Source organism: Thamnophis sirtalis, unplaced genomic scaffold (assembly GCF_051295495.1).
Source record: "Thamnophis sirtalis isolate CommonGarterSnake01/CBP01778 unplaced genomic scaffold, rThaSir2_p1.2 scaffold_11, whole genome shotgun sequence".
Taxonomy (NCBI): Eukaryota; Metazoa; Chordata; class Lepidosauria; order Squamata; family Natricidae; genus Thamnophis; species Thamnophis sirtalis.
In genome coordinates this window covers 18,753,046-18,897,224 of record NW_028261391.1, presented here as the reverse complement: position 1 = coordinate 18,897,224, position 144,179 = coordinate 18,753,046, and the positions used below count along the sequence as shown (strand labels likewise).

Sequence of the window (144,179 nt, the reverse complement as noted above, 5' to 3'; positions counted from 1 at the left end):
AAATGCGGAAAGAGCTGTAAAACTAATTTGAATTCCTTCATGATGTCTGACATGAAACTTCAGGTGCACATATGAAGGTCCCCCCAAAAATACCCTGATTTATTGCTACTTATGCTTAAGGTAAAGGTTCCCTTCGCACAGATGTGCTAGTCGTTCCCGAGTCTAGGGGGCAATGCTCATCTCTGTTTCAAAGCCGAAGAGCCAGCGCTGTCCAAAGACGTCTCCATGGTCATGTGGCTGGACTTGGACTTGGACTTAATCTTCGTAAACGTCAATGTCCACAAGGCAGTGACCGTTGCATTGTGAAGGCCAAAGGCAGAACGTCACGGATTACAGAGTTGTTTATCCATGTGTTGTCCTGCCATTGGATTCTCAGCTTGTTTCACGGTTCCGTCGCCACAGGAACCAACACTCCCCATTTATCCGGGCTTGTGACCGGCTATGGAAGATGTCTCCATGGTCATGTGGCTGGCATGACTAAACACCGAAGGTGCACGGAATGCTGTTACTTTCCCACCAAAAGTGGTCTCTGTTTTTCTACTTGCATTTTTACATGCTTTCAAAGTGCTAGGTTGGCAGAAGCTGGGACAAGTAATGGGAGCTCACTTCGTTATGTGGTGCTAGGGATTTGAACTGCCGAATTTCTGACCTTTCTGATTGACAAGCTCAGCATCTTAGCCACTGAGCACCCCCTCATTTTATTGATTTATTGCTGGCCCTGATTTAGTGCTACTCACGCCTATATACAGGCAACTTCTCAACTAAGGTTATCACTTACTAAAAATTAGATAAAGGAGAACAAAATTCAAGGGGGATTGACGTAGCTCACTTGTGATATGTGGAGATTCTAGGCTGATCCAACTGTTGAGTCCATCCCCAGATTTTGCCATGCCTTCTCCTATGTATGATCAGGTTGATACGACACGCTGAAACTCAAACTCTTGATGGTTATCTTGAGGTCCTTTAGTGATTAATTGGAAGAGCAGGGTATGTTCACGTGTTTTCAGCCTATAGTTATATTTATTGAAAGATTTAAAAAGCTGGGCAAGAGGGATACCTTCAGGGGTGGGCTTCAAAAATTGCAGCAACGGGTTCTCTGCCCCATTTCTGGGTGGGCTTGGCCTAATTGGTCCTCACGAGGCTCCGGCTTTCCTTGAGCCTCCAGGAAGGTAAAAACTGCTTCTCTCAGGCTCCAGAGGCCCTCCGGAGGCTGGAAACAGGCCCATTTCTGGACTTCTGGAACTTCTGATAAGCCTGTTTTTTTCGCTCCCTGAGCCTCTGCGTGGGCTCTCCACTTACCTGGCATGATGAACGGCCACATGAAAACTACTGGGAGGAGTGGGGAGGTGCAGGAGGTGCAGGGTGAACGCAGCCAGGCAGGGATGGCATTTGGGGGGTTTGCGAAACTGAGCATAATCCTAGCTAAAGGATTGCCCGAACCCATGAGAACACCCAGGAGCCAACCCCTGGATACCTCCCAGAGCCAAACTTCTCCCTATATCCATGATTAAATAACCCTAATTTGGCTTTTTTAAGTTAATCTATGCAACCTTGAGAAGCTGTGGAAGCTGAGCAGAACCATTTAAAAAAAATGCTCATCAAGAGACTAGTAAGAAATATTAAGTGGAAAACATTCCAGAAGTTGACATTTGTGTTGATCTATGGCAACAACAAACACTATAAGATGAAGAGAACAGTTGCAGGAGAAAATGGTTCTTTCCTTCTCTTAATTGTATAAGCATGCCTTGAAACTTCATTTCTTTGATAGAAAACATTTCAAAAGGGGGAAATTTTATATGATTCAAAAGCATATCAACTGAAAATACAACACAAAAAAGAGATTCTAACATGCATTTACCCAAAAGATTTATTTCCTGAAAATAAGAAACTTTCTAATTTTCTACTGGGTAGTATAAAATCATACAGCAGAGAACATGCTGAGTTTGGTATCCCATTAGGTCAATGTTGAGGATCAGAGGAATTCCCTGCAACTCTGTGGTCATTTACAAAACATTTTTATCAATTATAGATAGTGGCTGCTAAAAACCTCCAGAAGAATTAAGGACCAAACTCAGTAATGGGATTCAGCCAGTTCGCACCTATTCGGGAGAACCAGTTGTTAACTTTCTAAGCAGTTTGGAGAACCGGTTGTTGGAAATCTCGTCTTGTTTTTGTCCACTTTACAGGGCTAAGGGAGACAGGAAGAAAACATTCTGGTGTTGTTTCTAGCCTAATCTTTATTGCTCTGCTTACAGAAACTGCCTCTCCGGTTAACCCTTATTACATTGTAACTGCTTAGGCGAAGTGCCCATCGACATGAGTGATGTGAAGTTGGCCACATCCACCCAGTCATATGACCACTGAGCCATGCCTACCTGGGTGGTCATTAGGGCAGAGAACTGGTTGTTAAATTATTTGAATCTCACCAGTGACCAAATCTCTGGAAGAATTACAGTGAAATGATCTGGTACCAGATGGATTGCAATCATTTTCTGAATATAATGTTTTCTAATTTGTTTGTTAAACTAGTTGACAGTATTTTATATTTATTTATTATTTATATCCTACTTTTAAACTTGCCAGCAGAACTAAGTAGGCACTTTGGTTTATCAGGCAGTTGACACAATGCAATGGGTAGGAAGCTGGAGCAAACATAAATCTCAGAACGGAATAGATCAAATATATGTAAGCAGCATCCTTTTGAGATAACCCAAGGCAGTGGATGGAGTGAAGAGTATTCACTGCACAAAACAGGGCAAAGATACATTTCTCCATTGTGCAGCATCTTTATCAAGATTTTGAGAGGTGACCCAGAATACTTAAAGACTTGCTCCTGTAAATTCCTGTTGTTCTTTGGAGACTAAGTTACAGAGTAAGTCACAGAAACTTGGAAATTACTTGTCCGGTACACAAAGATGCTATTTTACTTATAGAACTCAGGGAAATGAACCAGGTGCACATGCCACTAACTGCTTACTTGACCATTTGCTCTCCTGGTTGATTAACTAAGAATTAATGCAAGACTTGTGAAAGTGATTAGTGCCTCCTTATCTATGCAGAATATACTCCCAACCAAAAATGCTCTCCTTCAATTTTATAATAAATGGGTCATGCATGCCTTGTAGTTGCAGGTACCTTTAGATGAAATTGATTAACTGGAACACTTGAATTCAGATTTCTGTTCAGATATATGATTGAAATCGTGTTGGTCACCTGGTCCATCATCTGGCTTTTAACAGAAATAATCAATGTTCCTTCCAAGCAGTGGTTGGTTCCGGATCCTGTTGCAACCCGGTACGGTTGCAACGGGGCCCGGCATGCACCATATGAATGCGTGCAGCACGGACACACATGTGCACAGTGCACACATGTGTCCTTACTTCTTGTGATGCCTCAATGAGCTTCTGCAATGCTCCAGCTGCTCGGGGGAGCATCATGCAGGCCCCGTGCACTCCGTGCGCATGCGTGGAAGTGCCGAAAAGCTCAAATACAGGTAAGGAGCTCGGGTGGGCAGGTGGGCCCTCCAGAGCACCATATCGGAATGGTACCCAGTGATCCAGGCAGGCACCGGTACGCCTGTACTGGGGCGTACCGCCTGCAACCCACCACTGCTTCCAGGTTTGTATTATGGAGCTCAGGCTGAAATCAATCCAAATGAAATGGAGGTTTTATTGGTAAATACAAGACTGTTTTTAACTAATACCTGTTCTGGCTGACTCTGTAGAGCCTATGGTCTAGAGCTAATGTTGGGTTTACAAACAGTAGCTGTGAGAGGAAAAATGTTTGCACAATTTACAGAATTACATTGAGAAAGCAAGCTATTGCTTTCTTGAGTTGGTTGAACTTGACTATTATCCATGTCATGATTATTGCAGTGTATTTTATATGGGGTCCAGAAATGACAAAGACCAGTCATAAGTCACTTTTTTTCAGCACTATTGTAATTCTGAATAGTCACTAAATAAATAGCAATAACACTTAGACTTACATACTGCTTCACAGTGCTTTACAGCTCTCTCTAAGTGGTTTACAGAGTCAGCCTATTGCCCCCAACAATCTGGGTCCTCATTTTCCCCACCTTAGAAGGATGGAAGGCTGAGTCAACTTTGAGCCTGGTGAGATTCGATCTGCCAAACTGCTGGCATCTGGTGATCAGCAGAAGTAGCCTCCACTACTACACTCTAACCACTGCGCCTCCACAGCTCTTAGGCTTATAGACTTAGACTTATATAACACTTCATAGTGCTTTAAGGTCCTCTCTAAGCAGTTTACAGAGTCAGCATATTGCTTAAACCCAAGTTTAAAACTTTCTGAACATGGATATAGTTGAAATATTGAGGCAGGTTTTGGTGCCAAGTGTTGAGATACCCAGATGGGAAAGCACATTTTTAGTTATGCCGGCTCATGAATTCTGGGAGTTGAAGTCCACAGGCCATAAAAGGGGCCATTGTTTCCCACCCTTGATGTAGACAAACCAAAGTTCAAAAAGTGTCTCAGCAGTGATGATGCTGGTATTTTATTTTACATTATTTATATATAATTTTTTTTTCAAGGAAACATACTAATGGAATTTTAGATGTAAGAAAATTAAACCAAATTGTAAGTTGCAATAGTTGAATGAGTGTGTTAAACTTTATATAATAATGATGAATAAGTGAACTAGAATGAACCACATTAACTATTGGGGGCATTGCACTATGAGAATAAATGAATTAAAATGAGCCACTTTATCTATTACTATTGAGAGCATCAGACTATAAGAATAAATGGAGTGACAACATTATGCAAAAGTGGCATAATTAAGTAAGTGCTTAGCTATAACCAAAGGATTATAGATATTACACTTAGTGGATACTCAACCCATAGTCAGGTTTTACAAGTTGTATAATATTGGAAGGCATTGTGGAATTATGGAAAATTACAAAAAGCGCTAAATGAAATGTCAAAAATACAGTAACACTATTAATTGATGACTAGAAATTAAAAGTTGGGAAAATGTAGCAAGCAGAAGTTGTACGGTTATTTCAATTTGGTAAATGTAATAAAGCAGAGATACATTAATAAGATTTATGAAGAGAATCCTTTGTTTATTAGCAACACTTCCTTTAAGCAACATAAACACAGATTCTTCTGCTTGTGTGCATCTTTGGATGTACCATAGTAGAATAAATTTCTAAAGCATTCCTCATTATGTTAGGAATGCCATGCTTCATATATGGAATAGATACAAATCCAGACTACGCCAAAAATATTGGCCAAACAGTAGGTAAAGACAGAAAGGTTGTTTTTTTTTTTGGTTAAAAATAGAAATCTTAAGATATCAAAATAACAAATGATGCAGAGGGATTTTATTTTTAATGGTTCTCATATGCACAATTAAGAGAAATATATAGAATAGAATAGAATAGAATAGAATAGAATAGAATAGAATAGAATAGAATAGAATAGAATAGAATAGAATAGTTTATTGGCCAAGTGTGATTGGGCACACAAGGAATTTGTCTTTGGTGCATATGGTCTCAGTGTACATAAAAAGACAAGATACATTTGTCAAGAATCATAAGCTACAATACTTAATGATAGTCGTAGGTACAAATAAGCAATCAGAAAACAATCAATATAAATCGTAAGGATACAAGCAACAAAGTTACAGTCATGCAGTCATACGTAGAAGGAGATGGGGTGATAGGAATGATGAGAAGACTAATAGTAATGTAGCCTTAGTAAATAGTTTGACAGTGTCGAGGGAATTATTTGTTTAGCAGAGATCTTTTGATATAAGTAGTTCAAAAGTACTAGAAGATAATTTAAAAATGAATAATGAGGAACATTTGATTGCTAAAATGTATATAATTTTGTTGATATTTGAAATGGACAAAGAGTAAATTAAAAAATATATGGTAAAAGAATTCTGGTTATAATGCACAAATGGAAATGAATGTAAGTAAAACTTCCAGAATTCACATTGTATTTCCATTAAAAGAAAACTTTTAAAATTTGTACTAATGGTATATCACATTAGGAAAATTGTTGAAGATGATAAAAGTACTGCTAATTACTATTAGGAATGTGGAAAACCTAGAGCGACATTTTATCATGGATGATGGACCTGTGAAAAAGCAAGTCCATATGGTGATGTAGAGAGTTTTAAAATTAAAATTCAAATGAAACCGGAACCTGTCTTATTAGGCCTTATGAACACTCAACTAAAAAAGATTCATGGACAATTGGTATTGTATACGGTAACTGCAGCAAGGCTATTACTGTATAAGTACATATGTAGATGAAAGATTACAGAAATACCAATAATGAGGGAATGGATTGTGAAAATTGCTGAATTTGCCAAAAAGGGCTAAATTCACTAGCTTGATTAAAAGGGGAATTACAACAACTTTCATTAAAAAAAATAGACTTCTTTGCTGAAAAGAGATAAAATTGAACTGCTGATTTTATTTAGCTTTATTTATTATTTTTTTTATGCTACTCATCTTACTATTGAAGTGAATGGCTTGGGGATTTCTTGATTAAAAAAGATTCGTGGGGGGGGGAACTATGATATGCAATAGTGGAGGATAGAATTGGTAACTAATATGTTTGGAACTGCTGAAAAGAAAATTAAAAGTGGCTCCATTGGATATCTTTGCTTGCTTTTTTTCTGTCACACCTCACTTGCAGATCAATTATAAGATCAGATCCGTACTAGGCCGTGGTGAGTTTCTGTTTGTTTTACTAACAGTTCATGTGTACATGCAGTGCTTCTGCACATGCGCAGAAGCATCCGGGCGGGTGGACGGAGCCTCCCACCACCACCACTACTAGTTTTCCCAATCTGGTCTGAACCAGCAAAAACCCACCTCTGGTACTAGGGATAGATTCAGCAAATTGCATTTAATACCTGCTAAAAAAGAATTTGAAAAGTTATGAGACAAGATAAGAAATAGAATGAACCCTCAAAATAAGGAGAAAAGTCTCAAAATGCAAAAATCTATTGTAGAAAGTTATCGCCCACCCCTCTCTTAGGAAAATGAGGTATTTTAGGAAATATTAGAAGGGCAGAATACTTCCCCTAAAAGGGAAGCAGAAACTCATCTCCCACCCCCACCCCCACACCTTTGTCAATGAGCCATTAACGCCTGGAGAAGTCTATTCTACATGACAAAGATCTATCTCCTTCAGTCAGCGCCATAAGAGGAATCCCAAAACTCTTTCATTACATTATCACCCAGCAAGTGTCAACCAAGCTTGGGACTCAGGACAGCCTACAGAGCTGCCCCTGCATGGCCCCATGGGAGTCTGACAACCAATCAAAATACAAGCTCAAATTCAAAGCCCAACAGAGGGTATAAATCTCTCTCACACATACACACCCATGTGCCTTTATCCCCAGGCCCTCAAACCATGTGATCCTGTCCACCATTAAACCATCTTTCCAAGCAGTCTTCATGTTTCCAGTGTCTTTCTTCCCACTTGGAACTGAATCAAGATGGGCATTTCTTCCAACACTATTAACAAGCTATCATGATAAATAAAGGAGAAGAAAAGGGATGAAAACACTGGACATCAAAAAGGACACAGAACAACTGAATTTCTGACCTCAAATTAAAGAAAGAAAACTAAGTGAAAACAACAGTAAAAGTAAACGAGTAAAGCTAACTTAATTAAAAGTAAAGAAACCTAAAGTAAAACTAAGTTAATCAAGAAAGATAATGAGTGGAGGCAGAGAGAAAGAGAGAGAGAAAGAAATTAAAGGTATTTTTAACAATATCAGAGTAATAACAGGAAAATGTCTAATTAAAGTAGGAATCATTAAGAGTAATTGCAGAAGAAATTAATATAGGCAAACAAGGTAAAAGGAAGATGAAAGACTATAATCTATTTGTCTTGTATCTGATCACCCTATTGGGATTTCTCACTGAAATTTCTATTATTGACTTGAAACCGAGCTTGGGCATGATTTAGAGATGGATAAGCAACAAGAACGATTTTTGTTAAGAATTCTAACAATTGATATTGTTTATATTTTTCACAGGCATTCAGTCAAGGCAAGAATGTCATAGTTCTGATGCAAATAGATGGAATAATAGAAAAAAGTATTATGCTTCCAAGATTGAAGGGAATATAAGAAAGGAAAAAAGAATGGATAAGATGGACAGACAAATAATTTTAGAGATTATAGTTTGTTTGTTTTTAATTAACACATCTCCAGGTCAAGTTGGCATTAATTTGTCCAGGAAGTTGTCATGAGCCAGGACTCACTCAATGATATTTAACTAATTAACTAACTCTCTATCAGATAGGCTATAAATATTTTAGATAAGTAAATATGAAGGAGGACATGCATATATCAGCAAAACACCAGACAACAGAAGAAAATAAGATAAAATATGATGGAATGTGCCTATAATTTTCCAAAGGATTTTTTTCCACGACAACGCAACAAAAAAATGCATTCAAGTCAAATCTTTATTATGATCATACACCAGCCTATATTAAGAAAAATGCTATCACAATGCATATAATAAGGTAAGAATGCAAATGCAGCAGACTTGTCATGCAGCTATCATAAAGCAGGCTTAATGCACTGGCTGCAATGTGTACCATTTTGAATAAGTATGAGAGAAATCCATTTACTTAGTGCAGGAATCAGCAACTTTAAACACTCAAAGAGCCATTTTCCCACAGAAAAGAAAACACCGGGAGCCACAAAACCCTTCCTGTGCCTGACTATTTCCAGAGCGACCACAAAACTAGCATATGTAGTTGAATTAAATGTTGTATTCTTTTGAAACTTTTCTTTTCTTAGATTTATCCATGGTTGGCCTACTGGGAGTTGAAAAGCTCAATAAATTGCATTGGTGGTTGTGATGCATATTTTATTTATTTATTTTATTTATTAAATATATTTATATGCCGCCCAATCCCGAAGGAGTTTTGAGTGACAGGGAGCCACAGCAGAGGGATAAAAAAGCCACATGTAGCTCCAGAGCCACAGGTTGCTGACCCTTGATTTAGTGTTACAATACACAGACTCAACATTGTTTCATAAGTTTATTAGGGCATTTACATGATTAAGATAAAATATTTCACTACTGTTTATTCTTCAGCAATTTGAAAAAGGATTCTCTAACTAAATAATTAGCCTACTCATACAGTTGTTGCCTCCTAGTTCATAAATCAAATGTAATAAAGTCAACACTTCATTCTTGATGGGATTGAAATTTGTACGTACATATTTAATAATGAGTAATTGCAAATAGCATGTTTTATCAAGAAAGACACTTGGGCCAGTGCATTTCTATTAATCTCTGTGAAGAATATTAAATCTAGGTTACCTAAACCAATTGAAATTAATTTTATATAGAAAGATCTTAAGATGAACTAATGATATCTTTTATAAAAACTAATGGGGAACAAAATTATGTTATGTTGGATTGAATTCCCATAATGCCATGCTCAGAAATCTATTGAGAGACAGATAGGAAGGAAAAATGCATGAATTTCATTCTTCACCCATTTCGCTCCTACAGATCAGAGAGAATAAATCTTTCACCTTTATCCTAAACTTATGATTGTGGTGTCCAGACTAACCAACACTGACCACATTATTCAGAAAGCAAGTGGCAAAAAGTAAGCATGTTCCCTAGGGTATCTCACATTGGTCAGTGCTGGGCTTACTTGGTTGTGGTATTGGGGATTGAAATGTTCTGGGTATGCTTGCAAAAATTCCTTGCAGTGGGAATCTTATCTATTGCCAAGCAATGATTAGTGAAGTAGGTTTGATAACTATAACAGAAAAGAGCTTTATTTACAGGAAATACATTATAGGCATAGGCAAAGCTAGCACATAGGCACTGGTATCCTGCAGAAAAAGTAAAAAGGCATGTTGTCATATAACTCCTCATGTAGGTGTGGTGGTCACCCATGGCCCAGTGCATAACAGGGCATGGGCAGCCACGCTGAACCACACAGGAAAAAACAAACTCCTAAAAGACATAACATCCTGATAGTTCACTCTAGATGTGCCTTACCCAACGACGCCCAGGATTTGACCATATATAGACAGAACTTCCCTGAGCAGTAGATTAGCAATTGTAGTTTGACAGGCTGTCTTAAATCACATGCTGATTGCTCCTCCTGCCTTTGTCCTATCTCAATAAAAGGGGCTCCCAGACCCCAATCTGGGTCGCCTCATCCCGAGAAAGCTCGTGTCCGTGTCTTTTCTCAACATTGGCCTCATGGGCGAACCAGGGGTACATCACAAAGGCATAGTCTTTCTTAAGCAAAAAGACACAATTTTACATTAATAGTCTCTCAGAAAAAGAATAATCAGGAGACTGGACAAAGAGGGAATACAGAGTAAATCTTTTAATCTCCATCTATACCGATCGCTTTGTTTATGATTGATGGATTAAGAAACAGTGATGTTTATGCTGTTAGAAGCACACCTCCAGTAGGCATATTTGTATATTTGTTTGTTTGTTTATATTTATTTAGTTTGTCAAACATGTACGAGATAAGAGGTCTAAGTATAAACATGTATATGTACACAGGAAATGGGTACGAATAAATGGGGATGATACTGGTGCACTTATGCACACCCCCTTACAGACCTTTTAAGAATGGGATGATATAGTATATACCAGTGTTTCTCAACCTTGGCAACTTGAAGATGTCCGGACTTCAACTCCCAGAATTCCCCAGCCAGCGAATGCTGGCTGGGGAATTTTGGGAGTTGAAGTCCAGACATCTTCAAGTTGCTAAGGTTGAGAAACACTGGTATATACCCAGTTTCCCTGAAAATAGCCCCTCCCTGAAAATATTGCAACACAGCAACAGCCATGAGGTAACTTGGCTCGCCACTTCCTGCACCTCAAAAATAATAAGACCTCCCTGAAAATAAGACCAAGTGCTTCTTTCGGGTGTCAAAAGAAAATAAGACCCTGTCTTATTTTCGGGGTATATACTAATATACTTCCTATTTTAGTGAACTCACTTTGAGGAAGATAAGAACTTAGGAGCCCCTATGGAATTGGTAGTATAATACTTCAGAAATAATTTAGAAAATGTTATTTTGGAACATGGGAAAGCAGCACCTGCATCAAACTGTGATGCTGCCAGAATGATGACATATGTGTGATAAATCACTTCATTAATTATGATTATACCCTTTCTGATACAATAATGATATCTGACACAAGTCACAAGCCTCAGAAGCTTGTTGAAGGAATGTGTGAATGGTTTAGCTTTTTAATCAGGCAATCATTGCTCCAGATGTTCAAAGTCTTCATTCAAAGTCCAAAAAAAAGTAAAATTAATTTGAAACAATTTATCCTATCTTATTTTTTTCTCTCTCCAAATTGTGAACGCTAGGCAGCCTCAGACACGATTGAATAATTCAGAGTTATGTACCAGAAATCATATACACATATCCTCAACAACCGCCTCCTGCCAATTACCTCCCATAGACCTATTAGATCCCACAGATTAGGCCTCCTCCGAATTCCATCTGCCGGCCTGGCAGCTCCCCGGGGGAGGGCCTTCTCTGTGGCTGCTCCGGCCCTCTGGAACAATCTCCCCGTTGAGATCCAGACCCTCACCTCCCTTCCGGCTTTCCGCAAAGCAATTAAGACCTGGCTGTTCCGGCAGGCCTGGGGCTGCTGAATCTTTCAGCCCCATTCGAAGGGTACGACTGTTGTTGCTTTTAAAATGTGTATGTTTTCTCATTTTTACTTTTAATTTGTATCCCCTTCCCTTTTGATTGTTAGCCGCCCTGAGTCTCTCAGGAATAGGGCGGCATACAAACTGAATAAATCAAATCAAATCAATCAAATCAAACTATTGGTGGCAATCAAATAAAGTCAAACCCACCACCAAAATAAGTTCAATAACAAATTATGAAGCCCCTTGAGAACGGAGCAGAAAATCAAGCAAACTAGCTTTTTTTCCACAAAAGAAGAAAATGTTCGAGAAACCAGAGAACAGATTTCTGCACAACACAGTTGATAACTAGATTTATCCTTGGACATAGCAATTATTTGCAAGGTGTTTATATGATTGGCAACCCACTAATTAGCTTTAGAAGAGGACGGCAGAGAGGAAAGCAGATGCAAGCACCTAAAAAAAGACAGACAAAACACCAGCTTCTGTGTGCAGAAAGAATGTTTTTTTTAAAAAAATCACGCTCAGTTCTTTGTATGTGGCAGCATCTCTGGAAAATCTAAAAGGATTTTTCACTTGTTAAAACACCTTTGCATCTAGATACAAAGAGAAACCTCAACTACAGGACAGCAGTGCTGTGTAATGGCTAAATCTAAAACCCCGTTACACCACCTGTTGCATTGGACAGATATGTTAATTGAGCATAAGCCAATGCAGAAAGAAACTCTTTGGAGACACCATCAAGAAGTTACAGGACCTTCAGTTCAATAGCATTAGATTCTCTGTGCATTTTCTGAGCACACAGCTGTCAGAGTTCTGACTACCTATCAGGAAAATTAAGCACAGCATAGATGAAATAAAACTAGGAATACTGTAGCTGCCAAAGGAAAAAGTATGCAGCTTTTTAGAATCCTGGGCTTTGAGGGACACGTCAGGAGCCATTTTCTAAAAGACAACAAGGGGACCAAAATGAATACTGCAGGTGATTAAATTTGATTTGATTTTGCTCCAGGAATTTGGAATTTTTTGTCTTGTGCCATATTAAAAAAAAACAAATAGTAATCACTTCATACAATCTCTGGGGAAAGGGATCAAAGCTTGGAGAAATTAGCAATAGCCATAGCAGTTAGACTTATATACTGCTTCATAGGGCTTTCAGCCCTCTCTAAGCGGTTTACAGAGTCAGCATATTGCCCCCAACAACAATCCGGGTCCTCATTTTACTCACCTTGGAAGGATGGAAGGCTGAGTCAACCCTGAGCTGGTGAGATTTGAACAGCCGAACTGCAGAACTGCAGTCAGCTGAAGTAGCCTGCAGTGCTGCATTTAACCACTGCGCCACCTCGGCTCCTAGATGGGGCTTCAGATTGGTGTGTCTGGCAACAAGCAGTCTACTTTGATAATGTGGGCATTGGGAGCAAGATGGATTTGCTATTGGGTGTGGGTCATGTGAATCACAAAACAATGGTTCCATTTCTGAGGAAAATGGAAAGCATGTGCCATTTTTTCCATTGTTCTGTAAGTTGAAAGCTAAACCTGACATAGAACACATTGGCATTCCAGATCCATTTTCCTGATTGAATTATCATGGTGACCTACATTAGTGACAGCAAGGGTTGACCGTGCCTAGGAAGAAATGGATCCTCGTCAACTCTTTCGAATATTCTGACAAAACACAATATTGGCTGCTATTGGGCAGCGGCATTGTTTTCTGACATCGAGGAACAGCAGAGCAAAATCATCTTCTTGATATGAGTACCCATCCTACTTTTTAAATTGTATCTCCAGATTCAGAGACTGGTCACTGTTTATGGGTCTTTTCTCCAAAGAAACAACCTTCAGAGCAGCTCCCATGAGATATTTGGGCAATGAAATGAAATGTTAACTTTTGGTCCCCAAACTAACCTCCTTTTGTTCCCTTACAAATATTATGTTCAGAATATTTGGGACGGTAATACTGAGATAGTCCAATGGCTAAGAAGTTATTAAGAGGTTGGAGAGATTTCTTGAAACTGATAATTCAGGCTGTGTTCTGACCGAGGCTTCCCAAGAGCCTTGTCCTGATAAAAAATCATTTTATTAATTTACTGTAAATTCTGCTCATTCACATCCAGCAAAGTCTTTCAACGGAAGATTTACAGTCACAGACCTTATCTGGCTTGGAGAGCTGACAGGTCGATATCAGCAAAACTTGGCAAGGAGTCTCGGAGAGTCACGAACCAATTAAATGACCTAAATTGTCACCTGCCAACTCCACTCCCCTTTCGCGCCTCTTTTATTTCCTCTGGGAGGGGCTATTCATCGTCCACCTGTGACCTTACTCCCAAGTCAACCCCTGTTCTTTAGCTGTTTGCTTCATTAGCAACTCTGCACATGCGCACATGGGGAACAGGTCCAGCTGTTCGTTTGCCTCACTGATGTCTGACTCCGAAGGCAGCTGATAACTGTCAGAAAACCCTGGTCCCATTTCTACCTCCAACACAGAGCCCTCATCAGAGCCTTCCCCAGACTCCAGGACTGGCCCATGTTCCTCCTCAACCTTCTCGCTGTCTGAATCCTGCTGGCGGGCCACAACAGACTGGTTTCTAAGTATAACTTTGTGATTTATGATTACCTCTTTCCAGCTTCTGTTTACCCATAGCTGGAGCCTACCATTTTGCACTTTATTGTTAAGCACTTTACTATACTCTTCAAGTTTTTTTCAAGCACATTATTACTAAGCCTCCTTGCAGGGTATCATACTTCCTTGGTATTTCATTATTTCACTGTGCTTTGCTTTCTTTTTTTCCTCACTCAAGGTCACCCAGATTGAGTGTCCATGCTTAAAGGAAGATTAAATCCTGAGTCTCCTTGCTCCTAGTTCAATACCTTCACCATTCTAACGTGCTGCTTCTCTTTTCAGACATAGCTTATTAATTTTCAAATCATTATCTGAGCACAAATATATTTCTCTCATTTTATTAAAACAATTGTTTGTATCTAAATTGCATCAAAAATTAGCTAAGAAAAAGCATTCATTTAATCAAAGCATTAGTAAACTGTATTGTCTGCATAAAACCTTTTTCTAGTATTTGCCTAATAAATCTATCTCAAAAATTCTCTGTGCTATCAATTTCAGAGAACACAAAATGTTTTCAGCATTAGTTGTCCTTTTCAATTCACGTTAGTCTAATTGTTACTTAATTATTCATATCTGATGTGAGATAGACATATGACTAGATAACTGCATCTTTTTCTTCCAAATTGTAAAACATTCTTCTGTCTGATCTCTTTATCAATGCATATTTTCCTTAAAAGAGATTTGCATAAGCCATTGAATGCTCTTCTCCAGTTTGTCAATCTAAATCTAGATAGCTACAGTAGATCAGAGGTGGGTTGCTCCCGGTTCAGACCGGTTTGGGCGAACCAATAGTGGTAATTGGGCATGGGTCACCAAACCAGTAGTGACAGCTGGCTGGCCATGCCCCAAAACCGACCCACTCAGACACTCACCCTGCCTCGCCTTTGCCATGTGGATCCACAGAACTTCCTCCTCCTGCTTACACACAGGTAAGCATTGGCGCTAGCCTAGCCACCACCCCCTGCCCAGTGTCTCTCAAAGCCACCAATGTGGCAGCTGTCTCCCACCTCCCCACCACCTGGAGCTCCAAGCATGGCAAGCTCCAAGTGGCAGGCTGGACAATGGGGGTGAGCACTCAGCACTTTTTCCACTCACCTTTTGCCAGCCACCTGGAGCTCCAAGCCAAAGCCTCCACTTCTTTGCAATAGCTGAGGATGGAAAAATTCGCTCAGGAGTGATGCCAGCGAAGAAGGCAGCTGGTGCGGAGGGAGGCATAGCCCAAACTCCCTGGGACAGGTAAACAAGTGTGGAGAGGTACTTATAAAATTGGATTTGTTTTGAACAGTTTATGATCTGACTTGGTGCTCTATTATTCAGAAAAAATATCAAAGAATATCTTTGATATTTGGAAGATCTGATAGCAAATAGTTCAATTGGACTTGCCCAGAAAGCAGCATTTAGATTCCTTCCCTGAGCTCAGGGGAAAAAAACATAGATGGGCCTGATAGTACTTGGAAAGTACTTGGAAAGTTAGAAGGAAATTTAAAAAAACAACAGTAAGCTGAATTTGAAACATGCTGGAAAAAGGAATTGGCAACTATCTCCAAACTGGTGCCAAGGCACCTGCATGGATATAGCAAGAATTTGTCTTCACTTTTTTGGTAGAACAATGCCTTGTTTGAAGAAAAAAGGAGGTTATTGTGCCTGAGGGTGCTCTCCCATATATTTTATCAGCTGCTTAAGGCAGCTAAAAGTTTTACCTGGATTACACAACTCAGGAATATCTGCATCTAGTGTAAGGAATTGCTGATAGGTATTATATAAATAATCTACATTATTTTAGGGAATGTAGATTCCCTAAATCTAATATGTAGATTCAGGGAATCTACATATTTCCTAAAAGAAACCTTTTCCCTTTTGAATTTTTAGTATAGTTAATAATTTAATTCTCATGTCAATCCCAAATACTGATTATATTACCTAGAGCCGAGGTGGCGCAGTGGTTAAATGCAGCACTGCAGGCTACTTCAGCTGACTGCAGTTCTGCAGTTCGGCTGTTCAAATCTCACCGGATCAGGGTTGACTCAGCCTTCCAGCCTTCTCAGGTGGGTAAAATGAGGACCCGGATTGTTGTTGGGGGCAATATGCTGACTCTGTAAACTGCTTAGAGAGAGCTGAAAGCCCTATGAAGCGGTATATAAGTCTAACTGCTGTTGCTATTGCTATTGCTAGTTCGGATAATAAATTGTCTGCAAGAAAACAATCAAGCTCAGAGAGCACCAATCCCAAACGCTACTCAGGACTAAGATTCCAGGCACAAAATCGTATAGAAAAATACAAAGTTCATAATGGACTATCTGTTGTGTATTGATCTAAAACTATTTTACCAGATTATTACGAAGATAAAATAGATTAGATTTCCAATACCCTGAGTTCAAACTTAGATGGAAATCATACACATATTTTAAATAAATTCTAATCTTATTTGACCTAACCTTTGTTTGAGTGTTGTCAATGCGGTGATAACTATGATGTCACAAGTATGTATTTTTAAGTGTATTTTAATATAAAATATACATTTTAAAATTTATTTTCTCATGAAGCATACATTTCTAAATTTGGAGAGCAGGAAATTGCATTACATAAAACCAAGCTGTGCAAAACCTAAAGGATTCTTCTGCTTCCATTTGTGCATCATTTAATAATGTGCAAAACAGGTCAGTTCTATGGAATAATGCATCTAGATCAGGGGTGTCAAACTCAATTTCATTGAGGGACGCATCAGGGTTGTGTTTGATCTCAGGGTCAGGGAGGCGTGGCCAGGGGCATGACCAGCTCGATGTCACTCATTGAGGCTCCATTTTTGCCTACAATGGCCCTCTCGGGCTCCAGTTTTGGCCGCAATGCCTCCTGCAGCCCTCTGCCAGCAAAAATAGAGCTAGGGAAGGCCACGCACAGCCTCCCTGAGCTCCATTTTCACTGGCAGAGGCACTGCAGGACAGTCCTTCGCTGTTTCCAGGTAGAACCATAAGTCAGATTTAAGCACCCGATAGGCTGAATCCAGACCCCGGGCCTTGAGTTTGACACCCCTGATCTAGGTGAGGAAAAGACAGATATTTTCAGTAGTGAATGAAGACCCATTTGATCCATTAGAATAACCTGAAGTTAGGTAATTCTGAGAAAATCAAAATTCACTGTGGGCAATCAATTGAAAGTAAACCTTCACTGAGGATAACTGATAGGGCAGAAGTGGGCAGGACTTTTGTGGATATGAAGTTTGCATCGAAGGGGGTGAAGAAGGATGAGGTTCTTCTGTTTCAGCGAATAACAGCACACAATCAAACATGGGGAAAAAACCCAGTTTATTTTATCTCCATCAGTAAGTTTTCTTTTAGCACAGGCTTTCTTTCACTCAGACTTTTATTAGGTAATTGGATTTTATGTAGACACATTATTGCAATTAAATGGAGCATTTCTCATCCTTTGCTACTTCTATTTTTCTAAACGCACAGCTTTTTGAGTCGTCTGAAAACAACAGCAAAGCATTCTACCTTCTAGACATGAAGAAGATTGCAGCAGTCTTGGGACATTCATGAATTAAACCTTGAAAATCTAAATGGAACATAACAGGGCTCCTTTTTTATATATGATCAGTCATAAGGGTTATGGTATCCTGATACTGTTTAGTGCAGTGGTCCTCAACCTTTTTGGCACCAGAGATCGGTTTTGTGGAAGACAAAGTCACGGACCAGTGGAATGGTTTCAGTTTCACCCAATTGCCCATCACAGACCAGGGGGGAAATGGTTTCAGTTTTGCTCGCTTACCCACCAGTCACCTCCAGCTATGTGGTCCAGTTCTTAACAGGCTGGTACCAGTCCATGGCCTGGGGGTTGGAGACCCCTGATTTAGTGTATTTCCTACATTTAACTCCTTCAGATATGTGTGTGCAGATATTAACTAATCTCCTCCCATTTAGCAATAGCAATAGCAGTTACACTTATATACCGCTTCATAGGGCTTTCAGCCCTCTCTAAGCGGTTTACAGAGTCAGCATATCGCCCCCACAGTCTGGGTTCTCATTTTACCCACCTTGGAAGGATGGAAGGCTGAGTCAACCCTGAGCCGGTGAGATTTGAACCACTGAACTGCAGATAGCAGTCAGCTGAAGTGGTCTGCAGTACTGCACTCTACCCACTGCGCCACCTCGGCTCTTTATTTATTGGGTATGTGAAATTAGGTTTATGCTAATAGAAGAGAATGTTTGTAGCTCAGGATTGAACTGTGGAGTCCTTGATGTTCTCTGAGTTTGGTTGTTTTCTTGCAGACATTTCATTGCTCAATTGGTAACATCTTCAGTGCACAATAAAGCTCAGACAGCACCAAGATGTGGCTTGGCTTACCATCTTAACTTATCTACTCTGTGCCTTGAGAACTATATCAGGCATTCATTTCTTATTTTGGGACTAATCTGTTTCAATGTAAGCTTATTACTTACTTTTTAAAAATTTCCTAAATATATAAAGGATAACTTCAATTTATATCCATTTCCTGTGTGGTAGTGTAAAGTTTTCCATGTTCTTATTTTTCTCCAACAACCCTGTGAGGAAAATTGAGGTGGATAAGAATGATTGGCTCTGAACTTGCATGACTAGGAGTAGACAATACCCTGGATAACCTGAAGTGCCGAGGTGGCTCAGTGGTTAGGGTGCAGTACTGCAGGCCACTTCAGCTGACTGTTATCTGCAGTTCAGCGGTTCTAATCTCACCGGCTCAAGGTTGACTCAGCCTTCCATCCTTCCGAGGTGGGTGAAATGAGGACTCAGACTGTGGGGGCGATATGCTGACTCTGTAAACTGCTTAGAGAGGGGCTGAAAGCCCTATGAAGCGGTATATAAGTCTAACTACTATTGCTATTGCTATTGGATCTTATAGTCAAGAACTATGACCTCACCTCAATTATTCCATGAATAACAGCCAGGAGCGTCCATAAGGAGTCAAAAGAAGTCAAGACTCTGGGTATAAACATGTGTCAGAAGCTAAGCCTTTAATCCATGCCTATGGACATACAGCGAGATAGAACTTCAGTTGGCAGGTCACTCCCACCTTTACAATGTTTTTATCCCCTCCCATAGATACTACTTTTGGTAGGGTTATTTTATTGTCCTATCCATCTCTTTTACATTTAAGATATTTGCTACTCTCTTTATTACAATCCTTGAATATTGAGGCCGGAGACCTACAAACAGACATTCTCTTGGTACATATTCTAAGTAGTCCCCAACTTATAATCAATTGCTAAGCAATCATTCAAAGTCATGATGGAGCCTACAAAAGGTACTTACGAGCCAGATTCCAATGGTTGTGTCCCTCTCCATGGTACATGGTCACACTCTGGGCATTTAGCACCTGGCCTGTATTTATGGCATTTTACAGTGTTATGTGGTCACACAGTCACAATTATTTCTTTGCCAGAAACTTCTGGTTTCTGGCAAAATTGCCCATAGCAAAAAATGGTTTTGCTTAATAACTATAGTATTTGCTTTGAAACTGCTGTATTTACTTAATGATCACTACAAAAATGGTCATAAAATTGGGCACAGTCACATATGGCCTGCTTAACAACCAGCAGGACTTATAGTGGTAATTGTGGGCTCAGTTATGGTCATCAGTCGAGGACTTGTATTCTATTATGGGATGAACATGTTCCAATTCACTATTATGTTTAAAAGTTTATTTTGAGAGAAATCAACTGTGCTATGACTTTTACATCAATTGGAATAGAAAAGAGAAAACATCCATTTTATATATTTATCTCTTCTGCTGGCTGTTTCAATTTTAAAAAAAATACTGAATGCATTTTATTTGAAAAGCAAAACATCAGATGTCATGGCATGATGATTATATTCATTTTATCTCAGTGATATTTCATTATATTCATTTTCCCATATATTATGGGATTGAGATAAATACAGCTTAATAACATACCAAGATGCGTCTTAAAAGATTAGCTAGATAATTCTAGTATGTCATTTAATATTGAGGTTATTTGGGAGACAGAAAGCATGACAAGTGGAACCAACTTCACATAATAGGTCAGCATAATACCAGTCATTGGCACTGCCTTAAATGACAACTGAAGCATCTACAAAGCACTTGATAAGAATATCCTGTTTCAAGCGTGAACTGTTATTATTATTGACCTCATATAACTTTAAACTTGCCTCAATTTTTGTTTTTTACAAGTGAATTTCATTTCGGGCGAAAATCCATACTTAACTACATAACATTAGCTGGTCCAAATGCTTAGAAGCCATTAAGATTTCCCATACAATTATAGGTATTCCTTGAATAAACAATTTGTTCCTGGCCAGATTCACTTAGAAGTAACGTAGCTCAAATCTAACATTTTCACTGGATTTTGCACTTTCTCAAACTGTGAATTTGTTTGCAGACTTTTAAATATATCACAAATATATGCAAATATCTGTAATGAGAAAAGATGGATGCAGTGGAGTACTTCAGTTGAAAAAAACCTCTGTCAATGTGTATTCTCCATATATACTAGAACAGATTTCTTTAATTTTACAAAACACCTGAATTAAATATCTCAACCAGCTGAGATATTGCCATTGAAACAGAATAACAGGGTTGGAAGAGACCTTGCAAGTCTTCTAGTCCAAATTCCAGACCAAGCACAAGGCTCTATATTATTTTGGACAAATGGCTGGCTAGTCTCTTCTTGTAAACCTCCAGTAATGGAGAAACCACAACTTTACAATTCAGTGCAAGCTGGATGGAGTTAATTCAGTAACTCTAGTCACCTCCTGGAATTGTAAAAAGTTCCAGCCCTCTGGATAAGATTTTCTTTTGATGTAATGTCTTTGTTGTATTCAATTTGGTTACAAACTAGTGCCAGGGCTGTCTTAATACATGGGCCTAGTACAAGTGAATCTTGACAAGATAACTAATAGATTCTTTTTTATACTTCAGGTTGAAGAGTCAACGGGGTCAGTGGTGGGTTTCAAAAATTGTTCGAACCTACTCTGTGGGTGTGGCCTCCTTTGTGGGAGTGGCTTGCCACCCATGTAACCGGATGGGAGTGGCTTGCCGCCCATGTGACCGGATATGAAGATGCCAACGACACTTGTCAAAACCACCTTAAATTACCTCACACACAGCACTGGCATGCATAATAATATGATGTAAACTTGTTTTTTAAAAGGCATCTTTGGTTTGTGTTAAAACAACTTCAACACACACAATGTTCTGATTGCACCACAAACGCAGTAGTCATCCTTACCTTTCATACAAGGTAGTATCCCATACAAATATAGGTATTCCTTGAATAAACAATTTGTTCCTGGCCAGATTCAACAAAATACAGAGCACACTCTTATTTCCTAGCAAAAAAGCTTCAGTTTTTCTACTTGATTCTCAGTTCTTTGTTTTTGTTTTCCTAACAGGAAAAGGTGTGAGATAAATTATGGTGAAGTGACAGAGACAGTTTTTTTTTCCCTTTCCATAACTTTCCATCACACTATCTATTAGACTTCCTAATTTGAAAGAAAAGTTTTCCTGAGGAAAAGATTCCTCATAATGTCTTTCTTTGTGATTTAATTGGATGTTGGAAGCCAAGAAAATTCAGACAAGTGTAGGGGGAAAAAACACAGAAACCCAAGGCCAAATGTTTCCAGAAACCATAACCTTCTCATGATTAAAGTAAACGTAAAAATCCATAAGGATATATATATATATATACACATACATTTCTTATTTTCCAATTGTAAAGATTGGTTTGGGAAAAAAATTGCAGATTTTCTTTTCTTTAGCAGTAAGCACTAATATTTTTAGCCAGAATTTTCATCAATCAAAGAAAATGTAATAAAGTTTATGAAGCAGTGAGCAAGGACAGATGATAAAACAGAGCGACCAAGCTATAAAGGAAAAGCATCACTTCCCCCCCCCCTCTAAATCCGTTGGGGAGTTTCAGCGCAGGAAAGAATGTCAAGTTGCAAAGCTTCTGCATGTAGGTTTTATTTTTCTGGGTTGCACCAAATTTTTCAACATTAAGCTACAACATTTTTAAGCAGCTTCAATGGAATCTAGACAGACAAATTGAGTCAATGGCTATCTGTTTTCCACAAATGTATTCCTCCTTTGATCAGCCAGGGGATTACTAAATTGGGATGGGAGGATACACTCCACATTGATATGACTGCCCTAGATGCTGAAATCAGCTAGGATTTCAGATCTGGGTTGCCAACTTGAACACCAAATGGAAGAGGAGTTTTCTGTACTACTTTGCTAACATCTAGTGATGAATTAGTTTTGTTATACCTGCAATATGGTAGCTCCAATGGTGGGTGGGTATCACAGGCCAAATTGTCTGTCTTGCTTATTTTTAATTTATTAATTTGATTTCGAGGACTCTCTATTACAAAATGATTGTGTGTGTGTGTGTGTGTGTGTGTGTGTGTGTGTGTGTGAATTCATTATCTTGTTAATTGTTTCTAATTAGTGATCATCATGATAGGTGTGCTTTCTTCATTTTATGCCTTTGGACCTCTATTGGATCAAACATACATTTAAGACAGATGTCAAAGGATCAGGGTCACATATGAGTTCCAATTCAGAAGATTTGTTGTTCAAGATTATATACAAGAATCTAGTCAACTAGTGCACAATACTAAATTGGTACCAGATAAGGGCCAATGGAGTCCAAGATTATGATCATTTCTGGGAATGTAATGACTCTAGGCTGATGACTCACTTAATTCCACCTCTACCTTTGCCTGCTCTTCTCCTAAATTAGATAGATAGATAGATAGATAGATAGATAGATAGATAGATAGATAGATAGATAGATAGATAGACAGACAGACAGACAGACAGACAGACAGACAGACAGACAGACAGACAGACAGAAAGACAGATGTGCATCTGTATCAATCCACTTCTAGATTGATGCCTATTGACTGAAAGCCATGCGGGTCCACTGTGATTTGGTTCATACTCTAGATCAGTGTTTTTCAACCACTGTGCCGCGGCACACTAGTGTGCCGTGACATAGTGTAAGGTGTGCCGTGGGAGAATTACTTTATATATAGTCAATATAGGCACAGAGTTAATTTTTTTTAACATTTTCTAATGGTGGTGTGCCTCGTGATTTTTTTCATGAAAAAAGTATGCCTTTGCACAAAAAAGGTTGAAAAATACTGCTCTAGATATTTTTCCATAATTAAAAGAGAATATCTGACATTAAGCCATAATTGGTGCCTAAAAGTCCATCTGTCTGTCTGTCTATCTCCCTGCCTGCCTGCCTGTCAGCCAGCCAGCCTGCCTATGTCTTTGTCTATTTGATTCAGTACAGAAGAAAAATGTAAAAAAATTAAAACGGTAATTAAAGCATGTGAGGATACATTCATAGATACACTTAAATATGTGAGAGTTCTACATTAGCATTTCTATAAGTAATAGCCATATTTCCTTATAGTCATCCATACCTAATTTATGACAAAAATTTATTTGTTTGTAAGTGATTCCTTGGACCACTGAGTAGCAGGATCTTATATTTATCTTTCCAATGGTAAAAATAAGAGGAGTCTTTGGTTCTCTTCTATTGAAAAATAAGTATTTTAGCTAAAAAAAATAGGCATGGAGAATCCACTTTCATTTTCCAAATGTCAACTTCCATTTGGTAGGGATATAGTTTAAAAGAATATGAGCATATGAAAATATGAAGTCTTGTCTCAAAGTTGAGTTAATAGTTAATGCCATCATGGCTTGGTGGTTGTTGAAGCCTGGTTATTTATATTTGTTTGTTTGTTTGCTTATGCAGATCTGCACTTAGGGATTTTTTTTTTCTGGAACAAAGAAAGAAGAGAAAATCTATAGAGAACCATTTATTAAACAGAGCAAAGGAAGCAGAAGTAAATTCTGAAGTTATGTTGGACAAATCCACTAGAACAGCAGAAAACACCCTTTTTGACCATATCTTACATATCCCTAAAGACCAGCATCCAAAAATTGCACATCATTGAATACATTCTGCAGGAAATAGAAAAATGGATGGCCTAAGAAAACTTGGCACCAAACCTTTAAGGAAGATCTTAAGATGATTTACAGGTGATGCCACAGGTGTTTCAAATGATCAGAACAGCTGGGAAATATTTGTTGCCCAAAGTGCTCCATACAGGACTTGATGATGGTGATGGTGATGGTGATGGTGATGGTGATGGTGATGGTGATGGTGGTGATGGTGATGGTGATGGTGATGGTGATGGTGATGGTGATGGTGATGGTGATGATGATGATTCATTGCCACTGTACATTTTTTGGAATGTGTAAGAACAGTGCAGGAGTTAGTAATCATGAAATGGCATCATGTAATGATGGTCCCTTGATAAGCGACCAATTTGTTTGATTGTTCTTTTCATTCAAGTTTGTGGTTATCTCCCAGTGGAAATTGAATCTAGAGCTAAATGAGAAGATCTAAACTCCCCCCTCCATTTTTGACTGACAGAAGTCTCTACTGCTTGTTAGTCATCCATTAATGTTCTTTGATCTGGAAATCATTTTGTATGCAGCTGGAGAGAACAATAGGGAACAGAAAGGATAATAAAATTACTGAAAGCTGCTTCACCACACAGAAGCTCTTGAAAATATTATGATCTTTTCTTTTCTTTTGTAATTGTTGCCCTTCAAATTGTGAACATAAAATTATGTGAAATACGATCACCTTTCACAATATAAAAGTGATATCCAACTACAGCTAATCCTCCCTTGCTAAACTAGACAGTTGTTAAGTGAATTATGCCCAATTTTACAACTTTTCTTGCCACAATTGTTAAATAAATCACTGCAGTTGTGACATTAGTAACACGGTTCTTAAGTGAATCTGGCCTCCCCATTGACTCAGAAGGTCGAAAAAAGTGAGTCTCGGCCATTGCAACAGGGGTGGGTTGCTGCCGGCAGTACTGCCAGTTCAGTGCGTGCAAAACGTTTGAGCGCACATGCTCGCTTCACTCACAAGCCTGCTACACATGCGGTCCGCACACATGCACATTTGCAAATGAAAAGGTCTGTGCATGCGCAAAACCTTAACAAATTTAAAAATATTTTTTTGCAATGAAAATTGTTTGTGCATGCGCTGAACCGATAAACAAGATGGTGCTGCCATAGGAGAGCCAGTTCGGGGGCATGGCAGGCCTGCGTCACTGCTGGTTCCAGTGACCCAGACCACCAAGTTACTACCTGTTCGGCCAAACCTGTCCAAACCGGTAGGAACCCACCTCTGCACTGCAACCATTATAAATATGTGCCAGTTTCCAAGTGTCCAAATTTTGATGGTGTGAACGGGATGCTGGAACAGCCGTAGGTGTGAGAAATGGTCACAAGCCACTTTTTTCAGTGCCGTTGTAAGTTCAAATAGTCACTAAACAAATGGTTGTAAGTTGAGGACTACCTGTACTATCTTTTTCAGAACCTTTTTCAATCTCACAGCCAGCAGGTCCATAAAGACAAGTAGTAGCAAGACCTAATGTTTTGATAGACGTATACAAGGACTACAGCAACAAGTGAATTGAATATAATGTAGAGTAAAGTAGTTTTGGTTGGCTGGGGCATTCTGGGAGTTGAAGTCCACAAGTCTTAAAGTTGCAAAGTTGTTATTTATTGCAAAGTGCAAACTTTCTCATTAATTATTGCACACTGGAGACACTTGGCATGTATGTCCCAAATATGTCCATGCCACAACTAAAGTAAATCGACAAAGAAGCATTTATTGGCAGAGAAACTCCACATCAGGGTGGCACTGTTAACATCTCACAGAATTGTTGGATATTACAAGGGAATGCTTTAATAAGCTTAAGTTCAATTTTATATGCAAATTCATCGCTTAAAATATATATCCAATTTGCTTTAAATTTACCATAAAGGTCACTTACACGAAGGTGTTAATGTACTGCTCGTTTGAATTTTCTGTTGCCTTGGTATTCACTCATCCTGCTGTCCTTTCTATCAAGCTGGCTTCTGAAATACTAATCCATCTCTAACCTCCTTTATTATTTAGACTCTTGGTTTGCTTCTGATATGAAATTGTCATTTTCAATCTGCCTCGTTCGACATTGTTTAATAAATATAGAACATGCTTTGTGTTTAGGGGTTGATCTCTAACAGTCAACTTTAATTTAGACAATATTTTGGGTTCTATTTTTGACTCGGCTTTCTTCAATTTCCTTTTATTCCTTTTTTATTCTCTTAGCAACAAATATCCTTATGATATTTACAAGAGAAGTAATATTTGAATAGTTCTCTTGCTTGGTATTTCTCCTGAAAATATCACAAGAGTCAGATTCCCATGCTATTTCTATTGACATTACTAACACAGCAGAGAAAAGCCTTTAGGAACAATAGCAACCAAGGTCTTGTGAAATTCCCATTTTGAAATTCCAATTTTACTGGTTGATTGAGAAAGCCTGAAAAGAAAATGAAGGGAATATAAAAAAAGCAAACTGCTATTTTTCTCAGAGTAAGACATTAGGACTATTTCATATATTTTTTTAATTACTAGAAAATATATATTACTATATATTTCAATTTGGTCCTTAAAGTCAGAATCTGTAGCAATCTTCATTTCATTCTGCCTTAAAAATCTTCCAAGGATATCTGACTTTGATACAAAGTTTGAAAGTTCAGCCTATTGGAATTTGCAGTGCAATGCATTAGCTAGGATCTTTTTTTTAAAACGATCTTTTAGAGTTTGTTTGCATAGCAGAAAAGGCAAAAAGAAGATGTATCAAACATTTTTTTAGGAGTCAGGGGAAGGGAGGGACGGAGGGAGGGAGGGAGAGCAAAATTCCCATTCTCCTCATTCCTTTCTCTCCCTCCTTTCACAACTTATTATACACTATTCCAATTTGTTCCAACTTTGCCCATTCTTCAGTGACATTGCTTTTTAATCCCTCCTCTTTTCCAATGTATGTATTCATTCCTTAAACAATGCAATACAATAGCAGAGTTGGAAGGGACCTTGGAGGTCTTCTAGTCCAACCCCCTGCCTAGGCAGGAACCTCTATACCGTTTCAGACAAATGGCTATCCAACATCTTCTTAAAGACTTCCAGTATTTTGGGCATTCACAACTTCTGGAGGCAAGCTGTTCCACTGATTAATTGTTCTAACTGTCAGGAAATTTCTCCTCAGTTCTAAGTTGCTTCCCTCCTTGATTAGTTTCCACTCATTGCTTCTTGTTCTACACTCAGGTGCCTTGGAGAATAGTTTGACTCCCTCTTCTTTGTGGCAACCCCTGAGATATTGGAACACTGCTATCATGTCTCCCCTAGTCCTTCATTCTATTAAACTAGACATACCCAATTCCTGCAACCGTTCTTCATATGTTTTAGCCTCCAGTCCCCTAACCATTCATTAAATTGAATCAGTTTGTTATACATTGCACTAATGTAATTTAACATAACAATATATTGATCTTGTGTTTTCTTTCCCCCATATAAGTAATCTCTCTCTCTCCTTTTTCCCATTCTATTTTAGCTCTAAGCAGCTTGCAGCAGTAGGGAAAATGTGTGTTTTATTCAATATGGGGCTCAGTCAAGTTGTACTAATATAAGATTACTGAGACTTTATGTTGCAACAATGGTATAAGCCCATGATGGTGAACCTATGGCACGCGTGCCTGAAGTGGCACGTGAAGCCATGCCACCTGGCACAAGTGGCATCACCTGTTCCTCTTCTGGGTTTCTGGCGTGCATGCGCACGTGATGATTAGCTGCCGGAAACAGGAAGAGATGGTCTTACGTTTTCCGGTGTGAGCATCTAAGCCGGGCACATATGCAGCAGTAACCAGAAGACTTGGTGGCCAGAAATCGGAACAGGGGTGGGTTTCAACCGGTTCGCAGTGGTCCCTGCGAACTGGTTGGTCGCCGAACCTGGAAGTAAGTAACTTCCGGGAACAGCGAAGGGCGCGCCCACCCGCCCACAGTCCTTACCCAGTTTTGATGAGTTCTGCGCTTCCATGCATGCGCAGGACGCATACAGCAACTGCACGATCGTCCAGGAGCAGCTGGAGCGTTGCACAGACGCTAGTACGCAAGCGTGCACCGCGTGCATGCACGAGGACGCCGCCGGCCCCGTTCCAACCGAACCGGTTGGAATGGGGCGAGAAACCCACCCCTGAATCGGAAGTACATTTTCTGGCACGTGCATGCCCCCTGGGCAGCTCCTCTTCCTAGTTGAGGCCCAGATGAGCACGCGCCTGCCAGTGTGCAAACTCTGCTCTCTTTCTGCCCTCTTAATTTCAAAGGATTACACACAGAGACACTTCTTTCCTTTAATTTTTACATCCTTAGCTCAGAAAAAAATATATGGGAGCAACGGCTGTTAAATATTGTGTGGAATCATTATAAGCCTCTGGCAGCTAAGAAAGCCATATTATTAAACCCGTTTGATATGCAGAACTGTATATCCTGTCGTTCATGCTCGTGTTCCAAACTTTAATTCTATAATAACATTCTCAATCACTTAATAATGAATTTTCACCGTGTCTCCTGAAATTTCAAGTGAGGGTTTTAGGTATTATAGATTAGATTCTAAAGATTTTCCTCCTTTGCCAAACTCTTAGCCCAGATGCTGCATAAATAAAAGAAATACACTGCATAACAGTATTAATTTAAGACTTTTGCTGTGATTAATAGTGTGGAATATTTCCATGCATACCGAAGGTTCCTATGCCCTCTCAGCCCCCACTTCATACAATTAAAGCTTTCATGTTCCACAATTCTGCATGATAGATAATTTACATAAGCTACTTTTCTGTTCTGTCGGCCTTTATTAATTCTCTGCTAAAGGTTATTAGTATCTTTGTTTTCGCATAACTTGCGTTTGGATCTTTCTCTAAAGGAATATTCATTATCATGACATGCTTGTTTAATAGACTCCACTATCAGTTTCCCCATTCTCACTCCATATAAAAGAAAGACTAAAATATTAAGTTCTACAGGAAATCTTTCTTAATTATAAATGTAGAAGCATGCATAATTATTTTATTGTCCACAGTTTATGTTGGTTTTTTTTAGACACTAGTATCTGTTGTGGGAGCTCTTTTTTTTAAAGAATTGCACAGATATATTTGCAAACTCTATATTTAGTTTGCCAATCAGTGGGTCTTGTTCATTTGCTCAAAATCGTTGTCCAATTGGTTTTTTTACCCATGTGAAATATTTCATCATTTGTCTATTTTTCATGGACTTTTAAGGGGGGGGGGGGAATAGCAAAAATCAAGACATTCTCTTAAACGTGTGTTGGTGGTATTCCAGCAAACCTATATACGAACACTTCTAATAATTATTGTGTACATTCCCTGCCCATAGGTAGCCATTCAATATATTAAGAGATATTTTTATTTTGATTTGTCAATCATTTACAAGACAATGGGTATAAGAATAAACATGAGTATGAATGAAATGGGTACGAATAAATGGGGACAGTAGGACAGGGACAGTAGGCATGATTGTGCGCTTATGCATGCCCCTTACAGACCTCTTAGGAATGGGGTGAGGACAATAGTAGACAGTCTAAGTTAAAGTTGTGGGGGTTTGGGGAAGAAACCACAGAGTCAGGTAGTGCATTCCAAGCATTGACCACTCTGTTGCTGAAGCCGTATTTTCTGCAATCATGTTTGGCAGAGTTTACATTGAATTTGTATCTGTTGTATGCTCTTGTATTATTGTGGTTGAAGCTGAAGTAGTCATTGACCGGTAAGACATTGTAGTGGATAATTTTGTGTACTATGTTTAAGTTCAACTGTAGGCAGCATAGTTCTAGGTTGTCCAAGGCCAAAATTTAAAGCCTGGTGGTGTAGGGTATTCTGTTGCAAGCCAAGGAGTGTGGCAAGAGCACCTATTCATTCTTGGATTGTAAAGTTGGGAAATGATCAATGTAGCATTTTTGATAGGAGATAAACGACATTATTTTCAGGAAAACTACTTTTTCTTTAACATATTTTAGACATAGTGTATATTTAGAAGCAGACATGATTACTGATATTGTGGTTATTATGGCTATTAATTTTTGGCCCCATTCTTCATCTTCTTTATTATTTCAAATGTTGTAGTAATTTATATCATTTGATGTCATCCCATTTCTAAAGGCAAGTGTGTTTTTTTACCCTTTTTGTAAAGAAATTAATCCCCTCTAGTGTCCAATTTAAATTATAAGGCCTCTTATATGTCTCTCTCTTAATTCTCTCGATGGTTTCTCACAATAATCTACATTTACATACAAAGAAAAAATAAGTTTAATATAAGGGAGAAGGGAAGGATGGAATAAACTGTTCTGGGGTTTAACATGTTAGACTCATTCAATTAGCCTTTCTATCAACCAATGAAAATTTTACAAATATTATACACTTTCTGCCTGTGAAGCTTTTCTGAATTCTAGGAAGCAAAACAGGGTAACTGCCACAATACAGTCTGTTCATGAAGGTAAGGAAATATTTATTGAGCTGCTGGAAATATGTTCTTAGGAATATAATGTCTTTTGGTTTAGATTTCATAAGTTGAGTGCAAAAATCAATCACATATTTATTCTATACGAATCCTCCAGATCGTTTAAAAAAAAACACCCTTGTTTCTAGCTATGAAAGACTGTCTAGATGATTCCTATTATAATTTCAGTCCATGCCTATAAATCAATGGTGGGTTCCGGAGTACATTGCAACTGGTACGCTGCAACAGGGCCGAGAGTCCACCACATGCATGCACGCAGCACGCACATGTGTACCCAGACCTGCAACTCTCCAGCTGCTTGGCAGAGCATCACGCAGGCAGTGTATGCTCCATGCACGTGTGCAAATGGCCCACTTGGGTCAAATACAGGTAAGGAGAGCAGGCAGGTGGGTGGGCCCTCTGGAGCACCATACCGGAACAGTATCTGGTGCTCCCAGCAGGCACCGATACGCCCACCCATCCTGGGGCATACCAGTCGTAACCCACCACTGCTATAAATGCTTTATCGGTTCAGGAGTATGAATTGCTTCTTTCTAAAAATGCATATCTCCAAAATTAATTCCCAATTTACAAAATGAAGCATCAATGAGAGTGCATTTAGATACAACTACTTGAGATTCCGTTGAGCTTCTTTCCTAAGCGTGACTAACTAAAGTTTCAATCACTATTATGCTTCCTCCCCCAAAGATATGTTAATATATAATTTCAAGATGAGTTGATTGAGAAAGAAGCAAACAAATAAATAAACGTTTAAAACATTTCTGCATTCTGCACAGAGAGAAGAAATATCAGAATCAGGTCCAATTAATCTGAGAAATGTTTGCACGTAGGAACATTATCTTTTATCAAGTTACTACTGTCCTTTATCAGGTCAATTTATCTTCTAGTCCAGGGGTCAGCAACCCATGGCTCTGGAACCACATGTGGCTCTTTCATCCCTCTGCTGCAGCTCCCTGTCACTCAAAATACACTATATTGCCAAAAGTATTCGCTCACCTGCCTTTACTCGCATATAAATTTACTATAAGTGACCTCCCATTCCTAATTCATAGGGTTCAATATGACGTCAGTCCACCCTTTGCAGCTATAACAGCTTCAACTCTTCTTGGATGGCCTAAGTTTAGGAGTGTGGGAATTTTTGACCATTCTTCCAGAAGCACATTTGTGAGGTCACACACTGATATTGGACAAGTTTATGTGGCCTACCACTTTGTGGCTGAGTTGCTGTCGTTCCCAAACACTTCCACATTCTTATAATACAGCTGACAGTTGACTGTGGAATATTTAGGAGCGAGGAAATTTCACGACTGGATTTGTTGCACAGGTGGCATCCTATCACAGTTCCACGCTGGAATTCACTGAGCTCCTGAGAGCGACCCGTTTGTAAAAACAGTCTGCATGCCTAGGTACTTGATTTTATACACCTGTGGCCATGGAAGTGATTTGAACACCTGGTTCTGATTATTTGGATGGGTGAGCGAATACTTTTGGCAATATAGTGCATGTATCACAACCGTCAATGTGTGACACCCACCCACATGCAATTTATTGAGCTTTTCGACCTCCAGTAGGCCAACCATGGATAAATCCAAGAAAAAAGTTTCAGAAGAAAACAGAACATTTAATTCAACTACATACGCTAGTTTTGTGGCCGCTCAGGAAATAGTCAGGCACGAGAAGGATTTTGTGGCTCCCAATGTTTTCTTTTCTGTGGGAAATGGATCCAAATGGCTGTTTGAGTGTTTAAGGTTACTGACTCCTGTTCTAGTCTTCCTGCCTTTGATGTTCTTCATCCAGCTGCCACTCTTTTTGAAGACTAAAGATGTTCCTGGCTTGGGTCAAAGTGTTCTGGATCTAGGACAGGAACAGTGAAGCCACTTCCACATTCTGAATTCCATTGGGGTCTAGCCTCAAAAGGATCTGTTACTTCACATGCCTCCTCCTGTTCTTTTTTTTTTTAGGGGGGAGAGAGAGAGACTCTTGGAGATCAGGTCATGAACTCACAAAGAAAGATGCCCAAATGCAAAAGGCTCCAACAAAGAAGTTGGATATTGCCATTGACTCCCACTGACTCCCATCAGTGATTAATAAATTGGAGATTGCTGATCCCCAATTGTCAGAGTTCCAAGTAACAAGCCCAAAGCAATCAAAACTCTGAGGCCTGAAGTTTCCTCAAAACATAATTTCATTAGGAATGTCATATTGGCACAGCTGATGAAAACTGACTCTGAAGGAGCCAGGGTTTTCCCTACCCATGGAAAAACCCAAAATTCTTGCCCCCAGTTCACACATCCATCACATTGTCCAATTAGGTTGCAGTCCCAATTTTGACTGGCTTTTGTCCATGGCCTTCCAATGCCTGGTAGACTGTCCTTGGCTCCCATGGGAAATAATGCTATTTTGGCTACACATCCACCAACTACCTCCTCCCCCCCCCCCACACACACACATACCCACAGCTCCACCTGGTTTTGCTGTGGCAACCCTGAAGATGCTACCAAAATGACTTCAGGGCTGACAACTATATTGGCATATCTAGCCTTGCTTCTGAGCAAATTTCATTCAAGTAAGTCAACTTTTCATTGAAATGGAACAATATATGTATTCTAAATTATTTGAGCCAAAGACACAATTCTGTTCTGCTATGGCCCATAATTGGCATCAAACAATCATACTGTCAATCTGAAATATGAAACTATGCACCAAGTCTGGCTTTTGATGAGATGGATGGTTGTGAGCTAAGTCATAAACTTCCCTTCACTGGATAGCTTACATCTCTCCCATATTTATGACTGAGTTCAGGCATTCCATATATAATCCTGTCTGCTATTCCAATACTTTCAAGTTTAAGTTCTTCTAAGTTTGCAGTGTGCTGAGCAGAGAGATCAATAATATTGCCATATCATAGTGAATGAAACCAAACTTCTGAATGATATAGCTGTTTGGAAAAATAAATAAATAAATGGAACAGGCTAAAGCATGTCGAAATAACAAGGCCATTCTTGCAATGTGGAACATTTTCTGGCCTTATTCCTCATATCCAAACATTGGTTTGAGATATTTAGCAGTAGCAATAGCACTTAGGCTTATATACCATCAACCTCAGAAGGATAGAAGGCTGAGTCAGCCTTGAGCCTAGCAGGATTGAAATCCAGGCTGTGAGCAGAGTTACCTTGCAATACTGCATTCTAACCACTGCACCACCACGGTTCCATATTTTCCATATTTGGTATCGTAAAGTATCTATTGAAATGAATGTACCAGAATTTCCCTGTATTCTGAAAAATGTTCCCTCTGGGTGATAGAAAGTAGAGGAGTCTCAATAGGTAACTATGTAAAGTGTTCCTTGCTCCATATTCCAGGACTAGATTGGGGCACGATTTTATGAGAGCCCCAAAAGCCCGCCCTTCCTTCCTTCCTTCCTTCTTTCCTTCCTTCCTTCCTTCCTTCCTTCCTTCCTTCCTTCCATCCATCCTCCCTCCCTCCTCCCTCCCACCTCTCTCTCTTTCCTTCTTTCTTTCATTGTCAGCCTCACCAGGATAAACCAGATAGTAATAACAACCGGATGAGCTTATTATAACAATAGCAACTTAGACTTACATAGTACTCCATAGTGCTTAAAGCTACAATGGTAGGATCTTGCAAGTGTGAAAGTACAATTCTCCACCCACTCCAAGAAACAAGGGAGGCTTACTTCTGAACCTTTTGCCCCACACATTATTCAACTGTGGGCTATACTGCCTCATGACTGTTTCCTTTGGAATGTCTCTTTATCCAGTTCCCCAAGGACTTTTTTTCATATCATTGCATTCATTCAGTCAAGTACCCTTGTATGTACCTTAATAGCTGTTTAACATCTTACACATCAAAATGAAGGTTAGTTCTACAAAGTATAATATTATTTCCTCCTTAAATATTGAGAATGTATTTCAGTTCAAATTAACAATACTCAGTGTTCATCTATATAACATTCCTGTCCAGGGAGATGGAGCCCTTGCAACATGAACTCTTATTTTCACCACAGGGATACTATAGGTCATGAAATTGAACTTGCTGCTTGCACATGTCATCTAATGCTTTGACATTCCTATTTTAGGCAAGTTAAAGACTGCTGTCTCAGGTGCCAATACAGAGGTCCATGAAATGGCAGATTAATTTAGTTTCTTGCCGTTCCCAAGAAGTCAAAGATATTTAAGATGTGACTCACTTGTCCAATAAATTTCCATGGTTTTAAATGCAGTTGGGTACAATTTTAGGTTTCCAAGACTCAATAGTGAAATGGGCGGCTTTGCTGTTGTTAGTTAGTTGCAAAGTCGTGTCTGACCCATCGCGACCCCATAGACGATATTCCTCCAGGCCTTCCTGTTCTCTACTATCCCCTGGAGTCCATTTAAGCTCATGTCTACTGCTTCAGTGACTCCATCCAGCCACCTCATTCTCTGTTGTCCCTTTCTTCTTTTGCCCTCAATCTTTCTCAGCATCAGGCTCTTCTCCAGTGAGTCCTTCCTTCTCATTAGGTGGCCAAAGTCTTTGAGTTTCATTTTCAGGATCTGGCCTTCTAAAGAGCAGTCAGGCTTGATCTCCTCTAGGACTGACTGGTTTGATCACCTTGCAGTCCTAGGGACTCACTAGAGTCTTCTCCAGCACCATAGTTCAAAGGCCTCAATTCTTTGGCGTTCAGCCTTTCTTATGGTCCAACTTTCACAGCCATACATTGCAACTGAGAAAACCATCGCCTTGACTATACACACTTTTGTTGATCAGGTAATGTCTCTGCATTTTAGTATGCTGTCTAGATTTGCCATAACTTGGGCAGCCTAAACATCTCAATTATAAACAAACAAACAAATATACACATAGGATGTTCAAAATGGATGTGTTGATGCAAGTAACCTAGTCTGAATTCAAAATAATGTATTTAAAATACAAAGGAACAATCAAAATCTTTTGTAATATGGCAGTGAAACATCAAGTCCCTGCAGGACATGCAAGGAACACAGGACAATATGGAGTACTGAGACATTCACATTGTTTCTCTGATATTTATATGTGATGCCAAGTGCAATAATTCTGAATCCAGAAAAAGTTGTCAAAACAGGCAGATATTAGACCATCTAGATTTTCTACTCTTGTCATTGTGAGACATAATTCCATCAATAAAATGGTGTAGGGGATGCAGATGTTGACATGCCTCTTCTGAGTTCCTAAATTAGCTTTTCTTGGGCTAATAATATCTAGACTTGTGAAGACTACAATTTCTAGACACCAAATTATATGGTGATTTCAATTGTGGAGTTCTTTGTCACTCAGCCTTTCTTATGGTTCAACTTTCACAACCATACATTGTAACTGAGAAAACTATAGCCTTGACTATATGCACTTTGATGGAGTTGCATACACTTGAAGGGCATTGGTTTGGGGTTGTTTATTTTAGATATTTCTGTTTTAGATATTTCATTTGTCTCCAATCTATTTAAAGGATTCTGAATATGTTTTAGATAAAGCAGAAAAAAATAGTAAGCCATGTTCAAATTGGAGATCAAGGCTGAAATTCACACCCAACAGGGAATTCTATAGGAGTTAGTCATTATAAATCCCAGAATTGCATTGAAGATAAAATGCATATCTTTACCCTATTTGCCAAAGTAAGATGGCCATGACATACTAAATATAAACATTTGCACAATTACCTGTTACAACAATACAATCATTATTTTTTCCAGTTCTGATTGAGTTCTCCAACACATATAAAACTACCTTAAACACAGATATATCAACAAAGACATAACACTCTTGCAGAACCAGAAGAAAAAAAGGAAGAGGAACATCCTTAATCTAGAACAGGCCTTGAAGACAAAACTGATATACTGTAGATAACAGTGGTGGAATTCAAAATTTTTATTACTGGTTCAGTGGGCATGGCTTGGTAGGTGTGACTTGGTGGGTGTGGCAGAGGAAGGATCCTGTAAAATCTCCATTCCCTCCCCACTCTAGGGGAAGGTTACTGCAAAATTTCCATGTTCTCCCAATCAACTGGGACTCGGGAGGCAGAGAATAGATGGGGGCAGAGCCAGTCAGAGGTGGCGTTTACCGGTCCTCCGAACTACTTAAAATTTCCACTACCAGTTCTCCAGAACTGGTAAGAACCTGCTGAATAGCACCTCTGGTAGATACCATATCTCAGCATGTACTATCTGTCAAGTGTGCCTAGGCTACAGCAAATTACTGTAAATGCTTAACTGAGCTAACCAACACTGCTGCAACATATTTAATGTACCTTCTCAGAATGTGTGAATTAATAACCACCTGTATAGTGTCATTTCCTCATCACTGAGCAATTGCACACTGGAACATACCAAGGAACAGAACAAAAATCAACAGAACATATTAATAATTTGCCCTCCATTCTGCATAATTTGATGAACATTCATGAAAGAGACCTAAAACAAGATGGATCTATGACATTCATCGGCATTTCTGACACAATTGGAAGGAATGCATTGGTTGGAAACATGTAGAAGAGGCCTTCATACTGCAGTGGATAGGCAATAGTTAGAATGATGATGGTGAATATTAGCTGCACAATCTTGACAATATAAATCCAAACAATTATAGTGCACTGAACAAAGATGAAAATGTGTTTCATATTAATATGTTTGATGTAAATGATAATTGAAGGAAAACTTTTGATGCACACTCCTTCATACGGTCTTGACAAATGAGATGCCTAGATTAGAGAAATGCTTTATAGTGTGAAATTTTAAATTGTTTTCTTTGTAAACATATTGTATACGGAGGCTTTGCAAATAATTCAAAAAATATTTCGCACCGTCATTCTGCTATTATTGAGAACAGGCATTTTTTTTCAGGCATTTGAAATGGATATAAAATTTAAAAAATGCTGCTTTAATGAATCAAATCACTAAACTATCTTTAATACAACCCTGAAAGGCATCACTTCAATTCAGGTTCACAAATGCCTGAAAAATAGTTTTCATGAATGAAATGAATATTGGAGAAGTGCTTTATTTGCTTTGGTAATACCCAAAGTGCTTATTCCAAATCATTTTCAAAGAATGCCCAGGCACCATATATGTCTTCACCTCCTGAATCTAAAATAAATACAGTAATCAAACAACAGCAAATAGCAAATGTTCTGTATGTACCTTAAAAAAAATGGAAAATTTATCAACATTAAATTTTCTTTCATGTTAGTGTTCAAATAAGATGAGTGATCATGAATGAAGCCTCTAATTGTTTTAATTTTTTTTGCTACATTAAAAACATATACGTGAACATATAGAAAATGATAGCATAAATTAGAGATCCAGAGAGACTGGAGCTGTGTTATCTTTCTTTGGAACCTCTGTTCCATTTTTCCCCTTGAATATGCTTTCATGTATAATTTTGATTACATTTAGAAATAAAACCTTTAAAACCACGGGTGTTTGGACATTGTGGTGTCCGATAATGGGGCCCAACTAACGGCTACCCCTTTCCAGATGTTCTTGGCTGGGCATGGCATATGTCACACCCTGGTGGCTCCTTGCCATCCCACAAGTAATGGTATGGCGAAGCGAATGGTATGATCCGTTAAGGAATCCCTAGTGAGATTAGGCCCAGATGATTGACAAGCCCGGGTGAATAAATACCTTTTAGTACAGCACACTGTACCCTGCCCATTGACTAACCATAGCCCCACAGAGTTGTTAATAGGTTGCCACCTCTGAACCAACCTTGATTGGCTTCATCCAAGTTACTGCGTGGAAAAATCACTGGACATCCCTGACTGCGCCCAGTGATTTCAAGTGGGCGACCTAATATTCACATGCAACTACTGGAGTGAACCGAATTGGATACCGGGACATATTTTGCAACTAACTGGCCTCTGCTGTTACAGGGTCGGTTTGAGCGACGGGCGCATTTGGCACTGCCACATTGATCATCTGCAAGGGCGGCAGGCCTCGACAATGATGCAAGCTGATCAATCACCAGTTGACCCCATTGAATCTCTGGGTATTCCAGTTGGCCCCGCAGCCAAGTCATGTCCTCCTTCCAGTCGTCCTGCTATTCCGGTGCCATGTTTACTTGTCACAGCAGGTTCTGCATCGGAGTTGTCAAATGAGGGATCGGCGCAGTCTCCAGTAGTTCCTTGGGAGAATCAGCCTCCAGCAGCTGCCACAGAAGTAAGAAGATCTGGCTGGGTGTGCAGGATTATTCATGCGCCTGGCTGGCAGAAAGGAGTGTTATGTACGTGCCACAAGGACATGGCCACGCACAGTCCAGCCAAGTGGGAGTGGTGCTGGCCAGGGTGGGACATTAGGTGGCCATTGATTGGCTGCCCCGCTTGACAACATGCTTGTAAATAGCTGTCAAGCGCGGAACTGTCGTTTTGCCTTGGTTCTGAAGTTGTTGTCAGTTGGAAATAAACGTTTGTTTTAAGCTGCTGCCTCACCTCAGTCAATACCGCTCTAAGGATTTAATAAGCCCAATAGCAAGTTGGTGAATGAAGAAGAAGAGTATCTCAAGATAAGGAAGATACATGGACACATGGAGCAGAAAGATGACTTTTAAAAAAAAAAACTGGAAAGAGGACTGGGGGGAATGAAAGAATAAAAAACTGCTTTCAGACTAGATACAGACATTAGGAAATATTATCCTTCAGGCAGTGGTGGGTTCTGGATCCCGTTGCAACTGGTATGGTGCAACGGGGCCAGGCATCCACCACATGAATGTGTGCAGCATGCACGCACATGCACACAGTACGTGCATTTGTACTTGCCACCTGTGATGCTCCGCAACATCTCCATAGCGCCTCCGCAACACCTCTGCAATGCTCCAGGTGCTCGGTGGAGCATCACGCAGACACCATATGCTCCATGTGCATGTGCGAAAGCCCCGAACACCTCAAATACCAATAAGAAGCACAGGTGGGTGCGTGGGTCCTCCGGAGCACCGTACCGGCAGGCACCGGTATATCTGTACTGGGTTGTACCGATCATAACCCACCACTGCCTTCAGGTCAAACAAACAGCATAACAGCACTCTTAACTTGACCTATTTGTCATTATAATTTGTCAATATAAATTGAGTAGTTTTCAAATTGCTGTAAATTTGTTACTTGAGAATCATGGCTGATATTTGACAATTACAGTATCATTTAGGTACAAGTACAATAATTAACTTTTCTTTAAAAGTTCTTGGCATTCTAAGAGTGGCAATCTTGACATATTGGTTAAGGAAGGCTACTTAAAGCATGGAAAAGGAATAGAGAAATATATTAAATATGATTATATTTTAGTTCCCCCTTCCTTCTTATAAACAATGCTGGTTGTTATTTCCACCAATATTCTACAATGGAATACTTAATAACTTACACCATTTTTGTTGCAAAATTATATTGAAAATTTTTCAGAACTTCTTCCCTTTTTTTCCCCTCCTCCTGTTCTATTGGGATCCAAGACAATGAATCAGAACCTGGCATTCATAACCCAAAGACGCCGTTTTAAACCAGAAGGAAAAAAGTAAAAGCTATCTCAAAGCTCATCTTGTTTTCTTTTGATTCATTTAATGAAACAGGTGGTACATGTACCAGCTTCTGTGCACTTTAAATGCATGATGCATCCTGTTTAGATTCAGTATTACTCTTCTCTGTGGGGCTACAATTAAACCTGCAGTAAAGTGAGTATCTGGTATTCTCTAATCAAATGTAGTTTATTCATGAATTCCTCTGACTACACTAATTCACATTTTGCAGTGCTTGTGAAGTTTGTCAAATCTGCTTAACACTTTACTTCATTTATGGTACGTTGGTAATTTTTGTTCTTTGTGCTTTGCTAAGATACATCCATATTTGAAAATCCCCAAGGAACTACATTCTACAACATTTTATTGATAGCTTGTTGCTTTTATGAACTCCTCATATAATTAGGAGTTGATCTATAGCAGTAAGGTTTAAAAATACTCCGTGTTTATCTTCATGAAATGGAGAGTGCAGATGTGTGAATATTTCCCAAGAGGTAGCATTGGCCTCACTGAATTTTGTTTGAGTTTCCTTGAAATTTCTCAGGTTTTTTTTATCTTTTGAGGGAAAGTTAACTCTTACTTCCCCAATATATTTTAGTTAAAATTTGCAGACCTAGTAAAAAAATCTTTCAAAGTTTTTTTAGAGGGAGGGAGGGAAAGAGAGAGAGAGAAAGAGAGAGACCTGAACTTACAACAGTTCACTTAGTGACCATTCAAAGTTACAAAGGCACAGAAAAAAGTGACTTATGACCATTTTCACAATTGCAATATCCTCATAACGATGTGATAAAAATTCAGATGCTTGGCAACTGGTTTATATTTATGATAGTTGCAGTATCCTGGGGTCATGGGATTACCTTTTGCGACCACAACCAAAATCAATGGAAAAAACAGATTCACTTAACAACCAGGTTACTAACTAATCAACTGCAGTGATTCATTGAACAACTATGATAAGAAAGGTCATAAAATGGGACAAAACTCACTGAGCAAATGTTCTCACTTAACAACAGAAACGTTTGGCTCAATTATGGTCATATGTTGAGGACTACCTATATACACACTTCAATTTTTCAGATATTATACCAAAAAATGTTTTAAACCAGAAACAAATCCTTCATAATATGTCATTCAATTCCATCAGATTAACGAACGCACCCGGAATTGAGAAATAGTTAAAGTTACAATTTAGTATTTGGTATGTTGGCTTGACAGCCGCAGATAGAAAGATGTTACAGAGGGTGGTGAGCACAGCACAAAACATTGTGGGGTTTTCCCTGATACCATTAGACGACATCGCGAGGGTTCACTGCCTTAGAAGAGCGAGGAAAATCCTCAGGGACGACTCACACCCTGCTCAAACCTTCTTTATTCACCTACTGTCAGCCTCTGCTTTGCTGCTTGCTTTCGGCTGCCATTGAAACGGGGAGGGGGGGCATGGTATTTGGGTGGGGAAGTATTCAGTACAGGAGGGATTGTAAAAGGGGAGTTGTTCTCACCATCTACTGCGCATGCTGCAGATAGAGGATTTGCCGCCAAGGCCAACTGTCCGGCATACCAACCTGATGATGCTTTTTCTCCCACATGACACCCGAGGGATGTGCAGATTGGACCATGGTATGGGGTTACCAGGGGGAGGGGGTTGGGTCACATATTGATATCTATGATTACGCACGCTTTTGCCTTAAATCTTGCTTTGCTTAGCTGCTATCTACTCATCACCAGTAAAAGTACTCTTAATTCTGCAAAATGGAGTTGAGTGGTTTCTTTCTTGGTTACTGAGGGAGGCTGCCTTGACACCAACCATCTGGAAGGAGATAAAGAAGCATAAGGTACCAGGGTTCCATCTACCTGCTCAAACCGAATGGGATGGGCTAGAGGTCTTGTGCGTATGCCTAGTTGCTTTACAATTGACATGCTGATTAAGCATCGGGTGCAGCTGGTGTCCACGACTGCTTCAACTTCCCCTTAAACCCCCGTTTTGGGTACTTCGAGCTTGGCTTGGATGGTGAAAAGAATAGCCGGGTGCACTCACCATCGGGTCGTCTATACTATTCTCTTCCTTCGAGGTTTCCCCATTGGTTGGACTTTTCATCACCTTAGGTTGGGGATCAGCTTTCTGAGGTTGTTGACCCAGATGATTCTTTTCTGATGGGTTCCAGGGCCTTCTCTTTACCGCGCTGGCGGTTGGTGCACACATTTGTGAGATTCGGGTTACTCTCAGGGTTCCATCTACCTGCTCAAACCAAATGGGATGGGCTAGAGGTTTTCTGCGTATGCCTAGTTCCTTTACAATCGACATGCTGATTAATCATCGGGTGCATCCGGTGTCCACAACTGCTTCAATTTCCCCTTAAAGCCCCGTTTTGGGTACTTGGAGCTTGGCTTGGATGGTGAAGGGACAGGCAGGTGTACTCACCACTGGGTCGTCTATTCACTTCCTCTGATGTTTCCCAATTGGTTGGACTTTTCATCACCTTAGGTTGGGGATCAGCTTTCTGAGGGTTTTCCCAGATTTTCCCCACATGACTCTCTTAATAAATTGGAACTTTGAGCAATACTTTGCCTTGGACTCTGATTTAATTTTGGATGTTATTTGGAACCCTGACATAGGCAGCCACACAAACAGGCTGCAACATAGTACGACTGACTTGCGAGGCCTGTGCGATGTGCAATAATTTCACATGATGCAATAGGACTGGGTGTTTATTAGTAGGATTCACTGGGCTAGGGATTTTTTGCTCTCTCACTGTGAGTTGTATTATGTTTGGGGTGTGTGTGCATGAAGGGAGGCTCAGCCAATCTCATTGTACACATGTTGTATGACAATAAAGGTTTGAATTGAATTGAAGATCAGACATTCCCTGTTCCAGTATTTTAAAAAAGAAAAAAAAAGGAAGCTCTTTTTATTTTGGTATTTGCTCCTGAAAGGAAGAAGTTAGCTGCTTTATTTTGGTGGAACCTCATAGTTCTTTTTATTAGAATAAATTCAGCAGTTACTCAATTACAAGATAACACATCAGGCAAAAGAATTATAGATAAAGTCAAGCTTCTGCTTTATCTTCTCCCTGTTTACAAATTTTCACGCCTGGGCCTTTCTGAAGGAAAAGTTAGATTCTGTTTCATTAGTGTGAAGTGTGGGAATGTTAGCAGACAAGGAAAATCTTTTATATAATGCAGGGAGATTTCAGCTGAGCTCTTGAAATGGTGATGTGTCTTCCTGGAATACTTTGAAATGTCTAGAATGGCTACTTGCCAGTATTTTTTGAGAGGCGAATCAAGCCATGTCTGAATTAATGAGAAGACCACAAAGAGGGAAATCAATTTTCTTGAAAGTAGGACATAGAAAGAAGTCTGGGCAGGCACACAGGGAATGTGCTTAGCCTTCCTTATTATGACATAATAACATTTCTATATGAATACTTAGATATCTGTATCTATGGCTTATGCCCAGGGATGAGATTCTATCGATTCAGACTGGTTCAGCTGACGCAGTAGTTCCAGAAAGCATCAGATAGCGAACTGGTTCAGGCCCACCCTCCCACCTCTGCTCCACACCTGTTTTTATTGGGAAACAGCGAATTGTGCATGGGTATGCAACCTGCGCATGTTTGCACAACCAACACATGTGTGATTGCTGCCACTGCTGCTGTGTAATCAGCTGTTCATTGGAGCAATGGGTAACTGCACATGCGCACACAGCGAGCGTCAGGCCCGTGCGTGTGAAGCGAACCGCTTGTTACACCCCTGCTTATGCCAATTTAATTCAAACCAATAACTTATATATTCTCTCCTCCATTGGAGGGGTGCATAAATTGACAGCCAAGAAATACATGGACGGCGCAGAAAGATACCAACTCACAAGTGGTGTGCTACAAATAATCAAAGAATTTCCTGGCTTTTATTTCTGCTCAACAAAGTGCTGATTATACCCACAGATGCTGATTATTTAAAACAAGTCAGTTGAAATGTGCCTTGCTATAGCAATTGCCTATTAGTCATACTTTGATGCTTCAGTAAATATTCAAATTGTGTATTTTCATGTGATTGAGAGATGGTGTTCATTTCCCCATTATCTTTAATATCTCATCCTTTGAGAAATTGCATGGTGTTATTTCCCCCCCAACTTTTACTTTCTAAGATCTTTTCATTCAATCTGAACAGTTTAATGTTTGCTGGTATTCTGATATTATTCTGGTAACGTTGGCTGGTATTATTTTGTTAGGTATGTTTGATGCCATTGTTTTATTTATTATTTATGACTTAAAATGTTTAAAAGCACATCCACTCTCCTAAAGATTTTCTTGTTTACTAAGCTACCATTAGAATTTCATGATAAGATACTATGGAATAACATAGTTATCTTTAGTTTTCAATATGTATTACTATATTTTTCAGAGTATAAGACCCACCAAGATTTTTTTTAAAAGTTTTTGCATTCTGAAGGCCTCCCAAACCCTCTTCATGCCTCATTTTTTGTGAAAAACGGCATGCAGAGAGTTTGAGAGGCCTGCAAAGTGCTCCTGGGGGGCTGGAGGGGTCAAAAACAAGCAAAAAATGGCCCCGTTTTTTGCCAAAACAGGACATGTATAGCCTTTAGAAGGCTCATAGAGTGGTCCTGGGGATGGGGGGGCGGCGAATGAGCAAAAAATGGCCCATATTTCTCTCATTTTTGTACTCCCCAGCCCACAGGAGCACTTTGCAGACCTCCCAAAACCTCTGCACGTCCATTTTTGTGAAAGGTGTGGGGTTTCGGAATGCTGTATTCAGTGTATAAGATGCACCCAGATTTTCTCCCTCCTTTTTGGGTAAGTACTTTTTAATTTACTGAATTACCATCTCTGAACTAAAACTCCTTCATTGTATGAAGTAAGGAGTCTGAATCAAATACATAAAGGATTTATACATACCTTTGGTAGGTGGGCTGCTGCCGGTTCGGACCAGTTCAGATGTAGTTCCAACCACAGTTTGGGCCCATCCATCTGCCCCGGTGCCAGCCTGTCCTATTTATCTCATTCTCTGGCTTTGTTCCCCACCCATGAATCCCAACTGATTGCCAAGTTTCATCTTGTCTACTCACCGCGGCTGCCTGAGAAGATTTGCTGTGTGTTTGAAGCCCTGTGAAAGTGAGGTAGGTGCGTGAGTAAGTGAAGCGAGGGTGCATGCACGCACTCCCACATTTCCGGCGAATCAGTTGTTAAGCTATCTGCAGCCCACCTCTGGATTTATAGATAAATAGATGGAAATATCAAGCATATGTTTAAAATCCTAAAACACTCCCCAGATTATCTTCCCCTGGGAGAATTAAGAAAATAAAAATAGGCCTCATTTAGTGCCCCAATTATGACCAGCAATTTGATCATTAAAAAAGGGACTCACTAAATGAAACGGACTTTAGCTTTCCTGTGCCACAAGACCAGCAAAGATCATAAGTACAAGGACCAGTCACAAAATTACTATTTCATCATTATTGTAATTGCAAATAGTCACTAAATAAGGCAGTTGATAAACAAATACTAACTGAAGTAGTCACTGAGCAGTTAAAAATCCCAAATGTTAGTTTATAAACCTGTGGATTATTTGAAGGAGTCTTTCCAATAGGTCAGTGCAGTGGGTGCAAGTCAAATGCCTTGTTTTCTACCAACCCTCCCACACTTAGAATAGAATAGAATAGAATAGAATAGAATAACAGAGTTGGAATGGACCTTGAAGGTTTTCCAGTCCAACCCCCTACTTAGGCAGGAAACCCTATACCATTTCAGATAAATGATTGTCTAATCTCTTCTTAAAAACTTCCAGTGTTGGAACATTCACAACTTCTGGAGGCAATTTGTTCCACTGAATAATTGTTCTAACTCTCAGGTAGTTTCTCCTTAGTTCTAAGTTGCTTCTCTCCAGTGACGTGCAGTCAGGGGAGGCAGGGGTGGCAGGGCCTCACCACTGTCATGATGAAAAGAAAAACAAAATTAAAAGGAAAAAGGCAGAGGTAGTTGCTGCCAGAGTCACAGTGGATGACTCTGCTTAGTGATTAACTGCAGGGGGAGGCGAGAGAATCCCGGGCCTCCTTTACTCTAGGTTTATGATTACTTGAGCAGAGTTAAGCAAGGGTTAAAAGGCGAAAAATCCCTTATGCAAAGGAGGCACATGATTCTCTCACCTCCTCCTGCAGAGGGCACTTTGTTTAGAGGCTTTTTTTAAACAGTTAAGTAGAGATCCACGTGGTGACTCTAGCAGCAACTATCCCAACCTGGCTAGCCTAGAGCAGCTCTTGCCTTTTTCTTTTTACATTTTCATCGTGGTGGACAAGAGGAGAGTTGAAATCCTCTGACACAGCTGGAAAAGGTATGTGGGTCAGAGGGAGGGGGCAGGGGGGAGGAATTCAAAATTATTTGTAAGTAATTGTAATTTGTTTTATTATAAGTAATTTGTGTTTGTGTGTGTGTGTGTGTGTGTGTGTTGTGTTGTGTTTTTACCTGCCTCTGCTGGCGCGCGGGCTGGCACTTCTTTATTTTTTATTTTTTAAAGCCATGCCACCGCGTAGAGTGGGACACACCAGCTTCCAGCCATTCAGCAGGTCCCGCTGAATGGCCGGAAGGCACGCCGGCACTTTAAAGTGCATGCCGCCTCACCCCACCATAGAGCAAAACATGTCCTGCTTTATGGCCGGGAGGCACGCTGGCACTTTAAAGTGCATGCCGCCGCCCCGGGCCCAGCCATACTCATGAGCGTGGCTCGGAATGGCAAGCTCTCCGGTGGTGGTGGTGCCGGCGGTGGCGGCAGCAGCAGCAGCAGCAATGGCAAGAGCCCCGCCGCCCAGCCGGATTCACTAAAAGCGGCACCAGCAGCAACGGGACATGCTCAGGGGAGGGAGAGCCAGAGCCGGCTGCTCGGATTTGCACTCCAACCGCCGCCGCCGCTTCTGCTGCTGCTGCAGCCACCAGAGACTCCTTCCCCTCTGCCACCCGCATGGGATGGGGAGTGAGCACGCGAAAGGAGGAAAAGGAAAGGGCGACGGCTCCAGGACCCAGCGACCCATGGGAGCGCTGGAGGAACCAGCCAGAGGTTGGGGTGGAAAGGATTTCTTTGCCTCCGTCCCACCCTCCGGCGGCTTAAAGGGGCAGGACCTGGTTACCAGGCAGCCAGCACTGCGGTGAATTGTTTTTAACCTACTTACCTCCCCAATATGCAAAAGATCACTTGGAGTTAAGTAAGACCTTTAAATGATATTTGCTTCAAAACGCTTAAGAAACTTGGTTTCCCTACCTTTCAAGGAAGGCTTGGCGTTTAACTAGTTCTAATCCATCTCAGTAACAGATGATATTTCTTCAGGCAACCGGCAAACTATGATTTAGGTTTAAGGATTGGATTCTGAAACGTTTTGCTAAGATGGCATATCTGCCAAATCAAGGAACAAAATCATGCCCCTTCCCCCAAACAATTTTGTCCTGTTTAGTTTTGTTCTGTTCTTGGTTATTTTCTGTGAGTTTGTATTTTATCCCTTGAATAAAAAAAATGGAAAAAATATGTGAAGTTACTTAGCCTAATATACTAGTGTAACACATCTTGTTTACACATCACGATCAGTTCTAAACTATGGATTTATAGATCACAATTGCTGTGTTCATACAATAGGTTAAGCCAAAAACAAATCATAGATTAATTGATTGAGCCAAACCAATATGTCCCTTGATTTATACTTTATAACAAAATGAAGCCCCTTTGCCTTAGTACATGTTCATACATCTTATTCAGCCCTAGGCAAATGAAAGATTATTTCACTACTTGATATATGGAAAAGAGGAAGTCGCCATGATGTTTTAAGACACATTAACTTGCTGTCAGGAATCTTTCCAATATCCCACAAAGAAGACAAGATTTTTTGTTAATTTGTTTAAGCAAACAGTTGAAGTTCCTTCAAGTGTTTTGGAATAGAGTCTTCTATATATAGCTCACATGGTTCCACCACAAAACAGCGGTAGACTAAAGCGTGCTCGACGAAAGCGCGTATGTGACGTCATCACAGCGCGACGAAAACAGCATGCTGTGAGCGGGAAACTTAAAAATAATGCGAAAACCTTACCCTAACCCCCCCCAAACCTAACCCTAAACCTAATCCTAAGCCTAACCCTTAACCTAACCCTAAACCTAACCCTATACCTAACCCTTAACCTAATGCTAAACCTAACGCTAACCCTTAACCTAACCCTAAACCTAACCCTAACCCTTACCCTAACCCTAAACCTAACCCTTACCTTTACGTGAATCGGCTTGCTGTAAAAGCGCTTTTTAAAGCGCCCTTTTTTTTCCGCGGTCGTATTTGTCGCGCTGCTGATGACGTCAGGTACGCGCTTTAATCAGGCGCACTTTAGTGGACCGCGGTTTTGACGGGTCACGAGCTCACATTTCTTATTTAGCTGATGATACTTATGTTAACATTAACCCATTGTAAAAATAACAGCAATTGAATGTTTTACCACAATCAACGCATTACATGACTGGAGTAAAGTTAGCGGCAGGGCGGCTTTTGCCTCTTGAAAGCAGGCAAAAGCCGCCCTGCCGCCCCGGCGCTATGTCTGACATAGAGGCGGGATGCCTCTATGTAGGACATGGTGTCCCACCTCTATGTCGGACATAGTGCCGGGGCGGCAGGGTGGCTTTTGCCCGCTTGCCTCACCAGCCATAAACCTCACCGCACGTCACTGCTTCTCTCCTTGATTAGTTTCTACCCATTGCTTCTTGTCTTGCCCTCAAGTGCTTTGGAGAATAGCTTGACTCCCTCTTCTTTTTGGCAGCCCCTGAGATATTGGAACACAGCTAACATGTCACCCCTAGATCAAAGATCATCATTATCAATCAAGGATGAGTCTGAAAACAACATCCCACAAGGGAGAAGTTCTATGAGGTCTTCAATGTCCAGCCAAATATACGGAAGACAAACCTTGCGATACTAAGATTTTTCTTTAAAGGTAAAGAACAGTACTTTTAACTTTGTTCAAAGATGGTGTGGAAACATAATAGAATTGTGTAAGCAATACACACAAAGAGACACAGACACAGAAACACAGACACAGACACATTTGTTGTTCCTTCAAGTCCATGTTGACTCCTGGAGACAGCTTGGACAAGCAAACCCCTGCAGTTTCCTTGGCAGGTTTTTAAAAAGTGTCTATGGAGAACCTCAATCATTCAAGTCATGATTGTCCCAAAGGTGCTTTTTCCAAAAGGCAACTCAACTTTTTTTTTCTTTGAAAACATTTAGCTTCTCATCTCAGAAGCTTCTTCAGTTCTTTTTAAGAAGTTGTTTGCCATTTTGTTTTTGATGTGAGGTATAGCTACACTCATAGCTGACTCACTTTCTGTCAAGTAAACAAAACCAGTCTTTCAAATATCTCCAGAGGAGAGAATGGAAAATTGCCCCAAAGTGCTCTTATTGGCACCTCATTTACAGTATATTGTAAAACAGCAGTTTCCTGTTACGTTGAAAGATAGGAACTGAGGAAAATGACATATTTCCTCTCAAAAGTGGTAAAGGACACTAAGCCAGCGGAACTCAGTTTTTAATCAAATTTGGAAATGTTCAATTGAATTTAATACCCATAAAGTGGTTCAATATTAAAAACCTTCAAATTGGTGAGTTTGACACTTGGTGAGTTTTACCTTTGGATTTAAGAAGTTCTAGACAGAAACAAATATTTAGTCTCTTACCTCATCTAAGTCAATGTCCCCATTCTTGGGGCTCAAACCAATATTACATTTTTTATTTCAATATATAAATATCTTTTTAATGTCAGGCCAAAAGCTGCTTTCTCATCTCTTAAGAGTTTTTTGTTGCTATGAAAATGGTTTCCATTTCTTTCCCTGTACTCAAGTTACTTAAGAAGTTCTGTAATTATACTTGGTGGCTTTTTTTTTGTCCTCTGTTATTGTGATGGTGGATGTTATTATTGTGTGTTAGTAGGGTTTTCTTCTATTTTTATCATTTTGAAGGATCCTGGCTGTTTACTTTTCCCATATTCAAAAAGCCCAATGGGCTTTTTATGTATTCACATGGGATCCATCAGAAGCAAAGTATGCCAGGGATGTGACAAACCATGAAAAGATATAGTATTTTAATAATATATGTAAGAATATTCTACATTCGTCTTGTGAAAATTTCGGTCATGTTTACTTTTAAAGCAAATACTTAAACCAAACGCTTTCATCAAACTGAACACAATATATAGAAAAAATTGTTGTATATAATTTTTATTCATTTTCTTTTTAAAAATGAAGCTTGTATAATTAGTCTGTTCATTATTTTATGAAAGCTGAAGTACCATCATTCTCCTACAAAGCGAATATTCTACCTTCATTTTTAATATGGAAAACCTAATTCCCCCAGCTCTTTGTAAAGCTAACCAGGGTATTCACAAAATAATTAGCTGGCTTACTTGTTTTGCCATCAGGTATGTATGTATGTATGCATGCATGCATGTACAGTATGTACGTACGTACATATGTATATATACATATACAATATATATTGTATACATATTAACAGAAGCACAAACCTGATTACTTTTTGTTCTTGTACATTTTAGAAAAATTGCTTTACTTTAGTAAATTACTTTGACACAAGGCCAGAAAAGAGCTATTTTTAACCAGTTTCTTCTTTTAAATCTTCAGTTGATGTGCCACTGAAATTTTCAACTTTAGAATATCCCTGAAGAATCTATAAAAGGAAGGATCAAATGAATTCTAATAATGGGCAAACTCTAGACAGTTTATTAAGGAAAAAAACTACATTTGCCTTCACTTTTTGGGGAGAATGTTTTAAAAACAACCTTGAGATTATTTAAAAAACATAAATTTTTGCCCTCAAAAATTTCAAAAACAAATACTTCCTGGGGTGAAAAGGGTAGCAAGGGAAATAGCAGATGTAAACAGAAACAAAAGAACAAGCTAAAGAATGGAGAAACTCTTATCGGTATTACTTGTACACATATATCCTTACTTTCATGGAACTCCTCTTTCCCCCTATTTTATAACTTTAAAAGGTTGGCCTATAAGCAGCTGATTTTCATCAGTCTTACAAGGTAGAAGTTTAGCAAGGCAGAGGCTTACTCCAGTGGTGGAATTCAAAAATTTTTACTACTGGTTCTGTGGGTGTGGCATGGCTTGGTGGGCGTGGCAGGGAAAGGCTACTGCAAAATCCACAATTTCCTCCTGATCAGCTGGGACTCGGAAAGCAGAGAATAGATGGGGGTGGGGGCCAGTCAGAGGTGCTATTTAATAGTTCTCTGAACCACTCAAAATTTCTGCTACGGGTTCTCTAGAACTGGTCAGAACCTGCTGAATACTACCTCTGGCTTCCTCGTCCTTAGGCAATTCTTCTTTAGGTCCTGACTTTTAATACTTTTATCTATAGTGTCCATCATGTAGCACCACCACAGACATTTCATTATCTAATCTAATCCTTCAGAAATCACAGATTAAAGTTACATTAAGAATGTATTTATGCCTCCAGCATTTCTTGTCTCATCTAACCCAAACCTCCTTCAGAAATCTTAGATTAACATTATAATAAGACTGTATATAGTCTTCTCTTCCAAGATATGTTAGAAATATACAAAAAGTAAAATTTCATTTCAGAAATTTCAGACACTTTCCATCAAAGTATTTGGCTTGGCAGCCTATTGGGAAGATGCTGCCCAAGCTCTTGAAAAAAAAATGCTTGTGGCTAAGACGCTGAGCATGTCAATCAAAAAGGTCAGCAGTTCAGTGGTTCGAATCCCTAGCACCGCATAACAGAGAGAGCTCCCATTACTTGTCCCAACTTCTGCCAACCTAGCTGTTCGAAAGCATGTAAAAATGCAAGTAGAAAAACAGGAACCACCTTTGGTGGGAAGGTAACAGCATTCTGTGCGCCTTTGGTGTTTAGTCATGCCGGCCACATGACCACAGAGACATCTTCAGACAGTGCTGGCTCTTTGAAACGGAGATGAGCACCACTCCCTAGAATCAGGAACAACTAGCACATATGTGCAAGGGGAACCTTTACCTTTACCTTTATTAAATCGATAGTCCAATTTATTTATTTTCTAAAGAAGAGTGTAATGTGGCATTGCAAAGATAAAAGTTAAAAGTTAAGAATGCCCTTTTCAGAAATGAAAGTAAAATAATATTTCATCCAATCTTTTAAATTGGGACAGAATTGGGCAATGTAGCTAGGGTGTCTTCTCTTTGAAAAGGATTCCCCAGCAGCCCAAAGGATTAATAGACTTATATTATCTTAGGATAACAGCCCCTATTAACATAAGCCAGAATAAGTCCCTATGTTTAAAAAAAGAGTACTTGCATGCCCACAGTTTACAAATGGAAATAAAAATGAATCCAGTGTATGCTATCGGGATGATAGAATGAAATGCATAAGCTTGCATGCATGCTTTCAGAAACCCATTACAATTAATGTTACTTAAATTACTCATTTACATCTCACTGATTTCAACGAATGAATCCTAAGCATGATATAATTAAGACCCATCCCTCTGTATATTATATCATTTATGATAATGAGCACAGAATCTATTTCTGTTCGCATCTTAAACTCCAGGTAGGTAGTTATCTTCTATTTTGGTCGTTTCCACCCTTATGACTTTTAGTGTCTTCATAACATCACCCATCCACTGCTGAAGTAATTTAAAGCCTGCCTGCATTATAGTTATGATGGCACAATGATGTTTGGATGACTCGAGAAGATGCTATAAATCACTTGTTCAGAAATAACCTTTGTCAAGCATGAGCATCTGCATACAATATACTTCTGTGTCATTGGCTGTATAGGAAAATAGAGAAATTTTACCTAGGCACCAATTTCTTTTTTTAAAAAATTGTCACTTGGTACAGCTCTACATCATTTGAATGCCTTTAATATAATGATCTTCTATTAAAGTTTCTGTGATGTATTGCTCAAACATGCCATATAATGTTATGTAAATTTTTGGAATTGAGATGGTTCAGAGAATTGGAGAACATTTGAGTGGGAAGAAAGAAAGAGAAAGTCGCATTGTATAAAGCTTAATGTTTGTCAAGGTGATGATGATGTATGGTTTTTAAATAAATAGCATTGGGAAAAGATAGTAACTTTCATCTAAATATGTATGTAATTCAGGAGTGAAATTCAGCAGGCTCTCACAGGTTCTGGAGAACTCGTAGCGGAAATTTTGAGTAGTTAAGATAACCAGCAAATACCATCTCTAGCTGGTTCCAGAGTGGGGTGGGAATGGAGATTTTGCAATATCCTTCCCCTGGAGTGAGAAGGGAATGGAGATTTTGCAGTATCCTTCCCCTGCCATGCCCAGCAAGCCATACCCACAGAACCGGTAGTAAAAAAAATGAATTTCACTACTGATGTAATGTCTTTATTTTGTCTTTTGTCCAAGCATCCCAATGATATGCATTGACACATAGACACCACCCTAAATTTTTTCAATGATTATTTAAAATTCATATTGTGAGAAAAATCTTGTTACCTTGCAGCTAAGCTTTCTCCTCCAAAGGTCAATGAAATATCTAAAAACAAATGTAATTATGTATATATTGATTTCTATTCAGTTTAAAATAAGAACTAAGGAGTTAATTTGAAATTTCTCCAAGAACTTTTACTATTAATTATATTATATGAAAAATATCCATATCAAGCTTCAAGTATCTCTGATGAAAAGGTAATCTGGTAGACGCCAAGGTGACTAATATGTTAAGCCACATATTCCTGAGATAAATGGACACGTTTTCGTGGTATAAAGCAATTGTTGAAGTTACTAAGAATTTGTGGCAAAATATTTTTGCAATGTTCTGAAGATGCACTGCAGACAGAGATGATATTCAGCCGGTTCGGACTGGTTTGGCCGAATTGATAGTGGCAATCTGCACCACTCCAGCTCTATGCCATCCTATTTAGCCATGTTTTCAAAGCCATGCACATGCGTGCAAGCCAGAAAACTAGTAGGAGACTTCTGTGAAACACACTTCTGACATACTTAGGGTTGCAAAAGCCGCATTGTGAGTTTTTGAAGATTTTAGAACATAGAATAATAGAGCTGGAAGGGATCTTGGAGATCTTCTAGTCCAACCCCATACTCAAGCAGGAGACCTTATACTGTTTCAGACAAATTTTCAGATATTACATTTTCAGCAGTGGTGGGTTTCAAAATTTTTTATAACCTCTTCTGTAAGTGTGGCCTGCTTTGTGGGAGTGGCTTGTCGGCCATGTGACTGGGTGGGAGTGGCTTGTTAGCCATGTGACTGGGTGGGTGTGGCCAACTTGTAAAATGTGGTGAAACTCACTTAACAATGCTCTTGCTTAGCAACCAAAATGTTGGCTCAGAAACTCTGGCATTTGAAGCACGCAAGTCTTAAAGCTGTCAAGTTAACAAGACCCTTGCACCCCTAACCCTTTAGAAAAAAACCCAGGGGTGTTCAAACTTGACAGCTTTAAGACTTGTAGACTTCAACTCCCAGAATTCCTCCTCTCGCTCTTCATCTTGATGATGTGCTGATGGGCAGGGGGAGGAAGCTGGAACCGGTTCTAAATGGCACTGTAGATTTGTGGAACCTCTCTATAGAAGAGACTAGAACTGGAAGGAACCCACCCCTGATTTTCAGATATCTGTTTTCAGATTGCTCAGAATGATAGAACCAAAATTTAGAAGCTGATAAGTTCATGTCAAGCATTTCTTCTTCTTCATAGTAACATTTAAAGGTTTAACATTGAATGTAGGAGTCAAAAGAAAGCATACAGGCATATAAGTCTATTTCAGAGGTGGGTTCCTACCAGTTCGCACCTATTCGGTAGAACTGGTTCATCATATCTACCAAACCGGTTAGAAGAGTTTCCACCAGTGGACCCAGAAAGCAGGACACACCTACAGAAGAGGTTCCAAAAATTTTTGAAACCCACCACTGGCAAGGATCTTGTAACTTGACAGCTTTAAGACTTGCATGCTTCAATGCCAGAGTTTCTGAACAGCTACTTGGACTGACCTAAGTACTAATTCATAATTTCATATCCGGTCACCTGGGTGGCAAGCAACTCCCATTCAGTCACATGGGTGGCAAGCCACTCCCACAAAGGAGGCCACACCCACAGAGTAGGTTCCAACAATTTTTGAAACCCACCACTGGTATACTTCTAATCTCTATTTTCTCTTTTACACAAAGCAGAAAAGGGGCTCTGTTTGCCCTTGAACTAAGTGAAGGGGATGAAAGAGATAAGGTACAGTATTCCTATCCCACAGAGCTATCTGTTCCCCTGTTTCTACTGCCAGGCTGCAGGTCATAAGATACCCAGTCTTCTTTTCTCTGTTCATTGCTTCTCCTTATGCACTGGTAAGCAAAATGGGGAAGGACAAAAGAAAGGCAGATAGTCTTCTCCTAGTTCTTCAAACCCACAGAAGACAGAAAAGTTCTTTAGCACCACTCTGGAGGTGGGGAGACACATGTCTATTTGGTGTTGGAAAAATAGGCGCAAAAATATATTCTGCCCTTCCTTTTCACTCCACTTCACTAACTATCCATGGAGTGGAGAGAGGAAACAGAAGGAATGGGTTGTCTTTGGATTACAAAGATCCACAGGAAGACAGTTTTAACACATGCCGATTATGGTAAGGGAGGGAAACATATGGGGTGGAGCAGCTTAGGAAGAAATGGCACCAAAACCCATCTTATCTTAATACTCTTGAATGCTTGTTCTCCAACATCCCAGAGTGATAATTCTGCTGCATGAAAGGATTGACAGCAAACGGTCAGCTTTCCTTTCTTCCTACAACTAATTCTTGTACCAATGGATTAGGCATTAATCTTCCAGATTTAAGCCTGGTGGACACTTGTTAAAAATGCTTAAGCTACAGAGCATTGATGATTTGACGCTGCTGTGCTGTTCTGCCAATTTTATACTAGGGAGCATGGATAAAGAGCTTTTTCAAGAGCTAGTTCACTTAACATATACTGTAAAGCCATCCCTTTAAGACCTGTGGCAGCCTAAGGAACTGCTGCCAAATCTACCATGTTTCCCAGAAAATAAGACAGGGTCTTATTTTCCTTTCCCCCCCCCAATAAACGTTTGGCCTTATTTTCGGGGAGGTCTTATTATTTTTGAGGTGCAGAAGGTGGCCTCATGGCTGCTGTTGTATTGCAATATTTTCAGGGAGGGCTTATTTTTCAGGGAGGCCTTATTTTCAGGAAAACAGGGTAGTAGGGGTGGAGTAGGGGTAGTAGAGAAGAGAGAAAGACCAGGATTGTTTCTCTGCCAAACAACTTTGGCCCCTGAAAACTGTGTCTATTTTATTCTCAGTTGGCAAAGAGCAACACGGCAAGCTCCCATCCCTAATCTTACCTGGATTTAAGATGTCAAAGAAATTTTCATGTTTTGGAGAAGCTAAAAAAAAGCCCCTTTAAATGTGAGCAGGAACAGACACATTCAGGCTACCTTGATGATGGGTAGGAATAAAAAATACATAATGACAGAGTTTGAGGTCTTCTAGTTCAACCTCCTGACCAAGCAGGATATCCTATATCAGGACTCAAGGACCTTCGGCCACATCTGGCCTGCAGGGTACTTAGATCTGGCCCATGGAATATTCCAGGATATCCAGCCTGGAAACAGTAAAAGACTGGCCCGTGATACCTCTGCCAGGAAAAATGGAACTTGAGGAGGACAAGCTTGAGGGTGGTCCCTGTGCAATCCATTTTTGGTTGCAATGGCCTCCTGCAGCCCACTGCCAGCAAAAACACAGTGCGGGGGGGGGCATGCATGGTCCACACACACACTGTTTTTCCTGCCAGAGGGCTAGCAAACCAAACTAAAAGCAAAACAAAAGGAGAACTGTTTCCCCTTTTGTATTTGGGCATGCAGGAAGGGACATGAAAGACGAAAGGGAAAGAAGAAAGAAAAAGAAAGAAGGATGGGAAGAGAGCAAGGAAGGAAAAATAAGGAAAGAGGGGAAGGAAGAAGAAAGGAGAAGGAAGAGGGGAGGAAAAAGAAGGGAAGGAAGGAAGGAAGGAAGGAAGGAAGGAAGGAAGGAAGGAAGGAAGGAAGGAAGGAAGGAAGATTATAATGAGAATGAAGGAAGGTCTCAAGGAAGTCCTGCCTTAGCACTTGGACACCACAGGTGCCCCTGACATGAGCAACTTCAAGCTGGCCACACCCATCATGGCTATGCCCCTGGCCCCTCCCTCCAGCCCTCTGGTCTTCTGAAGTCAAACACAATCCTGATATGGCCTTCAATGAAATCAAGTTTGACACCCCTGCCCTACATCATTCCAGACATATGGCTATCCAATCTCTTCTAAAAAAGCTCCAGTAGAACACCCACAAATTTTGAAAGCAATCTGAAATGACATTGTCCACTCATAACCTCTAAATATATTCACTGAAGTATCATTGTGGGTCATGCAATGGTGCAGCTTTTGAAGATTATTGCAAGGTTCTCAAAAGCATACATATAATTCACTTTTTTCACATGTACTTAGTCAATGAAATATCTATAAGCTATACAAGACAGGGAATGTATGAAATGCATAGAGTGAGCATTTCAAGTACCATCAAATATAAGTATCTTCAGCTACTATGTCAGGTCTAAAACAGATTTACATTTATTAAAGAGAGGACTCTTTTTTAAGTCAAACTTCTTAAGAATTGAAATATCAGGAAGTTGATGACTGAGCTATTTGTGACTAAGAAATATGTGCTATTTCACAGTAGAACTTTATTTTTCTCTTTCTAAAGCTTTTAAGAAAATAAAAATGGGGCTATATTTGATTTTTTTTTAATGATCATTTGCATGTGTTCTAGTTTCATCTTGAGCAAGAAAATTGTAAAATTTCTATGACAGGCCATTTTAATGAGTTAAAGAAAAGTGTTTTCTTATAAATTATTCATCCTTTAGCCCATCTATTTTCAAGTTTCTTCCTTTTGCTATTTGTCATGAGTGCAATATTTTTTAAAGACAGAGGCAGATAGAGATGGAAATGGAGAAATTGAGATGGAGATGGAGGTAGAGGTCAAGGCAGAAATATATGGATCTAAAGTAGAAAAGATAGGGACGCAGTGACTCAGTGGCTAAGGCACTGAGCTTTTCGATCAGAAAGGTTGGCAATTTGGTGGTTTGAATCCCTAGTGCTGCATAACGGAGTGAGCTCCTGTTATTTATCCAACCTAGCAGTTTGAAAGCATGTAAAAATACACGTAGAAAAATAGGGACCACCTTTGATAGGAATGTAATAGCGTTCCGTGCACCTTCGGTGTTTAGTCATGGCAGCCATATGACCACGGAGGGGTCTTCAGACAGCACTGGCTCTTTGGCTTTGAAACGGAGATGAGTCAGGAATGACTAGCACATATGTCCGAGGGGAACTTTCCCCTTTAGCTTTAAAGTAGAAAGGATAAATTCTGGTTGAACTTAAGAGAAACTTTTTAGAAAAGATCCAGACAAACAACTTAACCTCCCAAAGCTAGGCTCAAGCTAGGCTCAGTAGTAGAGTGAACCTACTTATGTAAAGGAAATTATTGGAAAGCCAACCAGATGTGTTGCTATCAGGCCTCCTTAGTGAGAATAACAATGGAATATCTGTGCATGATGATGTTATCCATTCAGTCGTGTTTAACTCTTGACAATTCTATGGGCCAGGCTTCTCAACATCTTCCAACATCTGCACTGAGTTTTTCTATGCTCTGGCTGATGTCAGCTTTGATGGTGTCCACCCATCAAATATTTTGATGGTCTGGTTTCCTTTTACCACTAACTCTTCCCAACATAATTGCTTTCTCCAGTGAATTCCCCTGCATGACATGGCCAAAATAAGTGAGGCAAAAGTTTGTGAAATTTTCCCCCTTTTAGTGACATATCTGGTGTTATATATGTGTTCTGACCCCCCTCTTCCTACACAAAAGCACACTAAAACAAAGATACTTTAAGTATTTAGTAACACACAGACTAGACCTTGACAGCAATCCAGCACAGATTAGACGTTGGCAGTAATCCAGCACAGACTAACCTTGGCAGCAATCCAGCCTGCCAAGCTAGCCATGATAGCTTCTCCAGCTCTAGTAAACACGTTGACTCCTGCAATGAACATGTAGAAAGTCATTCCTTTTATAGTCTTGAGAGGAGCCTAATTACCACCAGCTGAGTTCAATTATCTCCTGTAACTGCGTAACTGTTCTTTACGCCTATTAGCCCTTCGTTGCTGGGCATCCAGGACCAACTCCCTTGTCTCCTCCCCACTGCTCCAATGCATGACGTCAGAATCACACTCCCTTGTCTCCTCCCCACTGCTCCAAGGCTCAGGCGCCTCCTGGTGGCCAAACAGCCTCTCTGCACCCTGCTCGGAGTCAGAACCCTGTCCAGGATCCTCCACATCCTCCACAGCCGACTCATAGGGCCCCTCGCTGTCGGAGTCTGGTGGCAGCTCCAACGGCTCCTGCTGGGCCACAACAGTATGTGTTCTAGGATTTGCTTGTTGGTCAAAACACACACCAGGCCCTAGTAGTTCCCTAAAAAGAGTGTTCCAAACTGAAGCATTGTGTGAGATGTCCATACATTTCGCTTGATTGCAGCAAATAGGCCGAAACTGCAACTTCCGAACTACAAATATTCACTTGGAAAGATCACATGTGATTCTTGGATTCTTCTTTCAGAAGTACTAACTAGAGCAATGGAAGGGCGTCCTTTGTTAGAGATCTTGAGTTAGAGGTTGGGTTGTTATCAGCTAAGGACCTGTCTTCATAAAGACCTGAGAGCAATAATGTTCTGCAAGGCCCTTTCCAATTCAACGTTTTTCTTTTCTATATTTGAAAAGCAAGGAATTGTATATGTATTCATGAGATTTATCTAGAATATTTAGTACACGCATTTGAATGCCAAGATTTACCAAATGTTGGACACCCACTGTCACATTCACATTTAACAGTTTACTGGAGGAGTCACATTTTAGCATTAAGATACATCTTCGATACTACGCACAATAAGGACTTGTCATAAAAAATGTGTATCACAAAATGTCCTAGACCTGATTCAGCAAGCATATTTTATTTGCTGCAACCTGTCTTTTAATCCATTTCATTATCTAGTTTCTGATAATGAATTTTAAAAATTGGCTAAATAGCCTTGAACTAGTGAAGTGGAATACTAATATCCAGGCTCAGAAAAGTCTCATGAAGTTTTACAGAAAGGGGTTACAGCTTCTTCCATATCATAGATATAAGTCATGGATAATTTAGATCCGAGGTCTCCAAACTCAGTAACTTTAAGTCTTGTGGATTTTAACGGCTAGAATTCTGGGAGTTGAAGTCCACAAGAGCTTAAAATTGCTGAGTTTGAAGTCTCTTGATTTAGGCAAACGACTAATGAGACAAAACCAGAGGTGGTTTTAGCCAGTTCTGACAGGTTCTGAAGAACCAGTAGTGGAAATTTTGAGTAGTTTGGAGAACCAGCAAATAGGCTGCCCCTGCTGCCTCCCAGCCTCCCAACTGATCTTCTTTTGTTTCCCTGAACAGGAGAACAAAATTGGAAAGCAGGTTAGTAGGGTGGAGAGGGAATGGGGATTTTGCAGTAACCTTCCCCTGCCACACCCACAAAGCCATGTCCACAAAGCCAGGTCCACAAAGACACACCACACCCACAAAGCCACACCCACAGAACTGGTAGTAAAAAAATTGAATCCCAGCACTGGACAAAACCCAGAAAAAGCCAGAACACTGATTAACTTGACTTATGCTAATTTCTGAAATTGGATTGAAACTTGAGAAAAAGGATCATCTTGGGGTACACAAGACATTAGTAAGAGCACTTACATGTGTATAAATTAATATTTTTACTCCTTTAGGAAGCCAAACAGTGTCAGCTGGCGGGCTCTCGGAGGAGACCCATCTCTGTGGCAGCTCCAACTCTCTGGAACCAGCTCCCCCCGGAAATCCGGACCATACTCACTCTCATGGCCTTCAGGAAAGCTGTAAAAACTTGGCTGTTCCAGCAGGCCTGGGGCTGTTGACCTCACTGTTGAGGTCCAGCCCCAACTAGAATGAATGTATGAGGGTGTTTGTTGTTTTTAAATTGTTTTCTTTTATCGCTATGTGTTTTTTCTTATATTTTTTGTAAGCCGCCCGGAGTCCTTCAGGAGTGGGCAGCATATAAATATATTAAATAAATAAATAAATAAATAAATAAATAAATAAATAAATAAATAAATAAATAAATTCTTCACAAAAGCATGTCAGAATTCTATACAGCCTGCCTCTTAGAAAAGAAAGGAACAGTCCCATTGAATTTTCATATAAACTACACTATCTGAGTTTTCTCTTATCTTGGACAAATGTCTACACACTCCAACATAATAGGATTGTCTCTTAAGTTTAGTATTAAACTTAAACTGAAGAGCAAATGATGTCTTTCATCTTTTTCAGTTACTGACAATTAATAAAAAGTTACCTAGAGTGACAATTCAAACTTATTAAGATTTTTTTTTCTGTACTTAACTTATTGAAAGTTTATGGAAAGGCAAGGAACAATTCAAAATGGAGCTAAGCTTATTAACAAAGCTAAAATTCAGAACAATTGGGGTTCAAAACATACTATTATCATCATTTATAATCAGTTAAAATTCATTAATGGGGCTCTCCTAAAGTAGTTACACTTTAATTTGATGCAGAGAAGATGCTAGAGGTGGGAAGAGGAGGAAGAAGGCACAAGGCAATGTTATTTCAGACACACTTTGATTGGTGTAGTAGTGTAGTGTAATATAGTGTAGTGTAGTTTAGTATAGCATAATACAGTACAGTATAGGGGTTATTGTTGCTCTCTGAGCTTAGTTGTTTTCTTGCAGGCATTTCATTACTTAAACTAGGTAACACCATCAGTGCTATACAGTGTAGTACATTACAGTCAGTGGTGGGTTCCTACTGGTTCGGACCAGTTGAGCTGAACTGGCAGTGGTTTGGCGGCCTGGGTTGCTGGAACTGGCAGAGACACAGGCTTGCCACCAGTTCTCATCTTGGTTTTTGCTTCTGTGCATGTGTAGAACAATTTTACTGCACTGTGCATGTATGCGCAGCGCACATCAAATGTATCCACGAGCAAACGCCAGTAGTGCCTGCCGGAATCCACCCCTGAGTACAGTATAGTACAGTAGAGCACGACACAGTATAGTACAGCATAATATGGTACAGCCTTAGGTATAGGAAATGATACCAAAATGTCACAGACAAGATTGGCCATATTTTAATTTATTTGTAATGTCTGCATGGAAGAATTTTAAGGATAACACATTAAAATGCTGTTTATTCAGCCAATGACCAGCAAAATATGCAGCACAAAACTAACATCAAATGGATGATATAAAATACTAGCATAACAAACATTTTCTATTATAAAAATACAGTACTATAATGGCGTATTTATTGAGGACCCGGATTGTTGTTGGGGGCAATATGCTGGCTCTGTAAACCACTTAGAGAGGGCTGAAAGCCCTATGAAGCGGTATATAAGTCTAACTGCTACTGCTATTGCTACCTGCTACCTGTAAATCTAAAATATTGCAATCTATAAAGTAAAAATACGTAAAAACAAGATAGCTAACACATAAGGGACTGATGAATAAAACACAATTGATTAATTTGGTGGCTAGTTATGCTTAATTGCCCAAATGAGTTATCAGGCACTGAAAGAATTACTCAAGTGCCAATAATGCATTAAATTGTGCCAATTGATTCACTCATTCATTCATTCATCCACTCACTCATTCACTCATTCATTCATTTTTCCTCTTTTTCCAGATCAATCAAGGAATAGTCTAATCGAAACTATCTTGGAACACCCTGTTAGACCCTCCCTCTCAATTATCTCCTTTAACGATGGATCTTGTGTGCATTACCTTTCAGCGAAATTGACCTTACCTACATACAACTTTTTAAACATAATGTCCACTGGCTTTAATGGAACTTTAAAAAACAAAAATAAAAGTTACCTATGGAGGAAGAAATGGATTTTATTAAACAGAGGGGAGTCAATTAGTTTTCTCCACATGCATTGCAATGCTAATCCAAATACTTTCTTTAGAATATGATAAAGTTATTTGGGGTAGGAGAGATATTTACATCCAACTGTTTTAAAATGTAGGCTGGTCTGGCTCTGATAAGCCATTCCTAACAGCCATCCTCACTGTTCTAAAAAATAAAATAAAACAGAAGGTAAGTAAAACAGAGTGGCTAATTAATATTTAAAATTCTGGTACAGCGTTCCAGAGATGGTGGAATCAATTTTTTTTTATATTAAAAAAGTATTTCAGAGCAATCCAACTACTTTTGCAAGCAAGACAGAATGCTACATTAATTAACCAAAGGTTATAATCATTTGGACAAATTGATTATTTTAGCTGGAAAGAGTTTAACTCATGAAATTTAGTTCTATCAGTAATGGTGAATAGAATCAGGCTCAAGCAACCAGATCCACTCATGATTCAAGTCCAACTCCTTTATTGCATTTTACTATATTACAAGAATCTCCCCAGTCTGCTTGACTTCCCTTGAGAACAAATAGATAATCATCCATGGAACTTAGTGGATGTCAGATTTATGCCTCTTGCAGATGCACAAAAACACAAAGCTACTTCCCTACTTGATTCCTCCTCCTTGCCTGGCTGGAAATTTTCCAACCATTATTAGCTAGCATATTACATAGATCAGAGGTATCAAACTTGTGTCATCACAGCAGCATCACATGATGTATTGTGACTTTTTCCCCCTTCTCTAAAGTCAGCATGGGCGTGGGCAATGCGTGATGCATCCAGCCCACGGGCCACGCGTTTGACAGCCTTAACATAGACTCTAGCTTGAAGTGCTTTATTCTTTAATTAAATCTAGCTGTACACTTTTGAATGTTCAGGTATTAATGAATGAGAGCAAGCCATCGCTTTCATACTATCTTTCTGCATTTTGATTGGCAGGCTGAAGGCAGAATACTAGCCAGGCTATAGATGGCCTAAGATTAACATAAGTTGCTGCCTTATGTTCCAAAGAAATATGACACACTTCCTGCTTACAATATGATGTGACAAGACTGTTATGGAGAATATATTCCACAGGTCACTTCCAAGTGACCTGCCTCTGTAGAATCCTGAGGATCCGGTGGCAGGACAAGGTGCCAGACACAGAAGTCCTCTCCATAGCAGGCCTGCCATCAGTTCACACCCTGCTGATGAAAGCCCAGACACACTGGGCAGGCCATGTTGCAAGGATGCCAGACCATCGCATCCCCAAACAGCCCCTCTATGGTGAGATGTCTCAAAGAAAACAATCGCACAGGGGACAAGGGAAGTGATATAAAGACACCTTGAAAGCCTCCTTCAAGTCCCTGGATATTGACACCACCTCCTGGGAAATGCTGGTACAAGATCAATCGACATGGCACATGCTGATCCACCAAGGCTGCCAGACATCTGAGGACAGAAGAACAGCCAGAGCACAGGAGAAGTGAGCACTCCACAAAGCCCGAGCTGCAAATGCAGCAACAATGGCGCCCACACATGTTTGCCAGACATGTGGCAGAAGGTTTCGTGCCTGTATAGGCCTTACCAGCCACCTGCTGACATATCGTGGACAGCCCACAACCTGCTAGATGTCAAGATCCCCTTCGAACATGATGGACGAACATCATCATAGTGAATATATAAAGTGAGTCAATCTAAGAGGAAGTCAATCCACACTAAGATCAAATGCCTGCTTTAGAATAACATAAAGTGCAACCCAGCTGACAATCTCATTGCTGAAAGCAGGCTAAACAATAGAATAGTGCACAAGCTTCTTTTTCCTTTGATAACAATGACCTGAAATGCAAAATCCTTCAGTTTTGTAGAGTAGGCTGAACTTGATTCTGAAGAATCAGAATCAAGAAAATCAGATAATCAACAATTTGATTACAATGATAAGGAAATGTAGTGTGTGTGTGTGTGTGTGTGTGTGTGTGTGTATGTATATGTATACATACATACATACTGTCAGTGTTCCAAATATCATCCAGAATTAAATCAGAATCCAAGACATAGCTTTCATCAAAGTTCCAATTTAATAAGAGAGACACGTTAGCACATCTGTGGACAACCCGAATCTGAATGCTTCCTGGCTTTTCCACCCAGTTGAAAGTTCATGATCTTGCCCCACACCCACAAATCCATCACATGGTCCAATCTTCCTCTGCCACGCTGGCATTTCCACTCATCTAGTTCTGGTCAGGTGCAGAGGTGCGGAGACAAAGAGTGGCCTTGAGCTTCTAGAAAGGAATGTTTTATTTTGACGACAACACATTCTACAATTTTACTCCTTACTATTCCCCATGCCAAGGCTTTTGGAAGGCTTTATGTTTTAACAATTTCTAATTTGACTATCTGATAAGATGAATCCAGATAGAAAAATAAATAAAATTATATATTCAAGAGCAGGCTAGTACGATTGGTTTTTTGGAATGAGGAGAAAATGCATCATCTAAATCCAGAAGTGTACTTCCCATATGGGCAGAGACATTGGGAAATAATATGAAGGGTAACCATGTTTGTGTGTAGCCACCTTCCACATAAACCATCTACAACAAACAGAACTCATTGGATGGAATCAGACATCCAGCTTTTCGCAGGACAGGCTGCAACCTGACTTGATGTTAGCCTTTATTTGAGGGATAGACAATGTGGTAACCACTATTACCACTATGACAATAAATATCCAGTTACTTTTGTCTTTTTTTCTGGAGTGATGGGCATACTTCCAAACAATGCGTTGGGTAGCAGCCAATGACTTTTTTTTAAAAAAAAAAAAACAATCTAAGAATATCCATGGGACCTTGAGCTCCACATACAGTAGCTGTAGAAATAATATGACACTGATGCTTTGCCCTGCAATAAAATTGCTTTCACTTTTTTTTCTTTTTAATAAAAACTTATTTTAGATGAAACAGGTATCCTGAGATGTAGCCTCAGTTGGTGAGAATCAAGAAAGAGATTCATTGGACCTTCTACAATTTGCAAAGATGACACATGCTAGCCCAGATGAACTAAACGTAACTAAATATTGGTCTCATCTGCAGGTCTTTTTGAGGTGATAATCCAATGATGGCCGAGGTGGCGCAGTGGTTAAATGCAGCACTGCAGGCTACTGCTAGATCAGCAGTTCAGCGGTTCAAATCTCACCGGCTCAGGGTTGACTCAGCCTTCCATCCTTCCGAGGTGGGTAAAATGAGGACCCGGATTGTTGGGGGCAATATGCTGACTCTCTGTAAACCGCTTAGAGAGGGCTGAAAGCCCTATGAAGCGGTATATAAGTCTACTGCTATTGCTATTGATCCAATTTCACCAGTGGCCATGAAACTGCCACCACTTCAAGGATGCAAATGAGATCGTTGTGGAAACTCAGTCAACAGTTTCAGATTTAAGATAGGAATAATTTCAAAATGGGCTTTGATACATTTAGCATCCCCTGTTCAGAAAATCCTGTTCCAGCCTTGAATGGGAAATAGATTAAATTTAGTCATGGTGACATTTGCATATATAATCCACTCAATGCAGTACTGAAGGTTTATCCTGTCAAATAAACATACAGTAATAATTTATGTGCTCTGTCTCTCCCTCGCTCTCTCTCTCAGCAATCAAGTTAACACTTTAGGAATATGTAAATCGTTGGGATATAAAATGGCAACACTTTGGAGTAAGTAGCAAATCTTAATTAATTCCATTGCCGTCAATTACACTAGCAAAACTAATTTTGAATCATTAGTATTAACATATAAATAGCAGTAGAAACTGCTTTTAATTACTCCTTTAACCATATGGAGAAAAGAATATTGATTTTCCTGCAATGTCCATTTTTACAAACGATATGTAAATAAACCTTTAAAATAATTCCTTCCATCAGTTGCTGGGGAAACCTTATTGTTGATATGACAACCGTGGTCAACTAAATCAGTTTGCTGCTTGCTTTTGACTCACATAAGTTGCACATTTTCATTCAGGGAACTATTTTCTATCAGCTGCACAAGAGTGACATCTAGAGAAAAGGAAGCTAGTAAGAAGAAAAAGCTATAGTGAGAAAATCACATAAGAGCCACTGTTTTGCCAACATAACTGATACACCAAACCTGTGTCGTGTTTTAGTGATAGTATAGGTAGACTTTATTCAGGATGAATAACTGGGCCCTTCAGATGTTCCAACATGGTGCACATCACTCATGTAACAGGTATATTCCCCCCCCCCTCATCTGTTGATCATCCTCTTTTCTATCTAGACTTAGTTGGATATGTCTAGTTTAATAAAAAGGGTGGCTAGGGGTGACATGACATCAGTGTTCCAGTATTTGAGAGGCTGTCACAAAGAAGATGGGGGTCAATCTATTCTCCAAAGCACCTGAAAGCAGGACAAGAAGCAATGGATTGAAACTAATCAAGGACAAAACCAACTTAGGAAGAATTTCCTGACTGATAAAACAATGAAACGACTTGCCTCCAGAAGTTGTGGATGCTCCAATATTGAACATTTTTAATGATATAAGGTTTCCTGCTTGAGCAGGAGATTGGGCTAGAAGACACCCAGGTTCCCTTCCAACTCTGTTATTCTGCCATACCACCATTAGTGACTTTCAAGAAAGCTAGATATTTCCTTAATTTAAACCCTATTTGAGCCTGGTCATCTGGGCCTTAAGCAAAAATTCTGGATTTATTTTGTTCTATGGACTTTTTGTTTTCTTGGCTGTATTTTGGTAGTCTCAAGAGTCTTGTTCCATACCAAAATTCAAAAACATCAAAAAGTGCGTACTTTTCATCCTGATTTTTTTCCCAAGAAGAATGTTTGTTTCCATAGAGTGTCATAAGGAAAACAATCACCTGCACATTTCTGATCTTTTTACTATAATTGCATCATAGCATCTATGTCAGCGTTCCAAATAGCATCCTCAAATAAATAACATTCTGAGGCTAGAGATTCCTCAAAGTTCCAATTTATTAGAACAACCATGTTGGCACATCTGGGAAAACCCGAATCTGAAAGCTTCCAGGTTTCCACACCCAGATGAAAGTTCAAGACCCTGCCCCAGCACCCACATATCCATCACATAGCCCAATCAGTCACCGTCCAGTGGTGGGTTTCAAATTTTTTTAGAACCTCTTCTGTAGATGTGGCCTGCTTTGTGGGAGTGGCTTGCTGGCCATGTGACCGGGTGGGAGTGGCTTGGCAGTCATGTGACTGGGTGGGCGTGGCCAACATAAAATGTGGTGAAACTCATTTAACAACACTCTTGCTTAGCAACCAAAATGTTGGCTCAGAAACTCTGGCTTTTGAAGCACGCAGGTCTTGAAGCTGTCAAGTTACAAGACCCTCATACCTCTAACCCTTTAGGGAAAAAAAACCCAGGGGTGTTCAAACTTGACAGCTTTAAGACTTGTGGACCAACTCCCAGAATTCCTTCTCCAGTCATGTTGGCTCAGGAACTCTGGCATTGAAGCACGCAAATCTTAAAGCTGTCAAGTTACAAGAGCCTTGCACCCCTAGCCCTTTAGAAAAAAAAGGCAGGGGTGTTCAAACTTGACAGCTTTAAGACTTGTGGACCAACTCCCAGAATTCCTTCTCCAGTCATGTTGGCTCAGGAACTCTGGCATTGAAGCACGCAAATCTTAAAGCTGTCAAGTTACAAGACCCTTGCACCCCTAACCCTTTAGAAAAAAAACCCAGGGGTGTTCAAACTTGAGAGCTTTAAGACTTGTGGACTTCAACTCCCAGAATTCCTCCTCTCGCTTTTCATCTTGATGATGTGCGGACGGGCAGGGGGGGGAGCTGGAACCGGTTCTAAACGGCACTGTAGATTTGTGGAACCTCTTCTATAGAAGAGGTTAGAACTGGCAGGAACCCAGCCCTGTCACCGTCCCAAAAGAAGTTTCCTCCTAGTGACATCCCTCCAGGTGCTGAGGGAGAGATGACATTGAGTCATCTGAGAAGGAATGTTATTTTGACTACAAAGCTCCCATACTCCATACACTCCCCCCCTCCCGGTTTCCCACAGCAGAATATGTGGCAGGCTTGAAGCCCACTGTAAAAGAGGTATTCCAAGCCTGAGAATCTATTTCTTTCAAAGGCCTTCTTTGCTACCTACCAAATGCTAATTAACAGTACATTTTGACTGCTTTATATACTTCATTATAGTATCATTTTTAACTGTGTTCCTTGACTTTCATTCCTAGAGTCTGTGCTTAATGCACTTTTAGCTATCACAGAGTATGTCCCCAGCCAAGTGCAGGTTTTTGACATTTATTCCTCCAGTTTTAAAACTGTGCTCGCCTCCCTCAATAAATATTCAGAGTATATGAACCTCCATCTTTGAGGACAGTCTCTCCTTGTGAACCAACATTTTTCACTAGCCTTATGAATTGACTAGCTAAGTATTAAATATGTTTTAAATATGTTAATGGACATTATAGTTAATGAACATAGAAAAGTATTTTTGGAATAAACAGCAAAAATGGGGTTGGAAAGTTAAAAATGGACTAAAAGTCCAGATGGATTTGGAATAAAATTTTGAAATTATAATGGGAAATTGTTGTTGCTTGGATTCTTTGGGGGAAAATACATGATAAGATGGGCCTTTGCTTGGATACCAGAGGGAATTTGAAGAAAATAAAGATTACAATTAAATGAGACTACTTAAATACTACTTGTTGGAACAAAATACTTTGCAGTAGATGTTTGCAAGGCTATTTTTTAAAACAATGGACATAGAAATTATTTTTTAGTAAGTCTGATTCCATACATTAATGATGTGTTAATAATGTCACAGAATAAAAAAACATCTAATTAGTTAAGATTGAAAATGATAGCACTATAGATTTAAATATGACAAGTTATAAAAACAACATAAGAACAGGATAATAGGCATACAAATGTCTTAATCCTTGATGTTGATGTCTTAATTCTTAAAAAGGACATATAAGTATCAAACTAGAATAATGATTTGGATAACCTTTTCCTGTTTTGTTGGATGCACAAAATGGATCTGTTAAAGGCTTGAAAAAATTCTCTGAGGAGGGACAAAAAAAAGGGGGGGGGATATTTTTCCAGACACATTTTCCAGGGATGTGAAACTGGTGGCTCGAGGGCTGGATTCATCACATGCAGGCCACACCTATCCCGGCTCATGTCATGATACATCACGATACATCATGCGATGTCATGTGCCACGATTGAGTTTGACACTCATGCATTAAATAATGTATCTGATTGATTCATGCAATCTCAAGGGCACTTTCAGTAACTCTACTTGCCAATCAAGCAAAAAAATTTTTTAACAAATGCAGGAAACTTTTGAATAACCCATTTTCTTCTAGGATCTGATTTACAATCTATATTTGTTCTTCTTTTGCTTCATCTAATAATCCTGCTAATAGCACATTACCAGGCAATGTTATTTACTCTAATTGTTGAATCCACCTTATTAAGAGTTCTTCAGAGGCGGTAAATGCTACAAATTTCAGATCAGCGCTTTGGTTCCAATGTTACAATCAAAACTACAAAAGAGGCAATCATCCATAAACTTTATATTCGTTGTGATTACGCTTGTGCTTATGTGCTATAAAAGGAAAGGAAGGGAAGAAACATCCAACATCATAATAAAGTTTGCAGACGACACAACAGTGCTGGGTCTCATAACTGGAGGGGACGAATCAGCATACAGGGAAGAAGTCCAGAAGGTATCTGCATGGTGCTCAAGAAACAACTTACAACTAAATATAGTAAGACAAAGGAGATGGTGCTAGATTTCTGGAAGCACAGAGAGGAACCTGCTCCACTGTATATCAAAGGGGGCTGTGTGGAGAGGGTTTCCTCTTTTAAATTCTTGGGAGTGCTTATTAGTCAAGCTCTCACCTGGAAAAACAGCACGTCTCTGGTGATTGGAAAGGCCCAACAGAGACTTCATTTCCTTAGAGTCCTGCAAAAAAATCAGTGGAACAATGGCTGATGACCTCTTTCTATTGGTCCACCATAGAAAGTGTCCTCACATATTACAGTATGGTATGCTGGTTTAACAGCTGCAGACAGGAAGACATTACAGAGAGTGATCAATTCGGCACGAGAAGCCATTGGTTGCCCTCTGACACCACTGGATGACATTGCCAGATCTCGCTGCTTTAGCAGAAGATACTCAGAGATGATTCACACCCTGGTCAGTGTCTCTTTGCACTTCTACCATCAGGCAGAAGACATCAAAGCATAGCCAGCTGAACAAACAGGTTTAAAGATAGTTTCTATCCTTGGGCTGTGAGACTTTTAAATACAACTACAATCACTCCATGCACACACTAGTTTTTTTTCTTTTTCTTTCTTTTTTCGTTTCTGTTATAATTTTGCACCAGTGAGGTTAAAACCAATGTCGTTGTATTTAAGTACACTGACAATAAAGATTATACTTATTATACTAATACTTATAAAAAACCAGATAAAGAGCATTCAGCTTTAGTCTTCTTTCATAGACAGAAATTGTTATTAATTCCGCCACCTTTCTTCACAGAATCTAAGTTTCCACTTAAATCCAAATTCATTAGATAACTTCCATTATTGAATAGATTAGAAACAATCAAGCATTATTTTGAACAGTATCATTTCAAAAGTAAGATTATATATGCATTGCATGTATAAAGTACTTTTGATATGTTACCTGCAATAGCCCAGTGTAAAGGAAAGATTTCTATATCAGCAGTCTGCATGCAGTCCGTAGTAACCTGGGAATTGGCTATAAAGTTATATCTTTTTTGCATCGGCAAAGTCCCACAGGAGAATTTGTTTTCAAAAATTTGGCATCTCTAGAACTGGTTTTGATATCCAAGATTCAAAGACCAATCACCAAGGTCCTGATCCAGTAAGGACACATTCAAAGGATTTTAGTTAGATGCCTGAAACACCAAGGCTCATTCAAACCATGGAATTGGTCTACAGAAGATCCCAAATTCAATCCTTTTGTCTCTGGAGCAGTCAAATAGGGCCAGACCAACAATCAGCTTGAAACCTTAAACAGGAATCATGGTCAGTCAAACCACATTCAACTAACCTGAACTATATGGATCAATGGGCCAACTGATAGATCACTGTTTCTGTTATTTCTGAAGATTATCAGACATGGTACAAAATACTTTCCTAGAATAACAACATTAAGCATTCCTCAGTTACATATGATTAGGACTAGGTTGCAAAATTACTAAAGGTTATTTAGAAAGGATATTGACCTTTCCTTCGGCATTAGATGGCTAGCAACAATGACAGATCACGTAGAAAAGGGGTGTCAAACTCACGTCATCACAGCGGTGTCACATGGCATATCAAGACTTTTTCCCCTTTTGCTAAACTGAGCAAGGATGTGGCCAGTATGTGACACATCCACCCCATGGGTCAGGAGTTTGACAGCCCAGCTAGCAAGAACGGTCCTTCTTCATAGATGAAGAATGTCACTTTCAGTAGTTAGTGTAAAAGAGGAGTTTGTGGCTGAAGGCTACAGAGCGGAAATTATAGGGTGTCTTGACAGAAGCATTTAGTCTTATGACAAATGGAAATTGCAGATGTCAAAGCCTCTTTTCAGAAGTTCCATTTTCCATCCTATTCCATTCACAACCTTTCCCATCCCTGCTGGGATACACTTACGTAATATGTTAAAGGGCAGATTAAATAGCATGATATCAAGGACTCCACATCTGTGGGAAAGAATCTGTCTTCCAAAGATTTGAACTAGAGCAAAACAACAACAACAACAACCATCTTGTATCTTCAGCTAAATGAACACAAGACACATTTTGTCCAGAGTGGCATATTGATAAAGATTGATAAATAGGAAAATTAATAGAAATGATAGAAGGGTAGAAAGAGATTGGAAGCCAAACATAGCAGGTAAATCTAGAAATTCCATTTTCACACAAGTGTAAGGAATTAGGAATGCTGAACAATATAGACTTTCCCTTGTCAAAAGGATCTCTTTGTATTTACATCAAAAGAAATGCTAATTTACCACATAATAGTAAAAGATGATGCTAGCTAAGAATTATGGGACTTTGCCTCATTTAAAAAGTTGGGGTCCCTCAAACTATTAGATAATACACATAATTTGGCCTAACCTTGACTCGATATATATTATATAACATCCTGTGTTGCTCTCTGACTTTGCAGACATATTGTTGGGGGTGGGGGGAGGTTATACCTGCTCTTTTCTGATGTTGATATGGATATTGTATTTTTTCTATTCTGTTCTCTATCAGTTTTTCACTTGCATTTTTTAAATTTCTATTTCTGTTTCTTTCTGCTATACCACTTATCTTTTTCCCATTTCCCCCCGTTTTTTCTATTTCCACCATTATGTAAGAAACCTAGAGTTGTATTTTACAAGATAGGTAGCTATATATATCAAACAAACAAATCTATCTTTTCTGGTCGGCCAATATGAGTAGGAGGAGTCAGGGGTGGGCTGCTTCAGGTTTGCCTGGGTTCCGGCGATCCTCTAGCAAAGATTCTGTGCAATTCAGCGAACCCCCAAATCCCATTCTTGGCTGGCCCTGCCCACCACTCCCCACCACTCCCAGGAGTTTCCACATGTCCCATTTTGGATGCCAAGTAAGCGCAGGGCCACCGAAGATGTTCAGGGAAGGCAAAAAATGGGCCTCCCGGAGGCTCTGGAAGGCAAGTAATGAGCCTGTTTCTGGCCTCCAGGGAACCCCTGAAGCCTGGGGGAGGCTGTTTTTGCCCTCCTGGAGGCTTGAGGAAAGCCTATGGAGTCCAGGGAGGGCAAAAAATGAGCCTCCCAAAAGTTCCAAAAGGCCGGAAATGGGAACGTTTCTGGCCTACAGAGAGCCTACAGAGCCCGGGGGTGAAAATGCCCCCCCCCCGCCATGGTGCAGGCAGCCAACTAGGCCACACCCACCATGGCCACACCCACCCAGCAACCGGGCAGAGAACCCCTTGCTAAAAATTTTGAAGCCCACCCATGGGAGGAGTGTAGTAGCTTTTGAGTTGAAAATTCATTCTGGCTTTTATGTGAAAAAGAATATGCCAAGAGTAAATAAACATTGTTTACTGAGACCATGGAACCAGAGATAGTTGGATAAGATTGCTTTGGACTTTGGGCTTTGAAGTCTGTCATAGAGCCATGACCTTTCATAGGTTAAACAAGTCAAAATTTTCCAAAATACAAAATTTATTCAAATTGGAAGATATCATTTTACATCATATACGTACTATATACATTGTTCTTTGGATTCTTTGTTTTCTTGGCTGTTTATGGTGCTCTCAAGAGTCTTCTCCCGTACCAAAATTCAAAAACATCAAAAGTATGTACTTTTCATCCTGCTTTTTCCAAGAAGAATGTTTGTTTCCATAGAGTGTCATAAGGAAAACAATCACCTGCACATGTCTAATCTTTTTGGTATAATCGCCTCATAGCATCTATGTCAGGGTTCCAAACTGCATTCTCAAATAAATAACAATCCAAGGCTAGAGATTTCTCAAATTCCAATTTATTAGAAGAACCATGTTGGCACATCTGAGAAAACCCAAATCTGAAAGCTTCCAGGTTTCTTGGAAGCTTCCTGTTGGCCTAACACTGGAAAATCCTGGGTCCAAATCTATTCTTGACCAGGAAAGGTCACTTGGTAACTGTGAATTAGTCACTCTCTAAACCCAATTGGGTTTACAGGGACATGGTGGCTCAGTGGGTAAGATGCTGAGCTTGTTGATCAGAAAGGTCAGCAGTTTGGTGGTTTGAATCCCTAAAACTGCGTAATGGAGTGAGCTCCCATTACTTGTCCCAGCTTCTACCAACTTAGCCGTTCGAAAGCACGTAAAAATGCAAGTAGAAAAATCGGGACCACCTTGGTGGGAAGGTAACAGCATTCCATGCACCTTTGGCATTTAGTCATGGTGGCCACATGTCCACAGATATGTCTTCAGACAGTGCTGGCTCTTCCGCTTTGAAACGGAGATGAGCACCGTCCCCTAGAGTCAAGAACAACTAGCACATAGGTGTGAAGGAAACCTTTACCTTTACCTTAAACCCATCTGAGAAAATTATTGTTATGAGAATAGAAATAAGAGAGAGGTTGATCTAAGCTGTCCAAGGTTCCTAGAAGAAAAATCAGGCTATAAATCTAACATCTAAACAATACTGTAAATATATTTCGTAATAACCTTGTTAGTTTTTAACATGCTATGAAGCTCTATTGCTTTTTGTTGTCAGAGATTACTGATTCGTTTTGCCTGAACCTGAATTTCAAGGGTTCTGCAGGGACCCGAAGTGCAAAATATATCACAGCGTGAGGATATTATGGGTTCAATGGGACACATGGCTTCTCATGTGGTGTTTTAATTCTCAAATACCTCCATAGCTTGAAGCTTATTTACAAGGTCTTTTTTCACTATGCAATCCATACATGCTCTCTTGGCAGCCTTCCGTTCTTCTAATCTTTTCTTTTGAAAGTACAGCAAAATCCCAGTGGAACCACCAGTGTGAGATTATACATTTTTTTACTTGTAAAGCTTGCACTAAAAACCCTATGCCTAGCTAGGAGAGGCTTTCATCTGAAGCATGCTTTCAATTTTCCATTAATAATAAGGAATTAATCCAACAAATGACCAGTAGATAGAGTGAATTAAAAGAAATCCCATGAAACTACAATTTAAAGATCCATTTGTGAGCCAAAATACTATACAAATACTGTTTGACTATATGAGTTTATTTGTGTGTGTGTGTGTATACATACATACATACATACATACATACATACATACATACATACATACATACATACATACATACATACATACATAGCATTCTGGGGTTATGTGATCATTTGTGACCTTCCCAACCAGTTACCAATAAGCAAAGGTGGGAGTCTGATTCACTTAATGACTTAATGTGATTCATTTAATAACTGCAGTGATTTGCTTAACAACTGTGGCAAAAGGTCATAAAATCAGGTGAGATTCACTTAACAGCCACCTTACTTAGCAACAGAAACTCCGTTCCTTATTGTGGTTGTAAGTCTAGGACTACCTATATCTATGTACATACTATATATGTGTGTGGATGTATATATATAGTATGTCTATGTGTTGGGTTGCATTGCATTGTACTGTGTTGTATTATGTTATATTATGTTACATTTCATACCAAATCCTGCTACTGAAACCAGTTTCACTACCATTTATACCAGAGCTGTCAAATTCCTGGCCCCCAGGCTGGATGCGTTATGCGCTGACTATGCCAATGCCCAGTTTAACGAAGGAGGGAAAGCCCTGTGACGAAGTGAGTTTGACACCCCTGACTTATACTAAGACATAACAACGATTCCCTCTGAGCTACTTAAAATATGTTGGAGATTTTCATAAAAGCAAGGAGGGTAATATAAAAGTGAAGGCTCCATTCTGGAATCTTCCTCCATGCGATCATTTAAGCAAAAGTATACTACCTCAGTGAATGGTACCCTATTAGGTGAACCCAGATACTAGTTTTCTCATCACTGATGTATTAAATAGAAGGCCAAAAACAATATTGTTAATTATGGAGAAATTTAAATGGGGATAATTCCAGATGGTCACCATAGATAAGGTAAATATACTAACACTGTCAATGTTTCCACCAAGACATCTGGAGGATTTCTAATTTTTTTAAAACCATAGAGATGGAGAGATATTAATGAAGTCATTCTGATGTAATGAAACATGTGTCTGTTCCAAAGCTATGTTGTATAGAAGTTTTATTAAACCTTAACAATTTTAAAATGCATTTATTGACTGGGGAACTCTGGGAGCAGAAGTCCACATATCTTAAAGTTGTTAAGGTGAGAAACTTTGGTTGCTGTTGTTGTTAGTTGTAAAGTTGTGTCCTATCCATCGCGACTGCATGGACAACATTCCTCCAGGACTTCCTGTCCTCTACCATCCCCCAGAGTCCATTTAAGCTGACGCCGACAGCTTCAGTGACTCCATACAGCCACCTCATTCTCTGTCGTCCCCTTCTTCTTTTGCCCTCAATTTTTCCCAGCATTAGGCTCTTCTCCAGTAAGTCCTTCCTTCTCATTAGGTGGCCAAAGTATTTGAGTTTCATCTTCAGGATCTGGCCTTCTAAAGAGCAGTCAGGGTTGATCTCCTCTAGCACTGACCAGTTTGATCGCCTTGCAGTCCAAGGGACTCACAGGAGTCTTCTCCAGCACCATAGTTCAAAGGCCACAATTCTTTGGTGCTCAGCCTTTCATGTACTCCAATTTTCACAGCCATACATTGCAACTGGGAAAACCATAGCCTTGACTATACACACTTTTGTAGTCAGGGTGATGTCTCTGCTTTTTAATATGCTGTCTAGATTTGCCATTGGTCTCCTCCCCAAGAGCAAGCATCTTTTAATTTCTTGGCTGCAGTCCCCATCTGCAGTGATCTTGGAGCCCAGGAAAATAAATCTGTCACTACCTCCATTTCTTCCCCATCTATTTGCCAGGAATTGATGGGACCGGATGCCATGATCTTAGTTTTCTTAATGTTGAGTTTCAAGCCAACTTTTCCACTCGCCTCCTTCACCCGCGTCAAGAGGCTCTTTAACGCCTCTTCATTTTCTGCCATTAGCGACATTGGTGTATAGTATAAAATCACCATAAGCTATCAAAAAATAAGATTCCAAACATACTCAACAGGAACAAATTTTAGCATGCAAAATATGCTATGGGAAAGTTATTTTGACTAGCAAAGCAGACTCCATCTCTTCCAGCACATGAAATGTAAGTTTGTGATGCTTTATCTTAAGTCAGTTAAGAGAATTTTAATTTGTACTGCAGAATGAATTGCATAAAGTTGGCTTTTGAAATTTCTGAACTGCTAAATTGTCAAAGGTATTGCACATCAATACAAAAATAATATGTAATCATGACTTGTATATTTTGCTTTAATGAAGTGAATAAATTTTTATTGTATTTTTTCTTTTGACAATGACCTTGTATTTTTTTTAAAAAAGGAATTGTCCTATTACCCTATCTTAGTATTTAGATATGAAAGGAGGTTTTTTTTTAAAAAAAAATGTACTAGCCTGAACAAAACCATCTTATCACTATGTTATTCTAAAGACTTTCTAAAGTTGGACAGCATTAAGCATTCCTGTCCTGAGACTTTCATTCTGGTATTTGTGGCCAAAAGGAGAGAAAAAAATTCTGACTTTTTCATTCTATTCATCTCCTATCTCTTGTAACAGATAGAAGTCACCATTCATCCTACACCATTGGCTTCTAGCATGATCCAAGGGAAAAAAAAGATGTATTACTTTACTATGTAAGACACAATTGTTACAGGATGAATTGTGGCAATTCCCAGAGCACTGGGCAGGGTGATCCTAAACAGAAGCTTTTCTTTTGCTATGGTTGACCTGATTTATCCCTTCCAGTTAGCTCTTTCATTTGCAAATGAAAAAGATGAGACAAGGGTCATTTCAACATTTCTTGAGAAAAGGAAGGTGTGCAAAGCCAATCAAATCAATCAACAGCTTACTGAGGATGGCAACAGTCTTATTTTGAATTTGGATCGCTCTCTACAAAGCCCCTATCTGTTGGCTCTAGACTTATTCTCAGGTGAGATAATTTATTCCATAGCTTCCTTCTTATTTTGGAAGCCTGATGTCATGTTTTATCCTTATAGAATAGAATTCTTTATTGGCCAAGAGTGATTGGACATACAAGGAATTTGTCTTTGGTGCATAAGCTCTCAGTGTACATAAAAGATATAAGTGAACAATCATGATCATAGTCATCATAAATACATTCATCATATCATAAGATACAACACCTAATGATAGTCATAGGATACTAAACAAGCAATCAAAATCATACTAGGAAACTAAATAAAACAACATAAATCATAAGATAAAAACAACACGGTTATAATCATAAGTAAAAATGGAGATAGGTAATAGGAAGGATGAGAAGAATAGTAGTAATATAGTCTTAGTAAATAGTTTGACAGTGTTGTGGGAATTAGTTTTTTAGCAGAGTGATGGCATCCAGGAAAAAAAATGTATTTGGGTTGTTCTGAAGTTCATTGCTCTATAACCGTGATAGTGAACCTATGGCACGTATGCCCAAAATGGCATGTGAAGCCACGTCACATGGCACACACTGTCTTGCCCGTTTGTCTTCTAGGTTTCTGGCGCACATGCGCATGCAATGATCACCTGTCCTTTGCATGCACTGCAGTGCTGAAAACCAGTGTGCATGTGTGCCGGCCAGCTGACTGTCAGGAGCGCATCCACGCAGAACCAGGAAGTTTGGCTTTTCTGGAGTGCGGCCCTGACAAGCGCACTCACACATGCACGATGTTTCCACATGACCTTTTCGGTAGTCAGTACTGAAAAGCTTCACCATCACTGCTCTATAACATCATTACAACAACATTCAGTTTTGGTCACCACGATGTAGAAAAGATGTGGAGACTCTAGAAAGAGTGCAGAGAAGAGCAACAAAGATGATTAGGGGACTGGAGGCTAAAACATATGAAGAACGGTTGCAGGAACTGGGAATGTCTAGTTTAATGAAAAGAAGGACTAGGGGAGACATGATAGCAGTGTTCCAATATCTCAGGGGTTGCCACAAAGAAGAGGGAGTCAAACTATTCTCCAAGGCACCTGAGGGTAGAACAAGAAGCAATGGGTGGAAACTAATCAAGGAGAGAAGCAACTTAGAACTGAAGAGAAATTTCCTGACAGTTAGAACAATTAATCAGTGGAACAGCTTGCCTCCAGAAGTTGTAAATGCTCCAACACTGGAAGTCTTTAAGAAGATGTTGGATAGCCATTTGTCTGAAATGATATAGGGTTTCCTGCCTAGGCAGGGGGTTGGACTAGAAGACCTCCAAGGTCCCTTCCAACTCTGGTATTGTATTGTATTGTATTATTGTATCATTTTGATGGTAGAAGTTGAAACAATTTATGTCCAGGATGTGAGGGGTCTGTAGATATTTTTTTAACCACCTGCTATCTTTTCCTTCTCTTCTCTGCACTCTTTCCAATCAGTCAGCATCCTTTTTCTAGTATAGCAACCAAAGTCAGGCACAAAATTCCAAGTACGATCTGACCTAGGCAGCCGAGAGTAGAATGATCACTTTTTATGATCTCAGCACTGTTCCTGTGTTGATCGCCCTGTCTTTTGGCAGCTGCAACATGGTGCTGGCTGATATTCAATCTGTGGGCTTCTCAGACAGCCACTTAATCTGCTAATGTAGCCACTGTCAAAAACAGCAGTGAGATCTGGGTGGCGTGACCTATTTCAAACAAACTTGTAGGGCTGATGATAGAACAAGCGTGCATCCCTATCAAAATGGCCGGCAAGATTGAAGTCATCAAATCCTATCTTTTTAACATGCATGGTACACTTTGCACACAAGCAAAAGGAGCAGGATTTCATTGAGCCATTTACACCTGCCATTTTGATGCCTTTTGTTTTGGTCTCCTGCAGATGCCCCTGATTATAAGGCTACTGAGATACAGATCAGAGGGCAGGGACTATATGCCATGCTTTTTTCAAGGACTGTTCTAATGGTGAATATCTCCCCTGAAATGGCTTTAAATATCCAAGGATAGCCAGGGCTGTATTACATTGCACTCAGTTGCAGCTGAAAATTAATATCCCTGACGTATGGAGTCAGACTTTGCAAACTTTCAGTTTTGCACTACAAGTGACTTTTTTTAAAAAAAAAACTTTGTTCACTTTTAGTTATCCATGCTGCCTCAGAGATTTAAAATTCTCTACATCAGGAACTGGGAGTAGTAAAGCTGCTTTTGGGTTTCGGACTCACTTCTGTCTATGGAGATTCCAAAAGTGCTTTTTCAAGAGACAACTGGATTTTGGTTTTTTTTTCGTTGAAGACGTTTTACTTCTCATCCAAGAAGCTTCTTCAGTTCTGAACTGAACTCATTGATTTCTAATTGCTCATTTTTCAAGGAAGACAATGTAGCCAACTGGGCACTATCTTCATCAATCAATATAACACACAAACTTCTTTATTCCTTTCATTTTTGCAGCGAACTGCAAAAAGAAATAATTAATTGATTGAAAGAATGAGCAGGATTCATTCATTTTATCTTCGTCATTTTAAATATTAGAAGTTTCCATGTTAATTTGTGTTTCTGTATATTGTAGACTTATTTTATTTTATTGGAATTGATTACATTGCTACCTATCCTGGGATTTGCTTCTCCTAGTGCATATCCTTCTGAAAAAGTTCAAGAATTATAGCTAATTTATATAACATGATAACACGCCAGATTATTATCTGATGTGCATTTTGCAAACCATTTCACACCAATCTTGCCATAGTTGATTTGGTTCTAGTTTGCTTCAAAGCTCAATTCAGAACTTGCTTATTTTCAAAACACTGGAAGAGCTTGAAGATTTGTCTCAAGAATTGTTTCTTCCCTCCTGAGAATGTTGCATTCCTTAGCAAATGTTATATCTAGTAGTCCTCCTATGCGCCAAATTGCAGCTAGCAGTGGAGCCTGATTATAGAATTTTTTGACCTGTTTTTTAAAATACTTTTTAAGGCAGTCTTATTTCACGGAGCTTCTGGTACTTAAAGCTGTGCTCAATTTAATTGTAAGATCCAATCTGGGATGGGCACTGACCAGAGGTTTAGTTTTCCGAGCTTTCGGACTCATGCTGGAGTCCATTTTCAGGGAACGAGGTGGCGCAGTGGTTAAATGCAGCACTGCAGGCTACTTCAGCTGACTGCAGTTCTGCAGTTCGGCTGTTCAAATCTCACCAGCTCAGGGTTGACTCAGCCTTCCATCCTTCCGAGGTGGGTAAAATGAGGACCCGGATTGTTGTTGGGGGCGATATGCTGACTCTGTAAACCGCTTAGAGAGGGCTGAAAGCTCTATGAAGCGGTATATAAGTCTAACTGCTATTGCTACTGCTATTAACTTGTTGTTAGCAGAGTCCTAGAGGGAAGTTGCCGGAGGATGGATTCCAGCACAAGTCTAAAAGCTAAAAAGACTAAACCTCTGGTCCCAGTGCCTGACCCAGATTGGATCCTGCAAATATTATTCTGAAACACATATACCATATTTGCCTTCATTTGAATTGGATTGTAATTGAAGCTTTAATCTCTGCCTTGTGTTACATTTCCTTTTAATTTTGCTGCACATCCATGCAAGCATAGAGTGGAATTTATAAAATGTCAAGTAAACAAATAAAGTACCTTAAATAATAAATGAAAATAAATATGTGATGAAACACAAAAAAATTCCTGGAAAACATTCCACATTTTACAGATTTCTTCTATTATCAGCTTGGTTAGAAACCTTTACGTTATTAAGGAGTTAAGGGCTGATGGAACATTAATTTAAGGAGCAAATATTCCTATACGCTGCTAATGTCATTATTAAATTATTTGCATCCCTACAGATTATTACCGGTGATCATATTGTGTTTATTTTAACAAGCAAATGCCTCATTATATGAAAGCCATTTTATTTCTATGGAAAGCCTTTTCTCACATGCCTCAGTGAATATAACTGAACTTTTTTCTGGAAGGCAAGAAACACTTTACTAATTAACATACTTAATCTTCACACATAGTTAATAGTTTTCTGCCATGTCTAATCAGAACAGAAAGTGGGTTTTATGATTACAGAGAAGGAAATGTCATTCTGTGTGTTTTCAAACACTAAACAAAAACAAATTGTAACAATCCAGGCATTATCTAGAATTGTCTCCTTTCTGTTCTTGTAATAACAGTAATGCATGCTACTTCCAAAATTTGCTGTTTCAAGTAAATTTCAAAATGTTTTAAATCCTCTCCTCTCCTATCTTCAGGAGAGGGGAAGTTTGTCAATGGTTAATAAGAAAACCTGTAATATATATACCCACTTCATTTATTATTTCAGATGTTAATATAGTGAAGCAAAGAACTAAACTGGTAGTGAGGGAGGGGAGATAAATGAATTACTAATGCAGTGCTTTTCAACCTTGGCAATTTTAAGGCATCCGGACTTCAATCCCCAGAATTCCTCTGCCAGCATGCTGGCTGGGATTTCTGGGAGTTGAGGTCTACACACATAAAGGTCTATTGCTATTAAGGTTGCTGTTTTCACTGCTCTCTTCAAATGCAGTGTTGAAATCAAGGAAACATTTGGAATTAGGTAATTATGTTCCAGATATGTTGGACTATAAATTCAAGAATTAATTACAAATTCAACATAAGAGGGAGGCTTGGAGAAAGACAGTCTAAACTAGGGGTCGGCAACTTTAAACACTCAAAGAGCCATTTGGTCCCATTTCCCACAGAAAAGAAAACACCAGGAGCCACAAAACCCTTCCCGTGCCTATTTGCTGAGCGGCTACAAAACTAGCATATGTAGTTGAATTAAACATTCTCTGTTCTTCTGAAACTCTTCTTTTCTTAGATTTATCCATGGTTGGCCTAACAGGGGTTGAAAAGCTCAATAAATTGCATGCTGGCGAGTGTTGCACATTGGCGGTTATGACACATATTTTGAGTGACAGGGAGCCACAGCAGAGGGATGAAAGAACCACATGCAGCTCCAGAACTGTGGGTTGCTGACCCCTGCTCTAAACATACAGTCTTCACCTTTACATCTTGTGTGATATGATAGTTCACATCAGGATCTAATAATCTGCTTATTCCTGATATTGTCCAAATGTTAATAATGTGCTATAACTGTGTGTAGGAAACTAAGAATGTATGCCTGCTTATATAACAAAAGATCACTGCTAAGCAAGCCTAGGAAATATGGTATAAAATAAGGCTGAAGTAACTGGAGAAACACTAGGTAACCTTTCAAAGCAAACAATTTAATAGGCACGGAGGAATTGATTGCAACAAGCATTAATATCAACAATAAAAAGTGTATTTTAAAATATATTTGAAACTGAAGCCAACCAAGGATCCTAGAAACATGCTGGATAACTCAAGGAAAGTAACAGCTCAGTGTGTTATAGCTGTAAAAAAAAACTGAATTTCATGCAAGGAGTTATTAGATAAGGAATAAACACAAACTGCCAATATATTAATGGAGTTATATAAATATGTGGTACAAAATCAGATGGGAAATTATTTCACAAAGGCTATTGTAAAATTGAAAAATATACTGCAATAGAAGTAAACATAATTAGGGGATTGCCATAACTACTAAAGAACATAGTTATTTGGAAAGTTTGGAAGGTTTAATATTTGGAACTTCTTGATTCGGAGTGAAGAAAAGAAGGGAAAGAAACCTTTTTATTGTAAAAAAAAAACCCTTATTCTTCTTTCTTGTATTAGAATGTGAGGTTATTAAAGTAAAATATGGGAAAAATATGGGGCCAATATTTTTTTCTCAGTAAAACATATACTTTATTAATTCACTGCCATCCTGTATGATGATGGCCATGAATTTAAATAGCCATCTAGCGGACGAACCTATGGAATTAGACAGATTTAAGGAAAATTTGATTATTAGTGTTTACTAAGTGGATATTTTGATGGCTGCATCTAACTACTAGAATCAATGGCAGTATGACTTAATACTCATTCTTACAGTGTACATGGCTGAGTGGATTATTACCTTTACATCCCACTTTAAACTTCTAGTTTGCATCTGGTTGACTCAACTAAATGCTACACTACATAGATCTTTGGCCTGATCCACAAGGAAATTTCATGTTGGCTAAATTTCATTCCCAAAGTGTGCATAGGTCTGAGGGATGTTTGTATAAGGAGCAATATTGAATTTCCAATGAAAGTGGAAAAATACAGTAAAGCCAAGAAAAGTAATCTGAGAAAGGTTAATACTATAAAAAAGGAGAACAGTTATTTCCTGTATCCATTTCACAAAGTAGTTGAGAGTGTTATTTGTTCTCATTTAGGTTCTGTAAACATTCTAATTGTGATAATAAAAGTTGCTTTTTTATTGCAAGAGATAAACATTTGTCAATAGAGACTGCATGTCAGACTGTGTGTGACACCAATGATTAATTTCTTTAATGATCCATCTAAATGAAGTCAGGCTCTAATGAAAGGAATACAAGAAACCTGACAACAGTAAGAGCGTTGACGTTAGTAGCAATCTAAATAGTACAGCAAAACCACAAAAGTAAGAATTGTGTTGGTTAAAAACATTAAGCCATTCCTAATTCTGTAGTAGGTATATAAAATCAAACCAGCAATTAATTTTTCACCTTTTCATCCTAATGGCTTCATCAACAAAACCTATTTAAACAAATAATATGCAATTTAAGACACAGTGGAAGTCTTATTTAACTTATTGAATGAAGGTCTTGAGATAACATGCATTAAAAATTAGAGGTGAAACAGCAACACACTTTTTAAAAAAAGATTTGGAAGTTAAAATGTAGGGAGGTTCTTGGAGTGGATAAAGAAGGCTTCTTAATAGGCCACATTTTTGTAGGGATTTTAATCCATGAATTTTTAAAAACGTAGAACATGCCGCTTTTAAATACATATGTGTATGTAGAACTGTGGAGGTTTATTATTCTCCCATTTCACTAGTGGGAATGCTCAGCAAACTCTAGTTTCAGTAACTATAAAGATGCAGCAATTGAAACCCACACAATGGTTCACCAATTAGCTGCTTGCATACCAGTAGCCTTCACGTAGTACGTAAAAACGAACCCTTTCTGAAAATAAAAATCCACTTGCATGCAGTTTACTATCTCTTGGTAGTTTATGACTTAAAACCCTATTGTTTTGCTTCCCAAATAGTAAATGTAGCTGTCACAAACAAATGCTTAATGAGCAATAATAAAAATGTCAGGCTATGTGAGAAGGCATATAGTTTTTACAGGTAGTCCTCAACTTACAACTACAACTGAGTCCAAAATTTCTATTGCTATGTGAGGCTTCCACAATACATCAAAACTGGTAATAAATTGATTCGGTTACTTGATTCTTACATCAGTGATGGTGAAGCTTTTGGGCTTGGCGTGTCAAAAATTTGGAAAATGCGTAACTTGACTTTGCTAGCATGTCACACACTTCTCCATACAACAAGAAATTCTTTACATATTCATTTATTTTTTAAAGAAACAGGTCAATCACATTTGTAATCCCCAGGAGTACCGCATGCCACTTACCTTCAGATAATCTTCTCTTTCTGCTGACAGGCCCCTCCAGACTATCCAAGACAGCCTCAAGTTATACAAGGCCTTCGTTCCTGCAGCAGAAAGCTTCTTTCTTATGTAATTTTTGAATGCTCCAGAGGCCATGTGAGAGCATACCCCATTTTTGCCTGGCCTTTGCAGTCTCCAAAAATCATTTCAGAATGGCCTGTGATTTAGAGAATTGCTTCTGGGTGTTGGTGGACACTGGCATGTTACCCAAAATGTCTTGATGTGACACCTATGACTCATGTGTCTGAGGTTCACCATCACTGTCCAAGATTCTGCCAATGTCTCCAGAATAGGCAGAACGTTGGCAAATCCTGAACCTAAGAGAAGTATTCATAATGTCCTTTCCTTTGTGGATATCCAGGTAAGCTACAATCATTAGTCAAGATGTGCACTAGTCAACAGTTCTGTTTGGAGGATTTGGTCACTCACCCTTAAATTGAGTTTTGAAGACCTAGAATGTTTTATAAACATTTCTGAATGAAGCTGTCTCCTGGCTTCACTGGTACACATAAGGCAAATGTAAATTAAATTCTCTTACAGAAAAAGACAGGAAGAAAACCCCAACTATATTGCTCTTCGTTTATCTTTTAGTATCAATGTGACTTTAATTTATTTATTTACTTCCTTATGGGTTTAGTTCATCCACCATACTTGGGACAAGCATTTTGGATTGGTTAGAAGGCTGAAATAGATGATCATATGAGGTTGGATTCTTTTTTTCATTGCAATTCTATCACCTGCTGTCTGTCCATCTTTTCTTCCTCATCATCTGAATAATGTTCATCATAGAGGCTAAAAAATAAAGAAGAAATTATAATTTTTCTAAATAGGTGAATATCTAATCAGAACTGCAGAAAAAACAATTACTGCCAACCTGCCTTCCATTGAGGACCTGTACACTGCATGAGTCAAAAAGAGGGCTGTGAAGATATTTACAGATTCCTCGCATCCTGGACATAAATTGTTTATTTGTATTTGTATTTGTTTATTATTTATAGGCCGCCCTTTTCCCTGAGGGGACTCAGGGCGGCTTACAATGTATGGGGAGGGGAATACAAGACAAGACATGAGACAGTACATAAGTAAAAATAGAACACAACATTCATTCATCATTTGGGTGGGGACGGATTAGAATCTTTATCCCCAGGCCTGACGGGATAGCCAGGTCTTGAGGGCTGTGCGGAAGGTCTGGACGGTGGTGAGGGTGCGAATCTCCACGGGGAGATTGTTCCAAAGGGTCGGAGCTACTACTGAAAACTCCTCAACTCCTACCCTCAAAACGACGCTATAGAACACTGCAGACCAAGACAACTGCACACAAGAACAATTTTTTTCCGAATGCCATCACTCTGCTAAACAATAAGTTACAGTGCTGCAGTCATTAGTGGGGGGAGATGGGTGATAGGGTGTGCCCAGTACAGTTTTCTTTGCATTTACATCATCTAAAGTATGCAAAATAAAATCTTGTGAAGCTTTCAATATTTTTTTGAACATAGTTCTCTGGATTTATGAAATGACAACTTAGCGGTTCAGCCACAACCACCCAAGATATGGGAAAAAGAGATTACAGCATTTGAAGAAAAAAATAATATTGTTTGTCATTCAGTATAGGTTAGCTCTGTTGTAATGGTAGTGGCAATGTCATTGACAGGTAAGAGTTGCAGCAGAGCTGCAACAGCATTTGAAGAGCAGATTAGACAACAGTTCGATTAGAGGCAGCTTAGGCCACAGCAGCAATAGAGGTCTAACAAACATCTCAGAAGGGACCCTCCTTAAGTTTCTTGGGACATTAAAGGTGAAGAGGGACAGATGTACAATAAATATAGTATTAGTACTCATGGTTGGTTCTTCTTGCCTGGACTACTTCTAAAGGTTCAGAGTTATAATTTGGGTTTGTGTAGTAGCCAGTGGGACAGGAAATATTCCCAAAGACTACCACTCACTCTTAAAATAGTCCCAGGCCTTATTTTATTCAGTATAAAATGTAATATGCCAACCTTGCTGTATAGGAAAGCTTCTCCAATTCTCTTGATTTAGGTTCTGAACTTTTGTTCATAGATCTTGCTCCAATGGCCTGACTATATATCATCACTGACCTCTCTACTATTTTCCATTTTAAAAAAATCAACTAAATTGAACTTTAAATGACATTTATAAAACCTGTAACAGTTTTTGGCAGGAATATTAAACAATATCATTCAGCCACTGGAAAAATCAAATCTGAAGAAATAGAATTTTTAAGGGGCTTTCTAATTTTGAGGCAATGAACAAAGAACTAATAAGTTTAAGAGAGCTGTTGGGTCTTCTGAAAGTTATGGGGTGTTATTACTATGCAAATAGGCAGTAAAAGCAGCTTCGGGCTTTCATGCAGATGTAAGACTGGGCTTAAAACCATAAGAAGCTCTGATGAGATTCTGGTGGAAGTGGTTAAACTAGATAACATAGTTAGGGAGTAAGAAAAAAAATGAAAAAAAATCCTTGCACACTCCTTACTTGAGGAAAGATTCTATTATTACTAGAAACAGAGAAAGTCTAATGCTTTCAACCCACATATAATTGAACATTTTTCAAATAAGCTAATAATTGGCAAGCAAATCATATTAGCAAATAATTAGGAAAAACACATTAAGCTACATGAAGGCACCATTCTTCTAACAATCACAAAGATCTGCATTGTTTACAGAAAATTATTCAAAGAACTGTAAGAAATATTTTATGTAAGAAAACTGCCTTTACTCACAAAGCAAGGGATACTGAGATGTACAGAGACGTGCTTAATAAAAGTCAGGATTAACTAACCTTACAGCATCACCTTGACTACAGTCTTTTAATTCATGGTTGTTATGCAAATCCCGATATGTGATTTTTGAATGTCTATTGAAGTCTCCACAGTTTAAACTATTTAGATTTTCCCAGGAATCTGAAATGTTTGATATATAAATATATATTTAAATTACAGGCAATTGAAATTCTTAGGTGTATGAAATATTTACATCTCTGACAAAGTTTATCTTATGTACAAAATATATTACGCATTTTGAAAAAAAGAAGAAAATACTTGTTCAAAATATTGCTCAAAACTCTTCAGTGTAACATGGATATGTACTTATTTAATTGACTCTGCTATCACCTTATGCAATTATCACAGCGTGCCAGGTCAGGACTACAATGCTCTACAGGAAGCAATAGCATTAATAAGTAAAAGAAAACATATCATATCACACATGGTTTCTACTAAAGGATTCAATACATCTTACATTATCACAATCTGCTACATTAATTAACAGAGAAGTTAATGAAGTTTGAAAAGTCGCTGTGCTATTGGTAAGGATTGCATATTCTGAAGGCTATTAGAGATGCATCCCCAACTCCCCAAATTTCCAAGATGTCTTTTGATTTAGACCAGGGGTTGGCAACCTTCAACACTCAAAGAGCCACAAAGGTCCTCACCGAAACCCCCTGTTCAATTCTAGAGCCAACCGGAAGTCCCCCCACCACAGAGTCTCCTCCTAGTGCAGCATCCTTTCCCCTCTACCTGCCCCTTATCGAAAGTTCTATCATTTGTGGAGCCGACTGGTGACAGGGAGCCGCAGAAGAGGGATAAAAGAGCCACATGTGGCTCCAGAGCCGTAGTTTGCTGACCCCTGATTTAGACATTGTGGACAAATGAACTGCTCAAAACATCTTTTTTTTAGAGTTTTTCAACTGTACTGAAAAATTATAATCTAAATTATGTGCTTGTAACATCTACTGTTACAGGACCTGGTCACCTAGCAGTTAAGATGCTAAGATGTCGACCAGAACATTGGCAGCTTGAGACCCAAGTACCACATGATGGGGTGAGCTCACATTTTCTTCCCAGCTCCTGACAACCTAGAAATTCAAAAGCATTCCAATGCAAATTGATAAAAGGTGCCAATTTGGTGGGAAGGTAATAGCATTTCATGAACCTCAACAGATAGTCATGCCAGCAACATGACCACGGAAGCATCTTCAGACAATACTGGCTTCCTCTGCTAGAAAACAGAGATCAGCACCATTCTCTAGAGTCAGACATGACCGGACAGGGGAAACTTCCCCTTTTACTTTTTAAACATCTACTATAGTTTGACTTCTTAATAAATAAACAGAATTTCTGTTTGCTGAAAGCAATTCATACAGCAGAGAGAAACCAAAAGCTAGTTTACTAATCAATGAATTATTTATTTATGCCTATTATGTAAATTTATCTTTGCTTGCTAATCCATCCCTCCTCACTTCTTTCTAATTCAATTCATTTCATTAAACTCAAACTTTGCTTTCTGCTCCCTGCTCCTCTAAACCTTTGACAATCAGCGTTCCCATAGATTATTTCTTTTGCTCTTTAATATACTTATTCCATTCAGATAGCTTGGGTTCTATATCCTAGTCCTCTTGTGTGAAAGGAAATGAGATTCACCATATGACCGTCTGACCCATTAAAAATATCTACTATGTTAGCCAATCCTTCTATACCCAAACGTCCATCAATGGCTTTCCAACCCAACATTTTTCCTTTAAAGTCACTTTTCTTCTTTTTAAAACAACAACAACAAAAAAGAAAATGATCCCTAGCATAAATTCATTCAAACTGAACTATAATTTGATCAATAAGACTTTGGATTTATATCCAAAGGAATGTTCCAAGTATTAGAAACAGATACTGCAGAAGAATGATATACTTTGACTACTTATTTACATCTTCCATTCTTTAGCCAATAATAGGGCAAAATAAATAAAACTGCAAATGTTTCCGTTCCTGGCTATTTCATTGTGAGTAATCCAAAAATTTAGAAGAAGTAACATACAAATATGTGCAAAAAATACACACCTTACAAGGATACTTAAGCTATCAAAATTACATTGTTTTGCCAAGCAATTTTGATGAACTGGCACAATTACCTGAAATACTCTTTAATTCGTGGTCTAAATCTGTTAGAGTTTGTTGACTGGTATAATATTCTAAAGAAGGATCATCATTCTCAGTGACATCAATGCCTGAGATTTCTGAAATTTCAAAAGCAGCTTGAGATAAAGGTTTTGCATTTAAATGTTTGGATCCTGCCTCAATGACTGAAGATGGGCGAGGAGGGTGTTTAACAATTTTGCAAAGGGGAATATTTGCAGAAACAGGTCTTGAGGAAGCATTACCTGAAACAAAAAAAAAAGAGGAATATATCTGTTTTGTGCACTGCATTGATAGAACTATTATGTATAATATTGTGGATCATGATTGTTTAAGACAGTGTTTCACAATCTTGGCAGCTTGAAGAAGTGTAGAAGTTAGAGTCCACACACATCTTCAAGGAGACAAGTACTGGTTTAAAGTAACAATAAACATAGTGGAAAATTATGATTTCTTATTGTATGATATTTTTCCTTCCAGGATAATATTTCAACTATAATTGATATTAGAAAATGTATATGGGACATGATTGTTATAACGTGGATTGTATGCTTCCCCCCGTCCCCGGGATAGGATAGTTTATTCCTTTTTTTATTTTCCAGTCTCTCCTCCATAGTAGTCAATCTGAGTTATGCAGTTATTAATCTATTTTTTGAGCAATTTGGGTTATATTGTATTTCTGCAAACCTGTATGAGTCTGCTAATATTATCCGTCATCTTTCTAAATAGGAGGTTCTGTCTGCATGAAGATCAAAACCTTGAGAATGGGTTTGCTATTAGTATACATTCTTTTATCATTTCATAAGTCCCGAATAACAAAGAATGAAAAATATTGCTTCTTCTCCCCTGATGCACAAATGAACTACTTGCTTATATAGTAAGCCAGACAAATAAAGCATTCATTAAACCGTAGCTCTATACATGCTACATCAAGCAGAAGGCCAGAAAGGGGAATGAGTATGCAGAAATGCAATTATGGAGATTACTATTAGAGGATTTTTTTTAAAAAAAGAATGCAGCAGCAGTTCTATTACCAACAAAATAGTTTTTTTGGAAAATGATATATATGACTGTCCATCATAGACACAGTCCATTAAAAACCTCAACTGCTGACTTTAATTCTTCACACTATATCTAACATCAGTCAATGAGTAAAACACGTAATAATGTTCAATGAATTGAAATACTGCGACTGATTTTCATTTGCTGGTTACAGTGTTGGAAAGGAATTATGGAGGGAGGTTAAATGTCTGCTGTCAGTGCCCAATTAGTTTTGGAAAGCACTCACCAATGGATAAGTTTGGCTGAGAAAGTCGAGTACGTGGAGTTTGCCTTCCCAGTCTACTTAATGGTCTACCAAGCTCACTGTTCATTATTTCTTGTACCACACATTCATCAGCACATTCCCCTAGACTCAAGTGCCTTGTCCACTGATCAGGTCCTGAAGATGAAAAAATAAGTCCAATTAAGACAATCAGACATTTTACATTAAAAAAAAAAATACTGGTCAACAGTCATTGTTTTAAAGGCATGCACCATTAAGTAACTACTTAAATCTTTCTAAAGCCCTTTCTCAGAGCTTGAACACCATACTAAAAGAATTCTGTCTCTCTTTCTTCATCTAGTATTTTCATTAGCAACCTGACTTGGAGAAAATAAGCAGGTGGAGATTTTTCAGTTTCTTACTTCCTACCCAACTGCTGGTAAAAGCATGCAAGCAGTAAATCTGTAGTCTATTCTGTGAGAAAGCAAAGATGGGAAACTTATGTACCAAACAACGGGGTGGGGTAGGGGGATGGTTAGAAGATCAAGCTTGCATTAATTAAATCATTCATCTAGATCTCCAAGTTGATTAATTGGTAGCAGCCAGTTTGAATTGGCAAGGGCCGATTTTAATGAAACAAACTATTAAAGGCAACGTCTTGATTCAGGCTCATTTTCTTTCTGTAATAAACACTGGAAAAAGGAAAAGTGAAAGGCGTCATAGGCTTATTAAATTAAATACAGACTTACATCCATCAATTTGTCTAAAAAGCTATAATGAGCTGTCGCTAATATGGAGATCTCATTAAAAATAATCAATGTATAGCTATATTACATAGTAAAAATAGGCAGATAAAATAAAAGTTCTCATCAGCTCATAGCCACAAAATAAAGTGAATGCAAATATTTACATCATTACTTTCTATTTAGCATAGTTAGTAAGAGAAAAATCCAAGCAGACTTATTCAGAATTCAAACCCATGATTTGAATTTCTCTCTGCAGATTTGTTTTATTTTCTTTTGCAACCATTGGACATTTCATTTTGAAGTTAGGCAGCTTTCAATAGGGCATTAGTACATGGAATTACAACAAGAAGCAAGGACAGACAGAGTTAAGGAAAAGCCTTTATGGATTCATATGCTACTCTATTTACTTTGGCCTGAAGTGGGGAACTATTAGGGCAATAAGTAACACAGATAGATAAGCTTCCCATATGAAAGGTAAACTTGCTTCTGTTCAGACTTTCACATGTGCTGTTAAAATGTCCATTGTACACCCAACGGTAATCATGTTTAATTCCAATTGTTAATAATTCTAATTGCCATTGCAACCAGGAGGCTGTCTTCTCTTTGGTGGTAACTATTTTTCAGAAACCTCTAAAAATTCTTATAGATAGCTATAGATATATTTAGGATATGTCCTAAATATGACAATAAAATGGAGTTGCTAAGCGGTTGAATATGATAATGGAAAGATAGCTAAATAAAGGTTAAAATATATGGAATACGGATAAATATGAAACTGATATGGGGAGGTTGTAAAGCAGAGGTTTGTGATTCACTTTTATACATGATAATTAAACTGAGTTGTGAATTGATTGACTATGACAATAGAAGAACAACTAAGCATGGGTTAAACTTTTAAGATGATGAATAAAGTGAGATGTTTACCGCTTGTTATACTATATAATAGATTAAGGGAATTGTAATGAACATTGAACAGCGAGGATTGCCATTTATAGACAATTAAGGGTAATCTAATCCAAGATATGAAAAATGGAGAGGGAACATGAAATATACCTACAATGGGAAACTATTGAGATTTAAACACAGAATCACAAATTGGGGGTATAAAGGATGTATAATTATATAAAGATAATGATGAGAATAGCTCATCAGGTCTATATCTCAGCCAAAATTAGGTTGGAGGGGTGGTTTCAAAAGCACAATGACTATATATGTATACTTCTTTGTTCTATTTTTCTTAAAAAAGGAGAATACATGTTAAAATTAAATATGTACATTGAAAAGGAATTATAAATACCAACAACATAAAACGGAGCTTGCTCAGAAGCTGAAATACACCAAGTAAATGAGATGAAGAGTGGGAAGTAGAGGAGAGAGGTAAGGAAAGAAGAGAGGAATAGGAGAGAGGGCAAGGGTGGGGGAAGAGGAGGAGACAAATGAGGAGTGGAAAGGGGAGCGGAGAAGGAGAGAGGAAGGAGAAGTAGAGAAGGGAAGGGAAGAAAGGAGGTAGGGAGGGGAGGGGAGAGGGAGAAGAAAGTGATGGATAAAGTACAAATATGGTGTATGGAGAGCAGAAGAGCCAATAATTGTTTTGGGGAGTTGATGGTAAGATGAATTGATGTAAACATTTAATAATACAATATGATGTTGGCTATGTAATAGTATACATCTGATTATATGTTATGAAAATGAAAAAAAATTAAAAATCTTTATTAAAAAAAGATAGCTATAGACATTAGAAAATACCTGGATCCTCCATCTTATTATTAAATGTTAGCTGCTAATTGCTTTATGATTTTCTTGATTATTTTATACTTATTTTATTATGTGCCTGTCTTTTATTGTGTTTCATCTTAGGTTGAAAATGAATCTTAGTGAAAGCTCCTGAGACTTGAGCTGACACTGTCTTGCTGTCATACTGTGTCACCAACTGGAACCTTTGAAAGACCTTTAATTCATAGCCTTTTCTCTGGACAGATTTGGTGGAAAGTAAGCTTGACCCCAGCTGCAACCCCAAGATGATAAACATTCCAAGGTTAAAACCTGAATGTTCTGGGAAGATGAACTCAAAACATTTACTTTACCAGCCAACAAAAGTAAAATGGAAAAGTATTTTAAGACAATATGTAGCTTTTTCATTAATGACTAGGTTGTTTATTAAGCAAGTGATTTATCTCTACATGATTAATTAAAGGTTTCCTAAAGAGCTCTCTTGATAAAGAGGCAATCAAGTTCCCTCAACCGTAGTTTGAAGAAATAAAAAAAAATACTTACATAATATTTTCCACAATAAGTGTAATCTGACATTGCATAGTAGTTACATATAGCATAAGAGAATGCAGTTTTTTTTAAATGGTGCAATATTTCTGTATGTCTTTTAGGTGTAACATTTATACCAATTGAAGCCAAAATTTGCTTGTGCATAATGCTACGGTTCTGACACATACAGACAAAATTGTTCAATTTCAAAATGAAAGAGAAACCACCATGCATTGAAAATGTTCTCAATAAGCAGAAACACCAATAGAGAAATGATTTTATGCATGACTACCTGAAAATGAAATGATGCTCTTTGGAGAATCTCGGGCCTTGTATGATGAAGGAATGGATTCCATCTTAAGCTGCAGACAATTTGTACCCATTGTAAAAAATTCTTCAAGTCCTTGATATGGGTTACAAACAGGTTTCTCTCTTAGGGCCACCTGTGACAACTAAAATAACAATAAAAGAAAACGACAAGAAAAATAACACTAAGTGTTGCCTTTTCATTCTTCCACATGAGCTCATGTATGGAATAATCCATTTAAAACATCTAAAATCCAAAATAACTTGACATAAGCAGAATAATTAGGACTATCATCATTTCTTGCCTCTCCTTAAGATTCCAGGTAAGGAATGAAATTATAGATTGAGTTTTGCTGATATTAGTGGGGGGGCGTTGGGGGGGAAGCTACATCCCTTATCAGTGATGGCGAACCTTTTCGGCACTGAGTGCCCAAACTGGAACATGTGTGCACCGGAAATCACCGAAGATCAGCTGTCTGGCATGCACATGCCTGGTTTTTGGCTGGTTTTTGCCATTTTTCAGGGCATTTTCAGGGCATTTTTGAGCAGTTTTCAGGGCAGTTTTTTTGGCCCCTGAAAAACAGCCTGAAAATGGCCTGGAAAATTACCCCAAAATGGCCTGGAAAAGGCCCCAAAAACAGCATGAAAACAGCTCTAAAAATGGCTCCCAAAAGACCAAAAAACAGCATGCTTTTTGGCTGTTTTTCAGGCTGTTTTCTGGTGCTCCAGTGCCCACGAAGACCAGCTGGCCAGCATGCACGTGCCCACAGAGAGGGCTCTACATGCCACCTCTGACACAGGTGCCATAGGTTTGCCATCATGGTCCTATACCCAGAGATTTTCCCCAAAGTACGAGGACCTTGCCGAGAAAAGAAAGTAGAATATTAGGAAACTAAGTAAGTATAATGTATTCAGTATGAATATAGTAGTGATATTGCTGTCCTGTCTTGCCTACTCAGAATTAGTTTTCTTACATGGAGTGGAACTTGTTTCTAGATTGCCAAATATTAATCAAATCTTTTTGCAGTCAATTCTTTTTTTATTACACTTTCATTAAGCCCCCATCTCTATATAGAACCAACGTGGTATGCAGGCATGACTATATTTATAGAATTTATTTAATACTATAAACTGAATTAAAATGCTGAAGTTATCCATGTGCATTATTTTAGATTTCTTCATACAGCATGGGAAATGTAAGTGGATTTGCATATACTGAAATTTGCTCGGTTCTACAGGAATAAAATGATGCATAAAATGAAATACCCATTTTTAAAGGCATGCAGAAATGGGATGTCATAGCTACAGTACAGCCGGAAACAACAAATGTAGATGCTGCTGTCCAGCAAACCAAATGGCCTCGTTTGTCAGTGGAAATGCTGGAAGCAAATTTTACATATCCGCACAGGATCAGCAGACAGCTCTACTAATATGGTTTCATTTTTTTTAAAAAAATTACATTTAAAGGACGAACATTAAGTAGATGCTTAAGGCTGGTGTTATATTAAATATTTGAAACAGTCAAGCAATACAAATCTTCTTTGAGGCTATTATAAAACAATACAGCATAAGAAAATTAAGTTTGTTAATATTAAAAACAGCCAGGTGATATCTAATATTTTCTCACAAAACCATGAGTTTCAAAAGGGAATGATCAATGCATAAATATATTTAAATGAATGTAACTATTTAGAGCCAAGAACCGTTGATCTATTCTCTAAGCCCATATCCTCCTCCGTACACTCTTATCATTTAATCTTCCACTGATATTAAAATATTATTAAAGAAAAAAAAGCAGAAATTGTTATGGAAAAGTGGTAGCCCAATGAAGGATGGCAGGGTTCAAAAGACAAGAAAAAATAAAGTAAGACATTGATCTAAATAAATTGTATATAAGAGAAAGTATGTATATGTCACATACTTGAGAAATAGTTGTGTGACTAATGTATGAGAAAAATAACTTTATGTGGTAAGGGTGTTCAATTTTTCCTGATCCAAATAAGTCCATTTTACTTTCTAAATAGGTAGTTCTGAATATTCTGAAGGGAAGGGATAATAAAACGGACTCAGGGTGAGTTTTTTAGAAGTGGGGGAAAAAGTCATTTCAAGATCAGAAAAATCATTTCAAGGTCAGATGTCCCTTAAGTCAGACATCTAAAGAGTGGCTATGGGAAAGTGTGTTGGTGGCTCTGGATTGGTCTGTGTGACTTTAAGGAAGATTTTTTAGAAGAACGCCACAATTGTCAACCCAGTAAAGATTCACACATCTGCATCAGCTGCATCTTAATGTTCAAAGAATCATCCTAGACACGACTATGTATTTGCTGAATAAATCACAGAAAGAAAACCATCTGCAGGAGCACCAAAGATCTTTTCAAACTGCCACTGTGCAAACAAGTGGGACACAGGGAGAAAATACATTGGTCTCCCTTTCGCCTCAGCACCAACCAATAATAGTATGGAATCTTTTCTTCTCAAAGGGGAAATTAGAAGCATGAATGGCAGCTCCATTCCCATTCCTGACTGCTGAAGATTTCCTACTACAAAATCTTCACAGAACAACCCTGGAATGTGGTTTCTGTGCATGCCAGGTAAACTGATTTATTTATTTATTGTAGATGCTTTGGGGCCTCTAAGAAAGTTAGTCTGTGGTTGGAAACTATTTCTGTTAGATCAGGTGAAGGAAGATACACAAAAGGCTCCAATAACAACAGCTCTTTATTGCAAGTCAAGTAAAAATCCGGCTGAAGAATGCTTGGGCAGCATCCCCTTTTAAAGGGATCTGTCAGACTTCTTGACCAATGGGGTTAAACCTCTGTTCCCACCGGAACAGAGGACTTTGTTGAAAACCAGGGCGGGGGGGATATCTAACAATTTCCCCTGAAAGAAGCTAAAGGGATAAAGGGCAGGAAATGCTATCAATAATCATGAAGATAGAGACAACATGTATCATAGTAGGCTTGCTTCCCCTCGCATGTAAGAGTTCTTCCGAAATTTGGGATTGTTTTGTTCTCTGTATCCTCTCCTTCCTCCCTCAACTTCATAGATCTTATAGATTCAAGAATTCCACCAACACATAAGGGACTTCAATTTGAGTGACAGCCTGAAAGTACAGTGTACCATACAACCTGAAATTATTCTGACTGGCACTCTAAAATATAGTTCAATAAATAATGAGACAAATCCCTCCCAAGCTAAAACAGCAATAGTAGTAATAATATGTAGTAGTAGTACCAAAGAATATTCTGGAATGACTGGTGAAGAATCATGCATGCCTTGAGACACATTGTTTTCTTTAACTAACTCCATTGCTGGGAAAGATTTGCTGGCATCTAGTTGAGGAGGACTTGGTGTCTGCTCATTTGACATGCAAAAGCTTTTCTTTTTGATTTTACCACTCTCGTCTTTTGTTATTGCTCTTTCAGATAAGGAGTTGGGAGTCATTTCTTCTCTACAGGAACAACTACCAGCAACATCAGCTCTTTCAAACTGTGAAGATGTTCTTGCTAAAGAATTGAGAGGGGAAAAAAGATCTTGTCAGTTTAAATCGGTGCACGTAGCTTTCTCGAATAATTAGCCCTCGAGTTTTATCAGCTCACATGAAACACCAAGGAGCTTTATTCAGAACTGCTTCTCAGACTGATAGACCAAAGGCAGGCTGAAACTGTTGTATTGCTAGCTTCCTGCTGATATTATTTTAGTATTTAAAATTCAAAAGCTTATTAATTACGGTTAATCAGGGGAGGAAAGCCAAGGGTATTCCCTGTACAATTTTCCATGTTTCATTTATCCCTTGCCACATTTCACCTTGTCCTCTAGCTGTTCTGAATACTAAATTATTATTTTTAAATAGTTTTTATTGAACGTTTTAACCTTTAAAAACAGAAAGAAAAACACAACAAGAAAAAACAAAACACAAAACATACATAACAATATAAAGTAATTATACAGCCTTCTGTATCGGCTTTTATAGTTCTCCATTCTGCATTGCTTTCCTGTTACTTTTATCTTGTCCTATAATATAACAACAGTAGTACTAACACTTATAATAATATTAATTATTTATATCATCATATATTTACATTCTCTATTTTCTGTTTTGGCTTCTGTTTTCTATCCACTTATAAATTCTATTCCATATTTTACAGAAATCCAATTATTCTCTTTCTTTTAGTTCTATTGTCATTTGTCCATCTCTGCACTTTCAAGTACTTTTCTAATTATTGTTTCATCTGAGGATGTATTGATTTTTTTCCAGTTTTGTGCGAAAGCAATCCTAGCTGCAGTGCGTATGTCTATTATTATGTATTGTTTATCCATTTTTGATCTAATAATCCTAATAAGAATGCTTCTGGTTTCAGTTCTGTTTTTTGCTCCATATTTTTTTCCAACCATTTCCAAATTTTGCACCAGTATTTCCTCCACATATGGTAAAATGTTCCAGACTTGTGGCTACATCTCCAACATTTGGGGGATAAATTTGGGTATATTTTGGTAAATCTTGCTGGAGGCAAATGCCATCTATAAAACATTTTATAGAGGTTTTCTTTGTAAGCTACTGCTGTCGTAAATTTATAATTTTTTCCCCATAATTTATCCCATTTTTCTAACTCTATATTATGGCCAAAATTTCTTCCCCAGCTAATCATTGTCTCCTTTACCGTCTCTTCCTCCATTTTGTATCATTAAAAAAAAATTATATAATTTGGTAATCATTTTTCCTCCCGTTCCTAATAATATTTTATCTAATTCCATTTGTTTCTCATGTATTCCTTATTGTTCCCGATCTTTTTTAAATTTTGTTTTAATTTGTAAATAGGGCCACCATTCCATATTTATTCCTTGTGTTTTCAGACCTTGTACTGATTTTAGTTCTTCTTTTTCATCTGAGAGTTCTGCATAGCTTACCATTTTGCTGCGATCTATAGGATTTGGATATATCATTGCCTCCATCGTTGATAACCAGATTGGGATTGTAATGGTTTTTTTTTTAATTTTTTCCCAGACCTTAAACTTACTATGTGTCTCTGGAAGTATGAATGAGATTTATTCTTTCCCTCCCAGAGGAAGCCATGCCAGCCTAGTTAGAGATCATGGCCTTCTAGCATAAAAATCCTTTTATTTTTAAGTTGAATCCAGTTCTTGAGCCATATCAAGGCTGCCGCCTGATAGCAAAGCTCCCAGTCTGGGAGGCCAAAGCCACCTTTGTTTCTACTATCATGTAGAAGTTTGTATTTAATACACGTTATTTCCCCCCTGAACAGATAAATTTGGATACCATTTTATTTAGTTGTTTGAAAAAAAATATCTTTAATTTAATCGGTATTGTTTGAAAAAGTAGTTTGGTTAGTACATTCATTTTAATTGTTGAAATTCTGCCAATTAGTGATATCTGTAGTTTAGTCCATATATCCAAATATTTTTGTATTTGTCGTACCAATTTATTGTACATCTTATTATAATACATTTTGTCGACAACCATAATATTCCCAAATATTTAATTTTCTTGGCCCTCAAAATCCCCCGTTTCTCCTCCAGTTCTTCATTTTGTCTTTTGGTTAAATTCTTACTTAATATTTTAGCTTTCTCTTTATTTATTTTAAGCCCTTTACCGAATTGGCTTATGTTTTGTAATAATATTAGTCCAGTTTCTAGAGTTCCTCTATGAAAAACGCTAGATCGTCTGCAAAGGCCCAAACTTTGTATTCTTGTCTTCTAATTTTCAATCCCTTTATGTCCTGGTTCTGTCTAATTTGTAGCATCAATGTCTCTATTGAGAGAATAAATAACAGGGGGGGATAGAGGGCATCCCTGTCTTACTCCTTTGGTTATGGTGAAACCTTCTGTTAGTTCCCTGTTTAGTATTATTTTTGTCCCATGACTAGAAAATATTGCTCTGATCATCCCAATAAATTTATCTCCAAAGTTCATTACTGCTAATTGATTTATAAGAAAATGCCAATTTAGGTTATCAAATGAGTTTTGTGCATCAATAAATGTCAATGCTGCTTGTTTTCCTGAGTGTATCTCGTAGTATTCCAATATGTCCAATATCATTCGTATATATTTTTTTATATGTCTGTTAGGTAGAAATCCATTTTGGTCTGGGTGTATGATTCCGCTTAGTATATTTTTAATTCTTTCGACCATTATTGTCATACATATTTTATAATCAGCATTTAGCAGTGAGATTGGCCTATAATTTTGGATCTTTTGTTTTTCAGTGTTGTCTTTGGGAATTATTATCCAGGATTTTGGTGTCTAGCTCGTTCTACTACTTCATTATACATTTCTAATAATATGTTCTCTAATGACTTTTGCAATTCTTTATAGAATTCTGCTGGAATTCCATCCGGACCCAGGGTTTTGTTATTTTTTTTGTTTTTGGATTGCCTTTTTTAATTCTAGCCTTGTTATTTTCTCATTTAGTGTTTCCTTTGTTGTTTCCGGTAAAGTTAGAAGATTCCTCTTCTGTGGGTATTTTTTAATATCCTCCTCTTCTATTTTCTCTTGGCTATACAGGGTTTGAAAGTATCTTACTGCTATACTTTTTTTCCCCTTCCTTTTGGTGATGTATCACCTCTTCTGCATCCTCTAATTGCTATATTAATTTCTTTTCTTTTTCTTTTTTTAGTTTATAGAGTAGCCATCTCCCCGTTTTGTTAGCAGTTTTGAAATAATTTTGTCTACTTGATCTAATTTTCTGGGCACTTCTTGTGTAATTAAATTTAATCTGCGTTTAATTATTTCTTTTCCTTCTTTAACTTCCTGGTTTTGAAGTTCTTTTTGAATTTCATATTCTAATTTCCCCAGTTTCTCCTGGAGCTCTATATATAGTTTATTTTTATCTTTGTTTCTTCTTATTGTATATGCTATCATAATGCCACGCACATAGGCTTTGGTTATATCCCAAAGGTTTTGAATGGTTGTCTGTCTGTTTGAGTTTTCTTTTAGGAAAAATGCTAAAAGAACACAGTTCTTTTCTTTCACAACCCCTCTGATTCATGGTCCATGTCTTTTTCCTTTTTGCCTCTCCTTTCCATTTAATTGTTAATGGGTTGTGGTCCACCCACATGTTCGATGTTATTTCTACTTCCTCTACATCCTTCTCCATTTCCGGGTCCATCCACCCCATGTCAATCCTGGACCATGAATTATGGGGGTTTGAAAATAATGTGTATTGACTCTTCTGTGGCTTGATTTCTCTCCAGACATCTTTCAGATTTAATTCACGGGCCATTTCAAAGAATACATTTGGTAGTGTTCTCCTTTCATATATTTTTTTTATTATCTGTTTTACAGTCTTTCTTTGGGTCTACTATGCATTAAAGTCCCTTAATAAACATAGGTTGTCCAGTTCCAGTTCTGCAATCCGCTTATGTAATTTACTGTAGTATTCTTTCTGGTTCATGTTTGGTGCGTATATGACTACAATTAGTACTCTTTTTTGTTTTATTGATACTTCAATTGATAATGTTCTTCCCTCTTCATCTGTGTATATCTGTTTAGGTTTTAGCCAGTCCTTTATATATATTACAATTCCCCTTTTCTTTGTTTCGGCCTGTGATTGGAAATGTAGAAGGCACAAAGAATGGCCTTGAAGGATAATGGAACGATTTCATTTCATTTTCATTTTCCCTTTATTTGTATGCCGCCCTTTTCCCTGGGGGGACTCAGGGCGGCTCACAGTTCAAAAAAAAAGGGGGGGGAAAGGACAAACATTTTACAACATAAGACACTACATCATTTAAAAACACAACAGTCACACAATTCGAGTGAGGTTAGAGTCTTAACCCCAGGCCAGCCGGGACAGCCAGATCTTTAGGGCAGCGCGGAAGGACTGGAGGGTGGTGAGGGTCCAAATCTCCACGGGGAGTTCGTTCCAGAGGGTCGGAGCAGCCACCGAGAAGGCCGCCATGGCAACAATCAGACAAGCCTGTTGAATGAGTCCATTCCAACAAACTAATTTGAGCAAACATTACAGGTCCCACCTGTAGGAGAGCGCGTGGCAGAACCTGGAGGTGGTGGGGAGTAAAAAATGGGATCATCCCTAGGTAGCCACAAGTGAAATAAGTCCAACCCTATATTAGAATATTCATGACTGGGAGAGGCATTGTAACAAGATCAGCCAATGAATAGGCATAGCAACTAAGTCAGCCAATGGGAGCTTGAACAGATGAGTCTGTGCTGAGAATTGAAACTGAAACAAGACTGATCTCTATCTGCTCTGAACTCTGAAATGAAACCAACTGTTCTCTCCTGTTTGTGTTCTGCTTGTAACTTCTACCAGTTGAAAGAATCTACTATTGGTATTGTACATTTATTCATCTATTAATATGTATATAAAGAAGTTAATGAATCCAGCTGAATCAGTTATCTATGTGTGCTTTCTAGATTTGATTTTTCTGCAACAAACTCTGATACCCTCCTTGTGTACCATTGTTCCTTATTTAATTCTAACCAGGTACTGACCATTAACTGAGAAGATTCATGTGCATTGGCTGTTAAGCAACAAACCAGCTTAACTGAACCTTCACATGTGGAGTGGTTTTTCGTATGTGTCATATCCCTTATTCATACAAAGATGATATGAAGAAGGAGGGAAGCACATACAGATTTAAAAGATTCTGCTACTTCAGCTGTTCTAATGAAAATAGTTTTAGAGCTATATGGCATTTTTTTTAAAATATGGTCTACCCTATTTAAGCTAAGCAAGAAGTAAAACATACTTATATTTAAAACGTATCAGCATTCCAGTGGTGTAGTGAGCATATTAGCAGTTTATCTGAGGATATACCCTTGAGAAAAATACAGAAGCTGTTAGCAAGGCTGTCTCTGAAGTCTGTGAATGAGGCTAGAACAATGTTGACACAAGTCTACTTTAACAGGAGAGGAAAATGTTGTAAGCTTACTTTTTGGAGTTTCTTCATGTCTGTTACAAAGAAAAGTTAAGCCCTTTTCTCTGTCAACTACAGAAGAAAGAGGTGACCTTGTAGTCATATTGATGGAGGGAGGCAGGAAAACATCTGGTTCAGTCTTCTGAGTTTTTGACATAGTACCACTTGAAATAAAAGGGGAAAAATAGAATTTAAAATGATCAAACAATCATGTTAGGACTTCTAATACAGGTTTCTAAGAGTTAAACATACATTTTTTTTTTAACAAATGCTGAAACTGTGACCTATAAATTGCAGTTTCTTGATTTCATACTGAAAGTATTTGAAAATTGCTTGCTTGCAATTATCTGAATTGGAATAAACAACTATTTTGTCTTTCTAATAAGCTGTTTTATTTTTATTTTTAAAGTAGCATAGAAATACAAAGATAAATTATGTTTTTTAGAAAACAAAATAATTAATTATATTACGTATTCTGAAATCATGGGATTTTTTCTTTTTCTTTTTTATTAAATTAGATTGTTTAATGTGAATGAGCTAAAACGACTTGTTCATGTTCCAGTTTAGAGCCTGAAATTGAGAGAATGGGTGTTCCTTTCCTAAATAGATCCTAAATAGAAAACAGATCCATGCATAGGATTGATAGTAGAGCGATGCAGGCTTTTGTTACACTTACACCCATATAATTCAGCATATGAACCTCAGAATGAAAGCCTTTGCATATAAGATTACCTAGACGAGTATTAGCTAGCCTATTTGATTTGTGAAATCTGCAAATCTGGCTGTAGTCTTTCCAACCTTTATTCAACCCATTAATGAAAAAGTATAGGGCTATTGGATCAAAGACCAATGCCTGTAACACAATTAAAAAATATACTTGTTCTCTTTACAATAGCTGTGAATCCATTTAATAAATATGCCATTCATTTCTATTGCCTTTTTAGCACAATGTTGTCAAGACTCTGTCAAATGTTTTTTTTAAGTTGAGAAATACTTCTGTATGTTCATCGCATGCCTAAAATCTATTACCTTTTTTTTAATGAGTTGTTATTCAGACCACATTTGTTTTTTGACTAACCGATGTTCTAGTAATCACTACACTGTTTTCAAAATGCTTACAGACTGATCGCTTTATGAGCTACCCTGGGATCTTCCAAGGTATCGTTGTCATGCTGATAGATCCCTAGTTCCTCTTTCCTTCCTTTTTCAAAAACTGATACATTTGCCTTTCTCCAGTATTCTTTCAGTGAGTCATCTATTCTTCATGATTTCTCAAAGACTTTTGGCTACAATTTCAGCAGCTTCTTCAATATAATAGTATGTAACCCATCTTGTTCTGGAGACTCATTCAAGATCGGACGATATTCTCTGAATATTTATCAAGCTTAAGGTGCATTCCTGCTCTTTCACAAACGCAAAGTTCATAATTATGTTGAAATAATTACCCATAATATATCAGTTCATCAGACCCAGCTTCCATTACTATAAAGTTAGTGGACTCTTCTTCTGCCTCTTCTTTACAAGCCTTATAAAAAATAAATACATAGATTTTATATTATATTTTATCTTACAAATTACGTTATAAAATAATTGGATTTTGTATTTGTTGGGAAATTGTGATGGGTAAATTATTAGTTTGCACTAAGCATGGGTTCTATTCAGTAAATTTTAAAAAAATAGTTTGATGTTTATTTATCAAACATTATTAAACATTAAAACAGCTGGCAAAAATGAGAAAAAAAAGCAGACAAAAGCAAAGCAAAAAAACCAAAACCTGAAAAATACATAAAGGTTCAAAGACTATGGAGAATTTAATAAAATGTTCTATATTATCTATCTTTATACATGAAAAAGCACAAAACATTCCAGATCCCCTGGAAACAGTACTGTGGGTAATTAGCATAGACAGCCCCAACAGGAATGGACTTGAATTGTTCCAGCTTTAACCCTTTAATGTGTGGACTAGAAGTGGAAAATAGAATACCAGGTGATTCTGTCTTCTATTGTAGACCATGGAAATGATAATTTGGTGTAACATTTGATGATGTATCCAAATGACATTCTTAATTATGTTACATATTTTCATCCTTAAATCAATCCTCAAAGTTCCAGCTATCACAGCACCCCGGTGGTCACATGATTGTGATCCAGGTCCTGTGCAACCAGTCTGAATTTCCAACAATCTCAGCTTTCCTTGACTGCAGTTTGCAATTTCCTTGTGGGAACCTTGGCTTCCCACACACAAAGTCAACAGGGAAGCTGACAGAAAGTCAAAAGTTGATGGTCACATGAGGTTGTTGCTTAATGACTCAAAATGATTCACCTGATGATGTGGGAACTGAGTGAAATGGCCATCACTAAGAGGTACGGTGATGTAATGTGCTTTACAGCCACACTGCTTAGCAATGGAAATTCAGGTCTTAATCACTCACTAAGCAAGAACGACTGGTAGTACAATTAACTTTATTAAACTGTGTTCTGCTTAACTTTAGCTACTGCTAGATTAATTTGGCTCGGCATGGTAACAATAGCCCTTAGACTTATATACCGCTTCACAGTGCTTTTACAGCCTTATCTAAGTTGTTTACAGAGTCAGCATTTTGCCCCCAACAATCTGGGATGATCTTTTTCCTTCACTAAACAAAAAAACAAAAAAAACTTTGTAAGATTTAGGCAAAAGGAGAAGGGGAGAGCAAAGGATGAGGTGGTTATATAAAGTCATGGATGCAATGAACATGAATTTGGAAAAATTCCAGGAGACCGTGGAAGACAGGAGGGCCTGACGTGCTAGGGTTCATGGCATCCTGAAAAGTTGCACACAAAAGTTACCAAGTGAACAACAACAAAACAAAAAGTTACTGTGCATGTCACATTCGATATTGCTATCCCCAGAGCAACAGATGTGACTAAGGTAAGTAGTTTTTTAAATAATCAACATAAGAAGATATTACACACTTTCATAATATACTATCTGATAACCCATAATATACTATCTGATAACCCATAATATACTATCTGATTGCCCGGGTATTAATAGATGGCGAAGTGTTTGTCTGAGAGGGAGCCATTGAGATGGGCCTTTCTTCCCCCTACTGCTATGCCCATTCTCCTCTCCCCCCCGCAGTATTATATATATATATGATGAGATAGTATAGTATAGTATAGTATAGTATAGTATAGTATAGTATAGTATAGTATAGTATAGTATAGTATAGTATAGAAGATATTGATATAGAAGAAGATAGATAGATAGATAGATAAAAGAAGATAAGTGACCCAACTAATATATAAGTGACCAAATTAAAAGAAAGCTGACCAGGCATTATATACGCACATCATCAAGGATCTTGATTTTCAAAGAAGGCTCAGAGCTTGTAAGAACCGTCCCAGACTCTTCTTGTTCCAAAACATCTGCCCAATAATTTTTCATTTCTGTAGCTGAAAATAAAACATTAAATTTTGCAATCAACCTGTTTTTAAGATTGGTAATAAATATTTCTGCATGACTAGAGTAACAACACCTCCTTTTGAAAGAATATGATTTTCTTGCCTTATATTCTAGGAATGAATGTTTTAAATATTGAACACAATACACTTAAAATTAGAAGATATATCTTTATTGAAGATGATAGTTTGCACTATATCATTGGTTCCCAAAGTGGGTGGTACCGCCCCCTGGGGGGCGGTAGGATGACTTAGGGAGGCGCTAAGAGGCAAGGGGGGGGGCAGGGGGCGCTAAGAGGCAAGGGGGGGCAGCAGGGGGGCACGAAGAGGTAAGGGGGGTCGTCAGGGGGCGCTAAGAGGCAAGGGAGATAGGAGAGGAGTGCTGGAGGTGTTCTGCTGTACTGTACTCCCGACTTGCCTAGCTTAGCTTGGAGGCACAGAAGGGAATGCAATGGGACCGACAGCAAGAGTCCTTCTCCGCGTGGCATCTGATATTCCCAAAAATATGATAAGTAACATGATAATGATTTTATGTTTTTTCCATGTTTAGAATATATTCTTCTGATTTTAATGAAAATAACCTTATTAACAATTGTAAATGTATATAAAATTATGTAAATATTCTGTTTAGCTGAATAAGAACTACGATCATTCTTGCTTATTTTTAATGAAGGCTGATCCATTTATAGTAAAAATGGATGCGAATCACAAGGAAGGTAGGTTGGGTATGTTCGCCACCTTGAATTATTTGTAAAAAATAATAAAGATGGGATATAAACAAATAAGTAGAATTAAATAAATAATATGGATTAAATGTGCATCTTGCTATGAAAAAACAGCTGTGTTACTCAGCCACTGATTAGGAGACAAATCGATATTCCAATGCATGGAGATTTTGAGTTCTTGTATAGAAAAAAGGCAGGACATAATTGTAATGAATAAAATATTCTCTAGGTAAAATACCAACTGGTAATATTAGATTAATAACAAGGGGGTTATTTTTTGGTCAAAATAGTAGGAATTGCATTAAATTGTGCCAGTATGTGAAGAATAATGTTTTGCTAGACATCCAAAATTCTGTCGCTCTGGTTTCCAAAGAAATTCCATGCTTTTTTCCTCTGATGAGACAGATTCTCAGAAGACTCTGACAGACCTTTGATTATGCTAAAGGGGGAGAAATATTTTCTATCCTTACCAAAGCATATAACTATAAACTTGACTAGCTCTCCATTCAGCAGATGACAGTAAAGTTCAATACTGTGGCTTTCTCTTAATTGAAAGGATTTGGGATGAAAAAAGACATCAGATCGTTTTTCTGCCGGTTTTTTTCTTTTCTTTATCTAGGCTTTCAAATTAAGGAAGATTCTGCTTGTGTCCCTACAAAGACCCTCCCTCATATAATAAGCCCAACCAAAACTTAGGAATCCCAATTATAGTTTCCTTGTAATTGTACCATTTGGGATTCACTCACATCAGATTTTTAAGTAACGGGAAGGGGTTCAATGATTGTAGTTTCCTTTTTCTCAATAAAATCTTTCTATTTTCTACCCTATTGCAAATCTCTATTTTGGTTTTGGTGCAGCAATATTTTGTTGTATTTAAACATTCCCCTGACACGTGCTGGAATCAGCTAATACCTGATTTCACTTCCCCCAGAGCTAATTTATTAACTGAATTCTTGAAATCGTTTTGTCTTAGATGTACGCAGGGATGTATGAAAAGCCAACTAACCTATTTCACGAGCATTTATTATGTCATCCTCTTCCTCCTCCTCCTCCTCCCCCTCCTTCTCCTTCTCCTCCTCTTCTTCCTTTTCTCTGTTCCAAGTATCAGGAATTTCATTTGACAATGATTCCTTGAATTTTAGTTCATCCATTATAATGTTATATGACAATTTATCGATTGGAGTTCTAGAAATGAAAATAAGGAAGGTAGTGCTTTAAACGTTCCATCGATTACTCTTAATAGGATTGTATTCTGCAAAAAATATATATCAAAAAATCAAGTGCATAATTCTTTGGTGGATTCAATGATACCTGCTGGAATACTGGTAGATGTGGTCAAGAGACTATAACTAATTTCAGCACCTGATCTAGGGATGTACATAGAGTTGTCCATGAATATGACCTAGAAGTCTCAGATTACACATAATGCAGTTGCTTACCTGCTGACCAGTGTCAGCAGAATCACAACTAATCAGACAGTACATCTAATCCGAGAACCGCTGTGGCGCAGTGGTTAGAATGCAATACTGCAACTAATTCTGCTGACTGCTGGCTCCGAGCAGTTTGGCAGTTCAAGTCTCACCAGGCTCAAGGATGACAACCTTCCATCCTTCTGAGGTGGGTAAAATGAGGACCCAGATTGTTTGGGGCCATATGCTGACTCTAAACGCTTAGAAACAGCTGTAAAGCACTGTGAAGTGATATATATGTCTAAGTGCTATTGCTATTCTACTGATTGCCAATAAGCTTCCAAGCCCAATTTAAGATGCTATTTGTTGCTTATAAAAGCATTTTATTTCAGCCTTTGCTCTATTTGGGATTGCCTTATCCAGGCTGAATCTGCCCAACTGACATGACACGGCCAGGAGAGGATGCTATGTTACTCATTTTAGTGAGATCAAGGATATAGGGATGTGGAAAATGGCATTCATCGCAGTAGTTCCCTTGTTTTGGAACATCTTTTCCTGTGGAGCTTGTTAGTCTCCATCCTTTTATCTTTTAGGAAGGAGATCCAATGCAGTTCTAGAATGCATCAATACAGGGATAGCATCAAGAATACAACAAAAAAAAAATACCCATCTATTCTGCACACCTGGCATACTGAATCCAGTTCTGGTTACTATGATGCAAAAAAGATTCCGAGGCCCAAAGAAGAGTGGAGAGAACAGCAACAAAGATAATAAGGGGTCTGGAGGCTAAATCGTACAAGGAATGGTTAAGGGAACAAGGTATATTTAGCCTAATGAAGAAAAGGGTTAGGGTGACATGATAGCCATCTTCAAATAACAAAGACCTGGCACAGAGAAGAGGGACTGATTTATTATCCAAAAATCTGACAGCAGGGCAAGAAGCAATGGATGAAAACTAGTCTGAGAGATATCCAGCCTGTAACTAAGAAGAAACTTCATGACAGTGAGAACAATTAGTCAATGGAGCAGCTTGCCTCCAAGGGTTGTGGGACTTCCATGGTCCTTTCCAGACCTATGATTCTTTTCCATTAGTTTTTTGGGAAACTGTACACTTCAATATAGTGTTGTAAGCCCCTAGAAAATTTTCAGGATACAAATAACTGTATTAAATAACTGTAATAATAAACTGTAATAAAACAACATTTGGTTCTAACCATCTACAGCTGACCTACACTGAAGAATAGCCCACTGTTTTTCAGTTCTCATCAAGCAACTGAGCAATTCAAGTTCTATAGCAAACAATAACTGTTTACAATGCTAACATTCATTCCAATTATTTTCTTCTATTGACGAAGAATCTGAAATCTATTGAAATTGCTTGCTAACTGCATAACTGGTAATAAAAACAGACCTTGCTATTTGTTACTACAATGGATTCCTAATAAGTTACCCTACTGCAAAGCAATGCTTTAAAGTATTATTATATAGTTTGATTCATTTGAAAATGCAGTTTCTCCCACATATTGCAGCAATCCAGTCAATACCTTCTATGCTTCTTAATTAATAATCTTTCCATATAGTTCAAGTTATCATCTTTGAATTCAATTTCAGTAGACTTCTTCATAATTGGAGGGCTCGTCTGCACCTGACACATTCCCGGATTTTCTATAACAATAAGAGAAAATTGTTAGCTATTATTTTAGCATACGAAGGTAACAATTTTGCCTGATTGTAATTTTATAAAAAAAATGTATATTAAAAGTTTTAAAGAGAAGATAAAAACTAACAAAAACTAGTATAAAGAAAGTAAAAAAAGGGAAGAAGAAAGAAGAAGACAAAGGTCTCGGGGTAAAGGATAAAAAGAAATAGAAGTAGCTTCCAATTTACTCTGAAGCAAATATGAGTACAAGGTTATTTCTTACTCTATGGTGACAAAAAGAAAAGCTCACTTTTTCCTATTATCTAGGTTTTTTTCCTAATCATCAAAATCATCAAGTCCATTTTTACCTGGTACATGCAAAAAATATGTAAGGGGTTTCCAATCAGTCATAAATATAGTTAATGTCTTTTCTCTAATCAAGGAAGACAATTGATACCTGCAATTTCTATCACCTTTTCAGTTTTGAGTTTACAATGAATTTGCTGTAGTTGACCCGTGTATGTGTGTGTGTGTGTGTGTATTCTTCAACTTACAACAGTTCATTTAGTGTTTAGTTACAACGGCACTGAAAAATGTCACTTATGACCACTTCTCAAACTTACAACCGTTGCAGCATCCCCATGGTCATGTGATCAAAATTCAGACACTTGGCAACTGATTCATATTTATGACAGTGTCCAGGGGTCATGCGATCACCTTTTGTAACCTTCTGACGAGCAAAGTCAATGCAGAAGCCAAATTCTCTTAAGAGCCATATTCCTAACTGAACAACTGCAGTGGTTCACTTAACAACTGCTATGCGAATGGGGCAAAACTCACTTAATAGCTGCCTCACTTAGCAACAGACGCATTTTTTCCCCTAGTTTTTCTGTCCGTGAGATCCAATAGAAAAGGCTCTGGTTTCAATTATACTTTAGTCTGAATTAGTGTATGCATGGTTTTATCACACACCTAGCAAACATGATAGAATGTTCATTCTTATTAATCTGATTGTCAATGTTCACTGTAGAATAATAACAGAATCTGTGGAATATTTAAACAAAATCCTTTAAAATAATGCAGAATATTAATATTCACTAGAATAACGTGCAACTCATAAAATCAATACTGCCACAATCATAAGCTCTTTGCATTGAAATTCCATTAAGGCTTGGTACACAAGCTTTCTCAGCCCCAGGAAGAACATCAGTGCAGAAGTACTGATATTATTTTAAAAGGTGCAACAATAGAATGGCTGATTAAATATGTGAATGGTAATTTTGCATTGCATACAAAAAGAGAGAGACAGAAAGACAAGCATGGTACTTGAAGAAAATGGGGCAACTTGTTACTGTATTCATGTCCAGGAAAAGATGCAACCAGCTCTTCCTTTTAGACTGAAAATAATGTTGAACTTTTATGCTGTTTTTTCAAAACGTTTTACTGTACAAAACAAATGCAGCCAATACCTGACCCAACCTGGCAGGAACGTTCTTCTTTACTTTTCTGGGAACAATTTCCACTTCTCCACTGATTCAGAGCTTCTTGAAAAGACTCGGCTGATTCTTTTTCATCAAAGGTGCCATGCAGAAAAAATCCGCCATTTTGAATCTCAGCCCAGTCCTCAGTAGAAGATACTGTAGAATGTTTCTGAATTAAAATTGCAAAATTAACTTGAATTAAAATGAATTTAATTGTTTTTTAGTACATCGCCCAGGTATAAAACAGGTTTGCCGCAGCATTTAAAAGCATGCTTCGCAGAGCACACTGGCACAAGTAAAATTCCTATGTTCAAAATGTTAAGGCCACACAATCCTTTGCGGCTTGGCATGGCTGTTTCAAGGAGTTTTCCAAATTATCTCTAACAACATACATGAACACAGCTGCTTTGCAAGGAAAATGATTATTTTTGAATGGGTCACTTTCATCTTTCAAAGGGCACAGCTACTGTGTTCAAAGAGGGATGCATCACTAGTGCCAAGGTACCATATTTTTCCATCTATAAGACGCCCCCATGTTTCATGTAGTTTCCTGTAGTAAGCACACTACAAGCCATCACTGTGAAGAAGCCATCTTGTTAGAGAGAGTGATACTAGAAGAACAGGACAATGCATCACAGGAACACTAGAGATGAAATCTAGAGTGGCAATGTGATACAGGAAACAACTATAATAGAGAGGAATGATGGAGCTGCATATAAGATAAAGGCGCATACGGCATGTGCCGCCTTCTCCTCTCGCCGTTCTGTGTATACGTTGCCCCTCCATTTTCAAGTAAATATTTTAAAGAAAAAGTAGTATCTTATACATGGAAACATATGGAATTTCATTCATGCTTGGAATAGCCATAATATTGGACCTAAGCATGGGTCATGCTCAGTTTCATAATCTTTTTTTGCCACAGTCATTAAACAAATCACTACAGTTAAGTGACCCACATTGTCATTAAGCTGTTCTAACCGAGGATTCCCAAGAGCATGAAGCAAATTCCTTATCCCGACAAAAAACTCTTTTATTAATTTACTGTGAATTCTGCTCATTCACATCCAGCAAAGTCTTTCAAGGGAGGATTTACAATCATAAACCTTATCTGGTTGGAGAGCTGCCAGTCGATATCTGCAAAACTTGGCAAGGAGTCTCGGAGAGTCAGGAGCCAATTAAGTGAACTAATTGCCTCCTGCAAACTCCACTCCCCTTTCCTTCCTATTTTATTTCTTCTGGGATGGGCCATTCATTGTCCACCTGTGGCCTTACTGCCAAGTCAACCCCTGTTCTTTAGCTGTTCCCTTTGTCTGGCAACTCTGTACATGCGCACACTGGGAACAGGCTCCAGCTGTTCATCTGCCTCACTGATGTCTGACTCTGAAGGCAGTTGATAACAAGCATATGGCTCCGGCCCCCTTTCTGCCTCCGACACAGAACCCTCATCAGAGCCTTCCCCAGGCTCCAGGACTGGCCCATGTTCATCCCCAACCTCCTCACTGTCCGAATCTGCTGCCAGCTCCACAGGCCGCTGGTGGGCCACAACATAAGCAAATCTGGTTTCCCCCACTCACTTTGTTTGTAAGAGATTTGCTGGGGAAGTCATCAATCGCAATCTATGAACCTGTGATACTGCAACTGTTATACATACATTCCATTTGCCAAGCACCCACAATTGTTGATATGACCATGGGGATGCTGAGACAGACATAAGTGTGAGGACTAGTTGTAAGTCACTTTTTTCCATGCTGTCCTAACTTCAAATGGTCACTATGCAAATGATTGTAAGTTGAGGACTACCTTTATTCACATCTTATAATGCAATAACAAAATTAACGGAGGAAAGGAATCAAACATGTGAAATATTATATGCAATTTCCCAAATTTAACAGATAACCTTGGGGGGGGGGATTTAATCTTTTTCTCAGGATAACCTGAAGCATGGATTAAAAATAAAATTAAGAAAATATTAGATATTAACTCAAATATTTAATATTATTCAACTGTCCAAAAACAAATAGAAAAGCAAGTTATTTTCTTCCAAAACATTTTCCCTAAGTTGCTTTGATTAGACTACATCCTGAATCGGTGAATTTTGGTTATGATTATGTCATAGAAGTCTCCCTATTTTTAAGATCACAACTTTCTGGCTTTAAACATCATAGACTACCTCAGTATTATCTGTTGGTGTTCTTGGTGAAGGTGGAGGAACAGCAACTATATCTTCTACTGCATTGGTCACTTTTTTCCTCTGTCCATTATTTATGAAGTCATTAGTCTCCGGTGGATGGACAGTTTTCAGGAACTGCTGTGCAGCTTCCAATTTTCCAACTGAGATACGTGTTTTTCCCTATGGAGAAAAAGTCATATATTAAATTGCAAACCAATACAAAATAACTTTGTGTTCCTGTATAATGAACACATGACTATAGGCATCCTATTCTGATAATATCAGGCAAAGAAGCAAACAGTTTACAGATTAATATTTGGCTGTCACTTATTTTATTTCCCTGCACTCTTATCTACATGGTCATTTCTTTCTATCTCTGGATTCTTTCTAGATAACTGGCTTTGTTATTCACAGTTACTGTCCAAGGTTTCAGCCGTTTCCAAAGATTTCCATTTTTTTCCCTTCCTTAACACATTAAGATGGCCACCTAATGCTCATTGACACAATTAACTATGGTATAACTCTGCATGGTATAACTCTGCATAGGCATCAGGAAGGGCATCTGGCCAGTAAATGTTTAGCTCTATTCAGTCGCTCTGATTCTACCCCAATGCTAAGCGGTGTGGTGGCCTAGAGGTGGAGCTCTCGCCTCAAATTCAGGAGGCAGTGAGTTTGATCTTAGGTAGGAGCAGATATTTCTCTCTCTGGGCGCAAAGAGAAAATATCTGCTGCAAACTCTGCATAGGTGTCAGGAAGGGCAACTGATCAGTAAACGCTCAGCTCCGTTCACTTGCCCCAACTCCACCCCAATGCCAGGAATTATAGGGTTGTTAAAAGAAAATAAATGTAAGATTTAGCCTTGCCTGCCTAAATTCACAACATATAGATAGCAAATTCTTAACTAAGATTAAGCAAAGAAAAATACAAATCTATCAATAAAAATAAAATAATTTAAATATTAAGAATTAAAAGATACTATTCATTTTAATATTACACAGATTATTTTTTGTAATAGAAATAGATAGTATAATTAAAATTATTGTCCAAAGCAAACAGAAAGATTCAAGTTAATATTTACCCCCAAATACATCATTATAAATAAATATTCCTGTATTAAAGAGCTACATATCTTGTGTACCAGCTCTGGCAATCTGTGTTTTTGGGCTTTTTATTCAAAGAAAATAATACAATTTGCTCTGCTTAACCAAGAAGTAACTAATTGAATCTAATATGCAAGGGAAACTGGGAGCATAAATGGCCTATACTCTATAAAACCGAAGGTCAGAAACATGAATACACAGAAAGCAGCCAGTGACACAAGCACAATTATCTTAAAGCATTAAACATTTTAGGGGGGAAATCTAATTATAAAAATTGCTAATGTTTTATCCTAAAATTGGAGAATACTTAAGGCAATTCTAATGATACTACATTTTTACAAACAAGTTTTTACAGCATACCCCTTGCAAATTGTATGTCTGAACCACTAGAATTTTTTCTTCCATGTTTTGAATAAATTCTTCAGATTACTAACAATTAGAACCAAGCAACTAAATAACACGATATATAAATTCACTAAGACATCTTTAAGGGTTAATGAAAGGTTTTAATATTATATACAACCAGTTTAATTGCATTGCTTCTTATATTCAACATTGGACTTTCTCAACTGGGTGGTATTTGGATTCTGTCTGTATATACAATTTGCTCTCATTTTTTGACAGATGCAAGGAAGCATCTTTAACTGCTCTTTGAGTATTTGGTTTTGGCAATAAAGAGCAGGTGACTGCATGTCAATCCTAAGTCATGCAAGTGTGGCTCCTGGATAAGCTTGTTCAAGTCACTTTTATTAGAGTAAAAAGAAAAGTATCAGGAACATCAGTTTTCATCCATGAATGGCCAACTTTATTGTGAACGGAGTCAAAGAGAAAGGATCAGTTACAAAAATATATTTCATTTGGGAACAAAGCAATGTTTAAAGCTGCCAGTTGGCAGATAGCAAAAGAAAGAAGTCTATGAAAAAAGGATTCGAGTTCCTAACTTCAGCACCCTATGGGCAAAAAGGAAAGAAATAAATTATTATAACAAAAACAACAATTCAAGTGTACCGGTTCCAAAAATATTACTTTTATTCTGAAGTATACTTTTTTTTCATTATGAAAGACCCAGCTAGTTTTGAGATATAACATTAAGCCATAATGAGGCTTGCTTTTAAGTTAGTGCCTTTTATAAATCTAACATGGCTTTGTATGATGGATAAATCAAGCCAGTAGGTTCTGTTCATGTTTTTTTGAAAACTTCTGCTTTAAGAATATGTATGAATGAAGCCACATTAATTGCTTGCTCTAAGCTCACAATTATAGCCTCACCTGTTTCATTCTTTCCTTGTTTATATATAGATGTTATTTTTTTTCTTACAAGAAACTAACCCCCAATTCATACTGTATTAGCTTCCAAAACATCTTCATTAGAAGTAGGAAAATTAAATCTGTTTAAATTTTATTAAATTTTGTAATATTTGTCCTATTCTAACTGCAAAATAACCCTCCATATTTGACCAGTTATAGGTAAATTAAGATAGGTTTCTTATTTCAAATGTCTTCTCTAATAATCCAATTTTACAAAATCAGGCTAACAATATAAAATACATGTCAACCGTGAGTTATGGAAAAGGGTATCTTTTTTCTATTTATCCAGAAACTATCACCAGCCATTTTGATTATGTTATCATGTGGCATAAATTGTGTCAACTTTCAGTGACTTTCAGATCTTCCAATAGTACAACCACTGAGTCCATCAACCTTGCTGCTGGTTATCCTCATCTTCTCTTCCTTTCAACCTTATTTCTTGTCTTTTCACATTCTTCTCAACCAATTTCTTTTAAGATGATTCCACAATTCTTCTTGTTCAAGACTTCAAAGTAATTTCTGATGTTCTCCTTGAAAATGATGGGTATGCTCAAGGTAATGCTCTGGATGCTGCTCGGCTTTCTTCTTCTTTAGCTTAATTCAGAACTTGCACATGAAAAGTTCATGATCTATTCCAGCTGGCACTTTAGCCATGTCTTTGATGCTATAATTGAGATCTTTCATCTTCTTTTAGCAAGAATATAGTCAATTTGATTTCTATATATTCCATCTGACAACATGCATATGGTATCATTTTGGATGTTTGAAGACAGTATTAGCTATGAAGAAACTGTTGGCGTGGGAGAACTGGCAAGTTGATCTCCTGCTTCATTTTGGTTTCCACTACATTTTCCTCTTTAATGTTTCCAACTTTGGCATTTTAATCGTGAATCACAAACAGAACATCTTGCTTGCTTTTTCTGTCAATCCCAAATTAAAGATAATCATAAAATTCATCAACCTCTTCTTCCGCACTAGTGGATGCAGTATAAACTTGAATGAGTGTTATATTAAAAAGTTGTCCGTGAAGTCTGATATTATTGAGTCATTGGTTGCTTTGTATCCAAGAACTGTTGTAGTTACATCGATTCTAGCTATAAAAGCAATACTATTGCTTGTTTTTTCATGTCCTGAGTAATAAGTGAAGCGATTTTCGGACTAAGCATTCAATCCCAGTTCTTCTCAATTCGGTGACGTCTAAGATGTCAATTTGCGGCCATTTCATTTCATCTTTCATTGTGCTAAGCTTTCCTCTGCTTATGCTTCTTACATTCCATGTCCCTTTGCAACTTAGACATTCCAAAAGCTTTAATCTTGCCACATCCTAAATACCATTATTCTCATCTCGTCCTCAGAAGCATGCTAAGTGCTAAACAACCTGAAGACATCGTTATTGGAAGCTCTTTTATGTTTTCTATGTGTGTGTGATTTTCTTTGTAAAAACAAAGGAATGATTTGTCATTGTCTTCTATGAAGTATGAATTGATACCTTTATCACTAAAGTGATCATCTGCTTCCGGCATCTTCCTATATAGCTGCTGCCCAATATATTCTTGCTTTAGCTGGGCAATTGGAAAATCTTTGTACCCTGGGTGACTTTGCTGGGAAACTACATTTTTGTAGTTTTCTCCCTGCCCACTGCTCTCCCAATGTTTTTTGCTCCCTGCCCACTGCAGTCATGATAGGTTAGCACAGCAGGACTTAGAAGGGGCCACTTTCAAGAGTCTAGTTTCGATTAATACAGTTAATGTATCCTGACTCACTTTATATTACATATATTAAATCAACCATACTAAAGACTACTTAGACATGAATATTTGGAACCATATGCAAATGGCTAACATGTATGTGCTTCCAAGCAAATAATAATTCCAATACGATGAATGGTGGAGATAATTAAGTGATAAAGACCCAATTGACTGACTTTGTTTCCATAGCTCTATGTTCCAAATGGTACTACACATTTTGGGGAAAGCAATTTTCCCATGCCACTATGGCAGAAGGAAATAGGAGCATAAGATATCCTGGCTTTCCGACACTACCTATCTTCAGTGGCTGTTTAAGGATGAACAGCCCATAACTACAGTGTAGGTGGCCAGATTCTGTGCAGCAGCACTGGGGATTCATCACAAACATGTGTCTTCTCCTCCATTATGTTCTATAATAAATGTGGCAAACCCTTTGCACTGCTTAGTCCTTTCCATTTTAGCATTGAACCTACAACAGGCCGCACAGCCTATGGATTATAATTGTAGTATAGTTAGACCCTGTATAATTGACAGACTGGATTTTATTATAGACTAGTGCTGATAACCTGGCATAGCCCTGGTATTTATTTATAGGGGGAAAATGTCCGTACCAAATGTAATTTCTAATATTGGATTTTCCCCCTTACCAGAGGGAGCCCCCTTGTGGAGTACTATGAAGCCGTTACCATGGCAACTCCACTGCACTGTACAGTAGGAGCCATTTTACGGCAGTACAGAAGAAAACATGTTAAGGCACAACAGACTGTATCGTAACATTGTGTGTGTGTGTGTGTGTGTGTGTGTGTGTGTGTGTGTGTGTGTGTGTGTATGTATATGCATTGTGTCACAACCCCTGGTATGCCTAAATATGGGAGGGAGCATAGTGCTTCCCTTTTCTGTCTATCGGCTCACTCTGGGAGCCATCCAGGCAGAAAGCCATTTTTTTATGTTGCCTTGTTACATTTGTGTTGCAATTGTGCTGATAATTGCAACACACACACACACACACACACACATGGTATCTGGTCTAAGACTGTAATAAATTGATTGATTGATTGATTGATTGATTGATAGAAAGGGGCATAAGATATGGTGAAAGAAAACTCTGTAGTGATCCAAGATAGCGCAAGGGTGTTTTCTCTGAAAGGCGAGGCGAGATGAAAGCAACTAAACAGCAAGAGATGTTCAGTTACACAAAATGAATGGTTTTGTTAAACAAGAAAAGATACAAAAATGGGGGCGATCTCTACCTCTTTTATACATAAAGTGATATATTCCTAATGAGAGTATGTTCTATTGCTTTCAATCACGAAAGCTGCTTGCTGACTTTTGACCACCAGCTGTCAGCTGTGACCAGGGGGGCATTTGCCCAGGTTCGCCTGGTCCGACAGTTGCGGCCCTACCTAGATCGGGGGGCCCTCACAACAGTCACTCGAGCCCTTGTGATCTCTAGACTGGAATACTGCAATGGGCTCTACATGGGGTTGCCCCTGAAGTGCATCCGGCGACTACAGCTAGTCCAAAATGCAGCCGCGCGAGTGATAGTGGGCGCACCTCGGTTCGCCCACGTTACACCTGTCCTCCGCGAGCTGCACTGGCTGCCTGTTGGTCTCCGGGTGCGCTTCAGGATAATGATGACCATCTTTAAAGCACTCCATGGTAGTGGATCTGGATACTTGAGAGACCGCCTTCTGCCGATTACCTCCCTAAATCGACCAATCAGATCGCACAGACTAGGCCTCCTCCGAATTCCATCTGCCAGTCAATGCCGACTGGCGACCACACGGAGGAGAGCCTTTTCTGTTGCTGCCCCGACCCTATGGAACGAGCTCCCCATGGAGATCCGCACCCTCACCACGATCCAGACCTTCCGCGCAGCCCTCAAGATCTGGCTCTCCCAGCAGGCCTGGGGATAGGCTTCAATTACCCGCCCGAGTGTTTGATTGTTGAATGAAAGTTGTGTTTTAGTATTTTTCTTTTGTTCACAAAGTGTTTGTTTTGACCTTGCACTTCCCCTCCCCTGTGGTTGTAAGCCGCCCTGAGTCCCCTCAGGGAAAAGGGCGGCATATAAATCCCAATAAACCTAAACCTAAACCTAAGTGCTCATGTGACCAGATTACTGCATAAATGCACTCATCCTGTAAAAACGTCATAGCCATTACAAGCTATCAGCAGATAATGATAATTATTTGCATTATCCGAACAGAGTTATGGACTTCAAGCACGATTCTCTACACAGAGTTTTCTGGGTTTCTTACTCATTTAGGGCTGCGTCTTCATAACAACATTGGTAAGAGTAAATGGAGAATAAGAACATCAACCTGCCAAAAGGATTTCTACATATGACGGATAAAAGTACTCCTAAATTTCTCTTGGTGGTTGTTTGTGCATGTATTTAATCGTAATATGCCTTCTAAGAAGAGTTTGCAGTGATTGCACAAGGCTTTGCAAAGAAATATACCTGCAAATAAGTTGTTCTGTGGAGTTTCAGTGCTCCCTTCTGGTGTATTCTGGCAAAGCAACTAGGACAATAATCTTCTCCACATTCTAAACATACCTTGTGGAGAGAAAAATAAAGGAAATTAAGATTAGGAAATAAATATCTTCAATACATACCTTTGTGACCCTGAAATACTTTTCAGTTTACCTGATTGCACTTATAGCTCCCTTCACTAAATATGAAAACAGCTCCAAAGAAATATCAGTAAAAAGCCAGGTGGTAGGGTACTTTTGAAGCCACTGAGCTATTTGAAGTGAGGAAGGGTTACATTGTGAGGGCACTAATCTTTCTCTTTTTGTACAAGAGAACTACCATATTTTTCGGAGTATAAGATGCACCTCCTCCCCCCCCAAAAAAGAGGGTGAAAATTTGGCTTCGTATTATACATTGAATATAGCCCCACCCATCCACCGGCCCCAACTCTTTGGCCTCTGCCTCCCAGCAATTTGCCTCCTTGCAGCAAACGGGAAAAATAGGGCTTGCGGAAGCTGCAATAGGCTATGGGAATCCCTGCAGCCTGAAAGAACTGATGATTGGGAGGCCCATACCGAAACTGAAAGTGAAACTTGCTGTTTGCTGCATGAGGCAAATTGCTGGGAGGCAGAGGCAGATTTTTTTCTTGTGCTAATCAGGCTGTTTGCTGTTTGCTGCAAGGAGGCAAGTCAATAACTATAAATGCCTATAGAATGTTCAAATTATTAGACTTATTTTTTTAAAGACCGTTTTATTATTGTTCTAGACAGCTTAACAAAATGAAGAAGCTTTTTAAAATAAATGCTTGATCTGAAGAGGCCCAGTACTATTGTATCTTCTTTTAAATAGCAGAGAATAACTATACTTCCAGAAAACCACATCAATTTTAACAGCATATCTACAAGTATAGTCTGAAATGTAACACCACAGTGTATATTGTCTGTACTGTTTGATGTTTGTTGCAAGGAGGCAAATTGCTGGGAGGCAGAGGCAGATTTTTCCCCCCTCGTTTTCCTCCCCAAAAGCTAAGCGTGTCTTATACTTCGAAGTGTCTTATACTTCGAAAAATATGGTATGTCCTTTTTCAATCACCATAATTGTGTTTTAACTTTAAAAATTGAATAAAAAATAAACAAAATTTGCACCCTTCAAGACAATGAAGCCTTCAAGTGGCTTATGAAATTCATGCACCATACAGATGCTAACAAAGTTTTTTTATTATTATTTAAGTAACTCAAGGCAATGAAAATACCTAGTACCTATTTTACTCACAACCACAACCCTGTAACGTGAGCAGGGCTGAGAGCAGGTGGCTGGCCCCAAATCACCCAGCCTAGCCTTGATGCCTAAGGTGGATCTGATTTGATTTAATTTAATTGCCTGAAAAGAGAATTATAAAGATATTATTTTATATAAGATTCTTTAAAAAAATCATTGCATTTTAGTTATTGTGTACAAACTTCTCCAAATGGAGCAACTATTCCATGTCACTAATGTCTGAAATTTTAAGAAATACTTCACATTTGTTTGGAAAAAAAAAACACCACAACAGTCTTGTATTCTGAAAAAAAAATGCTCCCAAATGCAGCATGAATCAGGTTTGATTTTAAAAAATAAATTTCACAGGCCATTTTCACAAACAAGAAGATGCAATGCACAATAATTTTAGCAGCAGTTTCATTCATAATATTTTGGCCCAATGTATCAGGTTCTTATAAACTTGGTTACTCAATTTTAGGCATTGTCAAAGTCATGCAAACTGGCTATGATGGGACATTGACATTTAGCTAAAGAATAGGCTACAGGAGGCTCTCTCAAAGTAATTTAGGAAAATTTAGTATACTAGATCAGACTATTTAATATTTTTTTAAAAAAAAGGTCACATGTTCTTCAGGATGGCAAAACTTATATTAATTTCAAGAACATCTTAGTAAAGAGATTTTTTAGCTTGTAAGTTTATTTTGTTAACGTATGCCATTATAAGGCAATAATAAGACCAGGATTTTATTAAATACAAAATAAACTTGACACGGTTTACTTTTATACATACATACATACATACATACATACATACATACATACATACATACATTGCTCCTGGAAGCACGAAGCCTGAAGATGATGAATGAGACTTCGTCGAAACGTCGCCAAGACACCTCCAATTTTACGCGGGAGAAAAAACACACACACACACACACACACACACACACACACACACACACACACACACACACACACACACACACACACACACACACACACACATATATATATATATATATATATATATATATATATATATATAGTGGCCCAGCAGGATCCGGTTGAGCTGATGATTGACTCAGATAGCGAGGAACCATATGAGTCTGCCATGGAAGATGTGGAGGACCCTGGGCAGGGTTCAGACTCAGAGCAGGGACCAGGGAGGCTGGTTGGCCACCAGGAGGTGCCTGGGGCATGGAGCAGTGGGGAGGATCAAAGGTAGTTTGTCCCTGATGCTAGATTGAGAAGGGCTGAGAAACGGAAGCAACAACTCTGTAGGCAGACTCACAGAAGATGATTAAACACAGGTGGCTGTTGATTGACCCCTCCCAAGAGAGATTATAGGTGAGGCGTTGGGAGGGGACATTTGCAGGAAACAACCGTTCGAATTAGTAGTTAATAAAATCTATCCGTGTATTCTAGCCGTGTCTGTTCCTTTGGATTAACTGTGTTGAATTATCTGGGTTGCTGCAGAACTACTGTATTGAATGTGAGTTGCCTGGGCCCTCAGCCAAAGTATTCGTTATCTCAGTAATTGAACAGTGGCAAACAGCCAAGTCTGTGTTCTGGTGTATTCACAGGCCAGGGGGTCAGAACATGTATGTATGTATGTATGTATGTATGTATGTATGTATGTATGTATGTATATCAGGGGTGGGTTCCTGCCAATATTACTACCATTCGGTGCCCAAAAAAGGCTCTGCGTGCATGCACATTTGCACTTAAAAAGTGAAAGTGCATATGCAACCATTAAAAAGGGAGGAAAATTACATTTTTTCAATGAAGATTGTTCTGCGCATGTGCAGAATAGAAAATAAAGATGGCAGCGCTTAAGGACAGAACTGGTACGATCACGTGTCCAGCAGACTCACTACCTATTCAGCTGAACCGGTCCGAACCAACAGTGTTCCCAATTACTTACTAGCAATGCTATCTTTGTCTCACATTGACCACATGCCTTGCCCTTCATTTTAGGTCTTTCAGTGGCTGCATCATGTGCTGTTTTATGCACAAATGGCTGCTTAGCTGAGTCTGGAGCTGCAAAATGTAGATGCGTTTTTAAAGCAAGCAAGCAAGAAGCATAGATAAATGAACGACACTGATAAGTAACTTAGCAGTAAAAGACGACTAACTTATCTCCCCCTGGTGGTGCTGTAGTTCTTTTCACTGTCATGAATTTGTTCTTCATGCTTTGGTTTTTCATATAAGCTGCTCAATATTATTTAGAATTAAGTAGCGTACATGTCACAGTAATAAATAATCAAATTATTACATCAAAGTAATTTAAGCTCTAACCTTGGAAACCTTATATTATAATAAATATTTTCAAGCTATTTTTCAAGACATATGTTACTTGTTTGATCAATGGATTCCAAGTTCTCCTTTATGCAGATCTGTCCCCTGAACATCTGTGAATCACAACATAAACCAAACTTGGCAATATGCTAGAACTATGGCACAGGGCGGCTCCCCCATAATAGCAGAACTTGTTTCATGAATGTTCACAGATGGTCTCAGATGGGGTGTTTAATGGCCCATAAATTACTGCCGGCCATTATAAACATGTTGCACCATCACCTCTGCCATATGCTTGCATTTCAGATGCATGATAATCTGTTTGCATTTACGACCAGTTGCCAAGTGTCCTGCAATCATCTGATTGCTGTTTACAATCTTTTCTGTCGGCTTCCCCAGAATGTCAGTGGGGAAGCTGGCAGACATGTTGGATTTGAGGTCCATTCCCCCATCATGCTGAAGGACTTTCCCTCCTCCTGCTCCCGTTCCTTCTCCACAGTGGAGGAACAAGCTTAAAATGTAGTGCAAACCCTAGTGAATGCCACCATTTCCAACTTTTCAGAATGCTGCTATTTGCTAGAGTTTAGCCAATGCCATTGTTTCCGTCCCTCCATGAGGGAAATACTAGTGAACACCATCGTTCCAAGCCTTTCCTTTAGAACAGAAAACATTAATAAACATTAGCATTCTAAGGTTTCCAGAATGATAGTGTTTGGTAGTATTTTCGCTAGATTTGAGGTCTGTTCCTCCAGCACACCAAAGGATTTCTGCTTCCTTGGTGGGGAACTAAATGGAACAAACCTTACATCTGCCAAAAATTCTAGCAAGGCAAATTTTTTGCAGTCATTTTCCCTGGCCAACTTTACAAGGGAAGGATGGGCCTTCTCCCTAGCTCTCTGATTAACAACTCACAAGATTGCTTAAAGACTACACCTGGGAGAGTTGGGGTTGCAATAATGGAGTGAATCGATCACATGGCAACTTGCTTAATGACCACTGGGCTCAATGCCCAAAATTCGAGGTTCAATTATGTTCCTAAGTGGAGAACCGTCTGTAATGTTATGCCTCCTCAAAATTTATTGTGTAATTACATTGATAGAACCTTGTTAAGTTATCAATTCTCACAAGTTGTTACTGTTACCACCTGAAATCTCATGAGTTTTTGAGTAAGGACATCAAAACATTTTTTAAATAAATCTGTTTTACTATAACTGGTCATGTGCTCAGACAGCTGTTTAGTCTGGAATTTTTATCCACCTACGACATCCTTCCCAAGGAATTGAGATAGGGAGATGTTATTTGATGGTATTAAAGATATTGTCACAGGATGTAAGTTATTCAAAGTAAAGCTGCCTTTTGCAATTGATTGATGGAGATTTTATCAATGCCAACAGTGTTTAGGTGGTATTCCAGTTGTTTTGGGATTGGACCCAAGCCGCCTATTACTATTGGTACTATATTTGCTTTCTTTTGCCATAGTCATTGTACTTCTATTTGCAGGGCTACAATCTCCACTATTCTCATAGATTATCAGTGATTCGTGGAATATGGTTTGGAAACCTTTGTGGTGGATTGATTCAGATGGGTGATTTATTTTTCTCATTTTAAAAATCAATCTGGTACGGCAATGTCACCAGTTAATTCTCTTAACCTACTTAAAGCAGTTTATGTAAGATTTCCCAAAAGACTGAAGAAATAACAATATTTACAACCACATTTGAATTACTGCATTATTTTCAAATTCTCAACATTGCTAATACCTTGTTACCTGGAATATGTTCTTTAAGTAGTCGCAATTTTACTTTGCCTGAAGGAACCTGATAAAAAAGGGAGGGAGGGAGGGAGGGAGGGAGGGAGGGAGGGAGGGAGGAAGGAAGGAAGGAAGGAAGGAAGGAAGGAAGGAAGGAAGGAAGGAAGGAAGGAAGGAAGGAAGGAAGGAAGGAAGGAAGGAAGGATCAATTAAACTGTGATTTCTCCACTTAGTCTCCAAATTTCCCCTTTGCTTCCTAACACTATCCTTCATAGGACTGTGCAATACTTCTAATTTGTACCTGCTTTCAAGAAAAAATGGTTTAAGGAATTGCAGACAAGAGTATTAAATTAATAAAATGAACTGATTAAACTTGATTTATTTCATAGTTATCTTATTTTTCTTCTTTTTAAAATGACAGTTATAACGGTTTCTCAATTTTAAAAAAAATTGATACTCTGTAGTCTTTAAAACTAAGAACATGAGAATTACCATAGATGAGAAAAAGCTATAAGACATCAAGAATAATAAGAAACACTATCAAGGAACCTTTAGGAAATGATCAGTGATGCTAAAATGATCAAATTCACACACAGACATGGAAGATTCTCAGAGACTGTGAAACCTATCATTATTAATATTTAAAGCAACATTTCAAAAATCTATAAACGTGTCAATTTTGGGGGCGGGGAAGCATGAATTGTTAAAGGAAAAATTAACATTAAAATAAAATTATTTTCTCTATCAGTTTGCCTAGTTAAAACCACATATCAAGGTTGCTTCAGCCTTCCATCCTTCCAAGGTCGGTAAAATGAGGACCCAGATTGTTGGGGGCAATATGCTGACTCTATAAACCGCTTAGAGGGGGCTGTAAAAGCACTATGAAGCGGTATATAAGTCTAAATGCTATTACTATATCTTATTGATGCCAGAATGTGTGTTTTCAGAAAGACTGGCAAACTCAATGGATATCTAGGACTTTTTCTGCCGTCCATGTTCTTTATTTCTAAATGAAAATAAACACATATAATGGAATCAATATTATCTATCTTGGTGCAATTTCTAAAAAACTAAAAAGAAAATCTCCTGTGACTTAGTTTTTGTGATAATTTCCCCCTACATAGCTGGAGGACCAGTTGGCATGCCACATTCATCCAAAACAAGCCTTTTTATATAGACCCCCCCACACACACACAAAAATCTGCCATTCAGGCCCACTTTGTAACAGTAGTATAAAAAAGCAGAGAAAAGTTTCAATTAATCACTTTCAAAAATTTGACCAGAGCGCTATCCTACAAAAAGACTTCTTTACTGCATGTTTAAATGTTTAAAACGTATTTAAACATTCTAGCTGCCTTACCTTTATAGCATTTTCTTTGTCTTGCAAGATTTGTGGTTGTGTGTGTAGACTAGCGTGACCTGATTTCCATCGATACCCATTTGTTCGCCTAAAGGGAGATCAAAAAATCTGTTTATGAGCATTTATAAATATGAAGAATATGGCAGCCTCTGTTCTCCATTTTCCACTCAATGAAAGGCTACACAGACATGCAAATTTATTTATTAAAATTATATCCCATCCAACTTGCAGATAGAATAATTCAAATGTTTTCATTTGCGTAAAATCCCACATACGGAACTCTTATAAGCACATGAAAATGTGGTAATTTTGACACATTTATTAAGACTGTACAGCATTTTTAATTCCCCCACTAAAAGGAGATTTAGAGTATACAAGACCATGGATATAATTCCTGTTTGCAACACATTAAATACTATGTCTTTCCCCAGAATTATGAGGCAACTGCCAGGAATATCTCTGCAAAACCAGACATATATCGGAATAACAGTTGGAAGAGATCTTGGAGGTCTCCTAATCCAACCCTCTACTCAAGCAATAAACTTTATACCATTTCAGAGAAATGGCTGTCTAATCTCTTCTTAAATATCTCTAGTAATGGAGAACCCAGAACTTCTGAAGGCAAGATGTTCCACTGATTAATGGTTCTGTTAGGAAATTTCTCATTTTTTTCTATTGGTTCTCTCCTTGATTAGATTCCATTTATTGCTTTTTGTTCTCCTTTCAGGTGCTTCGGAGAATAGGCTGACCCTCCTCTTCTTTGTGGCAGCCCCTTCGATATTGGAACACTGCTATCATATCAGCCCTAGTCCTTCATTTTATTAAACTGTTCATGTTTTAGCCTCCCCAAATCCCTCCCACAAAAAGCCATGGCTCTTTTAAGGTGCTGCAAACAAGTGCCCAGCACTGCATTCCGAAACATCATTTAGAACATCTGGAAACTCTGAGCATTTACAGTACCCATGGACACAAACTCTAGAAAGTGTGCAAAGTAGAGCAACAAAGATGATAAACGGTCTGGAAGCTAAATCATATGATGGACAGTTGAGGGAGATAGGTATGTCTAGCCCATTGAAGAGAAGGATTAGGAAGGACATAATAACTTCTAGTATTAAGAGGCTTTTACAGAGAAGAGGGGATTATTTTCCAAAGCACCAGATTATTTTCAGAATAATGGGTGGAAGTTTGTTAAAGACGGATCCAACCTAAAAATAAGGATAAATTTTCCGACAGTGAGAACAATTAATCAATGGAATAGCTTGACTCCAGGAGCTGTGGGTGTTCCATCACTGGAACTTTTCAAAAATAGACTGGATAGCCTTTTCATTGATATATTGTAAATACTTCTGCCTTGAGCAGGTGGTTGGACTAAAGGACCTTTGAGGTTCCTTCCAGGCCTATGATTTTGCATTCTATGTTCTAGAACAAGAATATGTTTAACTGCCTATTTTGTTACTTTTCCTCTTCTCATTGTTTGGGAATCAGAAGGAATAATAGGATCTGCCCTCTGCTTCCATCATGTTTAATATATGTAAAAATAATTGTCAATAGGCCACTTAGCTCTTGCTTGTTTTGTAACACAGGATTAAAGAATAACAGCTACAGCACTTTGAACCTAATGTAAAGGCTTAGTCTAGGCTTCTTTTCTGGAACAAATATTTATTATTTCTTACTTGCAGTTTATTAAAAAGAACAGACTAAATGATACCAAACAAATGTTACAGGTTAGGTAGACCAAACCTACATCATCATGCACCAGGGACTTTCAGACAAGTAGTGCAGTGGTGGGTTCCGGATCCCGGTGCAACCGGTACGGTGCAACGAGGCCCGGAGTCCATCACATGAACACACGCAGCACGCGCATGCGTCCTTAACTCCTGTGACCCTCCCTGACATCTCTGCGACTCTCCAGCTGTTCGGCGGAGCGTCACACAGCCGCTGTACGCTCCGTGCATGTGCGCAGAAGCACTGAAGAGCTCAAATACAGGTGGCGAGGGCGGGTGGGCCCTCCGGAGCACCGTACCGGAACAGTACCTGGTGCTCCCGGCATACCGCCTGCAACCCAACACTGAAGAAGTGGCAAAATGACCAAAATAAATAATAACTTCTTCCAGTTCTAGTATTAACTTCACTCTTTTGCAAGCAAACAGCAAAACAAATAATTACAAACCAACAAATTGAAGAGCCATCATTTACTGTAAAAGAAAGGGAGGGAGGGATCACAAACTTGTTTGAAAGTAGAATGTGGTATTAAAGACTGTGGGGAAAAGATACAAAAATTAATGACTAGGGTCCAAGATCATTAGTAACACTTAAAACTTAAACAGAACTATATATCTTGTTAAGTACACTGGAACACTAATGACCAAGTACATATCCTTAAAAAGCTGATCCTGGGAAAGAAAGTTAACATTATTTCTCAGATCGCTGAGAAAGGGAAACAAATACAAAGAGGTTAATAAAGTAGTTTTCAAATTTATACCAAAAATGTTACAGATAAAAGGGTTGTGCTTTGTCTGCAGAATATTTCGACATCTGAAATGGATTCTCTCAAATAAAGAATGATTACAAATGGTGTTTTTTATAATGCAGCCATATGCACCTAAAGCTCATAAGGACTGAATTTCTAGTATAATATAAGAAGAACTTTATAAATAATAAATCCCTCTTAAAGAATGGAAAGTGAAGTTGAGGACCTAGAGTACTTGAAATAACAAAAGCCCAGTGGGGAAAAAAAACAAAACAAAACAAACAAACAATGGGACAGAGAAAGTTTTGGCCTAGTGTCAAACTCGATTTCATTGAGGGCCGCATTAGAGTTGCGTTTGACCTTGGAGGACTGGAGTAGGCGTGACCAGCTCAATGTCACTCATGCAGGGGGTGCCTGTGGTGGCCTGAACACTCTGCCAGAGAAAACAGGCTCCCGAGCTCCATTCTCGGCTGCAATGGCCTCCTGCAACCCTCTGCCAGTGAAAAAGGAAGCAGCCCTCCCAAGTACCTTTTTCGCTGGCAGAGGCACTGTGGGCCAGTCCTTCGCTGTTTCTAGGATAGCCCCACAGGCCAGAACCAAGCACCCTGTGGGCCTCCATCCCTGGGCCTTGAGTTTGACACCCCTGGCCTAAAGTGTATGTAAAGATTCAATCATCCAGGCCAAAGGCATCTAAAAAGTTTAAATCATGGCCACTAGACCAAAGTTTATTAAACTGAGATATTTCTTAAACTTTGGGCCAGTTGCCATTATTTAACCATTTTTAGATGTTTTTGGCCTGGATGATTGGGCTTTTACATTTGCAATACATTTTAGGAAGAAACCCCTCCAGTTGGTATGGCAAGAGTTGGTACATTCCAACAATTCTCTGCCTAACTTAACATTTTTCATTTCGACTGAAGAAGTTACTTGGAGGAGTAATGAAACATCTCAGTTTGTTCCAGTTCCCCATGATTTAACCTTTTTAGATATTTTGGCCTAGTGCAAAGATATAGTATATATTAAGCCAGAAATGTATTGAAGCTTCTACTGAAGTTGCTGGGATAAAAATCTAATTTTTTCTAGCTTGGATTGAGAGGCATGGCACTTACAGTTTCTATCAAAACATCAATTGGTATAAACCTGCTGAATTGGGGTGGGGTGGTAAAGTGGGATAAGGGAGGGGAGAGACAGGTGGCTTATACATTGCACCTTTCCACTAATTGGGGATGGAAAAACAATACAGAATTGACCCAGAATGAAAATATACAATATTAGAGCCATTATCCAACTGTGGTTAGATAGAGCTATTGCTATGAACTTAATTATGGAATGTGAAGATTACTCTGAAAGCGGGTGTTCACAAATATAACACTACGAACTTGTATTATTCTCACTGGAGGAAAATGTCACTTTCTTACAACTAGTCATTTTAAACAGTTTCATTATTATTTTGTACTATTTTATGGTTAATTAAAAAAACTGGCAGGTACTTCAGAAATCATTACACTCAATTTTATTATAATGTGAAATTTGCTACAATACAGCAAAATTTCATTTTAACAGACTAACGGTAAGGAAGTTATCTGTTATTTGCAAATATTCAATAAATTCACAAGTACAAAGCTGCAGCAATTCACATCATTTGTATTAATTGACATCACTGGTAAAAACATCATTAAGCAAATGACACAAAAGACATTATGCAAATGAAAATTATATAACTCTGCATCAATTTCTGTCATTATTTGCAAAACAACATCAACATGAAAGTGATACAAATTGTGTGTCGTTCCTGTCACTTGACATGAAACAGCACAATTTGTCTCAGTTGTTTAATGGTATTATTACAAATTATATAAATCACTGAAGAAATGTGATCCTTTGCATTCAAAGTCCATTATATCAAGTCCTATGAGATTTCCTTACGCTGCCAGCCTTAAAATATTCAAACCCTTCTTGCTTTAAAGGCAAAAGTGTCTTCTCAGAATTTTCTATCCATTTATATTCCTGTCCATGTATATCATTTATTAATTCCCTGTATCTTTACTCCCACTTCAGACAATTTGTCACAAATAATAGAAAAGGTTGATATTCCCTTCGTGTAGTGGCAATTTATCATACATGACTTCTGCACCTCTGCCTAACAGATAAGAACTCTTACAGTGGATGATAGAAGCCATGATATGGTTCCTTTCAGGTCTCTAGTCCCAAAGATAGAACAGAACATCAGAAATTATAATCCTATGATTGCAATTCACTGAAACAGCATAATCACAGGCCAGCTGCTAAATACCCAGATTACAATCACATGATCACAGGGATATTGTAATGGGTAAAACTCCAAGCACCATCCTAAATCCCCGTATGTACCACCATATCTTTCATTTATTTTTTGAAAAATCATGCACGTTTCAGTATGACAGTGATGGTATTTTTCTATCCATATTTACTGCATTTTTGTCTTAGCTATTATGGCTGCAGATGAAGGAGGGAAAATAAATGTGCATCATTTTAAGTATGTTGTCTATATATGTATATTGAGAAAGTATGCTAGAGATTATGAGAAAAGATGCTTGAATATGGAGAAAGCATGCCAGAGGTATGATGATGTTTTTATGCGTTAATAAGTTCTGTGTGTATGTTTATGAATATACATAAAACTATATATAAAACTATGTAAACAAATAGTACACTGAGCATTGAAATAATACTACTTTTCTATGGTTGGGTAACCTCCAAATGTGTGCTCTTTTACTCTCCAAATAATTATGAGAGCCATTAAAGTTCTACCTACCCTCTGTCTTGTTTCTCTCGGCTCATATTTGATTGTAGTTGCTTCAGTTTCTTCTCCATTTCATTATTTTCAAGTTCCAGCTGAACCTTTTCCAAATGCAGCTCCCGTACACTTCTAGAGGGATTAAATTCAGCTCTAAAACTGGCACCAAACTGTACTTTATTTTTCTATTTAAAGCATATGCAATTGAGCAGAAAATGGCAGATTGGTATTTTGATGGAGTTTTTTAAAAACCTGACTGTACATTTTACATCTTGGCTTTTTAATTTTAAAAAAGGACATCCTGTTTCAGCTATTGCAGATAAAGGAATAATTATTTAAGAATAGACCACCAATTCAGGACAAAGAAAAACAAAAGGAAAAAAAAAAAAACAGAAAACGGATATCAGAAAACACTTATAAATGTGAACAGCACTCCAATTTTAAACACTTTTACATGGTGGCAGCTCTCATTTGTTTCAATAAAATTAACTTCAAGTAAGTAATTTTAGGATTGCAGCTTTAGTGGTTAGAAATAGTTTGCATTTAATGATGCATATAAAAAGGCAATAGATTATCCAAGCACTTCAAAATCAATTAGAGAAAGAAACTTACTTTTCCTTCAGTTTTACGGAAACTCCAGTTTTTGAACCAGGGAGTATCACAAAATCATTGATGTTCATGATTGCAAATTCAGAAAAGCTTAAAGACGTGTCCAAATCATATAGTTTTGAAACCTGTTTACAAGAGAGAAAAACTTACATTAAAACAGTTTCTTTAACAATTCCATCTGTATTTATAATTGGGAGTGGAGAAAATAAATACTGAAGGACAGCTAAAGGTACTGTTAAGTTTCACCAATTAATCTATTAGACACTGGATCTAACAATACTGAATAATAACTTTTACACAAGGATATTATTATATGTAAAAGGCTTTGAAATAAAGATTTGGGATTAGCTTCCATATACTTAAATCAGTGAGGTTTAAGTAGATCTTGGTTAACTTCTTTTAATTTCAAGTTGCTTATTTTAAACATGACAAAGTCTAGATGCAAGCAATGAGTTAGAAAAGGGCAGATTGTTTTTTTTTTTTCTTCATAATACATTTTATTTATTTCATTTTCATTTTATACAATCACTTATATACTGTGCATAGAAAAAAAGAAAAAAGGAAAAAAAAAACCCAACATAACACTTCATTCCCCCATACACCCTCTCTTCTCCCCCTCCAACTTTCCTTTCACCCCTCCAGCATTCCCCTCTTCTACTTCCCTACCCCCTCAGACATCTCCCCCTCCCTCCATTTCACCCTCCTTACATTCCCTCTCACTCCCTCTTTACTTCTCCCTTCTCTTTCCCTCTTCTCCTCACTTTGGTGTATCCATACAATTCAATTTGTTTTTTAAAATAAAAGTAGAAAAAGAAAAAAAGAAAAAAAAAGAAAAACGAGCCGCAGTACACAAGTGAATTCTTATTGTTCTAAGGATTGAAACTGTAATTCCACCCTTAGCAGATTGTTGATGTTTACAGAATGATGTAACCATCTATTTGTGTTCAGATGGAATGCATCATGATGGCCACTATAATTATATAGCAACTTGGAAGTGAAAAGCCAGATCCTTAAATTCAATGGAAATGCTACTGTGTTTCCCCAGGGTCTTATTTTCTTTTGACCCCGAAATAAGCACTTGGCCTTATTTTCGGGGAGGTCTTATTATTTTTGAGGTGCAGGAGATGGTGAGCCTGGTCACCGCATGGCGGCTGCTGTGTTGCAATATTTTCGGGGAACGGTTTGTTTTACCACATGCACTCAAAAAGCCCGATTGGGCTTATTATCCAGTGAGGTCTTATTTTCAGGGAAACAGGGTATGCTTATGGGTTAGAATGAATGAGTGTTCTTATGTGTAATAGCAATCTTGGCTTAGATTACATCTGAAATTCAAGTTTGAGATGACTCCTACTGTTAGCATCTGTATTGGCATTTTGGGAAACTTAGGGCTACGGTTATAGTTTTGTGATGCTTATGGTAAAACTTTCCCCTGTGGATTGGATTCAAGAGGAATGTAAAATGTTTGGTAGTAATCATGGGTTCAGATCAACCCATGCAGTGGGTTGATCTGACAGTGCAGTGAATAAATAGTACAGTGCATAAACAACAGTGCAGTGAATAAATAACAACTTGGCCAACCCTCTGATAAATTCATAGTAAGCTTCAGTACTCTATTTTAACCCTAAAAGATAGTCAAAACAATCACTGTACCCATACATTGACCTTGATTTTAATCCACACACTAAATATAACCATCAACATTTGAGGTTTCCTGTAAAAATTACTCTGAGAACAAGCATTATGGTAATTTTTTATAATTAATAGTTTGTTTTACTTCAGTTTGAAATTGAGTGCAAAGACTAGGCTCAATGTTTGTATTGTCATTATAGTAAAATTAGCACAAGAGGGTCCTCTGAGGTTTCTAATAAAATTAGGATAAGAACATTGCCCTGAATTGTATATGTTGCTGTGTTACATTTACATTGCAGTTGGGACTGGATGGAGGTGAAGGTGTGAATTAAATATTCACCTGGGCATTTTGGAAAAGTTAAGAGTTTTGAATTATATTTAAGTTTTGTGTTAAAATTAAGGGGTCAGGTTTTTTTTTTTTGTTTAGCGTTATTTTTTGTAGGTTTACATTCCTCATTATTTCAAGTTTGGCTTTCTCTCTATAACCGGGATGGCAAACCTATGGCACACATGCCACAGGTGGCACGCAGAGCCATTTTTCCGCTGGCCAGTGCGCATGCACGTGCTGGCTAGCTGACTTCGGCCTTCTTTTGAGGCAATTTTTCGCCCTCCCCAGGTTCCAGAGGCTTCATAGGAGCCTGGGGAGTGCGAAAACAGCCTTCCCCGCACCCCTGGAGGCCCTCCAGAGGGTTCAGAAGCTTCCCTGAAGCCTTCGGAGCACCAAAAAAACGGTCCTACGGGCAAACCAGAAGTTTGGGAATGGACTTCTGATTTGCTCTTGGGCTGGTTTTAGCCCTCCGGAACCTTCAGGCTTCCATGAAGCTCTGGAGGACAAAAAACGACCCTACGAGCAAACCAGGCCCTGAAGGCTCCAGAGGGCTAAAACCGGCCCTACGAGCAAACCGGAAGTCCGTTCCTGAACTTCCCGTTTGCCCTTAAGGCTGTTTTTTTGCGCTCCGGGGGCTTCAGGGAAACTCCTGAAGCCTCCAGAGAGCCTCCAGGGAGGCCAGGAGAGGCTGTTTTACCCTCCCCAGGCTCCTATAAAGCCTCTGGAGCCTGGGGAGGATGAAAAAAGCATGCCAAAAATGGTCATGCGCTCAAGCGCACTGGGGTTGTACACATTGCATTATGGGTGTGGCATGCCCATGCATGACCTCCCCCCGCTTTTGGCATGCAAGCCAAAAAAGGTTCACAATCACTGCTCTATAAAGTTTCCACACACTCCTCCTTTTCCTGCCCTCAGGCATTTTAAAGAATAAATCCAAACTTTCTTCCAGCCATATGATTCCATTCCATTCCACTTCATTCTACTCCACTCTATTCCAATGGTAGGGAGTTCTTAACATAAATCCAGTGGTCTTCCATCTAGACCCAATACTAATATAATCGTCCCAAACAGTAAGTTTAAGCATGTTAGTACTTGCTAGGTGAAACGAAGCAGGTCTTTTGAAAACATACAGAGGGCAACAGGATAAACACAAACCGATATCTTGACCTTATAGAACGTTCATATTTAGTGTATGACTAAGATTATGTAAATATATTATGCTCCAAGCATAGTTGAATGAGTATATTTGTTTTTCCCCAAGGAGAGGTTTACAATATTCAGCCTCAGTGCACCAAGCACTCATTAAAGTAACTAGAAATTACTCAGAGAAATATTGCCTGGAGTCAATTTTTCACACTGGTGTTTTATCACAGAGTCATTCTATAAAGATGAAGCATTATATTTTCTAGATATTACTTTACCCATGAATAGTTTTAACCATATCCATACAAACTTACTGACATTATTTTGGATTTCTTATTGAACAGGATTTTTTTAGTAAAGGGGGAAATGAAAGTGGAGGAAAGGGAAGAATTCAGTAGGAAAGTGCATCCTTTGCAATTGGAAGATCAGCAGCTCAGCTCCTAATATTTTCGCCATAAAAGGCTCAGCAAACAGCTTAGAAAAATTCTCTGCTTGGGTGATATTGGGATAGATTCCCATATCTGGTTAACTGACACAATTAATCCTTTTAGCCCAGCTTGTTTAGGGTTAATCTATTATTCAGACAAGAAAATTAGGTTGAGTACATTGTACTTAGTTAAACCGAAGTGTATTGTGTGAACCCTGTTTTGAAAAGCCATTTCTTACCTACTTGCAATTTGCAATATATGACTCTAACAGCACATTTCTAACCAAGATACTAAAAATACTTTACTTCCAAATCCATCCAACAAATACTAGAACTTAAAAAAATATGACTGTTTCCACCAGTTATATCTAGTTAGCAATGGGAGAGGAAGCCACTCAGATGTTCCAGGACTTTATGCCAAAGTGGGGGAAAAAACTCAACTCTTTAATAAAAGGCAACCCAGTCCAGCCTCAGTTTCCCCAAAACTAGAACTCCCTGCTGTCCCTAGGAATTTAATTAAAAACAAGCAACGTTTTACCACTAAACCTAGCACTGGGTAGCATCTTGAGGACTTCCTAACAGGAATGCATTCAACTTTTTAGGTTTTATTTAAAGCTGCTTTTTATTAAAAAAATGATGCAGAGATACAAAAAAAGTGAGATGGAAAATCTCATTGATCTAAATGCCAGAGCCCACTGTAACAGTATTACCAAAAAGGCATTAAGAGATGTTAACCTAATCCTGCATAACTTCTTCTCTGGTAATATTGTACTGCTAACTAAAGCATATAAAATATTTGCTAGACCAATTCTTGAATACAGCTCATCTGTCTGGAACCTGCACTGCATATTGGACTAATACAATTGAGCGAGTCCAGAGATGCTTCACGAGAAGAGCCCTCCACTCCTCTGCTCACAACAGAATACCTTATGCTACCAGGCTTGAAATTTTGGTCTTAGACAACTTAGAACTATGCCACCTTTGGTCTGACCTAGGCGTAGTACATAAAATTATCCGCTACAACGTCCTACATGTCAACAACTACTTCAGCTTCAGCCACAACAATACATGAGCATACAATAGACACAAACTCAAGGTAAACCGCTTGAAACTTGATTGCAGAAAATATGACTTCAGCAACAGAGTGGTGAACATCTGGAATGCTCTACCTGACACTGTAGTTTCTTCCCCAAACCCCCAATACTTTAACCTTAGACTGTCTACTGTCGACCTCACCCTATCCCTAAGAAGTCTTTAAGGAGTGTGCATAAGCGCCTACCATCCCTGTCCTATTCTTCCATTGTATTTGTAGCCATTTCATGTATTCAAAATCATGTTTATACTTATATATGTTATCTAATACATGCTTGATGAACTAAATAAAATAAATTAAAATAAAATAAAATAAATAAAATAAAATAATAAAATAAATTAAAATAAAATAAATAAGATAAATTAAAATAAAATAAATAAAATAAATAAAATAAATAAAATAAATAAAATAAATAAAATAAATAAAATAAATAAAATAAATAAAATAAATTAAATAAATTAAATAAATTAAATAAATTAAATAAATTAAATAAATTAAATAAATTAAATAAATTAAATAAATTAAATAAATTAAATAAATTTCCCCCCCCCCCCAAGATGGCGGCATGCTTAGATGCTGTGGCTTTGAGCTCCTGGTGTCACAGTAGAGTTAGGCAAAAGCTAGTCTATACCCGCAGAGAGTTACTAAATATTGGATCTTCTAGTCGACTAGATTTTACCAGCAACTTCCAGCAGTCTCATAATATACCAAGTGACATAGTAAGACTGCCAGACTCCACATGGATCATTGTTGGGCCTAGGAGACAGCGAAGAGAGTGAAAGCAGAATTGGGGATGCAGAGCTGGTTTGCTAGTTCGGTTACGGAAGCAGCCTCACAGACCAGCATTACCAAGCATTTTTCTAACCAACTCTAGATCCTTTGTCCACAAAACTGATGAACTAGAGCTATGGATGGCAGCGAATAAGCTCATTCGTGACTACTGTGTGATGATCATCATAGAGACCTGATTTCATCCACTTGTACCGGATCCGTCACTGGAACTAACTAACCGCACCACACACTGCTTTGACAGAAACAGCAACTCTGGTAAAAGCAAAGGTAGAGGACCTTGTATTTACACACATATTAACTAGTGTACTAATAGTAGAGTTGCTTATACTCACTGTTCTGCAGATGTGGAATTCTTAACTGTCATTTGTCGGCCATTTTATTTACCTAGGGAGATTTCTGTTATAGTTATCACTGCTGTCTATATTCCACCTGATGCAAATGTTAGCGCAGCGCTAAGTTACATGACGCCATCGAGAGGCAGCAGCAAACTTACCCTGAGGGGCGCTTTTATCGTGGCTGGGGATTTTAATCAAGCCAGTCTAAAGTCTGTTCTCCCTACGTTTGTGCAGTATGTGCAGTGTACCACCAGAGGTAAGAATACTCTAGACCATATGTACTCATACTTAAGACAGGCATATAGAGCAATCCCCCTCTCCCATCTGGGTACGTCTGACCACATCTTTCTGCTACTGTGCCCAAAGTATATCCCCCCCTTAGGAAAAGGATACGACCAGTCTTGAAAACTGTCAAAAACTGGCCGGAGGGAGCACTCTGCCAGTTGCAGGATTGCTTTGAGACTACCGAGTGGAGTATATTTGAACATTTGGAGCTAAAAGAATTCAGTGACACTGTACTCTCATACATTAAAACATGCACAGACAATGTAACAATGAATAAGTGCATCAGAGTTTACAGTAATTGTAAACCCTGGATGTCAGCAGAGGTACAATCACTTCTGAGAGCCCGAAACTCCACATTCCACAATGAAGCCAGGGCAAACTTGAGAAGAGGCATTAAGGCAGCTAAACAGAAATACAAACAAAAGGTAGAGAAGCATCTGGAAGATAATAACTCAAGCCAGGTGTGGCAGGGGCTAACCAATAACAATAACAACACCTAACCAATTATAAGGGCAATTATAAGGGCAATACGAAAAAAATAGCCAATGCTAATGCCCTGCTAGTAGAGGAGCTAAATAGCTTCTTTGCCCGCTTTGAGGTCAAAAGATCAGTCTCTGTGACTCTAGCCCAAAGGCCCTCTGACCTCCAGCCACTCACCCTGGATGAACATCAAGTGAGAGCTGAGCTGAAGGCTGTAAATCCCAAGAAAGCTGCAGGTCCAGACAGGGTGTTGGGGAAAGTGGCAAAAACCTGTGCTGACCAATTAACAGGGGTCCTGACAAGGATTTTTAACCTCTCCCTGCAACAGGCTAGAGTCCCATCATGCTTGAAAGCAGCCACAATTATCCCAGTTCCGAAGAAAGCAGCCATAAAAAGCTTGAATGATATAGACCCATTGCACTGACGTCTATAGTGATGAAGTGCTTTGAGAGACTGGTCCTACAACACCCCAGGTGTTGTCTTCCACTAAATTATGATCAATACCAGTTTGCTTATAGAAGCAACAGGTCGACAGACATATTGCACTGAGCCATCTTGAGAAATCTGGGAATTATGTCAGAATGCTTTTTATAGACTATAGCTCGACCATCTTAACCAGGTATTCTCATTGAAAAGTTGACTGACCTGAATTTCCCTCCCCTCACTCGTGAATGGATCAAAGACTTCCTGACGGATCGTCCACAAACAGTAAGGGTTGGGTCCTTTACATCTTCCACGCTGAAGCTCAGCACAGGCTCCCCTCAGGGCTGTGTGCTCAGCCCCTACCTGTACTCGCTGTATACATATGACTGCATATCCTCTGATCCATCCAACATCATAATAAAGTTTGCAGACAACACAACAGTGCTGGGTCTCATAACTGGAGGGGACGAATCAGCATACAGGGAAGAAGTCCATGTATCTGCATGGTGCTCAAGAAACAACTTACATCTAAATAGTAGTAAGACAAAGGAGATGGTACTAGATTTCTGGAAGCACAGAAAGGAACCTGCCCCACTGTATTTTGAGGGGGGCTGGGTGGAGAGGGTTTCCTCTTTTAAATTCTTGGGAGTGCTGGAAAAACAGCACGTCTCTGGTGATTGGAAAGGCCCAACAGAGACTTCATTTCCTTAGAGTCCTGTGAAAAAATCAGGTGGAACAATGGCTGATGACCTCTTTCTATCGATCCACCATAGAAAGTGTCCTCACATATTGTATTACAGTATGGTATGCTGGTTTAACAGCTGCAGACAGGAAGGCACTACAGAGAGTGATCAATTTGGCACAAGAAACCATTGGTTGCTCTCTGACACCACTGGATGACATCGCCAGATCTCGCTGTTTTAGCAGAGTAAGGAAGATACTCAGAGATGATTCACACCCTGGTCAGTGTCTCTTTGCACTTCTACCATCAGGCAGAAGACATCAAAGCATAGCCAGCTGAACAAACAGGTTTATAGATAGTTTCTATCCTTGGGCTGTGAGACTTTTAAATACAACCACAATCACTCCATGCACATGCTAGGTTTTTTTTTTCTTTCTTTTTTCGTTTCTGTTATAATTTTGCACCAGTGAGGTTAAAACCAATTTCGTTGTATTTAAAGTACAATGACAATAAAGATCATACTTATACTTAAAATAAATAAAATAAACAAAATAAATAAAAACCTCTGGCTTTGTGCAACATTGGCAGCCACTGCAATACAAAAGCACCGAGGATATTGGGACACCCCTCCGCCCCCGCCCCCAAAAAAGTATTATGCCCCCTGTAAGTGCATGGGAAATAACCCAGGACACGATCCTAGCCTAGCCTTCAAACCCCACGTTGAAGTTTTATGACAGATCCAGTGTGCAGGTGAGCGCCTCCAAGTAAACACGGGGCTCTTACTGTTCTGATACCTAAGAGCCCTTTAAATTAACCCCTTCTCCGCCGATCCCTGAGCAGCAGCAGCTCCTGCTGCTGCTTGTCTTCCTCTTCACCCACCGGCTCAATTATCCCGAGGACTGCGAGAACCTGGCGGCCAGAGAAAGGCGCAGCCCACGCTCCAAGCTTCCCCGGCCGGCTTCCTTCTGTCTCCCGAAGCCGCGCTCCCGCCGAAACAAGCCAGCCGTTCCCACGGCAACCGGTCGCTTTGGGCCTCTTCCACCTTCAAAAGCGAAGGGGGTGCGCGGCGCCAGGAGCGTTCCCTCTCGGAACGTTCCATTCTAGGAAGCCGAATTAGGGAGGGGGGGAGCTGGCAGGCAGGCTGGGTCTGACCGCGGGTTTTGGGTTGTTGTTTTTTTCCCCCCTCTCTCTCAGTGCTTGCCTTTATTTAAAATCGAGCATTTGCTCCTTTTTCCAGCTCAGTGGGATACGGGAGTTGATTTCCAGCTTCAGGACCTGATCAATGTGTGCCATATATCCAGATGGTCACTAGATGGCAGCTAAGATTACAGAATTTCTCAAAGTTGGGAAACAGCCCGGCTGGGGAATTCTGGAAGTTGAAGTCCACAGGTCTTAATGATGCCAAGGTTGGATACCCTTGCTTAGAGTGTACTAAAATGGTTTTTGATTGCTGGCTAGCTCAGCTGGAAGGAATCAGATTGAAGAAATAGGAAAAAGCTATAGATGTTTCCGCATCTGACTAAATAGCTATGTTTTTCAGGAGCTCCAACATAAAATGTTGAGATTTTGGGAAAAGTTCAGAGAAGAGCAACTAAGATGATCAAAGGACTGGAGACTAAACCATATGAAAAACATCTGCGGTTTTTGGGCCTGACTAATATAAGAAAAGATGAATTAGAGGTGACATGATAG

General features: G+C 38.6%; 1 protein-coding gene across 1 annotated transcript; it reads right to left on the bottom strand.

Moving 5' to 3' along the window:
- Positions 1–84,117: 84,117 nt before the first annotated feature.
- On the bottom strand, positions 84,118–143,487 carry ZBBX (zinc finger B-box domain containing). Its single transcript, XM_087725298.1, has 20 exons — positions 143,367–143,487; positions 134,874–134,995; positions 134,280–134,393; positions 129,016–129,103; positions 127,674–127,722; positions 125,532–125,647; positions 122,336–122,431; positions 115,719–115,898; positions 113,537–113,717; positions 111,973–112,093; positions 110,026–110,204; positions 108,185–108,288; positions 106,296–106,375; positions 104,866–105,014; positions 99,188–99,459; positions 95,940–96,099; positions 92,667–92,819; positions 91,375–91,623; positions 89,254–89,374; positions 84,118–87,246 (listed from the first exon to the last, which is right to left on the bottom strand). Exons 2-20 carry the CDS (start codon positions 134,939–134,941, stop codon positions 87,174–87,176), a joined length of 2,553 nt encoding a protein of 850 aa, XP_087581424.1. The 5' UTR covers positions 134,942–134,995; positions 143,367–143,487; the 3' UTR covers positions 84,118–87,173.
- Between the last annotated feature and the right edge of the window lie 692 nt (positions 143,488–144,179).

What these genes read in the sequence shown, in the direction of transcription:
- ZBBX (XM_087725298.1), bottom strand. Translation starts at nt 134,941, where the DNA reads ATGAACATCAATGATTTTGTGATACTCCCTGGTTCAAAAACTGGAGTT. An exon ending in TTCCTGCCAGGTTGGGTCAG is followed by an intron (nt 112,094 to 113,536) that starts GTATTGGCTGCA and finishes TTATTGTTATAG; the next exon opens with AAAATCCGGGAATGTGTCAG. An exon ending in ACATGAAGAAACTCCAAAAA is followed by an intron (nt 99,460 to 104,865) that starts GTAAGCTTACAA and finishes TCAATTCTTTAG; the next exon opens with CAAGAACATCTTCACAGTTT.